This window comes from Sander lucioperca, chromosome 17 (assembly GCF_008315115.2).
Source record: "Sander lucioperca isolate FBNREF2018 chromosome 17, SLUC_FBN_1.2, whole genome shotgun sequence".
Taxonomy (NCBI): Eukaryota; Metazoa; Chordata; class Actinopteri; order Perciformes; family Percidae; genus Sander; species Sander lucioperca.
This window is the reverse complement of record NC_050189.1, coordinates 5,834,694-5,978,363: the sequence shown is the minus strand read 5'-3', so window position 1 is coordinate 5,978,363 and position 143,670 is coordinate 5,834,694. Positions and strand designations below refer to the sequence as shown.

The 143,670-nt window shown below is 40.2% G+C and overlaps 8 protein-coding genes and 1 non-coding gene across 22 annotated transcripts in view; 5 read left to right on the top strand and 4 right to left on the bottom strand.

Moving 5' to 3' along the window:
• gal3st3 (galactose-3-O-sulfotransferase 3) overlaps positions 1-9,809 on the top strand; it is a 29,261-nt gene extending 19,452 nt beyond the window's left edge. For both annotated transcript variants that reach the window (XM_035993541.1, XM_031304475.2), the window contains 3 exons: positions 3,343-3,445; positions 4,618-5,837; positions 5,868-9,809. In XM_035993541.1, the coding sequence (XP_035849434.1) occupies positions 3,363-3,445; positions 4,618-5,837; positions 5,868-5,986 (1,422 nt within the window). In that variant the 5' untranslated portion in view covers positions 3,343-3,362 and the 3' untranslated portion in view covers positions 5,987-9,809. The remainder of the gene's footprint in view (positions 1-3,342; positions 3,446-4,617; positions 5,838-5,867) is intronic.
• Positions 9,810-32,841: 23,032 nt separating this feature from the next.
• On the top strand, positions 32,842-61,737 carry si:ch211-168d1.3 (ras and Rab interactor 2). 2 transcript variants are annotated; one of them, XM_031304467.2, is made up of 12 exons: positions 32,842-33,044; positions 48,489-48,632; positions 49,125-49,239; positions 49,481-49,553; positions 50,183-50,274; positions 50,996-51,171; positions 51,478-51,762; positions 52,023-52,578; positions 55,340-55,648; positions 56,268-56,399; positions 57,367-57,536; positions 60,496-61,737. In XM_031304467.2, the coding sequence occupies exons 2-12, from the start codon at positions 48,489-48,491 to the stop codon at positions 60,817-60,819; spliced, it is 2,376 nt and encodes a 791-aa protein (XP_031160327.1). In that variant the 5' UTR covers positions 32,842-33,044; the 3' UTR covers positions 60,820-61,737. The 2 variants fall into 2 exon arrangements, with proteins under 2 accessions (XP_031160327.1, XP_031160326.1); XM_031304466.2 differs by lacking the exon at positions 32,842-33,044 and adding an exon at positions 37,401-37,489.
• A 1,172-nt stretch (positions 61,738-62,909) lies between these two features.
• Positions 62,910-70,829, bottom strand: zgc:101810 (uncharacterized protein LOC493612 homolog). 2 transcript variants are annotated; one of them, XR_004895463.1, is made up of 10 exons: positions 70,528-70,829; positions 69,429-69,539; positions 68,397-68,555; positions 67,892-68,021; positions 65,712-65,848; positions 65,369-65,518; positions 64,607-64,752; positions 64,363-64,495; positions 63,472-63,772; positions 62,910-63,256 (listed from the first exon to the last, which is right to left on the bottom strand). XR_004895463.1 is itself a non-coding variant. In XM_031304481.2 (9 exons), the coding sequence occupies exons 1-9, from the start codon at positions 70,573-70,575 to the stop codon at positions 63,602-63,604; spliced, it is 1,185 nt and encodes a 394-aa protein (XP_031160341.1). In that variant the 5' UTR covers positions 70,576-70,829; the 3' UTR covers positions 62,910-63,601. The 2 variants fall into 2 exon arrangements, 1 of the variants encoding a protein (XP_031160341.1); XM_031304481.2 differs by having other exon boundaries at positions 62,910-63,772.
• A 1,778-nt stretch (positions 70,830-72,607) lies between these two features.
• six7 (SIX homeobox 7) lies at positions 72,608-76,617 on the bottom strand. 2 transcript variants are annotated; one of them, XR_004895465.1, is made up of 4 exons: positions 75,960-76,617; positions 74,298-74,461; positions 73,543-74,041; positions 72,608-73,504 (listed from the first exon to the last, which is right to left on the bottom strand). XR_004895465.1 is itself a non-coding variant. In XM_031304489.2 (3 exons), the coding sequence occupies exons 1-3, from the start codon at positions 76,365-76,367 to the stop codon at positions 73,831-73,833; spliced, it is 783 nt and encodes a 260-aa protein (XP_031160349.1). In that variant the 5' UTR covers positions 76,368-76,617; the 3' UTR covers positions 72,608-73,830. The 2 variants fall into 2 exon arrangements, 1 of the variants encoding a protein (XP_031160349.1); XM_031304489.2 differs by having other exon boundaries at positions 72,608-74,041.
• Positions 76,618-90,348: 13,731 nt separating this feature from the next.
• On the bottom strand, positions 90,349-93,495 carry b4gat1 (beta-1,4-glucuronyltransferase 1). Its single transcript, XM_031304476.2, has 2 exons — positions 91,924-93,495; positions 90,349-91,094 (listed from the first exon to the last, which is right to left on the bottom strand). The coding sequence occupies exons 1-2, from the start codon at positions 93,025-93,027 to the stop codon at positions 90,903-90,905; spliced, it is 1,296 nt and encodes a 431-aa protein (XP_031160336.1). The 5' UTR covers positions 93,028-93,495; the 3' UTR covers positions 90,349-90,902.
• Positions 93,496-93,593: 98 nt separating this feature from the next.
• Positions 93,594-93,675, top strand: trnas-gcu. Its single transcript has one exon. It is a non-coding gene; the product is annotated as a tRNA-Ser (tRNA).
• An 832-nt stretch (positions 93,676-94,507) lies between these two features.
• Positions 94,508-99,032, bottom strand: pfdn2 (prefoldin subunit 2). The gene is made up of 4 exons (XM_031304490.2): positions 98,878-99,032; positions 97,561-97,649; positions 95,920-96,043; positions 94,508-95,649 (listed from the first exon to the last, which is right to left on the bottom strand). Exons 1-4 carry the CDS (start codon positions 98,956-98,958, stop codon positions 95,458-95,460), a joined length of 486 nt encoding a protein of 161 aa, XP_031160350.1. The 5' UTR covers positions 98,959-99,032; the 3' UTR covers positions 94,508-95,457.
• Positions 99,033-99,539: 507 nt separating this feature from the next.
• On the top strand, positions 99,540-103,132 carry nit1 (nitrilase 1). Of its 3 annotated transcripts, XR_004895464.1 has the most exons (7): positions 99,540-99,796; positions 100,128-100,361; positions 100,861-100,964; positions 101,139-101,275; positions 101,796-101,921; positions 102,026-102,345; positions 102,852-103,132. XR_004895464.1 is itself a non-coding variant. In XM_031304483.2 (6 exons), the coding sequence occupies exons 1-6, from the start codon at positions 99,555-99,557 to the stop codon at positions 102,290-102,292; spliced, it is 1,110 nt and encodes a 369-aa protein (XP_031160343.1). In that variant the 5' UTR covers positions 99,540-99,554; the 3' UTR covers positions 102,293-102,362. The 3 variants fall into 3 exon arrangements, 2 of the variants coding, with proteins under 2 accessions (XP_031160343.1, XP_031160344.1); XM_031304483.2 differs by lacking the exon at positions 102,852-103,132 and having other exon boundaries at positions 102,026-102,362; XM_031304484.2 differs by lacking the exon at positions 102,852-103,132 and having other exon boundaries at positions 99,672-99,796; positions 100,077-100,361; positions 102,026-102,362.
• A 983-nt stretch (positions 103,133-104,115) lies between these two features.
• Positions 104,116-141,221, top strand: clcn3 (chloride channel 3). 8 transcript variants are annotated; one of them, XM_031304460.2, is made up of 16 exons: positions 104,116-104,353; positions 110,901-111,082; positions 125,511-125,671; positions 126,991-127,090; positions 127,625-127,812; positions 128,396-128,518; positions 129,431-129,637; positions 129,772-129,852; positions 130,002-130,254; positions 130,711-131,003; positions 131,096-131,282; positions 132,976-133,374; positions 133,643-133,859; positions 135,307-135,382; positions 137,709-137,746; positions 140,605-141,221. In XM_031304460.2, exons 2-15 carry the CDS (start codon positions 110,920-110,922, stop codon positions 137,721-137,723), a joined length of 2,463 nt encoding a protein of 820 aa, XP_031160320.1. In that variant the 5' UTR covers positions 104,116-104,353; positions 110,901-110,919; the 3' UTR covers positions 137,724-137,746; positions 140,605-141,221. The 8 variants fall into 8 exon arrangements, with proteins under 8 accessions (XP_031160320.1, XP_031160322.1, XP_031160315.1 ...); XM_031304462.2 differs by lacking the exon at positions 135,307-135,382; XM_031304455.2 differs by lacking the exon at positions 137,709-137,746.
• The last annotated feature ends 2,449 nt before the right edge of the window (positions 141,222-143,670 follow it).

The following is a 143,670-nucleotide window of genomic DNA, read 5'->3' as shown; positions in this document are numbered from 1 at the left end:
TGCTGCATGGCTGCCTCCCACTACTCTCTGAATCAGAATCAGGATTAATCAGTCTCTGTGCTTCATTTCATTAATGCTTCATTCAAGACAGGTATTAGGGTGACATTTTCCTATGCAAATGGTACCGAACCTCGAGCCGATGAGGCCGGTGTAACTAGATGTAATTGACCAGTTTGGAAAATGTGGCATTTCGGAGGATAGTAATGAAAAGTCCATCCTGTTCCACTTCATGCAAGTGGTTTTAAGGAATGTACCATAAGGAAAAGACTTGTATTACAACTTTTTTTCATAGTTTTAGACATCATATCTATAGGTTATAACAACATTGTACTCACCAAAAATAATAATAATTTGGAGGACTTAGGTCAGATTATCTGAGGCGCTTATTAAATCGAAAGTAAGAGCCTTTAAAATGACCATAATGTTCCTTCATTGCACAGGAAAAGTATAGACATTTTCTGCATGGTATTTGACACGTTTCTTTGTCATTGTACCATGCATACTTTACATATTTAGTTGTTGAAACTCTTCAAAATAATAACACATGCTTTGTTTATGACAACTGTTTTTACAGGCCATGTTTATTTGCCACAAACAGCCAATGTCCTACAGCTTTCATTGCACACAGATTTGGGCCATCTCGAGTGAATTTCCCTTTCGTTTGAACACAATGATGAAAAACTCAGATTCACTTCAGTCTGAACACACCTTTAGGACTTTGTTTGCTCTTTATAAAATGCAAACTGCTGCCCCATCCCCTGCTAAATACAAAGGGATCTGACAATAAAGTTGCTGAGGTGAGAGTGTGTCCTGGCAGAGACTTTAATCTCCTCCTGTCTGTGTCAGCTGATTAACAATAAGAGAGAGGTCACAGATATGAAAACACTCGACGGTGAAAAATGAAATAAAAACAAACTGTGGCAGACCCACATTAAAATGTCATGTTTAATGCGATGGATTATTCAGCTCAGGCAATGTTCTAATCACTGGAGGTTGTTGTTCATGCTTTACAAGATATAATGGCTAGAGAGAAAAACACGAATATCTCCAACTACTCAGGCTGCGTTTGGACAAACAACTTAAAGGGGACAGGAAACATGTTTTTTAAAAAGGACATTTTATTTATTAAAGAGGACAAAGGAGCATCTTTCAAGAGCTGTGAGATGTTTTGTGCTGAGTCTTGCCAGAACTGTCTCTAAAAGACAAAGTGTACTTGAGGCAGAAAACAATTTCGGCATGCTAAATATAAAAAATAAACATTGGTAGAAGACGTAAGCCCTGCACTTAGAGCCAAACTGTACTTTTCAAGGGCTTGCTGGGTGAACTACCACATATCACTGAAATTAGTTTGAAATAGGATGGACAATTGGTTGTATTGCCTCCTGGAGCCAGCTGAATTTTTTTGTTTCTTGTGCTGATGTCTTGTCACTGGTGTTTCCAGTTTCCTAGGTAACGGTTATGAAGCAAATTAATGATTTAAGAATACTTAAAGGATTAATCAATTGTTATTTTCCCCAAAACCTCTAGTTTCAGCTTTTCAGTTTTGAGTATTTGCCCTTCCAGAGTCTTTGCATCCCTCAGTCTTTCATCAACGTGGATGATATCAACTCAACTGACTTTTGTTGAAAAAAGAAATGTAAAAAAGACAAAAAAAGAAAATATAAGCTGCAGTTGTGTTCAGATTATTGGGCCATCACTAGGGCAGGGGACATTCTGTGTTGACATCATCAAAAGATTAACTTGCCAAAAAACAACCAAACTGTGTCTACAACAAGCTGTGCAATTAATGTGAGAGCATTAATGCCTATTTAGTAGAGTAGGCTTAGTGTTTTTGTGTGTGCCTGCACGTGTGTGTGTGTGTGTGTGTGTGTGTGTGTGTGTGTGTGTGTGTCTTCACGCACATTCCTGCTGAGCCTAACCACCGAAGCAGCACAATACCAGCTGTTTGAGCATTTTGGAATTGAAAATAAATGCGTTTTCACGTTTCTCTCTTAATCTTCTACAACTCGACACTGTCAGCTGTCAGTTCTTCCCTCCATGCTTAATTAGACTACTATTTGGGGAAACATATCTTGATTTTACTTAGGAACCTGCAGGGGATCACATTTCTCCACCACAGTTGTTTAATTTGCACATAAAATAATGTCCCATCTCATGCCTATGAGCTTTGTATTTTGCACAGCAGGGTGACTCAGTGTTGTATGTTAGTTTTTTTGACAGTTAGTTTAGAACTAAAATAAATTAAATGAGGTTTTGGCCAACTATTTAGATAATTGATGAATAATTCAAGTCATCAAGCAAAATATGTCAAACATTTGCTGGTTCCAGCTTCTCAAATGTGATGATTTGCTTTTTTTTTCTGTTATATCATTGTGAATGAAACTTGAAAAATATACCGTTCTGTTTGCAGGTTGCATATATCTAAATAAAAAAAAAAAGTATGTTTGGCCAGATTTAACGCTTGTTTTACCCCTATACCAAAATCCCTGTCTGTGCAGCAAACCCTTAATGATCCCATTCACTTGAGTGGGTGGCAGTAATACTGCCATGGTCAGTAATTTCTCCCAGGGGCCACCCATGTCTAAAATTGATGGAGTCATGCTTCTCCACCATGATTCAGATAAAAGCATCCACCAAATGCCGTATGCAGTGTGAAAAGCCGCTGCTTTGAGTAACGCTAGCTGGCTTCCGCGACTGTTGGCATGTGTATATACGCTAACAGGACAGTGTAATCAAGGAGAGAGACGTCGGCCATTGTTATGCAAGTGAGATGCCGTCGAGAGAGGGTTGGACTCCTTCCCAGGTTCCATTGCTGTCGTGGCGTTTTGGCGGGTCAAGTGACACGGGGAGTTTCTACCACAGAGCACTCTCACTGTGAAGTGCTGTTAGTTTTTCACATATGCATGTCCCTCATAACTGACAGGACCTAATGTACGGAGCCAGCTGTATACGGTTTGAGCCCAGAGAATATAAAAGGGTGTAACAGTGAGTGTCACTATTACAGCTGTGGAAGGTAATGAAGGTATCATTCACTATATAATTACAGAGTGACAAAAGCCAAGCCTCAATACCTTCTGCCAACATTATTTGTTCAGTAAATCCTCCTCACCGTGTTCGTCTTTTCTTCTTGTTCGCTCTCTCTCTTCCCCTTTCTTCCTGTCCTTTCACTCCTCATTTCTGCTTCCTTTCATCTTTTCTCGTCGTTCTCCTTCCGCCTCCATCCTCATTTTCGCTTTCTCATTACACCTCCACCTGCCCTTGTTCTCGCGCTGCCCTACTCTACATTTACTTATGTTCTCTAGTCGCCTCACTCTCGCTCTTCTTCTCCTCTACCTCCGGCAGTCCCAGTGAAGCAGAGAGAGATGTCGCAGAAGAAGATATTCCTGGTCTTCGTCGCCATCAGTACTGTCAGTCTTCTGCTGCACCATGGGGGCCACTTGAGCTGGTGAGTGATTGAAACACGCCCACACGTATGCAAACACTTACATTACATACACTCTATCTCTCTATAAGTTCATATGGTGCTAATTAATATGAAGATACCGGTCTTTTTCTTTTCAAGTCAAATTAATAGCAGGACTGGCTTATTATCATACTGAAATATGGAGACTTTGAGCTGCCACAATGGTCTAGGGACCAATTATAAAAGAAGAGGGATCGTAGATCTTTGACAGCCCTGTATTCTGTTCTCGTACCCTTTTTAACTTAACGTTTTGCTCATAAAACCTTTTCCACATTCCTGTCTTTACTGTCTTTGTTATTGCTATGCCATTCGTTTCTCTACTTTTCAAACATTGTTTCCACACCTTTTAAATAACTGAGCCTCTATTTCAGTCTGCAGTGAATACTCCCTGCTGTAATACTGCAGAGTATTCAGTATGTGTGTACCCAAATACATAGGTGTGATTGGACTTTGCTGTGATTTTATATTAAGCTTTTTTGCAATGGTAAAATTGTATCATGAATAATCATCCTAATTAGAATTTAGCTACACTGATGCATTTCATTTCATTGTTTATCATCTTTTTTGGAAATAAGATGCAAAGAAGTATGTTAGGTCCCATTGTGAGTTGTCATACATTTTGAAGATCACATTCCCTTTTATTAGTATGTAGTAGAGCTGGGACATATGGCTGGAACCATCACGATAATTAGAATATTTTTCCAATAACAATCCATACACTTTCAAAATTAGGAATGGAATTAAATCACTTGTAAAAATCATAATATAAGATTAGATAATGAAATTGATGCAGTGCATCCGACAAAACTCCTATCATCACACTATGATTGCAAAGAAAGTCAAAAATATAATATTGATTTATCACCCAGCATGGTATGTAGTACAAACAGTTCATACACACCTAGCAACTTGCACTCTCTGTTTCACTCTGTGTCTTATCCTATGTCTCCTCTCTTTTCTCTGTCTCCTCTCATTTCAATTCACCACATGTTCACCGATTTCTACTTGACTGTTGTACCTCTGTCCTGCCCTACACCTCAGTCTGTCTGCAATTATGTCTTTAATGTCACCTAATTATTTGGAGTAGCTGCTTCTTCTTTCTGGGCCTAATAGAGCTTCAAATAAGTTTTTACACTTTCTTTTTCTTTCTCCAGGACCATAGAGGCCTTTCACCTCGGTTGCCCTGCCCTCCGTTCCCACCCTGCCCCGGGCCTCAAACCTAAGCACACCAATGTGGCCTTCCTCAAGACCCACAAAACGGCCAGCACCACCATGCAGAACCTGCTTTTCCGCTTCGCAGAGCGCAACAACCTCACGGTGGCGTTGCCCGTGCAGGCCTGCAGCCACCAGTTCTGCTACCCACGCTCCTTCACCTCTCACTTTGTCCACCCGCACACGCTGCCGCCGAACATCATCACCAGCCACATGCGCTTCAACAAAGCAGAGCTGCTGCGCCTGATGCCCAATGACACAATGTATATCACGATCCTGAGAGAGCCGGGCTCAATGTTTGAATCCTTGTTCAGTTACTACAACCAGTATTGCCAGAGTTTTAAGAGGGTCCCCAATGGCTCCTTGGAGGCTTTTTTACAGGAGCCCTGGCGCTACTACCGACCAGATGAGAAGGACTCCATGTATGCACGCAACACCCTGACCTTCGACCTGGGCGGAGACAAGGATCGCCCAGCAACAGATGTGGTGTATGCACGGGCCTTTCTGGCTGAGGTGGAGCGAGTTTTCTCCCTGGTGATGATTGCTGAGTACTTTGATGAGTCGCTGGTTCTCCTTCGCCATCTCCTCTCTTGGGACCTGGAGGACATTCTGTACGTTAAACTCAACATGCGGACACCGAGCTCAAAGCGAAGCCTGACGCCAGGGCTCCCTTCGAAGATCCGAGCCTGGAATTCCTTAGACGCACGTCTCTACGACCACTTTAATGCCTCCTTGTGGCGCCAGCTGTCAGCTCTGGGTCCAGCCTGTGTGGCGAGAGAGGTGCGACTCCTTCGGCGAGCCCAGGAGAGGTTAATGAGGAGCTGCTTCGGTGGGCGGATGCCGCTTCTCCGATCAGCCGCGCAGATCAAAAACAAGGATCTCCGCCCGTGGCAGCCTAGTGGAAAAGTTGACATCGTGGGCTACGACCTCCCGATAAATCTCAGCCGTGGGTTCTCGAGCCAGGCCCAGGAGCTCTGCCTCAAGCTCATCATGCCAGAGGTCCAGTACACACGGGTGCTCCTACGTTCCCAATCACTGCGCTACCGCCGTGGCTACCAGCTCCGACCTCCACAGCAGTCACGTCCCCTCCAGCAGCCCATACGCACAGTCCTGCCTCGGCATCCTCAAGTGCAGCGCAGCCAACCGCCCCCTGTGGCCCCAGGCCCTGCAGCCCCAGGCGCTGTAGCCCCAGGCCCTGCATCAGGGACGGGGTCCACCTCCACCTTGAAGCCTGCTGCAGGAACTCAAGGTCGGACCACAAAGTTAGGGCCTAAATCCTCACAGACCCAGGCCTCACAGACTAAAAAGTAGAGACTGAAATATAACATACTGCATTTTCCTACCCATCTTGACCCTTGAGACAATGGTGCTTGGTAGGTGGGGGTGTTGGAAACAAGGGCGTCTTTTGGGAAAAAGTCTGGGTTGTTCTTGAATCAATGTCTCTCCTGTCCCTTCCAGACAGAGTTTGGGATAAAAAAAAATGAGGTAAAAAGGAGGGAAAGGGGGTAAGACGTAATCTGGACTTGAACTTGAATCTCTCCCCTCTCTGGTCTGTAAAACCCGCCCGACAACAGCGGATGGTAGAGGGTTTTAGGTGAAAGTGGTTCTTTGAGGCAAATCTGTTATGTGCGACGGGGACTCAATAGGGAAGTGGGGATATCGGGCCTATTGTGAGGCACAGAGTAGGCATTGTGTGTATCACACTGGTATAGTATCATGTTACTTGCTTTCATTCTCTGTTTCTCGAGCTCTCTCTCTCCCAAACATATGCCACTTAAACTCCTTGAGAGAGACATAATGACATAAAGGGATCAGCTGTCAGGCGTCCAAAGAGCCTCCTAAGAGGCCAGATAGACATTGAGATCACCTCCAAGCATTAATACAAGAGCACAATCAAGACTCTTCTCCTCGTCTTCTTCTCTTACAAACTCTAGAGCCTAAAGCAATGGAGGGAGGGGGGTTAAAAAGCCAGATAGACAGATAAAGAGAGAGACCGTATACAGAGGGTAAGCCTAAAGACTGGACGCTCAGTTTGGCCACCCATTATCGCTATGACTCACACAGAGATTGAACACACACACCAAGCCTGTGTTTCTTCAGCTTTCAACCTCTCTGGCCTCCTCCCTGCATTCTTCTCTCCATCCTCCATCCCCTCATCCCTGCTGCTACCCTCTAGTTAGGATCTCAATCCAGAGAGTCCACTGACATCTTGTTTTCTTCAATTCCGGTTTACCCCCCATACCATCAGCTGAGATCACATCTTGCGAGTTTCTAGGTTTCTGGATGTGGGGTTTTGTTTTTAATCTTGGCCGATATTGCAATAAGATCTCCAGGCCTACGTTCTATTTGAAAGGCATGGATTTAATAGCCTACCAGCAACCTCACTCACTTGCACAAACAAAAACGTAAAACAACTTGACAGGACAAAGACTTGAGGCCTGTGGGTTGCAGTGTTTGAATATTTAATCGTCTTCTCTCACAGCCCACCTATGGCCCATGTTCTTAGGTTACCCGGCCGTACATTTTCATTAAGAGTAAGGACCAGGCGAAAGCTGCTCATTCTGAACTCGGAAACGCAGAAGGACAAAGCCAGAGATGTAGAATGCTAAAAGCCTGGTAAGACTGGTGGGCTGGCTGGTTTGGCTGGGATCCTAAAATGTCATCATTTTTCTCAGCGGTGATCCATTTTTAATCTATTCTGCTCATATTTAATGTGTCATTTATGTTCTTTTATTCCTCCAGTGATCAGCAGGACACTTATTAGTAACTGGGGGGCGGACGAAGGATGTCTGAGTGTATTCTTGTGAGAGTGTGTGAGAGTGTGTGAGAGTGTGTGCGAGCTAGGAAGTGGTTCTCTCTGCTACATGTATTTTTTTCCCAAGGCCAGCCAAGTTGGCATGGCAACAAAAGGAAATAATGTGTGTGAGATTTATAAAAACAATGTATTATTTATTATCGGGATTTAAAGAGTCCCATTACTGTATTTCTAGATGTAATTTTCATGAATCACTGGATAAAAACCTTCATATGTTCAGCATACCACTCCAAGCAGCTGAGGTGGAACAAGGCATGTGGCAATGATATAAAAAAAAAAAAAATCAGTCTATACATGTTTTACATAATGCCAAACTACAAAGACCACTTCTGAAAACCGCACAGTGAAACAAGTGTAGTCACTGTAAGATTAATCTTTGGCAGTGCTTAAGTGCTCAACCACACAAAGCTTTTGTGGTTGGAGTCTGTCGCGCTGTAGGTTACAATAATGAAAAACACACAAACCGCTGCTGCTCTGACAGGAATAAAAAGTGGAGCAGGTGGAAAACAGGCCGAAGTAGAGGATAAACAGTTTTATGAAGTGGCTGTGAATATTTGAATTTAAAGTGTGCTTGTCTGAATTTACCAGGGAAACCTCAGCTTTGAAAGTACGAAATGCACAGCAGTTTTTATTTATTTACAGCTGTTTGATATGTGTTCAGATATGCGTAATTTTTCTTCTGGTAGATACACTGCAAAAACTCTCTTTAAAGGATAAGGCTGGAGTTTTTTGTTACATTTTTCCTTCTGTCAACAAATCCCACAAAAAGACCAAAACCAACAATGCATAAGTCTGTCTGCCAATTTCCTTGAGCCTTTTTTTAATAGCTTGAAGCATATTGGTTCCTGCTGTAAATCTTTAATAACAAATATATTTCACAAATGTATGGTTTCATTTCTTTAAAAAGGCTCAGTAATTCTCTGAAACAGCTGGGCACTGTAGTCATGGCAGCTGTTACTCAAACAGAAGAAATAGTGCATTTGTTATAGGGACTATTTTCAGCTGTGGATGAATACACATTTGATGCAAAAATGACTATTTCCAGCAGCAGGAAGGTGTATGTAGGATTAACTCAAAATAAACTACAGTGCCCCTGTTTGTCGTAATGATGAAACATTTCACCCAATGCACTAGTGTGATACACTGATGTGTTTTTAATAGTTTTTTTTGGACCAATTCATTGTTTGTTTTGTCTTTAATGCATTTGTTGACATTAGGAGAAATATAGAATATCACCAGCCTTGTACATTGAATCAGTTTGCTGATGATGCTGATCAACTATAAAACTATATTTTAATTATAGTTTAAATTCAGCTGCTACATGTAAAAAAAAACATTTTGGCTTTGAATGGAACTCCTGAATTGCCTCAACCTGCTGTAAAATACTGTAACACTCATTGAGCAATTATGTTGACCCAAAGTGTTTTTCTTTACATATGATAATTTTTTTCATGTATTTGATAAGCATAAGCATTGGCACAAAACCTGATTTTTAAGCTAAAGGTGGAGTTCAGGTACTGTCAGTAAATTCCTGTGGTAAAATAAACTGTCTGCCAGTCATTTGTAGACTAATAAAGACAAATAAGCTAAAAAGGACAGTCAAAATGTGTATTTGAAAATACATTTCCTCCCACGTCTGTGTCTGACCAGGAGCCAGCTGAAGAATATGTTTCTTGAAACTGTTCATTTATGATCCATTTCTCTGTGTGTCTGTGAGTCTCTCTAAGTGCTGTTTTGATTGTACGAGTCGTTCGCCCGGCTGTTCTGCTTCTTGTGGGAGACTTTCAGTAATGGTTGCGCTGTCGTGTCTAAAGTGTCGGCTATTCTTTGAAAATGGCAGAGGGGCTAAGAAAAACAGAATGATAAAATCTCATAATCTTCACATTAGCTGCCCCTACTTTCTTTTTTCGAGCGACATTGCAAAGATGTTTTTTTATTTTTGTTTTAATAAAAAAAATGAAACTTCTTTATTGTGGTGTCAGATATATATGTTTGGTCTCTGCTGAGCCTTTATGTTGCAGGGAAGTAAAAGAGAAACAGTTCATTGACATTGGGTGACAGTGGCATACTTGATGATTCTCTAAATGTATTTTCCTCCATTGCCTCTTTGATCTACTCATCATTTATTTCCATCCTCTGTTTATGGACTTATCTGTGAACTGTGAAGAATTTCCTCCCATTTTGGTGATTGAGTGGAAAAGTTTAGGTGGGTGACGGGGCTCTGAACTAATGGCTAATGACAATCAGAGCTAGGGGCCCCAAAGCTTTGTAATGATGGACGGGGAACGTGGCGAATAAAGTTTGAATGATTTCAATTCATCAGTGAGTGGACATGTTTTTGTCTCTGCCATGTCTCTCTTCAATGCAGTTTTATGCAGATATGCATTGCCTTGAATTATTTGTAATATTAAAGCAATGCACACACACACACACACACACACACACACTGACAGTTGCTCAATTAAGATCCTGATTCTAAATGGTTTCTATTTCCCTGAAGACCAAAACCAGACTTTTCAGCCTGCAATCAGTCGTTTGAAATGACCTCCATCCAGCACGCCTGCCTAAATGAACGAACAAATTGCTTCTCACAGGGACTAAAACAAAATGCAAAGCAGTGTGTTTGATATGGCTGTGATTGAAGCAATCATGATGCTGTGTCCCCCTCTTTCTATCTGTCATTATGGCCTGCTGTTGCCATGGTGAGAGATGGCCCTCCGGACCGGCTGCCTCTGCACCTTTCTGTCTTTCCTCTCACATCGCTGCTGCCTTTCTTCATTCTTTTTTTTTATTTTTTTTTTTTTTTTTTTTATATAATCATAGTTCTAATCATAAGCATCTTTATACTAATTATAGTAATTAATAATGACATATAGACCACAGAATAAAATGTCAAAAAGAGAAAGAAAACATGCTTTAAGTTTCATTCACGCCTTTTTCTCTTTTACGTTCTCCTGAAACAAACTTACTGTATGCATCTGCGAGTCTGGTGCTGTGCAGAAACACTCTCAACAGCACTACATAGAGTGACAAATACTAAACAACAATGTAGAGAAAATAAAAAAATCTCTAACATGTTAACTTCACATAATAATGTATGCAAATGCCTGTACTTATTTAATATTTAATTAACCATTAGTTACTGACCTTATAGCCCTGTTGGTATGGCAATGTAGGTTTGTTGGTCATTTCACCACTTTGGTCCAGACAGAAATATCTCAATAAATGGATTGCCGTGACATTTAGTTCACACCTTCAGGCCCCCCTCAGAATGAATTGTAATCACTTTGGTCAAATATGTGACCAGTTTAGGACAAAATACCTGCAAAACTAATGACATTCCCACCCGCTTCAGTTGTTCTTTGTCCTAATAGGCAAATGTTAGCATGCTAACAAGCTAAACTTAGATGGAGAACATGGTAAACTTGTTACTGCTAAGCATTAGCATGTTAGCGGTGTTATTTGAGCATGTAAGCCTAGTGATTAGCCTCACAGAGGCTAACCCCTAATTAAATCTAAATTCGTTAATGCAACAAAACTTATTTTCACACCAACATGACAAACTCTGCCTATTATACAAATATAGCACAACATTAAGTATTCATTTAGTGTGTAAATTAGTGTGTAACACTGCTAAGTTTTGTCATGTGGATACTTGCAAGTTGCAGTCCATCCTGTATTACATAAATGTAGCATGAGAGCGAAAGTAAACCCTCACTACACAGAAAACAGCTAACAAGAATGTTAGAGAGAATAATAGGGTGGACAACAAAATGACCATTCATTCTGGATATCAGGCTACATGCACGCACAGGATCACATTTATCTCCTTAATAACACACAAACACAGCTGTGTACTGTGCATCATGCACTCAAACGCATTAAATCTCTTGTTAATGTATAAATAGGCTCTTTACACATGCACACAAGGGCCTCTCAGACACAAACAAACAAATTCCCTCGCGATACAAAACCAAAATGAGACCTCAAAACATAAACAATGCAACAAACACACCACTACAATGGATTTCATTAATTCTACATAACTATGTATTTATGTGTTGTGCACATGCTATTCTGTGTAGCGATTTATAGGATTATTCATTTTGAAAGTGCACAAGGGGCACAGAATTGCCATAGCTTAGCTTAAGTGTTTAGCCATATGATTGGGCCTAAAATGTCAAGCACCTTTTCATCATCGAGGAAAAAGTGCATTTCAAGGCTTTATGTATTCCAGCTCTGGGACTCAAGTTGCTGTAATCACAGGAAAAAATGGCACGGCACTGGGGTTAAATGTGTTTACTCTTGAACACCATTACCTGAAATGTGCTTTTTCAACTGCTCTGTGGTGATGATCAATCTGTGAATTCGAGACATGGACTTGAGTGCTCTAAAAGTTGACTCACTTGAGACTTGACTTCTTCCTTAAAAAGGAGAATTTGAAGACTTGATTCTTTAATGACTTGATTTTACTTGAGAGCAAAACCTCACATCTAAAGGACTTGCATGTTCACATGCAGTTTGTTCATGAAGATGAGTAACTTCACTCAGACTTGCCCTTAATGACTTGACTTGGGACTTGCTCTGATAGACCTGAGATGGACTGTAGAACTGAGACTGGCAAAACTGACTTGACCCTACAAGTCTCATTCAGAAACCCGAAAGTCTTGCATCTTGGCTTTGCAAAAAAAAAAAAAAAAAAAAGAATAGTGACTTTACTTAGACCTGCCCTTAATAACTTGACTTGAGATGGACTTGTGTTCAGGGACTTGAAACTTGTACCAAAGAAGCAGAGCTGCAGTGGACGTGGAACTTAGGTGATTCAAATTGCAATACTAGGACTTAAAAACTTGACCTTCTGAAGACTTCAGACCTGAAATACTTGCATCTTAATTTTGCCTTTGTAGATTAGTGACTTGACTTGATGTTCTGACAGACCTGAGCTGGACCTGTCTCAAGTGACTTATCAAACGGCAGAGCTGTAGACTTGAGACTTGGCCTTAAATCACAAAAAGGACTACCTAAAGATGTGGTTCTCCATTAGAGATGGACATGAGAACAAGAACATTGAAGTCTAATTTTGAAACCTGAACAACTGAATCTTGACTTTGCTTATGAGGACTTGTGATTTGATTTTACTTGGACCTGCCCTTAATGACTTCCTCTGATAAACTTGAGAAGGACTTGTCAAGAAGAACATTTTGAAGACTTTTTGAGACAAGTTCATAGCAGACAGTTTGCTGAAATTATAATCTAGAAATCTGAGGAAATATGGCATCTAAAATATATTTTTCAGACATCCATCTTAAGAAATAACTTCCAATACCACTCCCTTACCAAACCTTTTTATGCACTGCTTTGACACCAGCAGGAGGATGCACGCATCTCTCAAGCTCTTTTGTCAGGCTGTGTTGGCAACGGATGTTGTAGGCTAAATGTAGTCTAGCTTTGTGAGTCACAGAGGTACAGCAGCAGCACTACCACAGAGGTTTCAATGTATTTTTTGCCTTTTGTGAGTCAGTGTGTTGGAACAATGCAGGAACGCAGGAGGCTGGCTGGGTGGGCTGTTAGAGCAGCTTATCCTAGATAATGTGCGCTGATCCCGTCTCCAAATAACCGCTCCGCTGGGTTCAGAGGTGCCACTGACATCGAATCTACCATTTAATCATTTGTTCTTGCTTTTGCTCTATTGTCTACAGAGGAGGAATTTATAGTTTTACATGAGATTCTCTGACGTAGACATTATATAATTGAGTGACTTAAACCTTGACTAGGGAAGCTAAAGAGCACAGTTTCTCCAGGCTGAATTAAAAGTACAGAAGTTAAGAGTAAAAAGGCAAGCGGAGGTAGCTAAACTTTTTGAAAGCTAATGAATGCTAACTGTAGGTTAGCTGATTGTCCAACTTCAGCCAAGCCACAGTAGTCTGTAGGTGTCTGGTTGGGAGTGTATCGATGTTCCCTGAGTCCTATGTTTACCAGCTCAATATTCTCTTAATATGACACATTAAGGAGACCTTTCAAACTATTTTATGTGCTCAGCAATTGCTTTCCCTAGTTCAAATGTTCTGAATGTTGGTCATGAAAACAGTTTTCTTCATAATTTAAATTATTGCACCTGTTACTTTGCTACTTAAAAAAAAGGGTGTAAGATGTGCTGCAGACATTAAAAATGTGAGGTAAATGTGTTTCTGAATAATCAGGGAATTTTGTTAAAAGAAACAAGTGTGCAATTAGGTGAAACACTGGTTTCTCAATAAAACATAAAAGACACATCCTAACCATTAGCTTAAATTGTGTTCATTAACTCAACCATACCTTTTATAGGGTGTGAACTCATAAGCATGACTCTAAAGCAGAACAGGTGAGATGAAAGCTAGGTTTACATAGTCAAATCAGAAAGGGATTCAGGACTGCACAGGCTGTAGCTGTGATTATGACTATTGCCCTGGGATGATATACTGCAGCTTTGGCCGTTGCTATCTCTACGATTGTGCCTGTGCTTTGGTTGTTATGATTATGGCTGTGACACATTAGTTTGTAATGGGTGTAACGCTAACTACAAGCAAGGGTTGTATGTGGGCAGGGAATCATGGTTGTGTTGACTGAATCTACTCCTGCATGGCTCACCGAGGCTTTCTTGGCTAATGTTAATCGGAGCAGTAAAGACAGTACAGCTACTGTAGCCATATTCATAGCATCATAAATTCAATACATGCATAATGTAAAGTGTCACACCATCTCCTCTCTGTAGCATCTGCAGAACATTTCCCCCAACTGGCAATGCATTATAACTGGACTGGACCGTCACACTAACTGTTACCTATGTGTTAGAGGGGAATTTAAAACTTCCCACTATGACCCTTCAGGGCCTCCGTAGCTATTATAGAAAGCAAAACATTTTACAATGTTGAAGTTGTATATTAAAAACGCATTATTGATTAATTTGATTTGATTAATTGATGTAATTTGGGGTTTTACAGAGTAGGTTCAACATGGTCCTTCGGAAACAGCAAACATTGCTATCATGTAACCTTTTGTGATGGAGAAAAAGATAAATTCACATATTTTTTGTCCACAAAACTCCACCTGTGTTTCAAAGTGTATGTACCTCTCAAAGTTTTATGACATCATGTCGAGTCTCCAGAGCAGAGTTGCACAGAAAAATGTTTGTAAAGCTAAAACTTTAATTAAACTACTAAATAATTTGTCATGTTTGCATATTTTTTTCATACAGAGAGATGTGGACAGATGAATAAATGAAGTGATGGAGTGAGGAGAGGATCTAGTATTAGAGGAAAGCCCTCTGTCTCTGTGTGCTGAGCAGACCTCTGTCAGCTCTGATCACCCACAGCAGAAGGCCGGGACTGTGATGAAGTTTTAGCCAGAGGGACTGATGGATGGACAGCCACCAAGCCATTTTTTGTTGTTTTTTCTATCTCACATGGAGGGGATGGAGGTTAGGTCTTATTTCTGTGACCGACTTTATTAGTCCCCATCCCTCCCTCTCCAGTGTGTGTGTGTGCGTGTGTGTGTGTGTGTGTGTGTGTGTGTGTGTGTGTGTGTGTGTGTGTGTGTGTTTGGGATGTGGAGGCACGCCTGAGGGAGAGGGAGAAGAGCTAAATCGGCTCTGCATGAACATGAAATAAACAAATACTTCAGCACAAGCATACACTCGTAAAGGCATAACAGGAAAACCCAGCTTCCCGCATGAATGCTTTGACTAGCAAAGTGACACGCACACACATGCAGATTCACAAACGCTTTAATTAAACACCATCCCAGGGGGCTCTGTGGGATGTACTGTAGAAACGCCAGCAGTGAGAAAAGGCTGGAAACAATAGAGAGGATGCCTGAAAGGAGTCATGAGGAGGGGAGTGGGCTTCTCTTCCACAACAGGAACTTAACAGAACATAACATAACATGTAGCTATTGTGGTTTTTATTTCCATTGTTCTGAGCAAGTTTTGGGAAGAAATTTTGACACTGGCCCGGCCGGAGGTGATACCAAAGTCAACTTTTTAACCATAGGCTCTGTTCAGAGCTCGCATTAACATGCGTATTGGTTGATCCGATCACACACATTCAGGTCACACACAGGTCTATATGGCCACATACCTCTGCATAAGCGTAGCATGCTCAAATGGCATAAGCATGGCTTTGTCTACGACGTCTGCAAATTTCAAAAAGCCCATAGAGATATATTCCAACTGCGTCAAACATCTTGGGTGATTTGGTTTTCCTGGAACATGCCTAGGAATTGACCCAGTCTGTATTGTTTTGATTTCTTCCTCTAATTTCTGGCAGACTAGGCACAGAAATGCATTGCTGCTGTTGAAAACAACAACGCATTCGGTCTTTACAAATGGAAATTATGTACGTGTTCATGTGCATATAAAGCAGGGAAGTGAGATCCGATCACAAGTGGTCACTCAGAATGCTAATGCAAGGTGTGAACTGATGTACTCGAATCACCCAAGACACATTTTAATGCCAGTCTGAACGGGGCCTTGGTCAAACAAATGTGTCATCACATCCCAACAAAGACCACAAGAACAATCACATTACAATAACCACCATTTATTTCTGCATCTGCAATAACATCCATCCTGCTACTCATACGGGTCTAGAGTGTGGTGTATCACGATGTGATGACAAGACTAAAAGGAAGCAACCGATGAGTTTATCACTATATTTCACAAAAGGTCCCAAAATATTCTTCTGGAAGGACCAAGAGCCACAACGCAAGTTGCAAAGCAAACAGCACTGATGCACTGGCTGGCACCAACCATCTGATGCTTTCACATTTGTGACGGACACTTAGAGTGCAACGTTGCATCAAAGCTTCACAAGTTGAAAAGGGTTCAAAATGATAACAAATAAAGGAATTTGATGATTATGGATGATGAGTTGCTGGGAAAAGATCAGAAATGGGAGGAAACACATTAACAAATCATGTGTTATCAAGTCAGTTGTGTTCCGGATGCTGCTGCTGATTGCTGATCATACACCCCTGCTATGAACACACGCTCAATCATACGACAGCAAACACACATCCTCTCCTTTGAAACTTTATAGATGGAGGTAAACACACACTTCGATGCAGCTTTTGCATCCCACATTCACACACTTATATGCCAGAACACACATGGGCAGCACGCACAGGCAAAAACACACAACCCTCGCCTCTATCAGCCTGCAGCTTCCCTCTGCAGTGCACCACTCTCCGACCCCGTGCCCACACAAGATCTGTGATCTAAAATAAAATAAACAAATGCTTTGTTCCTTGCAGAGTGAAGCCCGCTCAATATCGAAGAGAGAGGGAAAGGAGTGGAAACCTCCCAAGGATATGTGTGTTTCTATTGGAGACTTGAAGCATGCATAGCCAATATGTGTTTGCATGCTGATGAAGTTAATGAATCTATATGGTGGCTTGAAAGCAATGAACAGAGCAGTAATATTTTTGAAGACATAGGCTACTATATGTATGTGTTTAGTAAAGTGTACACTTCAGGTGGTGTGTGTCAAGCACTAAGGTGTATCTTGTGTCTTTATGGACGCGTGGTCGTTTGTGTTTGTCTAGCGAGCTGTCAGGTTTATGCCTTTATCATTGGCTTTTTGTGGAAACTAATCCATTAACATTCATTAGCTCCAAACATCAAGCAAGGAAGCAGCTGCAAACTGAGTGTGTAGGTGTGCAGAGCTACAGAGAGCATAAGAAATGCTGCAGACAGAAGACGGGAAGAGAATTTCTTTTTTCTTTTCAACCCTGTAAAGCACAAGCAGGAAGATTGTTACCAACCATCTTGTTGGTAAACCATATTAGATGTATTTTAATATAAACAGATTTAAGTCTAATTAAGAAGAGAGAAGCAGAAAGACAGAAACAGGTCTGACAAAGATGAACTTTAATTTGGCGTAGATCTCACAAATAAACTTGAGATGACTCCCTCTTGATGTCTACGTTTGTCTGTCGCTAGCTACTTTTTCCTTTAGATTGGATCCATTTTCTATGTGCTCTTGGTTCATTAAGGGGCTTAAACATGCATGAATGAGATTCAAGCTGCTCAGTTCTTTACTTTGAGCAGTGAAATTCAGTAATGAGTCAAGCAACCGCAGCAAAAATAAACATTTCTGAGTGTTGGAGCCATTATGCAACTTTGTTTTGTTTTGTTTACATACCATGTTGGTGATGTTAATTAATCTGCAGTTTTTGTATGTGGTCCCCAGGTTGGAGCATTAGCACGAAAAGGCATGAAGTTAAACGTACAATATGTAACTTTCTGCCGCTAGGGGTCTCTCAACCAAAACAATCGATTGTAAACACAGACGTTTGATGACATAGGGAAGTTGCATGGAATTATGGGAGTTTTTATTGCTAAACACTGATTGTTGATTAGAATGCATCTGTTCATGGACGAGTTAACCCATTCAAGTTTATTTACGTTACGTTTAGTAACGTTTATTCATATCATGCTAATGAAATAGCTGCAGTTTCCTCAACATAATTACGTTTCGCTTGATTCAATCTGTATTGGTAGCTGGCTGACCAGTTAGCTAGTGAGCCGGCAAGCTAACATTAGCGGCTAACGATAGCAGGTTTTACCACACTATCACAGTCTATTTCACATTCCAATGTCACCTTTTGGATTTTACCGGGCGGACGGGGTTTGTTGTAACGCTAGCTAGCTACTCAATGAGGCTGAAAGATGGGTGTGGGTGGAGATTGCAGGGGGACTCTCCGCGGCGGCATTGATGTTCGATTGCTGTTAGCAGCAGCAGAACATCTCCCAGCTGCCTGATCTCCCCCTTCACTTTTCTGTAATCTTAACTATTCGTTTCGGTGCTGTCCTGTTGTCGGGTTAATTTAGCTAGCTAACTGTAAAGACAGCTAAACGCGAAGGGGGGAGAAATTCGGCAGGGAGGAGATTTTCGGTACAAACACCATTAGCGTTTACGGAGACGTAGCTAGCTAGCTAACATTATGGATGGCCGATGTTGTGACTAGGATGCCCGGGTCTGATATTCTCTGTTTCCAGATGCTTCATTAAACTGCCGTTAGCGTCGTAACGGTAACTAGCTATTGCTACATGTCCTGGCTGTGTTGTCAGCTATCATCCCTAATGATGTCTCTTTGTGCCAGGGGAGTGAGGCAGGCAGAGCGGAGTGTGCTAGCTGGCTAAATTAGCATTAGATTAATCGTCTATCTAAAAAAGTATCTTAACAGAAAGATGGTATTGACATGGTGCAGCTGTGACCATAGGAATATTGACATTGTTTGTCTAAAATATGAAAAATGAAAACGTACCAGAGCATGTGTGGTAGTCTTGCATTCACCACAGGCAGGGAGATGAAAAGGGGTCCTCAGGGACATAGCTGACCATGCTATTTCCTGATTTAATGAGCTTTATGAAAAAATCTGACGGAGTTGACAGAAACTGAGGACACAACTTTAATAGGCAGATTTTTATGGAAAATATTGTTTGACGTTCACTTCATGCAATGTTTTTTATATTTATACCCCTTCTTTTTTATTTGATATATATGTTTTCACAATTGTAGAGCTTTTTAAAAGTTTTTTGGGATGGTTACTATTGTGCAATAACATGGACCTTCTAACCACAGACCATACATTTAAACAAATTTTCCCCAAAAAGATAAAAAAGTATATTCTAAAAATCACATAGGTATATACAATTCCTTTAGATTTAACTTTGTAAGTATGTCAATCATGATGAATTTCTTCATTTTTGATATAAATTAGACTTTTCTATGTGGGACATGTTTTGTCCCGACTCTCAAGAATCAGTGCTATACAGCTAATGTTAACGTTACTAGTGAACTTATTCGTGGGTTAGCGCAGTGCTGCTTTTATCCATGGTCAAAACAATCATACTACTAATAACTTGATGAGTGTGTTGAACGATGTTGTAACCCTGATGTTATCCACCAAGCATTAGCTAACATTAATGTTAGCTACTTGTCAACCAGCACATACATTGTAGTAACATTAAGCTGGATTAATATTGATATGTATCAATAAATAAGGTTTCTGCTGTATTACTGTGTTGCAAAGTGGCATGTAATTAATCACAAAATGATGCATTTTGGCAGAAAAAGCAGTGTTACCAGTATTTCTTTCTGTGACATTGTATGATTTACAATTACTCTCGAACATAGCATCTGGGTGCCCATGTCTTGACGGAAGTTACGAGTAGCTAGATGGTGAAAGGTTATGACGCCACTGACGTGCAACTAGCTAAATGAAACGTGACGTGTCTGAAAATAAAATAACAGATTTCTCTGGGTTTGCCATTTGATGGAAACATTTGGGATAGTGTAACTACACAACTCAAAAAAATATATAACATAGGTATGGTTGTTTTTAGACATTTTAATGCAGAAAAGTTACATATTGTACCTTTAATCAGCTAAAGATACACAGGTATGGGGCAACCATTGAAAGCATACAGCTTTTCACCGTGTGAAGCATGTGAATCGTGTCAGCGTACGTGTTAGCGTGTTAGCAAAGGTGTTATCGTGTTGTCGTGTATTGTTATTGGCGTTTAATGGAAATAACTGGGCAACTGAAGGATTCAAATCAGTTCACAATAAATGGGTCACAGCACTGAAATATATGGATTGTGCAACCCGGTCTCACGCCAGTTTGTGAAATGGTCACGTTATTTTGATTTATTGATTTGTGTACAGGTCACGATTTTCTTGTTTATTTCTTGTATAGGTCACGATTTTCGAACGTGACCATTTCACGAACTGCCATGACACTGGGCTGCTCTGGGGGAAATGTAACGCCACAACGGGACGCGAGCCCTGGGCGCAGGGACACGATCCGCGGTCTCTGTTGCACGCAACAACGGGGACATGAAACGCCACACACCGGCCACAACAACGGGACGGTTGTGGTTAGGAAAAGAAGAACAGGGAAAGGTTGTGGTTAGGAAAAGAACAGGGAAAGGAACCGTCACACGCAGGACACGCCGACTACAACGGGACGGTTGTAGTTAGGAAGAGAATAATGCGGAAAGGAACTGCAACACCCGGGACGCAATCCCCGGTCTCTGGGGTGAAAGTCCTATGTTGTTTGAGCCATCCACCACCCTGACAAACCTTGCCACGCGGATTTTCGCCTTATCAGTACTACTCCGTAATCGTTCTGTGATGATGAAATATGCTTCCCATTGAAATACATTACTTTAAAATTCGTGCTCACCACACAAAAATGAACGTGTTCAGTACACAAATCAATAGATTCAATAACGTGACCATTTCACGAACTACCATAAGACTGGGCTTGATTGTATGGATGTTGATTATTGGCACCCAGAACACAAGTTGAAGTGAGTTCTCCCTGTTTTCCCACCGCATTGGCCTAATGTAGGTCTGCTCAAAAGACTCTACACCGAGGGATTCCTGCTGTCTAAAAACTTTTCCTTCCCAGCTACTTCCCTGCTAAATAATGTTAGCAGCACATCACAAACGGAGTTTGTGTGGTTTCTCATTATGTCAGCAGGTGAAATTGATTGTTACATAACAGAAACTCATAGCTCAGAGACAGCATAGGGGCAGAATGTTACATTTGTTTAGGTTTGAAATATCCACAAACCCATCAGCCACCCACACAGGTGTTTCCACTTATCTGGTTTGATTAGACCTCTTCTGTAGGTGTGAGCATTGTGTGGTTGATTGACTTCTTTGCTCTAATGTTTAGCTTTGTTACGCCTGGTAGGAGTGAGACAAATTATGCCTTCATCTTTCTAAATTAGTGCAGTCAGTCTGATGATTGATTTCTAGCATAGTAGTAAAAGTCAGACTGAAATTTATATTCTCACTTTTTTAGGAAAGGAAATATAAACTACAATGATGCATATTGTGCCATTGTAGCCAGGCTACAGTAACAGCATGGCTCTGTGGATGGCAATATCAGTCTGTTGGTCGGCCCACCACTTTGGTCCAGATTGAAATATCTCCATCCATCAATTTTCTTCCATACATCCTGGTAAGGGGGCAGCAGGCCAAACAAGGCATTCCAGACATCCCACTCCCCAGCAATGTTTTCCAGCTCTTCATGGAGAACCCTAACTGGATGTCTGAGCTCCTCACCCTATCCTGTCTCTGAGGTTGAGCCCAGCCACAGGAAACTAATTTCAGTCGCTGATATCCGCAATCTAGTTCTTTCGGTCATTACCCCAATACAATATCTCAACAACTATTTTTACTTGATTATTTATTACGTTTTAGTTTCTCCAGTGTTTATGACCAAATACCTGCAAAACTTATGCCAAAAAGTAGAAGGCCACTTGGAGAGCGCAGCCCTCCGCCAAAGCCATGCCCTATCTCGCAATGTTGACAAAAAATTATTTTTGCATCCAGCCCGTGATTCAGATCTGCTCCAAAATGCAATGGATTCTTCCTTGGCTCATGCTACACCCTTCGCCCAAGTTTCATGAAAATCAGGCCAGGAGGTTATTTCAAAAACAATAAATAGGTAGTACGCTTCATTTCCAAGCCTTTGTCATTCTGCCTTCATATAATTATTTTGCACTATGAAAATGTATTTCTCTTACTTTTCAGAGCATGCAGTTACTCACCAAAATCCTTCACGTGTGTATGATAACTAAATGTTTGATGTAGCATATTTATATGTTGTGTATAGTCTATGTGTATTTTACTACCTACGGCCTGGCAGAAGACGAAGACCTTTTGTTTTGTTCTGTTTTGATATAATAGGGTAATGAGAAAGAGACAGCTGTCAGTTTCGAGATGACAGAGCCTGTCTCACTATCATTAAACCTCACACAGACATGGCTTCACCTGCCAATAAAAGAGCCAAAGAGGAAGACTGGAGGATAATTGGAACAGCAGTACATGCAAATATTCAGCCATTTAGATTCAGGGATGTTTGTGTGTGGGAGTGTGTGTTTTTAATGGAAGTTGTTTTTTTGTCTGGGTGTCTTCTCCCCAAGCGGTTGATGTCACTCAGTAGCCGAGTGGAGGAGCATCTCCGGTTTCCTGAGCTCACAAAGAAAATAACGGCTGCTCTGTTGCAGCACTCCATTCTCCCAGCAGCCTGCAGAGATCTGGTGGGCCTTACAGTGGACCCCTCGCCCCGCTCATTATCAGCCCCTCTTTTTCTCCCTTATTTCTCTCCCACACACAAAATATAATTTCCTCTGTCTGCATCCCATGTATTCTTACACTAACACTTTCTGTACTCTATTTCTCTTGAATTCTCTGACAGAATTCCACCTCTGTTGCCATCAATGCTCAAAAACTATTAAAAAAACATAATGTCGGCAAAAGCAAATCACCTTGGCGACACCAACAAAGATCAAAGTGTAAATATAAGTCACTTTTACCCCTTACACCATCTCTCATCTTCTCCCTAGGATTTCTCTGACACCTCTGACTTCAAAATTGGGATTCATGTTGTGTTTCAAAACAAGATGTGTTGCAGACTGAATGTGAGAGAGGGACTGCATCTTTCATCAAGGACGGGGCATGCTCTTCTGTTGCTTTGTTTCAATAATGCAACAGTCCAAAGCATCCATACATCATTCAGAGGACTCAAGTCTGCTATCATCTCGCCTAAACTTATTGAACTCACCCCTGCAAAACTCACCACAACAAACTTCACTGAAAAATCCATTACTTTTAGATTGGTTAAACCGATGTTTACTTTGACTTTATGTTGCCAAGCATCTAAAAGTATCCCTTGTTGCAAGAAGATGCTCATCACTGTGGTTTACAGTAAGAACATATGTTATTAAATGGGCCTACAGGGCACACAGATGTAGGGGCCACAAGGTTCAGAAATCCCCAAAGAAACATCTCAGGGGCTGTGGCTAAAGGTAGCATGAGGGGCCTTTTGGGCAATTGTGCCCAGGGGCCCATCATTTCTTAATCTGTCCATGTGAGGTCACAATGTCCTCTTGTAACAAGCACAGCTCAGAATTTTTTTCTGTAACAGAAAGTGCAAATGAGCTGCAGATTATGAGTCATTTTAGAAATTGGGGTAAAAAGAAAATTTGGTGCCACTTTTTTGTAACTAATAATTTGAAGTAATGAGTCCCTTTCAGCACACTGTTTTTTTCTTCTTTTTTGAGTCTTTTTTCTCTGGCATGTTCAGGATCCCAAAGAGCGAGAGCATGAAACTTGATCCTCGGATAAAAGCACTCTGTAATTGGGTTATCGAACGGAAGGACAGAGGGCTGTTGGTGGCAGTGGTGGAGGTGAGGCGTGGTCTTAACTGTGCGCCGTGGCCCCCGAGAGCGGGAGTCATGGATTTGAAAAACAAATGAACGGTTACAAGAGGAGGGAGAAGGGGGGAGTAATCTGACCCCTCCTTTGCTTTGCATTCACATTAAAGAACTACTCTCTGCTACTTCTACCCCCTACAACCCCACCCACCAAGTCTGAACACACACACACACACACACACTACTCACTCCCCTGAAAGACAGCTTTCAGAATTGGATTACCAGCTCTGAATGGGGTCGGTTCCCCTCCGCTGGGTTTCGTCTCCATCCCCTGCCGGGACCAGTGGCCCACACACACACACACACACACACACACACACACACACACACACACACACACACACACACACACACACACACACACACACACACACACCAGTCCTCTTAATTGGTGGGCTGTGCCCTTATTACATGTCCAAATATATGCATGTGCTGCTATTGTCTATCCCCAAAGACCCCTCTTTGAATGCGGATTGAAAGAGCGCACCATGCTGTGTGTGTGTGTGTGTGTGTGTGTGTGTGTGTGTGTGTGTGTGTGTGTCTGTAGTGATCCCAGCTGCAGATGTGTCCTTGATGGCGGTGAACTTGAATCTCAATCTGACCCTATTCTTCTCTGGGAGGGGGTGGGGGGTTCGGAGACAAAGCTTCATACAGTCTATGAGGACACCCTGAGCACTCTTTCACACGCCTACACACACACCTACATGCGCACACACACACACACACACACACACACACATGCAGGTGAGCTCAGTGGGAGATCTGGTGTCTTGTTATCTGCTGCAGGCTGTTGCTTTCTCTGCTTCTCACTGATAAATATCTTGGAATAATAACCATAAAATATTCAAGCACAACTGAGTTAAATGGGAAAAACACTTCAGCAAAAACCACAATCATCTCCCATGCAAATGACAAGCTGTGGCAGTGATACGGAGTATATAGTATATGAAGAAACTATTTGTAACTGTCCACTTTTTATTTCCTGCTTCATGGGCCTAGATGCATCTATCAAAATGCAGGTTTTGTTCCCATTGAGTATCAAGTGGTGTTTAAAAACAGGATTTTGTCATTGTATATATTGTATATATTTTTAGGATTTACACTTTATTTGCACCTTAATGTTATCTTAGACTTTTTAATTTTGCACTCTTGCCAGTTTGTATTGCCACTGCTGCACAGCAATTTCCCTCAGGATAAATAAAGTTGTATCTTATATCTTAAGATAACAAAGTCTCAAGTCCATAATTTGCCTGGCGATGCATTGCAATTTATGATATATTGATATCCCAAGTGGCCAAACAATTAATGCAGCTTTAAGAAGGAAAGTTAAATTCAGGATGGCACACTGACATGTAATATGCCATGTATCCTCTAAATAAAGGTTAAATCACAATTATCAACCTTTGACAACAATTGATTTAGTCCTTTTTTAAGTGCTGCGGAGAAAGTCACCACATTTATACTGTCAGTCAGTGCATAGAAACCAGGCATGGCTAATTATAGTTGTGAAAAAGTGCTGATTTACAATTAAAATATCTTCATTTTTAATTAAATTTTTTTATTTTGTCAGATGTCTGTTTGAGCATAGAAACATGTGCCAGTAATAATTAATTAAATAACGACAAAATAATATATATGGGGTTATTTTCACTCTCATTTTTGTTCTGTTTTTTGTTCTTCCATTTCCTGCATCCATCCATTCGTCAATCATCCAGGCCTCTCACCTATAACAGATGAATTTGTCAGTGGCGAAGGGTGGATTAGTCAGCCAGAGGTGTGATCATCACACCTGTCCTTCCTCACTTTACACATCCCCCACTTAATAAAAAAGACACTTAACCATTATCTCCATCTTCTTTTTGCCTCCACACACACACGCACGCACGCACGCATGCACACACACACACACACACACACACACACACACACACACACACACACACATACACACATACACACACACACACACAGTGCGTCTCACTATCTTTGTGGGGACCCATCATTGACATAATACATTCCCTAGCCCCTTACCCTAACCTTAACCATCACAACTAAATGCCTAACCTTAACCCTCACCCTCACCCTAACCATAACCTAATTCTAACCCTAATCCTAAAACCAAGTCTTAACCCTCAAACAGCCCTTTAAAGTTGTGGGGTCCAGCATTTTGGCCCGGTTTTTGGACACACACACACACGTGTAAAAAATGTGCAAAAAATGGGCTCCTTTCTGTACAATTGTGTGGTTTCACCATTTTGATATACTGTATATTTCATAATTTGATGTGAACAGATTTGGCCAAATTACATTTAAACTTGTATCATTAACACTAGAAGGGATGCATTAAATAATGCATCTCTTCACATAAAGGTCTTTAATGGGTAATAAAGATGCCTTTTCATTCTTAACAGTGTATATTCAGTCCACACAGACACACAGACACAGACACACACACACACACACACACACACACACACACACACACACACACACACACACACAAACACACAAACACACACACACACACACACACACACACACACACACGTACAGGGAGTTTGGATTGTGTGATATCACCTCAGTCTCTGTGGGTTTTAAACTCTGTGATGATGGTGTGGTGAGCGAGACAACAGCTGCAGGAGATCTGGAGACGTCAGCTTACATGTGGCGTCTCGAACAGATGTTGGTGTCAAAAGATTTTTATGAAGTGTCTGTTCCAGGTGAATTGGCTGTGATCTGGGAGTTCTCCCTGTCCCTTTCTGCTCATTCTCCTTCTGTCTTTTTCTATAACAAACACACACACACACACACACACACACACACACACTCACACACACACACACAAACGATGATGGAAGCATCAAACAGCATTGATTACTGTAATAACATTACTTTTGGGTTGGTGGCTTTTTTAATTTTTAAAAGCATACTGTAATTGGCAGAATTTAATTACAGTAACTTAAAAAATGAAATGAGAAAAAGGAAATCAATTTTAAAATGTATGGTATGCATTGTAATTTCCATTGCAGGATTAAGAAAGTATACATTATTATTATTATTATTATTATTATTATTATTATTATTATTATTATTATTATTATTATTATTATTATTATTATTATTATAGTATGCTCTGACATCATGGTTGGGTCACTTAAATTTCAGGCTTTGATGTAAGCTTGTTAGAAAAGTTACTAGTGACAAGTTGTGATTTTATACCCTGTTTCATCCTGATTAAGTTAGCTTCCTTTATTGACTCAGTTTGAGGCTTGAGGGGCTAAAAGGTGCAAGAATAAAGTATTTTCCAAACGCAATGAGCATTTTACGTTAAGATAAAAAAAAAACATGATCATGTCTTGCTGAGCAAAGGACAATTTTCTACCCTGATGGACAATAAAATCTTATTACATTACATGTCATTTAGCTGACGCTTTTAGCCAAAGCGACTTACAATTGCTATATATGTCAGAGGTCACACGCCTCTGGAGCAACTAGGGGTTAAGTGTCTTGCTCAGGGACACATTGGTTGATGTATCACAGTGGGAATCGAACGCTGGTCTCCCACACCAAAGGCATGTGTCATATCCACTGCGCCATCACCACCCGTTAAGTCTTTTAGAGTCTAATAAACCAGGTCACAGTGTTTTCTGTCCGCTTGGCAAACACCCTCACTTCTCACTCTGAACAGCAGTTTCATGCTGCTTTCTGACTTGACTGAGGATCAATTGATTGTCAAATTCCACCTGGTGTAACTCTTTAACTCCTTCCGAGTCCGGTACAAACTACTGCATTCCTGAATCTGCTTGTTTGGCCTGACTTTGTGACTCAGCTGTCAGTCAGAGTCCAGGAGATGTAAACAAGGTGTCAACTCGACTGTAGCACTGAGCCGTGCAGCGGAGGACTGATCTGTGATGAAGGGAGGCAAACAGACTGACAGAATAACCAGGGTGCAGGGGACATGGACGTCATGGAGTCAGCTCTTCTGCCTGTTGTCATATAAGCTTCTCGGCCCCCGGGCATCGTGGGAAATGTGCATGTGAGAGGGTTGGCACGTGTGTCCGTGTAGATACAGTCCTCTGACTTCTTTTCAGTGTTCGAGCACCTCCCCCTTTTTTCCTCTTATGTTGCTTTATGTTTGGGAAAATCATCTTATTCCACACTGATGCAGTCATATCATATACTGTATATGTATATATTCATAACCAAGACTCTGTTTTACTGCACCATTTTCTCACATTGCAATATTCTTGAGCATAACTTCTTTTAATCGTTTCTCCAAAACTCAGCCCGACTTAATTAGTATCTTTGGAAATTTTCAAAATAAAGTCCTGTGGGTTTGAACAATGTTTGGCTCAACAGCTTGAGCTTGTATTCACTGACTCGTCAGTGGGTCAGTATGATTTAAGAGCTTAAAAGTTCCATCATGCAGCAAACATTCTGCTGCAGAATAAATTATAAATATTTGCATAGACAAAAAAATCACACATTCTGTATATCCTCTGTGGTTTAGTAAAAGTTTCAATTTAGATTCCTTCGTGACCTCGGATGAGTTGACAAAATGTCACCACAAGGTCCATTTAGTAGCTGTTCTAGAGCTACTGACTGTTGTCCTGGAATTGTCTATGTACAAATATCCTGCTTTCAAGGTTGAGAATGTACTTTAAATGTCAACTTTTAAGCCAACATGGGCGACACATCCCTAAAGGGTGTTTATGATTTTGTCCACCCAATTTATAACATTAAAGGTAGGCTAAATCAGTGGTTCTTAAACTTTTTCACGTCAAAGACACCTAAACTGACGCAAATTAGACCAGAGACCCATTTGATTAGATTTTGTCCCAGGGTCCCCCAAACCCATGCCAAAAATAGTCACACATTCTGTCATTGTGTTACTTATGGATGGAATTAGTGAAACTAATTGATTCCCCTTTTTGCTGGGGAGTCCCTGGAACCCCCTTATGGATTAACATCTCTCTGAAACTGATTTATTGCAGGATTGTTGTCATAGACTGCATTAGTTTTAGGCCAGTTGTACCTAATAAACTGGCAATTGAGTGTAGTTGTGATGTCACAAAGGCATGCTTGTACGTACAGTACTTGAGTATGTTCGTTAGGTCATCACTTTAGCAGATGAGTGTAAAAAACAACCTCAAACATCCAATTTAAGTCACAATTATTAAAACACATATTTGAGTGGAGGGGGACTTTAATTCTTGACTGTAATGATGATGGAAGTTAAAAATGGATGAGCACACGCTCGCAGACGGCATCTCCTGAAGACTGAGCTCAAGCTCATCCATCCATCCATCATCTCACCTTGAGTCAGTCGGCACGGAGCGGTCTGAACAGCAACACACTCGCCTGTCTCCATGAGCGCCCCACAGCATATGATATGAGCCTACACACAGTTCCTGGGACATAATGACACCCTACACACACACACACACACACACACACACACACAGACACACACAAACACACACACACACACACACACACACACACACACACACACGTGCCCTGATAGTAACTTACATGAGCAGTGTCCGTGTCTCTGCTCATTTGTGTCTCTGTGAGTCAGAGATGCTTTGCACAGCGTTGAGACCACAACACATCACTTCCATTTTAGTTCACACTCTGAAAGACTGTGGGCAGCGTGTATGTGTGTGTGTGTGTGTGTGTGTGTGTGTGTGTGTGTGTGTGTGTGTGTGTGTGTGTGTGTGTGTGTGTGTGTGTGTGTGTGCAGAGAGAGAGAGAGAGAGAGAGAGAGAGAGAGAGAGAGAGAGAAAGAGAGATAACTTGTGTGTGTGCGTTTCAATTAATTAGCATTGGCTTGGCGCTGTTGGTTTCCGAAGGGCTGCAGATTGCCACACTAGTGGTTTTTCCACTCAGTGGACGAAGGAGCTGGCCCACAGTGATCTGGCATGTGAAAGATGTTGGAGAGAGGGAGCTGTCGTAACATGGCAAACACCCACCAATAAAACACTGAGAGCCACACATCTGAAGACTAGTTTCCTTCCTGAAGGCGTTCAGCAGACCACAGCTTGAGCAAAAAAGAATGGGACGTTAAAAAAGCACATCACACATCCTGACCTTGATGATACAGTTTTTTGTGCCAGTTTGGTCAGAAACGAGTTATTCATATTAGAAAGGCACATGAAATCCACCTATCTATATTTCGAAAATAGTTTCTTCAAGTGCACAGTGGATAATGGAAAAGGTAACAGTACATTAGTGTCTCTCATTGCAGACTGGGCTGCTGCACACTGTAATTTGAAGCCGGCAATTTTGTAATTTTGCCCCAAAATACAGACAGAGACAATGTTAGCAGGGCTGTAGCCACCACTGGGAACAATAAGGGTCACGTCTGTATTTTTAGGCATGGCTCGAGGGGACAGTAATGTCTCTCTCTCTGCTGGTCGCTTCACCACTTTGGTCCTAGTCAGAATATCTCAACTACTATTAGATGAATTGCCATGAACTCTTGTACAGACATTCATGGTCCCCAGAGGATGAATCCTACTGACTTTGGTGGTCTCCTGACTTCTCCTCAAGCACCATCATCAGATTAAAATGTGTCCAATACTTTGGTTTATGACCAAATACTAGCAACCCCCAAAGTTTACATTATACAGTTGGTGTATTGACTTATTCTCATACTTTAAACTCAACAAAAAAACAATAAATGTATAAATAGAAAGGATTCAGTATTTCTCCACCAGAATGTTAGTCCATCCAGGCAGGGCTTTAAAACAGCAGTTACACTTATGTGTGAGTAAACAACCTAAACACAAGGTCAACTTAACAGCTTTTTCAGGTCTTCTATTTTGTCTTTATCAGCATTTCACACTTCATTTTATGAGGCTGTAATTTCCTAGAAAGATCCTGGAAAGAATTATGTAATCTGCTACTGAGCACTGCAGGGAAAATAGAGACAAAGCACCTATTTTGTTGAAGTTTAGTTACTTTTGTTTAGTTGTTGATTGCAAGAGGAATTTCCCTGACAGAAGTGCTTAATTTAAATAAAACTTGCAGAAAATATAATCGAGCAGTTGATTGAGTAAATGATATGAAAAAACCAAGTACAAGTAAGCTACAGCCCTGCATGATTCTTAATATGTGATGCATTAAAAAAAATGAGGGTCTGTGACCAAACCCCAAGGGCAGAAAAAAAGAATAAAGAAATCTACTAAAATTATAGTGAAAAACATGAGAACTGTAAACTCACTCAGTCACTCATACCAGCCATAGGTTTGTGATTGTCATTGTCATCATTTTTAGAATTTCACATTTACACTAATCATCTTCAAGGATGAGTCCAGAGAGGCATGAATATGACAAGAAAACAAGTTCTTACTGGGGACAAAAAACCTGATTAAATTAAAGAGGAACGACTCAGACACCAAACAGCATCTGGGGCTGGCAGAGCATCAACAAACACATTAATTAGGATGTGCGTAAGTAGGGACATTATCACGTTTAAAACTTAATCTGATTAGAATTTAGATAATGTGGCATGAGATTAAAGAAGAAGAGAAAAGAAGAATCAAGTTTAAGTCTGAGCTCACGCTGGACCACAATATGGCCTAAAGTATGTAGCCACCTAAACACTACTACACCCATATGTGATGTTTTGCTGAACATTTCATTCCAAAACCATGGCCTATAAGCTGCTGTTGCAACAGGATTTCTGCAAGATTTCTAATTCTGGCTGCAGGAATTTGTTCCAATTCAGCCCCAAGAGTCAGCTGTGCAAGAAACACAGCCACAGAACACACAACACACAGACATAGGGACATACTAGGAAGAGTTATTCAGGTCCAAATGACAAAGAACAGAAATGTCCTTCGAGGCAGGACTTTCAGAAGTGGGGGCACTTCTAAGAGGGAGGCTGTTCCACAATTTAGGGGCCACAACAAAAAAAAGGTATGATCGCCCCTTTTCTCTCCAGTCTAGATAGTGCAAAAGCCATATTTTAAAGTAAATTCTACTGCACTGAAAGACGAGGAAGAGAAATCAAGAAGCAGTATTTTCAACAGGTTTGCATTCAGGACGAGGAAGAAGACCAGTGCTATTATGGAAAACTGTGAAAACCATTTCTTTTAGTGGTCACTTTGTTAGTTTGGGCATGTTGAAACCTATTATATTTAGTTTAGGCCCTTTTGTTCACAAACATAATGAAATATAGCTGCACCAGCTCCTAAATGTCCTTTATACTGAGCCATAATGTTTCACTCCTGATCACCACAGTGGTGCTTTTGGCCCTGTATGTGGAGCTGAACGCGGCCTGTGGCGCCCTCCAGCGAGCAGAAGCGGGAGTACACATCCTCACCTGTTGGAGAGAGAAAAAATTATGGCTGCAGCAGTCCAGAAATAGCTCACAAAATGCACCCTGCGTCAAAGTACATTTCCAGTTATTTATGCAACATCTAACAGCTTTCTAATGGTCACAGTGTGAGAGGATTGTGATATTTTAATTAATATGCCTCACTAGATAAATACAAAATTATTAAATTAGCATTTTAATACCCTTAGCTGTTTCTTCCCACCTTATCAGTGTTTTATGGAATTGATATGTGGACAAATAGGATGATGGTTAGATGGTGTTTAGTGACGTGAAAATACCTTTTTTTTATGGTACCTTCATATGATATTTTCTATTGTTAATATTAGTTTATTGTGGCTTTAATATTGTGTGTTTTCTATAATATTTATTTACTGAAGGTAATCATCATCATCGTCAGTTAGTATCATCCTTTATACTTTCAAATTAGGAAATTTGTATAAGCTACTTAATGGTATCATTTTAGCCTACTATCTGGACTTTTTTTTTTAAAATGTTATTATAGGATTGATATACCGGAAACACCCTCTTTTGTATTTTTTCTAATTGACAAAAGTGGTCTTGATGACAAAATTGACATTTTTCAGTGGCATAAAGTGGTTTGGTGTGTGTGTGTGTGTGTGTGTGTGTGTGTGTGTGTGTGTGTGTGTGTGTGTGTGTGAGGGAGGCGGGAGGGGGGGGGCGCACACACACACTGTCTCTGGTGTGACTGTGTATCACTTCAGATGCTCAGACAGAATTAAAAACGCGCTCCTCCGCCTTGTCACCAGTGCTGTGCGCATTTTCTTGACAAGCCCGTGTTCCCACAGCATGGTGCTCGGACTCAGAGGCTCAGCACTGCCTTCATACATAACCATTAAAACTCTCTCGGACGCCTAATTAGGCAGCAGAACACGCACAGCGCGGCGCAGCACCTGTTCCCACCTTCATAGAGAAGGTAAGTTTATTTTTGAAGCCGAGTTTGCGTTTAAAAAGAAAAGAAGAAAAAAGAGACAGACGAGTGCGACTGGTTGTCATGCATAAAAAATAGATTCCGTGAAGTAAAAATGCAGCGAGAGTTCCTGGAGAGTTGGCACACGCAGGCTGGCTGCAGGCAACAGCATCGGTATTAATATTTTCTCCTCCCTTTGAAGGTCTCTTTCTATTCTCAAGTTCAAAGCGCGTTGGCGTGTGTTGTTTAACGTAGTTTCCGGTCGGCAGGGGACGTCTTGGTAAACAATGCTGCTCAGTGATTCACACAATGTGTCCCCTTGATATTCAAGCTGTGCCAATTAATCAATTAGTGGTCAGGACAATGTGATGTCACTCAGGCTCAGTGCAGCCTGTCCAAAGCCAACATAGTGACTTCATTCCATTATAAGAGAAGATTCCAGTCGTCAGAAAGGAAAAAAATAGGCATTTTCTAATTGTTTCAGACTGGCATTGAAGACACAGAGTGTAGGTGTTCAAGAAATTCAAAATACTGCCAGCCACAATGTGCTCAGGTTGTCAGAAGAGCTGACAGGTATGGCTTTCTTTTAAGTGATGACTTCTGGTTTCCCTGCAGCTGATGTTTGAATCTAATCTAATTCCAGCCATGAGTAATATTTCTACTAAACTAAAATCTTTTTACTTTTTTACATCTTTAGATGTGAACTAATGTCATTTATACACCTGTACTAACTAGCCAGAACAATGTTCAATTAGCCACTCAGACTTTTAGTTTTCGAGTATCTTGATCTCTTGTCTCCCCTCTGAGGGCAAAGTGAATGTAATCTCACACCATTGGATTGTTACATAACTTTAAAACTGAAGTGCCATCCTGCCTGCGTAGGAGTATGTGATGTTCCCACTTCCTTACTGTTGTTTTGCTCGTTAATTCTGAGAGGCACATTACTGTAAGTGGCGTTTTGTGACTTAACATGACTGCTGATTTGGGGTTTTTTGTTTTTTATGCAGATTGGGCCCTGAGCAGGACTGATTGCTTTGCAGGTCCTCGCTGTGATTATGTAGCCTTCCTACATGAAGTCTGGGATTGTTGAATATGGAATGGCATGTTAATTTTGGAGGTGGCATGACCAAGTGTGTGTGTGTGTGTGTGTGTGCGTGTGTGTGTAGGGGGGCTGCATTCTGCCCTGTGTTGTGTAGGAGGGGTGTGAACGCAGTGTGCCTGAGCATGACGCTCAGAGCTGTTGGACAGAGTTCAGTCCTTTGCTGAGCAGTCTGTCCTCTGTGCTGGAAGTGGTGCACAGACAGACGCGTTACAGTAACCTGACTCATGTATGTGGCAGGCTTCCCCCATCACTGCTCAGGAGTTGTGTCATCATCATCATCATCATCATCATCATCATCATGCAACACAACACAAGGAACCAGCGATGAAAATGAGTTTCAATCCTGAAGCAAATGTCCACCATTTTGATAAATCTGGCAGCTAGAAAATGATGGCTGGCATGCAAGAAAAGCTCACGACCGTGAAATGTTTCAGTTAGTTTTCAGTTAAAAGTTTTTTTGTTTTTTTAAACTCATAACTGCACTATTGTTATAAATACTGCAGTCATATTATTGTTTTAATAGTAAATATGAAATGATCTTATTACTGATAATACAGTTTACTTTATGGGTATGATACTTTCCTACTATTTTCAGGGTATTTTCTTAATAATTTCCTATATAATTGTCAGCTCGTTATGGGGGTTATGTAAGTTGCAACAAAAAAATCTGGTGGTATATGGGAAATTGTTCAGGTGGTATAGTTGAGTTTTTTAAGAAACAACTGTGTTTGTGAAGCATAAACTTAAGTTATGAATGCATATTTCCTTGGTTACCAAGTGGACCTTCATCAGTTAAAGAATTGTTAAGAATCTGAGTTATTAATAATTTGCTGCTTATAAACCAAAATAATGACTAACAATACAAACTTACAGAAAGATACAAAGTAGATACTTTTCCCCATTTTCCTCATTATTAGTACCAAATTACATCTGGGAAATGGGGAAGTTTAAGGTTGTCTTGTCTTGTATATTGTTGTGATCAGATCATATTTAAGGTCTAATGTTATCCTCATCCTTCATCTACAGTCTTGCAGTTTTGTGTTTTTGCCTGTGCTCTCATTAGACCACCCTGTATGAATAAAAGTTGAATGAAACATGTCCTAGTAATTAAACGTTACATACTAGAAAGAAAAACCTACAGGAAGTTGATATACAATTAAGGGACCTGTATAATAAAGCATATCTGACTTTGGATTTTTTTACTTCCTTCGTATTCCACACCATCTCTTTCCACACACCTCCAATGCAGAGAGTAAAAGTACAATATCTACAACACAGATAAGACATACAACTATAGATTTAATCACATGCACATACACAGTTTAAGTTTAAGTTAGAGAAAAAAAACCTACAAACCTACACTTCCCATTAACTTCCACACATTTCATCCCAGCTCACTGTTGATATTTTGTATATCAACAAAATTCACTTTTTGTTTCCAAACATCAACACTTTTAGGTACTATGACTAAATCAGGTGTGTCGTTATAGTCTAAATTTACTTAAAACACTTATGTTATATGGAGGTATGTTTCTTTACCAGAGCAGTATTTTCATGAGGCTTATTTTTCGTATTTTCTGAGGCAAGTCTGGTGGGACAAATGCTCCAATATAGACAATGTGATTGGAGCCAGATATCCCTTTGTGAAAAGATTAGAGAAAAGAGCACAATTTGGAATGGAAGAGGTCTGACTCAGGACCCTGCCTCCCCGGCCACTTCAGAGTGTACAGTATTAATGCAGGCTTTTGTCCTCTTGTGGTCACTCTAACACAATCTAAAAATGGAGGATGAAAGTGATTCCTCATTGTCATTGTCAAGACTACGCTCAGGAGATTCATATGGTGTAGAAAGCCATGAGAGGCCTGAAAAAGGAAATAATGTCCAAATGTTAGGCGTTTAGAAAGATACACAAAACGGTCAAAGTCTTGGGGCAAAATAAGAGTGTTTTTGCACCCCCAAATGCTAAATATTTTGTCTGTTTAGCCACTGTCCTGTCAGGTGTTATTATCACGTTTTGGGGTTTGTCTTTGGAACATTTTTAGGTGATCTTATCTAATTCATAGAAAATAAATCTTTGACTCTAAGGATTATTAAATTCGAAAAGCAGTTAAACTGGAAATGAACACAAAGTCTTGGACACCTGTGTGGACCCTGATTTTGTAAAATACTTCAAACATCCCCAACGATACTTTTTTAAGAGGTATTATTCACGCTCACTTATGGAAAACCTCTGACAACTTAACAACCTACAAAAAGTAACATTTTGTATAAAGTGCTCCCCATGCCGACCCGTCATTAGTCACACTCTGATTCACACAGTCCAGAGGTCAAAACGCATCAGGAAAGACAGGATGACGTTACAAAAACCTTTTTAAGTGCAATAATTATTGTTTTTAAGCTTTAACTTGTGTCTTAAGAAATATTTACATTGTTCTATCCCTCTTTTTTCTTAAAAATGTGAACGTTTCTGATTGAGGCTGGTATTCAGCATCCACTCTTGTTTTTATTAAAAATAAGTGTGAAAACAGCATGGAGAGACTATTGCAGTTGTTTTGTCTTTTGAAAATTGACAGTAACAAGTGACAGCATCTTGGAAAAAGTTTCAGTTTTCACAGGAGACAAGTGGATAGATTGGAACTAGATTGTTATTCTGGCAAGTTTCCTTGGCTTATTGTGAGAGAAATTAAATTTCAAAACTGAATGCTACATTGGATGACCTGTTCAGATGGACGGATTTGGAATTGCAAGTCAAGTGGAGCCTTCACAAAAAGCTCAAAAACATGGTGAAAAAAGAGACTTAGTGATAAATATTCATAAGTCACTGCTTGATTAAAATAACCAACAAACAGGTGAACTGTTAGGGAGGGGACATTTACATTGTTTATATTGTTATTGGTTTGTTTGGAGATAGCATGGTGATTTTATAAGCAGAGGTCTCTAATTAGCAAGAGTGACTGAAAATACCTTGACTATTAAAGTTGACCATGAACTAGAATTTAAGTTATTATAAATTATCCCACTAAGGATAACCCTATATGTCCCCATAAGATGAACCCCTCTTTCACCCTATGTTAATGTATCCAGTTTTAATAATAAGTAGGTCTAACTATGCCATTTTAAAAATTTTAATTTCACAAAAATAAAATAAATAAACCTTATAAAACTTCATATCTGACGTAGCCTACTGGTATTTTCGCTCATATGGAAACTTTTATGTATTTTATTATCTGCAATAACTGATTTTGGCCACTTGGGGGCTGCAGAAACTGTGTAAACCACATCAAGCAATTACACACAAAAAAGTAAAGTATGAAGTATATGAAGACGTGTTTGTGGCCACCTGATGAATGTAAGTCCAATATTCACTCTCATTTTACATACCACCCGGTCTCTACTTACGGAGCAACTCCTGAGGGAAATATCTGGTTATTTAACATTAGCTAGCTAAATGCTCAAATGCTTCAGTTGGTAACGCTAACGTTAATTACTAACTGTTCCTGTCTGCTGTTTGGTGCTGAGCAGGTAGCATAAAGTGGATTTTCAGAGTTTTTTGCTGAAAATAACTGTCAGTAAGGGTAGTAATAGTGAAGTTATTGGTGGAAAACTAACCTGTGAGCTAAAATCATGTTAAAAGATGCTAACACACTTGTGTATGTGTAGAGCTGAGAACGGTTAACTGCTATGGGCAACCCCTTCCCTAATTAATGTTGCATGTAGACATTTGATTTATTGTTCAGGTAAAAAAAATATTGATTATAGACAGATAAATACATTTGCACATGATTATAGCATCTTTCAAATTGTTCTAAATAATATTGCCCAGCGTTAACTGAGGGCCTCGCACTTGTAATTAGCTACTAGCTCATTTTTTGTGGGCCAACCAAGGGGGTAAGCTTCTCCTCACAACGCGTACCTTCTATGGCGCCATTTTGATGCTAACAAGCACTCACCCCCCGTTAGCATCCCATTGACTGCCATTCATTTTGACGTCACTTTGACAGCGAATAACTTTACATCTGAAGCGTTTAAAGACTTTATTTGTCCATTGTTTATTTCTAAAGAAACACAACAATGTATAAAAGGCTCCCTTACCTTGTACCTCACGTTATGGCTCCGTAGCAGACGTTTTTGTAAAAATAGGCTAACGATTGTGTCATAACCACGGGACTTACTGTCGCATAGTAGAGGAATTACCGTATAGTACAGGAGAAGCTCGCAGGCAGTTTCGACTTACATTAGCTGTTTAAGTTTAATTACTAATGCTAACTAGCATTTTAGTTAGCAATAATTAGCCTGTGTCCATGTTATCTCCTTACATATACCTACACTCTCCGTCTCTGCAATATTCGGAATGATTGAGATTTCTCTTGGCACAGCTACCAGAAGATTTACAACTTTCAGACAGGTTGCTCACGTCACATTTACGTCGTCTCTCTCAGTTGGAGGCTGCGCAGTAACGCTCGGCGCTCACCAGAAAAGTGCTTCTAATAGCCTCCACTGGTCTCCGTCTAGAGCAACGGGATCTGTTGGTCCATTCTATATACAGTCTATGGGGCCAACCAAGAAACCATAGGACCCCAAGCAGCACCATATTTGCTTCAGGGGCAGGGCATCTCTGAAAAAAGACCGGAATTCTGTTTTATTGTATTTGTGTATACCGAATGTTAAAAAATCTAAGCAAAATGTCGTTTCAGAGTTGTTTCAGTTAAGTTCAGTGTCACACTGCAGAGACAAATAAAGGAAAGACTAGAACTATGAGGCAGTTTAAAGATTTGATGACATCATGATGGATACACCATAGCTTCTCTCTCTCTGTGTCGTTTTACACACAATCACACACACCAGTGGTCTGACAGAACTATTTGTGATAATGTCCCTTCTGAATCACCGTACTGATATGCTTCTAAAATTATGAATATTCACAGTTATGCTAACAGCCCTTCTTCTCTCCTACAGTCCCAGTGTTACTTCTGACTCACGCTAATGCCTTTGTACAACTTCGTCATAAACACGCAAACAGACAAACAAGCACACACTGAGAAACACACAGCTCTCACTTCCTTGTCACTGGCCCCGAGTGCCATCGCTTTTGCAGCAGGCATCAAAACGGACACCTGTCATCAGTCAGCATGCCCCCATGCCCACTGTTGCCCCCTGTGGATACTTATAGCCCACTGCAATTATGTTATTCCATTAGTCATCCTACGCATGCACTGATGGGCTGCTGGCTATACTTAGCCATAGTCATGGTCACTCTTGTGCAAAATGAGAGATTTTACAGTCTGATGCTTGTAGTTGGCGTCAAACACGATACATGGAGATGAATAATAAGTACACTGTTGTTGCTTTGACAAAGTTGGCTGTTTGTTTGTTTGGGAGGAAACAACAACTGCTCATTAATGTGTCGTCCACTACTATTTTGCATGTTTTTTTATCTTAGAGAAACTTGCTTAATAAGTTGTAAGCCGGTATCTCCAACTTCACAGTGACAACAAAACTCCAGGAGGTTCCTGCGCCCAGCTGTTGATGGTCCCGTTTGAATTGAGCAATGAATTGCACACACAATGTTTGTCAATTTAAAAGATCATTTTGCAAATCAAGAAAGTCACAGTTTTTCATAGGTTTGTCGTAGGACTACTTAGTTTTGTGTGAAACCACTCTGTGACCTAGCCTACATCTCTCGTCTCGCACAATATACGCCACCTTGCTCACTAGCTAACTAGCTTAGCTGTGTTCCACAATACACGTAACTTCATCTGATGTGTTTTATCCAGCGTATTTTGATCAGCCGGAAAGAGAACAAACGAGCAAGACCTGTTGTTCGTGTGAGTAACGTTACATCCCGGTACAAAAAAAATAATAATAAATAATAATAAAATTTACTATGTATAATATATAATAATAACTATTTATAGGCTATAATATTTACAGTCTATGATACAGACACACAGGCATCATAGCTTCAGAAAGATGTCACTGAGTAGCCTTTCTAATTACGTATTTTCACACTCTTATACTTCAACAGTTTTACGACAAATTGAGACTTTCTTGACTTGCACAATTATCTTATTGAAGAACATATGTGTAAATTATGGCTTAATTCAAAGGGGATCAACAAATTACTTCTTCTACTACTTCTTTTCTTGCAGTTTCCTACCCTACAGATTTTTCCCAAATTAGGACCATGGATGTATGATTAGGTCCCATGGTAGTCCACCGGAAGGGGAGGGACATCGTCTGTTTATTGTAATTTTTACATTTTTGACAAGATACAAGTAACAGCGTGTTAATAAGTGAACTTTAGAGGTGTTGGATGGCATATTTTCTATGTTAACGATTGTCATTAATTACATTACAGAGATTAACAGTCATTCAACTTCAAAATAAGTTTTAAAGACTCCCCATTGCACGTTCTGTCAACCTGAACAAACTGGAACTTTCCTACACATGGTCTGGGAGTGTGAACAGGTGCATGAATTTTTGAATAAAACAACATCAATAATATCTGATATGATAGGATGTTGAATTCCTACTGACCCGATTGTTTTGTTACTTAATGACGACTCTAAATTACACCTGCTTGGGAGACAGAAGAAAATTTGGCTAGCCGGCTCAACCGCAACCAAGAAAATTATAGCTCAACGCTGGCTCCCCCCCCCACACGCTTTGTATAAAACAGTGGTTGGCGTACTTCCTGGACATAGTTATGCTTGAGCTCTCTACAACAAGGATTAACAAAGCCAAGTCATCGACTATAGACCTATGGAGAAACGCAGCAGCACAAGTATCAGTCCTAGTGACCTCAACACCACAAGAATTAGAGGAGAGCGACTCGGCAATGGTGTGATTTCTGTTTTCTGGTTTGTTTTGTTTTCCTCGAGACTGCAGAGGGTGGGGGGTGGTAGAGGGTTTTGGTTCTTGTTCGATTGTATTTGTTTGTTCTGTATGTTGTGTGTTCAAAAATATAAAAAATTATAAAAAATTGATCCTAAAAAAAAGTTTTAAACAAATTACTTCAAATATTATTTTCCAACTAACTGCTGTTCTACACCAGGTACCAAATACCATGCTAGCATTGCTGCTCCATCAGTAATGATCCTGTCATGTTTTTTAAAAGAAGATTTTATTTATCAAAACATATTTCCATTTGATCACAAGCATAAATACAATAGATAATTACAATTAAAAGAGAAAAAAAGGCAGATTTCATTATTTATATTATTTTCAAAGTTATAATATTTATTTGTGAATATACTCTTTTTATAATCGAATCGTGACAGTTTCTGAATTGTACACCCCTACTAGCCAGGAAAGGTCTTTGGCTCTTTATGGTGGTTAAAACACAAAAATTTGCACAATTACCACAGTTATACAGTACAGGCTCCATACCCACTACTGAGAAATAAAAGAAAAGATTTTTTTATTGCTAATTGGAACAAACACCAAGCTCGTACACCAACTCTGCATCTTTGCTTTAGGTAAGAAAATATCTCAGTTGCCTGCTGCCTCTGTAGAGAGGGACAGTTTGCACAAAGTTACAGACTCCAGCATTGACAGCGTGTATGGACTCTTTTTTTTTTGTGACTGGACTGCAAAAGCTTTAGTAAAGTTTGAGGTTTACTTCCCACTGGAAGTGTCTGTTATTCCTTTGTGTTATATTTAGAGGTGAAGTGTGTGTGTGTGTGTGTGTGTGTGTGTGTGTGTGTGTGTGTGTGTGTGTGTGTGTGTGTGTGTGTGTGTGTGTGTGTGTGTGTGTGTGAGTGAGACAGTTTGAATATGAATTAAATATGATTTCTTTTCCTTAAGTGTAATTGTATAAGTTTAAATGTGATGCACAAAAGTAAAATAGGGAAAATACACCCTGACAGTGAAATGAAAGCTGTTGAAAAGTAGGGAGATTGTTGATTTGTCTGCAGTAAATTGTGCTTTAAATATGTAGACATGACACTATATCATGGTTGGATGAAAAGTATGAAGATTGTGTGGATTAAGATAAGACACATTTGTTTTTTTATATCTCCAGCGGGGAAATTCAATTACAGCATCCTGTGGGTATGCAAAAAAAGACAAAAAATGAATTCTAAATATACATTAGTAAGAAGGAAGCAAGAAACATATATACATATCTAAAATCTTTAAGACAACCACATGTATATAAGAATATCAAAATAATAATAAGAAAAAAATGTGTGGCTGGATATGTGCTTTGCTAGCTGCCTGCTTATCAAAATCTACACATGGGAATTCATACCGTATGTAGAATGTGACAACGAGCAAAGTGCACGACATCGCTGTCTGTTTTCAGTACCACTATCATTATGTTTGTTGGCTGGAGGTTACATTCGTGGAGAAAAATGTTGTGAAGACTCTGTAACTCTATGTAACTCTCTCTGGACTTATTTAGTTATGTTTTGTGTTGCTGTGGATAACTGGCAAAATGTAATGAACAGTACAGATGATTTATCACTGAGATATTTCTATTGCAGCCAAAATTGAGTTTATGAGAATACATCAGCCGTAAACGTCAGCAGCATTTTTTAGACACAATATTTTGGACAAATGATCAGAAATAATCTAAGAAGAGGCAGAGATATTACTTTCTCTTCTTGCTGTATCCTCAAGAGACCAGAATGCAATGCAGCTAGAAGATGTGTTAGGTGTAAAGAGCAGGTTTTTTCCACTGGAACCCTGCGCTCTTTTGCTCCTACTATCTCTATCATTATGGCTACATCCACCTACACAAAGTACTTAGCTGAATACAAGTTCATGTGCATGTGGAGGCTGCTGAAAGTAATTCTGGGAAATGTAGGAAATCACAAACAGGAGTAGAAGGAGAGGAGGCAGGTTGAAGGCAAAGTGAAAATGTTAAATTCTTCCTTCAAGGGACCATTTCCATATTTGCATATATTTATCATTTGACTTCAAATCATGTATATATTTTTGCATTACTGACGACTATTTCCCAATAAATTAGGTAAAAAAATAAAATAAACCAATCAAATGAAGACCCTTAAGGACTGATTTTCCTTCTCCATGCACTTTGCAAGTATGTGAAATTGCATGAGAACCCTCCACTCCACTTCATTCACCACCTCACTCTGGATGGTTCCAGTTTATTTTGTGCTCCACGGCAAAGCTCCTTTCGCTTGCAGATGCTGAGCTGTAGGTGGTTCTCCTACAGTACCTGACAAAACTCCTCACCAGACTCATGTTCTCCTCTTCCTCTGCTTCGCATGACTAAGCCGTCATCAGGGAACATCTGGAGGTGGCACAAACTGTTGAGATTGTTGAAACAAGGTTGAAACCATTGATCCCTTGTGGGTGCTACTGTGCTTATCTGTAACCAGATGGGGCGCTGGTCTGGAGGTGGACAAATCTGGTCACCATGGTGTCGTCCATCTGCACCAGAATGAGCTTCTCGGTGAGCAGCTGCTCACTGTCAGTGATCTCTTTCATCCTACACTGTTCTCCTGAAAACCTAAAATCCTGTGTTTTCTCATCCTCCTCTTCAGCTTCATTTATGTCAATTTAACTTCTGCTTCACCTCCAGCCCCGAAGCCTTCTTTTTTTGTCTTGAATTTTTGTCTTGAAAAAGAAAATTCTACTTTTGTCAACTTCTGTCATTTGTCATATATGAAAACTTGTATATATTGGATTTACAGGTGCATGACACTGGTCTGATGAGTGACGGCTGGTGATGTTTTCTGCGTACTTATTCTTCGGCTGCACAAATGTTTTCTTGAAAATCTTTAGGCAATTCAACACTGATACCTATAGCACCTGCTGTGTTTTTTGTTCTTTAAGTGTTTGTTTTTTGAGTCACTCTATCTATCATCACTCGCTCAGCCAGCATGTCGGTCAGTCCTTCTGTCCAGTTTTGCATCTCCTTCCAAATCTCTCATCTCTTCTGCAAAAGGTGTAAACTAGTCAGGTTTTCTGTAGCAGTCAGTCAACATTTGAACAATAAAATCTGATGTTCCCTTTCCAAAATACCCATTAGCAGCCCACTGATTGTTGGCACTATACATGCTCACTCCAGATTTGCCTGTACAAGCCCATTCTCCCTCTACTGAGCATGTCTACCAGAAGAGGGAACGTAATTTAGGGTTTTTTCGAAACTCCATTTTCCTCTACAACTCACCACAGATTCCCACCACTAGGCTCAGCACTCCTTTTCCTCCCTCTACTCCCTTTATCCCTCTTCAGACAAGTTTGCCCTAACTCTACTTGTTAAGTCGTCGGTGCGTTCAGCAGAATCAGACTTTGTCTATCCTGCTGCTGCTGCTGGCCTCAGGTGCAAAATCACCTTGTTAGATATACAGTGTACATCGCCTTCTGCCTATTATACTTCCAGTCTGCCAGCTTGAACCTAAGCGCTGCAGGCCCACTGAAGTTGTGATTTCCTTACCCAGCTTTAATTTTCAGTCCAGGCTTTTCTCTTCTCTTTTCATCATTTTATCTTTTATCTTTCTCTTCTGTTTCTCGCGCTCTGTGTGGCTCTCTTTCTCTGAGGGAATTACATAAGTCTTTCTGTGTGTGTGTGTGTGTGTGTGTGTGTGTGTGTGTGGGCAGCATTGCATTTTATGTAAGGCGGACCTGGAAATGCCTAGCAAAACACAAGGGTCTTGCTCTCTGTTTTTTTCCTTTCTCTCTCTCTTTCTCTGCTTGCCTTATAGCCTTGTGTGGTTGTGTGTGTGTGGTTGGGTCACCGGACTATGGATCTGCGTGGTGGTTGGCTCCTGATACATAATGAGGTGACTCTGCAGGCCCACTCTGACTCACACTCTCAGCTTATTTTTTGAAGCACACCTTAAAATTTAAAAATATTTGACTCCTTATATGAAGATGCTGATGCTTGTTGACTTGTAGTGCTCATGTGAAGTGCGTCTGTTTTGAAGTGAGGAATGTCTGAAGTGTATCTTTATCGGATAAAAGTCATACTCTGCTTTATTTATTTGCATTCGACAGTTCACTAAGCCCTTGCCCTCTTACTTACTGTTGCTACGCCTTTCAAACTTTCCGTACGAGACATATGCAGTTTACAAAAATAACGGTTATCATTTCTACAACAATACGTCTTCAATTTCACACAGAAATAAACAAAAACAGTTGATCAAATCAGGAGATTTGATCAACTGTAGCTAACTAGAGTAAGCAAAAGGTAATGCAAAATCAGGAGTTGGTTAAAATCGAATGATTCCAGCTGACTCATTTTAAGACAAAAACCTATAAAGGGGTCTTAAATATCCACTGAGACGGCATATGTTATCACGATTCACAGTGGATGTGACAGTCCTGACCAGGTATATTTGTCTAACCTAACCTGTAACCCTACAAAGTAAGGTAGATAGCTAACTTGCTCCTTGCCGTGGGAAGAAATGCTAGGTTACTACTAGCCCAGTTTGTGCCTCTCATGTATTAGCATACACTTGAGTCACAGGGATAAACATCAGTTTCTCTAAAAGATAATTAACTGATGATGTTTGAAAAACCCGGATGTAAGCAACCCACCAAGGCAAATTCCTTGTAAGTGTTATTTACTTGGCAATAAATCCTTTTCTGATTCAGATTCTCAAAAAAGAGGAAGGCACAAACTGGGGCAAGATTACTACTATACAATTACTACTATACGATTACTACTATAAGATTACGATTTTGGTTCCTAACAATCACAAAAACAGAATCAGAATCAATTATTTTGCACATTACATTTTGCAAGTAAACTCTTATTTTATCTTGTATTCTGAATTTAAAAAAAAAGTTCAATGGGAAAAGTATTAAGGGATATTTCACAGATCAAGGTGTTTTCACTGTTGTTGATTTTTTTAATATGTAAATGCAAGATATTTCCAAAAGTCAATGAATAATCCTGATTTCAATATTGACCAAAATAATTGTGATTATGATTTTTTCAATAATCGAGCGGCCGTACTATAGGTAGTAAGATAGTTAGCCGGACATGCTAACGTTTGCAGCTTACGTTAAAACATAAACACACCTTTTCTGCATGTGGAGAAATCCAAAGCTTGACACGCCTACCCTGTCTAGTTACAGTTGCTAAACTATAATCAGACGGTTGCTGTTTTTGGGTTCAGAAAACTGTCAATTCTTCTCATTTTAAAACCGAATCAAAAAGTTCTGCAAGCCTTACAGTTGTCAGAGCAAACCTGAGATCCTTATAAAACCCTCTTCTTTTGATTGGTGTCTGCTGTATTTGATTCCTAACCCCTCTAACGGTATTTACCATTAACTGCGAAGGGTCCTTCAGAGTGCAGATTGGCTCACAGATTACTGGTTTCCCCGAGACGAGGGGAGAGTCATGTTTATAAGTGGCAGGGGGTGATGAAAAATGTGAAAAATTCAAATGTGTTTTTGAATGAACAACAATATTCATAATGCTTCCTCTAATACCACTGAAATAGGCTGCTGCATCTGATTTGCTTAGAAATGAACATTGGTGCTCTGATGTGAGGGAGGAAACAACTAACAAAATACTGATTATTAATGGCATCACTTTATTATTTATTTAGTGTCATATTTCTTTGGGAGAAAAAAAAAGACTTCCTAGTCTCTGCACCCTGGAAAACCTGTCATATATTTAAAATAGTTTGTGTCTGTGCGTGAGTGCGTGCGTGTGTGCATGCGTGTGTGTGTTCGTGCGTGCACGCGCATCTCCAACTTGTCAGAGAAAGGGTGTTTCACTGAGTAGGAATGCCTGGTAGGATGTGTAGGCCCAGGTTGCTATGGCAACCATCTGCTGCTATGCTCACAAGCGTTCGCCATCAGCCCACACAGTGTGACATCCAGCAGCAAGCCAATCTGAGAGATAACAGAGAGAGAGAAAGTAAATCTGTTATCTGAATGTTAACACTAAAGGGCCAAAAATAAGGAAAACACACAGTTCAAGCTGAATGATTGGAGCACATGTACAGGTGCATTTTTTTTCCAAAAAGTGTAAGTTCAAACACTTGAATTCTTTAGAAATATGTTGCGTTTTCTGCTGTTACAGTGAAGACAGAAGGAGGAGAGGTTTACAGCCCACTGAAGCACGCAACAATGCTTTGATTATAGATTGAACAGAAGGATGTAAAGCTGCTTTAAAATGTTTAAAACTTTGAACTGAGGTTTGGTGAAGAAAAACTTTGTTAAAGTTAAAGCCACCTTCACACAGCAGGTAAAAGTTGGCTCAGGGGTTAAGATGCCGACCATGAACCACAACATCCTCAGTTTGAATCAAGGCAGAAACCTTTGTTGCAGCTCTCTCCCTCACTCATTTCCTGTCATCTCTCCAGCTATCTAATAAAGGCATAAAACATCCTAAAAAAACATAATAATAATAATAATAATAATAATAATAATAATAATAATAATAAAAGTTGCCAAAAATCAGCATTTGTGTGTGATATGAAACCAAACCAAACAGCTGCCTTTTTTAAGTGAAAAAATACATTAAATCTGACATTTTTAATTGTTAGATTTTACTTGGCAATCCAAATCTGACACAAATCAGATTTGTGCTAATGCGGTCACAGTCTGATTGTATTTCATTCACCCATGAAACATGGGGAGAGAGAGGGGTATGACATGCAACAAAGGTCCCCCGGCTGGGAGCCAAATTATGCATGCAGTTATATGATATGCGTCTTAACCTACTTTTTAAGCTACTGGGGCACCCTGTTTGCCTCCTATTCTCATAATATTTATATATAAATATATATATATATATATATATATATATATATATATATATATATATATATATATATATATATACACACACACACATATATATTCAAAGTAGCATCCATTTTACTTCTGTACCTCCAGCCCTCAACATTAAACAAATATAGGGCTCAACAACAACATTTGATCCTAGCAAGAAATCAATGAAATGATGGCAGTAAATGCTAGCAGTGTGAATGTGTGTATAAAACAGCTACATATACAGTATATGTTCACCTTTACGCAGACACCTTTTCACAGTATGCAGTAAGTACACTTGTGTAGTGCGTAGGTTTCACTTCAGCTTTAGGTGTCACAGTCTGGGCTCAACTCTAAAGGAAAGCTGGGCAAACTACTACTCATGTAGTGATATATATATTGTACTCATTGCAGCCTAAAGTCAACTCATTGACAAAAAGATACAAAAAGAAAATAAGTAAGTATGACCTTGTGGACAACTATTTAGTCAGTGTTGAAATACAGACATTGGAAAGCTAATTGTCTAAATAGGGCTAACAACAGTAAATAAAATGTGAATAATTTTGTGAAAATAGACAATCAGGCATAAAAAAGAGAAAGACCTCATCTGATGGTTGTTGAATAATAACCTTGTACATGTGTTTCAGATGCAGGAGATGGGCAGTACACATCGAGGCTCTGAGAGGGTCTTCAGCGTCCTGGATCGTCTGTTGCTCACACATCCTGTGTGGCTGCAGCTGTCACTCAGCCAAGACTCTGCCCTCTATATCCTGCTCAGAGAGCCTGTTGGGGTGCGTAAAAGTCAATTATTTAATAATAATAATAATAATAATAATAATAATAATAATAATAATACATTTTATTTATAATCAAAAGATCTCAAAGTGCTACAGGTTAGAAACAAAAAAAGATAAGCAGTTTAAAAAAAAAAAATCAGTCATGTGACCTACCTTATCAGTTAAAAGAATACAGGAATACATTTTAGGACCCACTGATACGTTTTAAGAAACTAAATATGCTTTAATTTCTCCAAAAGTGAAAGAAAACTTTTCTTCATCTTGACCGAAGACATTAAAATGAATAGTTCAACATATTTGGGGAATATGAATATTCGCTTTAAAACCTCAGCACCTTATCATTTTAACAAATATTTTGTTCTCATTTCGTATTCAACAACTACAGCTCCTCTGAGGCTTTGACGGCATACCGATGTGAAAAGTAAATATATTTTTAACATCCCTGTGCTTTATTCTTGTTTCCGTGGTGGCTGTTGGTGCTTACAGACCTTTTTGGTGCGTAAATGCAGCTCCAGCCAGAGGAAGGTGCTGTGTTTGAGAGTGACAGCCGACAAAAGGGCCTCCTCTGTTAAGGAGTGCTTCATCTGTGAGGAGGACTCCAGTGAGTATAAAACAAGCTAGATAAGCATGTATTATCCACCTGCGATACGCATAACGCTACATTTCTCTGCTTACCGTTTGTGGTGCAATGCAGTTCATACACTTACTGGGTGAAGTAGTGCGGGACAGAGAAAATGGGTCCTCCAGATTATTTGCAGTTGCCATATATCTCCTGTCAAATAGTAACAAGTCTCCCACTGCCTCCTCAGCTGTCAATAAAACTCTGTCTCTTCTCTAACCAGCATTCGCCTTGGAGAGCTCAGCACTCACCTTCCCTGACCTGTGTCGACTGGTGGCCTTCTACTGTATCAGCAGGTGATGTTTTATTTGAACTAGACATCTATGGGATGTTCTTCATGGTTTCCCCAGTTCTAATGAAGGGGAATCCTAATGTGACAGCACACAATGATATACATTATAAGACAATAGTGTGCTTTCAGTTTTATAACAGTTTAGAGAAAGCTCTTTCCTGTTACAACATGACAATGCCCCTGTGCACAAAGTGAGCTCCATAAAGAAATAGTTTTTCCAGTTTGGTGTAGAAGAACTGGCTTGCACAGAGCACTGACCTTATCCCCATCCAGCACATTTGGGATTAACTGGACTGGGAGCCACAACATCAGTGGTCAACCTCTGTAATGCTCTTATGGCTGAATGGGAGCAAAACTCTTTAGCCAGGTTCCAAAATATTGTAGATAGTCTTCCCAGAAGAGTGGATGTCCACATACGTTTGGCCATGCAGTGCACCTGATGTCATTCAGCCAAGGCCCTCTGGAAATCTCATGGCCACTGTGTGTGTTGTGTGTATGGCGTCCTTTTATACGTTGCGTCCTCTAACCTGAGCCTTGGTTTGATTTCTTTAAATGGAGGCTGTAACAGCCACACACATGCCCAGGGTTTGATTTAATTATCTTTCTGTGTGTCTATTTTTTTCTTGTCTGCAGAGATGTGTTGCCCTTCCCACTGGAGCTACCAGAGGCCATCGCTAAAGCCACAACACATAGGCAGCTGGAGGCCATCTCACACATGGGCCAAGGTACAATGATTGAAGAGCTCTCATCCTTTTAAAACTGAATTTACTAAGTACTTTACTTTGTCGCTTGCTCTAAATAACAATACATACTTTACTAAGATGATTAATAAGAGAGCATACCAATAAATATTCAATTTGCACATATTTTTTGTGTAGATAACTATCAAACTTAAGTTAGGCGTCATTTTTTTATGATTAACACCTCCTTGCAGCACTGGATACTGTGAGGATACAGTGAAGTTCTTCTGTAATGGCTTTTTCTCATCAATGTATTCAATTCAATTTAATTCAAATAACTTTATTTATCGAATTGCAAATGTGAGAGGGTAAAGGAATAAGTGATTAAGTAGTGACTGCCAGCTTGCATCTATTTTAACATGGCAAACGTGTTCTGATGCAGCGCGGCAGCAGAGAGCGAGGTGTGACTTTAAGATGGCTAAAAGGGAAACAAGTAAGACACAGTATGTGTCACTGACTCTAGCTCAAAGATAAAAGACTCGTTCTCACCATGGTTCGGCAAAATCTGTTTGCATTAGTAGCCTGAAAGAGAAAAATAAAGGTTCTATGTGTAGCATTTTAACACAAGTGAATAAGTACTGCATTGATTTTGAAATATTTGCACAATTGCTGCATAAAAAATCTGATTGATTGGTTGGTATATCTGCAATTATCGAATGTGTGACTGAAAAACATTGGTATCCAAATTCTCTCCTTTCTGGACTAGACTTCTGGAGCACTCCGACTGCTTCAGACATCCAAAACGGACCGGTGGACCCGGTTGCATCAACCAGCGGCAACCAGGGTCAGATGGCCCAGGAGCGATGTACCCTGCTGACCTGGGGTAGACCAGGCAAACTCTGCTTCATCAACCCACTCTTCCTACAGCTGGAGGTTAGCAAGGTTAGTAGTGAAGGTTGTGGGGGTTATGTGAGCTTTCTCTGAGACCATTTAACTCTCCACTGTTGTGATTTTCTAGTATTTTATCTTAATTTGAACTTTAAAGGGTTTATAGAATAAAAGAAAGTTTTGTGTAGTTCCTGAAAAGTTCCCTTTTTTAAAAGTTAAGTCCATTACAAGGGCTCTGAATCCATCCTCCTACTGTCCTTTGTTTACCTTGCACTTCACCTTTTACCCTTTAAAAATAAACGGTTCAAAAGTCACTGGCTTTTGTTAGATTAAGGACTGAATCCACTTTTTTTTCTACAGCAGCCACAACTCACTAACCACAGTGCCTCCAATAAACGGCACCGCTTCAAGCGCAGCATGCGGCTCAGGCTCTCCGAGTCCTCAATGAATCTGTCCATGGAAGGGGTCGGCTCCTTCTCACCTCGCTCATCATTGGAGATGCCCGGCGGGTCAGAGAGGCTGCAGAAGGCCAGCACTAACCCACAGAGAAGAATTCACCCTGGGGCAGGGGTCCTGAGGAGAACCCCTGCTGTATCACCGGGTTCTGCAGAGGAAGAGGATATGATGTCTGTCTATGTGCCGCAAGTAATATGTGTTTTTATTTGTCTTTCAGACCATGCCTTCACTTCTATGTGGGACTGTGAATATTAGGAAGTTTAGAAAATCATCTTTACAGTCACATAATACTTTTTAATGATATTCAAATGAAATTAAGCGTGCTTTGTTATTTTGTAAACTGAGCTCATCTTGCATTTAGGAAATTCATACTAAGATACGATAAGAAATTAACCACCACAGCATCTCTATTATCATGATGTAAAATTATCACTTCTGTCCTGATCAAGACATCTGCTAAAGTTGGGGAGCCTCCACAGCCCCAGCAGTCCGCCCAAGCAGTGGAGACAGGCATCGAGGTGGCGGTTCTGGCCCTAGAGCGCCGCCCGGCTCCGTCCCTGGCCGAGCTTGACAGCAGCAGCTCCTTCAGCAGCATGGACGAGGACAATGACTCTGATCCAGAAAGCATGACCCAAGCCCCAACTCACTTCTACCAGCGCCCGCCGCTTGTGCGCTCTCGAGGCCGTGGTGGGCTGCACCGCATGAGCGAGGCGTTTGTGTGTTTTTTTGCTCCGGACAAGCGGCTGACGCGACTGGTGGAGGAGCTGTCCAGAGACAGGCGCTCCATCTTTGGGGGCATGGTTCAGGACTTCCTCCTGGCACAGAGAGAAGTGCTCAAATCCCTGGCTTCCTCTTCTTCATCCTCATCCTCTTCCACTTCACATGTGACCTCTGTGCAGCTCCTGCAGGGTCTGCGCCTCTTTCTGTCCCAGGCAAGGTGCTGCCTGCTGGACAGTGGAGAGCTGGAGCCTCCCATTGAAACCCTGGTGCCAGAGAACGAGAAAGGTACACAAACACATTATCAAAGTAAAACACATTATATTTGAATCATAGCATGAACTATGTATTTCCACTTTCTTGCACAAATTAAAGCTAGCTGTAGGTCGAGAAGGGATGGCCTACCACATCTCAACAACTGGTTTTGCAGCATTGTGCCTCAAACAACCTGATTGATTGATCCAACTTCCTGTCAGGAGATGGGTTCAAAAAGATACAGTAGAACTAAACTGGACAAATTTAATTATTACCCAATATCTGGAAACGTGTAACGGAAAACATCTCTGAATAACACCTGTGTAGATGGAGAAGTATGTCGCAGCTTTTAACATTATTGCATCCATTAGTTACAACTTATCAATCTCCTATAAAGTATACCTCAACTCAAAGTAAGTCACTTAGTGAATTATTTGATTGAATTTAGCTGACTGTGCCGGATTACATTCTGAACTCAATCTTCTCAACCATGTGAATATCCCGTACGCATGATTAGTTTATCAAATCAAAACGAGGAGACGGTGAGTGCAGCAGGGGACTGGAGGAGGGAGAGATATGTGAAGAAAAAAAACTGCTATTAGAAAACACTGATTCAATAGAGCACAGTGCCAGAGGATGCAGGTCTATGGAAACAGACAGCCTTTTCTCATAGATGGTGGGCTGCCCAGGCTCCAGTGAAAGGCACTGTCAACACAAAGTAGTTTGCGTGGGGGGAGTAGAGCCTCATTCACTAGAGCTCATATTGTCTCTGGTATTTAGAAAACAGCATTAGGAAAGCCCTGCCCGGTGCGCCTGCTTTTATATCCAACATATTCAAAGTGAGATTCTTCACGTTACTGTAAAGACATCGCAGGGTGCTACTTTGAAAGAATTCTAGTTAGAGATTTTGACACAGTCCTGTGCGTAGGTTTTTCTTTTATGGACTGCTATCCTGTGCGGCCGAGTGTGTGTTTGCAGGTGTGTTTGTGTGTAAACGTGTGATGATGGATGGTTGCCTGGCAGTACAGAGGCTTCAGGGGAGAGCGGTCGTCCGCTGCTTTCCTTCCTCCCATCCTTCCTTCCTGCGCTTTGATTCTGATCTATCTCACTTTGCGTCGGTGGGAGGCATTTGCATTTTTTTCTCCCCCTCGTTTATCATAAAAATATATCACAGACCCACGCTCACTTGAAGAGCAGCACGATTCAGGGGAGGGTGGGAGGGAGGGATAGAAATAGGCAGGATACTTTGAAAGTGTAATCAGTTACAGATCTGGGAGTAACCGCTGAAACAGTCAGTTTCTTCTGTACTAGCCAGTAACTGACAAGGCTGTAATCACACTACACGTACTCTGTTACTCTCCAGAGCTGGTAAAAGAGAGAGGGATGCTGGGAGGGGGGAGGAGAGGGAGGCAGAAAAACAGAGCATGGAGGGCGTGAATGATTAATCACAAGGGGAAAAGATATAGTAAGATAGATAGGGGGATATGTTGGGGAATTATACAGGAGGGGAACATGAAGAATGGAGAGAGGGAGAGGAGGATTTGATGATGAGTGGAAAACCGTGTGCACTGGAGAATCGTTACCCACTTAGTCAGGACTGCCCACATGATCACTGTGTGTGTGTGTGTGTGTGTGTGTGTGTGTGTGTGTGTGTGTGTGTGTGTGTGTGTGTGTGTGTGTGTGTGTGTGTGTGCGCGCGTGTTTCCACCTGGAGAGCATGCAAGTGTAACATGTCCACGACTTTGTGTCTTACATATCTCTGTTGTCAGGCCAAAAATAAAACGGTATCTCCAGTCTTGATGACAGTGCATTTCTGACTGTATGCAAAGAGGTTTTAAAAGAGTGGTTTAACATTTGGGGAAGTACGGTAATTCCCTTTCTTTCAGAGAGTGAGATGATTGACACCGCTCTCATATCTGTGTTAAGAGCCAGGCGATGATTAACCGAGCCTAGCATAAAAAGACCACAAACAAGGGAAAACCGCTGGCCTGGCTCTGTTGTATCTCCTTGGTTTAATATGTTCACAAACAGAAATGCAAAAACAATTGTGATTTTACAGGGAGCTACATACATACGATAACTATTTCTTGGCAAACAGCTAGCTAACTAATAACTGACAGTTAAACAGCCAGACACAAAGCTGTTGTGACTGACTAGCGCTAGCATGTTCCCTACTGGCTACTGTGTTAGCGCTTAGTTCACCAACAAGTTTTGTGAGTAGTCACTACGTCACAGAGCTTCCAACACCACCTATTTCCAGAGGAGGCATGGATTAATTCTGTGTGTGCAGGACTTTACTGGTTTGTGTTAATTTGATTGAAAACAGGTGATATGAAAAGGTCCTGCTTTATTACCTAATCTTGATGCCCTGTCTTGAGGAGAGAAGACAATTTAGAAATCACATGAACACAATATGCTGGTATTGATTATTTTTGTTGTGTTGTGTGTTTGTATATGTTCTGTGTTTTGTCCATTGATTAAAATGGTAAAAACACAATTTAATCACATATGCTATCAATAAGAAAAGCAGATGTCCCCTGCACAGCAGAAAAAAATGTCCTTGCTATTATATAACATTTTCTACAAGTGAGAGAGTGACTCCATTTTCATTGTAGACACTTCATTCACCCTAGCAAAAGCAGCATACCTTTCTGGGCCTCTTGCCAGTGCCTCTAGATATGCAGACACATTTCTCCACCTGCAAATTACCAGATAAATAAATCGCACAAGCAACACAGTAGTACAAAAATGTTTAGTTTCAGCCCAGGCAATGAACCCCTCCCTCTGTCCTCAGACCTGGCGCTGGAGCGGGCCATGTTCTCCTGTGTGCTCAGGCCTCTGAAGTCCCACCTTGAAAAAGCTCTAATTGCGTCGCACAATCAGGACGGCACCAGCCAGCGCCTCACCCAAAACATGGTCCGTCTGAAGGGGGACGCCGCCATGGAGCGGCTCGGCGTGCGGACGGGCGTCCCTGACAGCCGCGAGGTGGAAAGGGTTAAGCAGAAGCTGGTCCTGATGCAGAGGACGCACTCGCCCATCGACAAGGTGCTGCTGCTGCTGCAAGTGTGCAAGTGCGTCCACAAGGCCATGGGGTCCTTACATGGTGAGACCAAATACTTTGTTGTTTTGTTGGATTGTAAGGTTCTCCTGTAACTAAAAAGTATTAGTAGCAGTCCTTATTCAAAAACTACACATCACTTCAATATGGGAGATGGAAATACTCCATTTGCTGTAACGTTTTTGAAACATACTGTATTTGCTGCTTAAAAGCTTCCCTGTTAAAGGAATGAAGGTCAACAATATTTGCAAAGCTGAGTGGCTTGTCACTTTCAAAAAGCTCCACACTTCAGACATACTGTATCTGTGTGAGCTGTAGCACGACCTGCCTGCTTTTCAGCACGACCTGCTGGAAATGAATGCGTCATCATGTCAGTACAATCGAATATTGGGTTTAGTTTTGGAATTGGTGCAATGTAATTATCTTATTTGATATTTTTACTAACTATCATTTGCAAAGTCTAGTTAGATGGGTCACTATGCTAGGCTAAACTTAAGCTATTGTGAAACCAAATGATTTGGACCAAAAAGACAGCTTTTTTAAATTATTTCTCTCCATACTTTGCTAGTATATAAAAATAATATTCAATTGAAATTTTCAGCAACCTGCATCAAAAAAGATAATAGCGTACCCATATATTGGTCTGCTGTTATTTTCTTTCCAGGACAGGAAGTGAGCTGGGAAGACTTCCTGCCGTCATTGTCTTACGTGATTGTGGAGTGTAACAAGCCTCACATCCTGATAGAGGTGGAGTACATGATGGAGCTGCTGGAGCCCTCCTGGCTCGGAGGAGAGGGTACGACTCAAAGTGCTACCTGTAGCCCAAAAATGTCGGCTGTTGAGGAGCTGTGCTGTGCTTTTAGTTAGTTAAACCAATAACAGACTGTATTGTTTGTCTTTAGAAAACAAGGAAATAGGATTTACACCCAGCAGGTAAATTAACAGCTGTTGACTTGAGTTACATGACTTAAACTCTTTGTTTGAAGTTTAGTCATTAGTGAAAGAAAACGTCCTCCGCTCCAGTGACTCACTGTGACTGTTGGTGTTTACATTTTAAAGTGACCTAAAGTGGCCTTAAATTATACGACAAATGCATTTTGACTTGGTTAGAACTCCAAACCCAATGTGTAGGACTTGTATGGCTGGCTGTTTGGTCAAAATGCATTATCATTATGGAATGGAATGTACCTACTTATATTTTACTCAGAAGTTACTTTACTGTAATTAAGGCTGAAACTAATGATTATTTTCATTATCACTAAATCTTCCAATTATTTTCTCGATTCATTGATTAATCGTTTCATATAAGGCTAACTACGAAGCTAGCATATTCAATTTGCTATCATAGAAAACTAAGAAAACCAGCAAAGTATCTGAGAAGCCACTACCAGTTAAGTTTTAGTATTTTTTCTTTAAAAAATTACTTGATTTATTATCTAAATAGTTGCCGACTAAATAAACAAGTCAAAAAAGTAATTCATTAATTCAGATCTAGATGTAACTAAGTGTGACTAAGTAGATTTTGGTTGTCACATCTTTTACTATTAATAACCTCATCTTTATTTTTTCCTATAACTTTTACATTCTTACTAGTAAGAAAACAAGCCAGTTTCTAATACGTATATTATACACAGTTACTACTACTACTTCTAGTACTAGAAACTAGTGCTCATTAATCACTAGGTCCTGTTTTAATTTGACTAACTATTTGGCTCTTATTTAAAGCTACTAGAAGCTAAGTTGTATTGTCTTTGTGGTTCCAGGTGGCTACTACCTGACCAGTGTGTATGCCAGTCTGTGTCTGATCCAGAGCCTGGACAGGGAGCAGCCGTTCACCGGCTGCCTGACGCCGGAGGCCCAGGAGGCTCTGAAGGAGTGGAGCTGCAGACGGAGCCGTGAGGCCCAGAGACAAAAGGAGAACCAGCAGAGCCAGGTAGGTACAGTACCAGATGTTTTGATTGTAGTAGCAACCCACAGAAACACTGGTAGTGTTACAGTATGTGTGGGTTTGCACAGTAATCTTCTATATAGCTGCCACACATAGCTGCCCTGTGTGAAGTGCTGATTGATGTGCATTGATGTGTAGGAACTCCTGCTTATTATGCAGTGAAACAGTTCTATGGGATAGTCTCCACAGTACCATGTGAACAACATAATGGCAAAAAAATAAAAAATAAAAATATTTTTATATTAGAATTGCTGTTAGTGAAAATAAATTATTTGTGTCAAAACTAAATATTTTTTCAATGCTTTAAGTACTTTGGATAACTGTTAATGCTTATGAGAGAATTTATAGTATAAAAAAATAGTCACATGCTAAGTGATGCTGGAAGGTTAGAGTGATACAGAGCTTCCTAAAATATAGGTTGGAACCCTAAATGGGTTTCAGGTGGCTGACTGCGGATCGAAGGCTGTAAAATACAACAACCAGTAATGTAATGTGATTGACAGCAGGGGCTCCTTACTCTTCGTTTATTGCAGATGCTGCACAGGTCATAAACTATCGCAGACAGAGTTGTTGTTGTGTGCAGATAGGAAAATAAAAGGTCAGGGCCTGTATTCACAAAACATTTGATCTTACTAGAACTACTCCTACATGGCACTAGAAGTTCCTAGCTAAGAGTGTCCTACTACAACCTATTCACAAAGTTGCTGAGACCAACTTTTACTAAGGAATTGGGAGAGCTCTTAAACTGAGAGAAAGGGCGGGGTTAATCCCAATCGCTAAGGATGATGTCATGTTTCCTGAAACTGTGATTGGCTGTCTTGGGTTTCTGTCAGTGGATTTGTGATAGAAATACTGTAGGAGGTATGTTGCCATATCTAAATAAATATTTCAAAATAAAATGTATGCTAAGTCAAGGTACCTTTATTAATACCTGAAGGTAGATTTGGTTCCACTGATTTAACATGAAACAAAGAGTAATATAGGCTACTTAATATAGTCAAGAATATGTGCAGCTGATTGTCAGCCTCTTACATGTCTGGCAGCTCGTTAACAATTATTATGAAAGAAGACTGGTAATTATCAGACTGCTATTTAGAGTTCTTGTCTGTAACTGACAGCCCCCCAAAAAATGAACTGTCCTGAATGATACCCTGGGTCTAAACTCCAGCTTCTAATGTTGAAAGAAGTTTCAAACAGACACTAAGAATCATCGACAAACTGTTTCCACATTTCACAATTCAAACATGAACCTGTTTTATGTCTTTCGAAAGGCACAAAAGCAACAAAAACAAGGTGACAATCCACCCAAAGAGGTCAGACTTTACATTAATTATACTGATGGCGATGCACGCTGAGCAACATCAGATTATCCAACATCTGTAAAACAATGACAGGTGGGGCAGAATGAGCAACAGCGACCCATATTTGATTCAAATTGGATCTCAGGTATTATTGCTGGTGCTTCTTGAGGAGTCAAGGGCAGAACTCTAATTTTTCAAGAGGTCAAGCAAAAGGGGAAGATTTTCAGATGAACAATAGGTCATCCATCAAAAACCAGACAACACACTTGGATCTCACTTCTTTACGTGCAAACACATTTCAAAATCATTTTAGGGGATTAGTTTTTAGTAATTTTTAGAGGTAATCCGCTGATCTGGGGCCACCGGCTTACGATGGGGCATACGCTAATGCGCGCGCGCACATACACACACACACCGACCTTTACCTACACTTTCCTATTATCACTCTCCCGGCCCCAGATTGGTAAAACTGTCCACCAGATGCCATGTAAAAAAGGCATTGTCATCCACAACGTTTCTGTCTCGTCACGTGGTGCCTCTCCTGGCTTCAAATAGCCGATCTAACTCACCCGGCAGCCAGATTTTCCACTGACACAGGCGGGGATCAGTGAGCCAAGTGCTATGAAGAAGTGGGCGGTCAGATAACATGAAATTTATTGAGCTGCATCTACCCATCGAAGCAGGCAAACACAATATGCACACGGACAGCGAGGAGCTCAGTGACTCTGTAAGTTTTAATAATGGCAGACCTGTTGATTGGTATTGCTGGTGTGTGTGTGCGTTTCTTTTTCTTTTTTAGAGCATATTTGGCCACTTGTGCATCTGTGTGTGTGTGCGTGTGTGTGTGTGTGTGTGTGTGTTGGGGGGAGGGGGGGTAGTTGTGTGTGCAGGCAGGATTTGGGTTTTTGTGTGTGGCAGAGAAGAGAATTCTCTCTGGTTTCTTGGATGTTTGGTTAAAGGATTATGTTAAATATGTTTTCATTGTGTGTGTTTTTTTTTTCAAAGAGAGTTGTGAGGTCGTCTGTAGGTGGTTGAATCTGACATTATATAATAGCTTAGGTACAGCACAATTGCTGGTAAGTGTTTAAAGAGTGCCAACTGTTGAGACAGACTCTTTTTTCATTTTTTTCATTTTTTTTTGTTTGATCGTCTTTTTTTGTTCTTTTGAAAATGGCAAAAAGTTTCTGTTTGGAAGTGTAGAGGGAAAACTCCACCAGAGCACCAAGATAGAGCGAGTTTAATGGATTGTATTTGGTGAGTTTGGACGTGGACATGCTCTAGTGGATTAATATTGGGAGTTTGTCAATGAAGCTGTAACATGCAACAGAGAAAAGAGCAATTTGACGAAGATGATTTTCATGTTTCATTTTTATCTTTTGGACCCACTGGTTGTGTGTGTGGGAAGTAGAAGCTTTGTTTTAGAGATCATTTATTTTATGAGCATCATTTTGACTCATTTATTATAGTGGATTATCAGCCTGTGTGCCTGCACAGCTCTCACTCATCTCTGGCTCCATCTCTCTCTCTCCTCCCCCTCTTTTGCCCTCACTCCATAAGCCTCTTGACCTCTGTTTTACATGAATACAGAATATATTCACTCTTTTTTTTCCTATTCTCCTCCCTCCCTCACTCCCTCCCTCCAGAGGTGCGTTCGGATACTGTTCCAGGACGGGGAGCGGAGCGCCGTGCGGACGTTGCAGTGGAGAGCCGGGGAGACCAGCCAGGCCCTGGCGCAGCTGTGTGCCGCCACTTTCGAAGTTTCCGACCCGGAGCAATACACCCTGTACTGGCGCAGTGGCGGCGAGATGAGGGCCCTGCCGCCTCAGGCCCAGCCTCAGGACCTGGCCAGCCACAGCGAGGGAGGCCCCTCGCTCTCCTACCTGAGGACCGACCACGACTTCAGCAAGATGCGGCGGCTCACCAGAGGTGGCGCCGTGGACCTGAGCGAGTCGGTGTGTGAGGAGTGAGTGGGAGGAATGGAGGAAGGAGGGAGGAGGAGGAGATGGATGGTTGCTCTCTCTTTCTCTCTCTTTCTCTCTCTTGTTCTGTCTCTTTCTCTCCGGCGGTGTGTTGTGTCTCGTCGTGGGTCAGGACTTGTTGTGAAAAACTACAGCCCTTCTCCAGACTAGGAGCAGACCTTTAATGGTAAACTCTTTCCTAAATGGACCAACATGCAGAGCACAGCAGGACCAACATAGGGACTGTTGCCAAAAGTTGTACTATGTACCACTCAGTGTGGCTGCTGGTGTAAAGGAGTGTACTACTATTTGTGACATGGAAAATGTGTAATAAATGGATTTGGTTGTTATTTAAAACCCAGAGTTATACCATGAAGGGATTACATCATTAAAACGTGAAGAGGCTCAAATCCAAAGACAAATCCTGAAAGACTACTGTTGCCTGGAAACAAAATCACTTCCCGTACGCACACTAGAAGGGAAATTGTCCACCGTGGTGATGTAACCCTTTCACAGTATAGTTCTAGGCAAAATCTAAAAGACACTTGGATGTTTTATAACTTCACTTTTATGTGTAAAAGTCGGATGGAACCCCGTTGTTAAAGGGTTTGGGGATACAAACCTTTTTGTGCCCCTTGGAATACAGTTTGACAAAAAAGTCCACAAGACCAAACCTCAATACCAAAGTGACCAAAAAAAAAACAGATAAAGAGAGGTCATTTACTTCGAAAGAAATCAGAAGGAAGCTTTAAATCGGCTGTTTATTTTTAGAATCACCCACAGACAATTTTATTTTTGCTTTTTGAGAAAAAGCGCAGACTCTCCTTGCTCGCGTAAGTGTTTTGGCAGGTGGAGTAATGGGCGAGTAGGAGGGAAGTGATAGAACAGCATCAGCTCTCTTTTTTTTTTTTTTTTTAAACCATGTGAGAAAGAAATTAAAACATCACATCGACACACCGAGACAACCTGCAACAGATTTACTGAATGACTTGCAAATGTAATAAAATCTTTTTCCGTGTCAGACTTTAATCCTTTCACAACTGCATTCATTTCACGTTTGAATTCACTGCTTTTGAGTTCTACTGTATCTTTTGGCCGTACTGTAAAATAACACTGCTTTACAACTCGGACTGAGCGTACAGTCTGACCAATAAACCAGGACATCGCGGTGACTGGTAGAATGTAGATGTAAAAGTCACCAGCTTCTGATGACTCCTGCTGCAAGTCATCACGATCAACTGACTGTTTGACTCAGTGTCATTATCAATTATCATGTTGTGTATTTTAAACTAACTTTTAATTGTTCAATTTGTTGGGTAGATTCGGTAGATTTTCAACATATCTGGAGTTTTTAATCAGCTGAGGAGGTTCATTTTGAGATGTGTTTTGAACATAATTGCATGCTTTTTCATTTAACGTGAAGGTTCTGCAAATGTGATGTGTGTGTGTGTGTGTGTGTGTGTGTGTGTGTGTGTGTGTGTGTGTGTGTGTGAAGCATGTTTTCATTGTAAGAGCTCACTATTTCTTTTTTTTTTCAGTGTGAAAGCATATTACTGTATTTTGTCAGGTAACTCAGTACCGCAATAAAAATTGCAATATCTGTTCACAATGTTGTTACATCCAGTTTTTTTGTAGTGGGGTTGTGAATATTGTGTTTCAATGTCTTAAAATAACTCAACCACCAGAGGGCAGCTGATAACACCACTTTATCTCCTGCGTTTCCCAGCACCCCCAAATGTGTTTCTAATGTTGACATCCTAACAGATTTGATATTTTGGTCTTTATTTTGGTATTTCAGCTTTTACCAAATCAAAGAAAGCACTGCTTACACAAGGCTTAATTAGCATGTTTGATCCTTAAATCCTTAAACATTAGGACTGATATTGCCCAAATGCAACAAAAAAAACTAAATCCATACAGATTAGTTGTATTCTTTATAATCTTTTGAGAAATAACTATAAATAAAAAGCTACTTTGTTCCTTCAGTCTAGTTTAACAGGCTTATGGTTATTTACAATGATAAACATTTCACATGCTCTACATCAGTCAGTGGTGTTTTTCATTGTTTACAGCAGCCTTTTACAAAGCAGACTGTCTCATTGGATGTAATAAATATATTTTTTTTAATTTATGGACAGAATTTCACTCACATAAGAAGTTATACATTGTGTCACATTGTGAACCTTGCATGAGGTTGAATTTGAATTTGAAATGATAGAAAACAACACTCAATTTGCTGATTTAGTAGTCACACTGTATAAAAAAAAGTTTATTAAAGTTTCATATACTGCATGTGTTCAGTGTGTCCTGAACATATTTAACGAGCCGTTCATAAGCCTAGAATGCTGCCCATCTTATGGTCAGTTGTTTTGGAAGTAACAAACAAACGAATGGATACCTGAGACTTGCTGTACATGTAGGAGAGAGAAGGTTTCTGGGGGTTGCATTCTGATATTGTTTATAAAGCGTCACCTCAGCAGGGACTATAAGGCTGCAACTAACAGTTATTTGTAATACTATTTAATCTGTCAAATATTTGTTAATCAAGCAATTGTTTAAAAAATACCCATTACATTTTGTTCTGTCACAAAACAGTCCAAAACTCAAATACATTTACTTTACAAACAGAGAACTTGATAAATGTCAATCAAAAGAATGTGGACAAATTGATTAATCAGCACCAGCAGTCATAAAGGTACATTGAGAACAAGCTTTTTCATCCAGCATGCCAGGCTATTAAGTGAGAAGTTGATACAAAAATTGAAACATCTAGGTGATGTTGTTTTCTGTTTTATCTGACTCCAACTCCTAGTTTTTGCAGCACTCCCAGGCCTTTTTCCTCGTACTCTGCCCTGCTTAGCCAGAAGGATTCCTTGTCTTTCATGATGTTGGCCAGCACCGCGCCGCCCATGAACACCATGTGTTTACGCCGGGGAGGGTCCTCCATGCGGATCTTAAACTTCTGCACAGGTGAAGAAACGAGAGAGAACAGGTGATTGAAACACAGTGCGTTTGATGCTCTATGTCTCTCTATGTGTGTTAGTGCACCAGATGAAACCGCTCCTACAACTGCAGTAGCAAAACTTATTTTAAAATAACCATCACAATAACCCTATTAACAAAATATATTCTCAATATAAGCTTTTTTTTGCAATAAATGCAACAAATATTGCCGTATAATATTGGGTTTGGCTTAACAATGCCAAAAAAGTAAAATGTCCCTGGTTATAAAATGGATGGATATGGTGGAAAGCTCCAGAACAAGCGAGTAAATGGACCTCGGGCTAAGATTGTTTTTTCAAATGCATTTATTATTACAAAAAGAGTAAAAGACCTATTATATCAATGCTAAGTAACATTTATTAAATGAATGGAAATGTCTTATGATAACATTGTTGATATTTATACACAATATTTCAACAGTTGGAAAACACCTTATCCAACATCGGGGTGCTGCTGTGTTTAAAAAAAAATGTAATAAAAAAAGTTGTATCCCATTGTATTATTCTCCAGAAAAGCAGAAATACCGTGAGTGAATATTAAAGTTCTTACTGATAGTTTCTGAGTGTCTCCCTCCAGCACCCTCTCCAGGTAGAGCTGCTTGATCTCTCTTTCTAGCCTGGATGGAAGTCCAGGGTACATGGTGGTCCCTCCGGACAGAACAATGTGCTTATAGAAGTCTGCCCTGCACAGAAAAACAGACGGTAGATGGGGTAAAAGAAATGCTTTGTTTGTCTCCATCCCCTGTTTATCTTCTGTAGGGCATTATTACAGACAGCAGTGAGGAGACTCAGACCTGAGGTCAATGTCTGCAGCTTGGATGGTGTTAAACAGCAGCTCAGCCACTCCTGCTCCTTCCACGTTAATGAGATGAGGCTGGAAGAGAGCTTCAGGGGCCCCGAACCTCTCTCCACCCACCTTCACCTGCCGGCCGTCAGGGAGCTGCACCACACAAAGGCAACGATTTTAGTTTTGCAGATGAACAAAATGGCAGCATTGTGTATTGTAGTGTGCCACAATCATAGGCGTAATTTACAGGGGGGATGGGGGTTAACCCCCCCAATAATTAAAACTGGCCAGTGCAACCCACTCCAAAACTCTATTATAAATTCCTTTACATAAATAAAGACATACCTTGATGCAGAAAAGGCACAAATTGTTGCAGAACAATTCACCAGAATGCAGGAAATGAAGTGTTTCATATGCTCAAAATTTTGATTTTGCTCAAAAGTGGAGATCTCAACCCCCCCCCCAATGGTGAACCCAAAGTTACGCCCTTGGCAGCAATGTATTTTCATTTACTGTACAGCAAGTGGAAGGCACTAAAATCAGACATGTTCAAATTCTACAAATGATGACATTAAAGGAAGTGTTTGATGTTTGGTGATATATTTTCCTGCCAAGAGTTAGATGAGAAAACTGATGCCACTTTCAGATGCATGAGTTTTATTGATCTTCTCATCTAACTCTTGGCAGGAAAACAAATAGGCATATTTCCCAAAATGTTGAACCATAGACTTTATAATATCAGATTTTAACATAGACATATGACACATGCCGTGAACTCCTCCACCAGGAAGGTGGTCTCTGTGGCCAGGCGCTGCTCCTGCTCGATGTTGTATCCGACATAGCAGAGCTTCTCCTTCAGCATGCGCACTGTCTCAAAGTCGGCCGTGTGGTTGAAGACGTAACCGCGGAGAAGCAGGAGCTGATGGCCGAAAGATAAAAGGTGAGTGTTTTTGTCATTTTTTTCTTTTATGTATGTTTACCAACATAATTTACTAATAGTTTTACTAATATTACTAGTATTTTCACAGTTTGTCTCATTTTCCTAATTTTTTTCCACTTGCAATATTCAGACCCTATGTCCCAAACACTGAACTGAGTGTCTACCAGCTCACCTTAATAAGGTACCGTGTGATGTCACGTCCTGCGATGTCCAGCCTGCGTGTGAGGTGGGGTAAAGAAAAGCCCTCATATACCGGACAGATGTGGGTGACACCATCCCCTGAGTCGAGGACCACGCCAGTCAGCAAACCTGTAAACAAGATTGAATCCCAAAAGATAGATAGATAGATAGATAGATAGATAGATAGATAGATAGATAGATAGATAGATAGACTTTATTAATCCCAAATTGGGAAATTACTCTGTAACAAGCAGTAAGTTACAAGGACATACACACATACTCACTCACACACATACAGAAAATACAAGAAATATATTAGAAATAATTAATAAAATATAAAATAAAATACAATCAAATTGAAAAATGAAATAAAAAATGAAATAAGATAGCAAAGATAAAAATGCCAGAACAACTACTGAAAAAAATATACTTAAGAGGGATGAAAAGAATGTACGTGTATATACAAGTGTAGAATAAAATGTACAACCTACTGTACATACATAGTATATATAACAAAATAAAATATGTATAATATTAAATATTATTATACAAGAGTATTTTATGAAAAAATTCTAATAATCCTGGAGGTCAGACTGAACAAGAAAGAAAAGAAGTTAGAAGTTTGATTTATTGTGTCTTTAAAGGTCCTATGACCTTAGTGGTCCCCTAATACTGTATCTGAAGTCTCTTTTATATAGACCTTAGTGGTCCCCTAATACTGTATCTGAAGTCTCTTTTATATAGACCTTAGTGGTCCCCTAATACTGTATCTGAAGTCTCTTTTATATAGACCTTAGTGGTCCCCTAATACTGTATCTGAAGTCTCTTTTATATAGACCTTAGTGGTCCCCTAATACTGTATCTGAAGTCTCTTTCCCGAAATTCAGCTTTGGTGCAGAATTACAGCCACTAGAGCCAGTCCCACAATAGGGTTGCATGATAGTGACAAAATGTGATATTGCCATATTGATTAAGAATATTGCGATATCGATGTTAATTTCAATATTTTTAAACATACGTAAAATAACAGAAGTTATGGGAAAACGCATCAAAATAGATTCATAACAAATTAAACAAGTTTTCTTACAACACACGGTTTATTTCAACTGACGGTCATATTGGACTGGTACAACATGAATAAAGAAATAACAACCATGTCTACAGAACAGGACATCTTTTACTGGTTGTACAGTATAAATATATAAATAAAGAGAACAGGACACAACTTTTCTTCTTTTCTCTGATTCGTTCCGTTTTGTTGTCTCTATCTATTTCTTCACTTACACTGTCACTCTGTTGAAATATGAACACACGTCACATGGTACGCTCCATAGGGTTTGTCACGTAGTGGACCCGTGTGCTGATGTGTACTAACATGTGCAAGTGGCACGGTAACTGGCCAATGAAACCTGATCATTATAACGTTTCAAGCGAGCTCTAAATCAAACACAACTAAGCCACACAGCCAACGAACGGGACGCAGCGCTCCACAAAATAAAATAAAAATATTGCATACTTATTGCGACACTTTCGATATATTGCGATAACGATATTGAGTCAATATATCTTGCACCCCTCGATATAATATTGCGCAACGTTATATTGCAATAACGATATTGAGTCGATATATCTTGCAACCCTATCCCACAATGAGCTTTACTTAGGATGTGCCATTTCTGTGTCTGTAGCTTTAAATGCTATTGAGGAGGAGAGAGGGGGGGGCAAGGTGGAGGGTGGCGGTGTGGCCTTGACCAGCTTGCGACCACGGTTGTAGCTCTATTTCTTCATGGGTGGGCCAAATTCTCTGAGCAGCTGTGGGCGGCAGGCAAAGCAGAGAAAGGGGAGGTAACCTTTCCCCTCATGACGACATAAAGGGAAGATTCCAGATCAGCCCATCTGAGCTTTCATTTTCTCAAAGACAGAGCAGGATACCCAGAGCTTGGTTTACATCTATCGCCATTTCTAGCCACTGGGGGACCATAGGCACGCTAGGGGAACTCATATTAATGTTAAAAAACCTCATAAAGTGACATTTTCATGCCATGGGACCTTTGAGCACTGAAACAACAATACAATTTGCTCTCAGTATAACACCATAAGATCAAAAAGTTAAAATGAACAAAGGATTTAATCCTTTACATATTCATTTTCCACTGAGTTGTGATGTCTTACCTTGAGCATACAGAGTGAGCACAGCCTGAATTGCCACATAAATGCCGTGGAACTGGTACTTCTCAAACATGACCTCCGTGATCTTCTCCCGGTTCTTGGTGGGGTTCATCGGCGGCTCAGTCAGCAGGATCTTGAAGAAGTAAAAAATGAAATACAAACTGTGAATGTTTTTAAAAGGCTTATTATGTGCAGTGTTTATCCAGGCATGGTATGAAACGTTTATATATATTTTTTAATTCTTGTAGGTTACAGACAGAGAGGATAATGCTGGAATTCAGAACATACAGATGTAGAATTAATTACAATAAGGTCCGTTTTAGTATTTTGTGAATTTTCTTTTGTTACTTCATGTGGTGTTACAATAGTTATATATGTTGTTGAGCTTTATTTTGAAAGGTTGACATTGTGGGCTTCTTGCAAATCCCCATAACAGATGCACACAACATTTAGCAATACAAACATTTAGCAAAGAAACTCCTGCAACATCTGTCCAGCTGTGTTCTACCTTGCACTCTGATGGGTTGAGGTCCAGGCGGTCGGGACCAAAGGTGTAGTCCCACAGGTGGAGCATGTCTTCCCAGGAGCGCACCATACCGTTCTCCATCGGGTAGGAGACCTCCAGCATGGAGCGGCATTCACTGGCCTCATCACCCACCATCAGGTCCTGGTGGGAGAGAAACAATTCAGCAAAGGGATAAGAGTTGACCTATCTGTAAAATGTCCATCAATTTATAAATACAGGATTAGGAAATGTTCCTTTCTTATGGAAAGGGGGACATTTAAAGCATACCCTTTCTCTTTTCTGTCTTTTTTAATTGTTGAGTGATGCTACAAGTGTGTACTCTACAGTTAGTCTGAATCTGTAACTGTTTTTGCCTTGCTTTGTTCAAAAAGGATGAGGACTGGGTATTTCTTTTCTAAAATTCCAATCCCGGTGCAAATATGATACCTTCATTTTGGCATAGATACCAAAACAATGCTTTTACCATACCATAGTCTGAAGAATATATACAGTAATGGTTATTATTGTCTTAACATAAGCAGCCTTACAAGAACTATATGAAAATATAATATTTAAATCAGGTGAAATATGATCAAAGAATAACCAGACTGTGCAATCCTGTGAGGATTACAAGAGTAAAGATCTGAACGATTTGCACAACCTCAGGTTACATAAGGATATGTAATTAACTGTGTCTTAGGCAGCTGACAGGTGTACAGTTCTAAGACTCTTTGATACGTATGAGCTGAGAGGTAAAAAGAGCTGGAGGAGAGGAGGTAGGTCAGGTGTTTAGTTAGCTTAACAAGTCTTACAGTCTTACAGACTTACCAGACAGCCATTCCCCTTTGCTTTAAATAGAATCCATCCACATAAACAGTTTTTGTTATTAGAGGCTGGATGAGAGTTGGTGTTAATAAGTGACAGATACCGGTAGTTTTATCGCTTTTATATCCCTTTTATCATCCTGTTGTTGTTTATCTCAAGTCAAAACCAGTTACATGCTATAACAAACCAGTTTATTTAAAGTAATCTCACCTTTATCTCAATGTTGCCCACTTTGGTGGTTGATCGTATGAGTGGTCGACCCACCATGGCAGGGAAGATGTGATCGGGGAAGTTGGATCCAGCAAAACCACACTTGACAAACTGGGGAGGGATGTGAGAGGGAAACATATTAGTAGATTTTTTCTGTGTGTGAATAAAGTTCTCATTTTCATGTATTGACTAAAACTAAAAGTATATCCCTGAATCAATGCGGCACTTTTGTACTACTGCACTAAAGCCTTTTGTAATGGATAATTTCCAATTTATTATAATAATTTATTATGATAATTTCCAGGAAATTGTCCCAGAGTATATTATCATTATGCATTTACCAGATTATTTATCAGGCAATGCAAATGCAATTTCATTAACTTTTGTAAAAGCATGTGTAATTATTATTTGGCAAGCACAGGGAAATACATGTTGTTACATTGCTTTTAAATGACCTGCAATTCACTGCTGCTCCCCTGCCTGTCATGACAACACCTCATACTGTAGTGTCTCAACTTGTCTTTGTGGCCATGGACACATTCTTTAGCCTGGAGAGATGCAATACATTCCAAGCAGAGGCAAACAACTAGGATAAAATAGGATTCTGACTGCAGGTATGGTTCATAACTCATGTTTGTCCTAACATATATCAACATTTGCATGCCACCACACAGTGTTGAGCCACTTCTGACGTTTGAGTATCTCAAATCTCTCTTCCTTATTTTCATCCAATAGTTGCTCATTTCAAAGCATCACAACCATTTATGGCTGTGTGTGTGTGCACATTAGAGGCAGAGTGACAAGTCCAGACAGATGTAGATTAGCCTGCAGTATGCACACAGATTCACACCCTTCAGATGTTAAACACTACAAATGATCCAGAAGCCAACTTTTAACTTTTTAGAGTAACCCCTTTAAATTAAAACATATGTTTCACACAGTTGGTGCAGGTTGCATACAAAAACAGTGTGACAGGTTGAAGATAACACAATAATAATACAAGCTTAAAATTTACTGGAAAAAAAGAAAGACAATAACCAGTGCAGTTAATAGGCTGTCAAGCTAGTGTATGGCACAATATGGACACTCTTTGACTTACCCCTGTACCATTGTCACAGACCACCACTTTTCTCCCCGCGCTGTCCATGCTTAAGCAATGAAGATTCTCCCCTCTGTCCGAACAGGGGTCTGACTAACAAATGACAAATTCAAGAATAATACGCATGGATTTAGCAGTGACTACAACTGATGAACAAGGTAAGCAGAAGTCTTCTTGCTACTCCTCCCAGTGTGGGCGGGATTGCTAAATGTATGATCGACCATTTTCTGTGGTCAGAGAAGAGGGGGAGGACCTGCTACACACTTCTTTGAGGGAAACACGTAGTGTTTTTTTGAATGAGGCATTTACAAATATTTTTTTAATGTTGACATTTCCTTAGACTGCTCATTATTTTTAATTGTCCATGGACTTTTTAGTTTTTTGTATTTTGAATTGCTTCAATTTTGTATTACTCTATGACGGTATGTATTAATAATAAAGACACCCAATTGTATTTCTGCCCCCTTATTTTCTACCATTGGCCTTCAAAAAAAGCAAGAAGCTATATGTCACTTCCGGCCGCCATCTTTTTTTTGTTTAGTAAACAGATGCAACCGGTTGCAACTAGTAAACACTGTTAAAAATCTTCTCCACTGTGCAGCAGAAACAACATTTTAACGTTCAAACTGGGTTGAATATTTTTGAAAACCCTGGAAATGTCCTCGAAACATGGGTAAGTGTTTTTATTTGGATTGAATGTTATTCATAAGAAAAACATGCTAGTGACTTGACACTAGTTTGCAGCATTAGTTTAGAGGGCTAACTTGTATGCTAATCATCAGTGCAAAAGTTTTAAACGTGAAAACTGTGATTACACAAGAAATAAACTAACGTTAGTGCTAAAGTCTTAGTCAGTGAAAAGCTCAGATAAAACCACTGTAACGTTACTCGATCTAACGTTACACTACAACAAAGTTAGCTGTTAAATTCGCCGCTGAACATATTCAATCACTAGCAGCAAAGGAGCCAGATACTTTTCTAAGGAGACTTAAACAGAGCTAAAAGTAGGGTGAATATTGGACTCAGATTCATGAGGTGGCCGAAAACTGAATGTTGCTCTTGTCTGCTGGATTTGTCCATAGTTCGAACATGTGGGCCTTAACAACTATGGCATATGTGGATTGAAACTAAAAAGGAATAGACCTTTTTTACTGCAGACAGTTTGACTTGCCACCACAGGTGTACCCAGCCATCATTAATGTTCTTACCTACACCTGTGCTTTTCCTGTGTCAACATTTTGTGAAGTGGACCATGAAAACATGGGAATGTGTGGTATTTTCTGACATAGTGAGCTAGAGATAGGCTAGAGTAAAGTTTCTGTGTCATTATTCACTAGTTTTGTATGTACTCAGTTTCAGTTCAGGAGTGCCATTACTGTTTGTATTTGCAATTGTAGCTCTGCTTTCGTCTCAGCTTGTGTTATTTAATGTAAATGTAAGTTCAGACCCAGGATTTATTTTGATCTGAATTGACACAGATTGTGTTCTTTGGTGTTGTTCCTTTACCTTCAATGGACTTGGTGACAACATAATCAACAAAAAAAAACATAACATCCCTTGCAACTTTAAACTGTTTTTTTAACTGATTTTTTTTCAACAATAACAAACTCCAAAAATACACAAAATGTTGATTTGCAGTTGCTGATATGATGTGATGAATCCTAAAAATTGGATTGTTGGATAAATTCATGCTGCACGATTGTGTTATCTTATCTAAGATTTTTTTCTGGGCTTTTTATGGCCTTTAATCAACAGGACAGCTTAAAGAAAGGAAAGGGGAGAGAGAGAGGGGACAACATGCAGCAAAGGGCAACAGGTCGGATTCGAATCCGGGCCGCTGCCAAGGACTCAGCCTACATGGGGCGCGCACTCTACTGGGTGAGCTAGGGGTCGCCCCACGATTGTGTTTTCTACCCTATGCTATGTGGCCCTTATGTTCATCGAGCCAATTTGGGGATTCTCTCTTAGTTAAAGTGAAGGCAACATTGTACTGTATGTGGCCCATAATACGAGTTCTAGCACATTTCATTGCTCTACTGCATTAATACAGTTTTGAACTTATAAATACAGTTAGCCAGTATTACTTTGGATAAAAATAGGTTCATTTATTTACATTAAACATTTACAAATTACATATTTTCATTGAAATGCAGTAATGTGTTGTGAGAAATGACGGTTGTAAGAAAGACAGCAAACAGTAGGCCTATGAGTGTGTCGTTCTGACATGAGGACACATAATCATATCCAACTAGGTCTCACTTTTCTCAAATGTAATAGGCACATTGAGTTAAGACCGATTAGTGCTTTACATTCTCGCTGTCTCATCTTTTCTGTTTCAGCTCCTGCAGGAATTTATCAGAGCAGCTCAGGAGCGTTTCCGAAACCCTACATATTTTAAACAGTAACCAAAAGAGAAGTGAACAGGTAAAACACAGCTGGTAACAAAAGTCATTGTATTTTAAGCAGCACATTTGCATCATTAGTTACATAAAGTCTGTCTTATGTTATTATTTGTTTTTGCATTGTAAAAGAGTGATGCCCTTAGTTCCTTTTTAAGGCAGTGAAATGATTTGAACTGGTCAGTCACTGTGTTTACATGCACATTATAACCTGATCACTCTGAATAACAGTGTTAAGGTAATTATAATGCAATTTTTAAAGGTTTACATTGTTTGCCTTTTACTAGTGCCATTAAAAGGTGTGTTTTGGACATCTATTCAAACTGTTGAATTGAGTTTTTGATCAAATACATTGAGTGATGGAGCAAAAATCTAGGTTATGCTTATGCCTATACCATAATGTAATGTTTAATTGCTTGCATGGCACTTTACAAAGTTGTCATATTGCTGTAATATGAAGATAATCAAGTTATTAATGTGCATGTAGATGTAGTTACATAGAAAATGGCCTACTCAAGGCATTGTTCGTTGTGTCCTCACAATTTCCATACACATGAATTATGTAGCTTAGATAATGACTATTAAAAAATGATCTATCAAAAATATTTTCTGAAACCAGTATCAAAACTTGAAATATTAATATTCACATTTTCTAAAGACCATGGTCAGCAGTAAACTAATTCATATAACAGTCGAGGTCATGTGCTTTTTTGAAGTGCATGTTTTTTTTTTTGCATATCATTGCCTTACAATGTCCACTCACAGCCACATCAAGTGGCTTCACCCTCCTCCCACTGAGAACACCTCCAGTGTGTCCACAGCCACAGACAGTTCAAGTGTCCTTATCTGAGTCTGATGATAGACGCTGCTCTCGCCTTTGCAGAGAGTGAGAGTTGTGATCATCTCAAGACTCAAACTCGCTGTCGCTGCTGACGGAGATCTCTGGGGTTGAGGCTCCTGTTCCTCTGCGCTCGTTCTCTGTGCTACAATCGCTGGCCTCCGGGCTGCCTAGGTGGCGAGGGGAGGGAGGCAACAAGTGGGGGTGATGACAGCGGTCCTGAAGGGAGCCATCAGGTGAGCTCCCAGAGGGCAGGAGGGAAGGATCCTGCTGCATTCTGGGTGGAGGGAGAGATGAGAGTGGGGTCCCAGATTGGATTTTTTTTTTTTACATGTAGCAAAGCTGCAAAATTATCAGGTTTTTTTTTAACAAACCATAACCTATTTCACCGAAGGCCAATTAGGTCTGGTTCTCAATTCACAAATTGAATCTATAACCGTAAACAGCTAATTTAGATTTGCCATGTGCCCGATTTTCTTTATCTTTTCTCCTTTTTATTAATAATCAGCATAATCTTGTGATTCTTGACATACCTGTTCTTTGCAGATGCAGCACGGTCTCTTTGACGGCGGTTCTTGAACCAGTTGCCGACCTGTGTGGGTGTGAGCCCCGTGGCCTGTGCCAAGTGGCGTTTCCTGGACGGGTTGGGGTAGGGGTCTTGGAGGTACCACTCTCTCAACAAACTGCGAGTTCTTTCCTAGAGAACACACAGAAATATATGGAATATTTAGGCTATGCATATGTTGTATTACCCCTGTTAAGTAGACAATACAAAGTACAATACTTTATTAGCATGGAATAGCACTTTGAAAAGACACCATATGGTGTTTTGATATCCACAATAATCATATCACTCTCATATGATGCTCAGTATAATCGCATTAGACTGGCTTTATGAATACAGTAGACGATTCTACATTAGAAGTATACATAAGAACTTAAAGCCACTAAATTGGATCATGTTAAGGGGCTTAATAGGCAGTTATCCCTCCTGAGGTTTGGCATTAAAGATGAACTATTTATATGAACAATACTTAACCCTGCCACATGAGGGAGATCGCACACATAAACAATACCCAAGAGGCAAGGTACATGCTTTTTTGCCTTCTCACATGCACTATTTCATTATCTTAATCTTTGAATCCTTTAAGTTTATTCCTCTCTTGTGAAATGTAGCGGTGTCATCATAACTCTAAGTGAAAACATACAATATGCCTGCTTCCAAAAAACCCACTAATGATCTCATGACACTGAAAAACTTAAATGTTTCTGAATTTTTTTTGTATACACATGGTGCTTGCACCAGTGGTCTGCATGTGATGCACTGCAAATGTTGCTCTTTAAACATGGAATAAATGTCTCTATATTGGCTCCTGGATAGCAGATAGATGGCTGATTTAGACTCTTGCAGGTCTGTGCTCATAGCCAGGTAAAGTGGAGTTTGCATTTGAAAGAAGTAGATACTAACTAAATTAGATTCAACTTTAATGGGCCCTGTAAAATTAAACTGGAAATCAATGCAGCTGCACACAGTAAATGTTACAGCAAGAAATAGATTATAAAAAGAAAATTGTGCTTAAGTGATGGTTTTAACACAAAAACATATTAGACATACAGATAAATAAAATAAGTGTGACATCATTTGTAAAGTTCTTTAAAAAAAAAATGACTATAGCCTATGAGACAAATATGAGAATGACAAAAAAAATAACACTTATGAATGGGCAAGATGCACAAGAATCAGTGCTAAAACTACTAGTTTTGGCATCTTTTGGAGCCATAATCTATTTGTCTGACATTATTTAACAGTATGTCAAAGCATGGATGTCCGGGTTAGAAAATATTGATCTCTGATCTTGCAACAGGCCACCATGTATCAAGTAGTTTAGTCTTCACGGCAGAAGGATAACCACAGCTCTGACCATTATCATCTTAAGAGCTTAAACACCAGGCTGCTTAATACAGCAGGTTAAAAAGCACATTTGCAAGAAAGCAAGTTTCCAAAGTTAAGATGCAGTTTCACATAATCTAAAATGCATGTTATGCGGCCCGGATCAACGCCTGATCAATTACATTTTCGACCCAAAACGATGAAACACGTGTGTTGTATCAGGGTCCCACTACATCAAACTTTCACAAGCAGCCATGTGGGTTAAATTATAGCACCACAGCACGTGTCGCTACATTGTGTTTACCTTAAAGCAATGCGTCTTCTGTTCGCCGTCCCAGATGGTGCGCGGCAGGGGGAACTTCTTGCGGATTCGGTACTTCTCCACTGGGCCCAGCGGCCGCCCTCGGAGCCTCTCCGCCTCTCGGTAGTGCGCGTCCAGCCACAGGTCTTGAAGCTTGGCGTGCGACTCGCGCGTAAACCTGTGGCTCTGGAGGATCTGGTAAAGACCCTCAAAGTTTCCCCCGTGGAAGGCGACCAGTGCTCTCGCTCGCATCACCGACTCATGTCGGTTCAGCGCTTCCCCGGCGGAGCCAGGGACGGCGGCTGGCAGGGACCAGAGGAACCTGCCGAGGCGCTCGATGTCCCCAGTCTCCTCCAAGTTCTCGCACACCCGAGCGACCTGGTCCGGTGTGAACATTGGCAGTGGGAACATCTCGGCTAGTTGCTTCTCAGTAGCTCACCGAAGAAGCTATGAAATGTTCACAAGGCGCATGAAATTATGTATCCAACCGTGCGTAACGCTCCGTGCGCTCACTGCCTTTTAAAAATGATGGCAGGTTTATTGACACAAGCAGCATCTATCTGCTGCCTCTGTTATATAACTGAGCCTTTCCTGGTATTTGGAGAAATGTTTCAGGGAAGCCGGTGCGCACGACGGCGGCTCCAGGTTAGTGCCAAATAAAGAAAGAGGACAAGGAGTCAACTTGTATTTATAGCTAGATACAATTAGCATCTCTGTAGTTGTTTTGAGAAGGATTAAACATCCCGGCCATTAGCCTCTTAGTGGGGGGTAGTGTGTACAGAGGTGACTGTCATATCAGCTTGTTTGGCTTAGCCTGAGGATATATTGACTGCCAGGATTACTGCAGTTAGCAAACAAGCGAGGATATGGTTATTTGATAGGACGGATCTGGTGGAGCCTTGCCTCAGGAGTAAATGTGGAGTGAGGTTGCGCGCTACAGAAAATAACTCCATTTTTTTTTTTACCAAACCCAAGAAAATGTAAGCATATTACCAAGAAATTAGGTAATTTCTGCTTTTATAGATTCGTGAAAACTTTAAAGCCGTAATATGGAATAGTTACTCTGCCACACACTTAAATGCAAAATTAAATTGCGGTGCCCATGGTCATGAAAATCGGAATCACAGTGTCTCGACATTTGGACGAGAGGACGTCGGGTCACAAAGCTGTAGCTATCCCCGAGCAACTAATTGTAACATTAACTATGTAATTAAAACAGACATGGTTGCACCTAAAGATGATCCTCAGCGACCTCTTGCCAAGCCAAGACATAATAAAAAACGCCCCTAGACATCGATGTACGGAGGAGCAACTCCAGGACAGGGAATTAATGATCTGCTGCCCGGTTCAATCCTTCTGATCTCACTACCTTAATAATGTTAGGATCATTTCCTTGTTAATCAGGTTAAGGATAATGTAAGCATCTGTCAACTATAATGCAAACATGTTGCACTTCATTTGCACATCATAGCTTAAAGGAAATATATTTATATGACTTTTGCCAAGCATCAGTGGACCAAAGCCTGAATAAAGCATGTTGAGTTATAGATATTGAATTAACAATTTCAAAAGTTAACAATAAATGTCTGAGGGCAGACATAGATTAAATCCTGGAGTGAATATGAAGCTTTGCATAAAGGTTGCAGTCAGGTGAAGGATTATCTGGTTTAAAATGAGGCGAAGTGGCTTAAAATCCTTCTAAAAATCTGTCTAGAATAACATTTTGAGCCTGCCAGACACTGAGTGCTGATCTGTGAACATCACGAGTCCCAATTTGTGTATGCTTAATTAGGACATTTTTTATTAAAATGTGAAGTCCATAATCAAATTAGAAGTCATCTTAAGACCTTTACTCACACATTGGGTGTGTTTGTCAGGATAAAATGTTTTCTGATTTTTAAATATTTACTGATAGGAAGATGCATTACGTTGGTTCTTAAATGGATCTAAAGCATGTGCAATTAAATATTTCAAATAGTTTTCAGTATTTAAGCAATAGATAAAACCCTCAACAGTTTCAAACAAGAAAATCATATATAGTCTCAGTTTACATTGTTTTGTCATGGATGTAACTAATATACACTATTTATTAATCAAATGTTGTACCACTTTGTAAAATTATTTTCCTCATTCTTTAGTCCATAATATACGTATATACGTTGTTTTCTGACAAACAGTAAAATCTACCACAAGTTACAACAATGTAAAACAAAAGTATCCAACCAGCAGCCCAAAACCCAAATTTAATTTACAATAATATAAGACAGAGAAAATAAAAAAAACATCTCATCTGAGCAGCTGAAATGTATTTATTATTTATATGTTTGTTTGTTTATTCATTCATTTATTTTCAGGACACATTAATCAACATTTTCAGTTCCCACCTCAATGTAAATATGCCAGTTGGCTAATGAGCTAATTTTCATCTGGACAGGTTATGAGAAAATATGTAGGCTACTAGATAAATTACTTTAAGCACTTAATTAGAAATTGACAAAAAATAATTTTCAGTCAACTAGTCGACTAATCCTTCTAACACCAGTCATGGAGGACGCTTTCCAAATCTGTTCCTGAGATGCTGTTCAGTGGAGTTTAGAGTATAAAAAGCGTATAGAATTACTTTATAAGCAGTAGGCAATCATTTGATATGTGTTAGATCCTAAATCTAGATTAAAATACCAGGTGGGATTGTTGGGCTAATGGAAAGAAGGGGTAGGTGTGATTGTGTGTGTGTGTCAGCCACACTCTTTTAGCACAGAAGGGGAGAAATGAGCTCAGTGAAGATCATAGATAATCTAACCCCTCCAAGTTTCAGACAGTTCGCACCACTGACCACCACACACACACACACACACACACACACACACACACACACACACACACACACACACACACACACACACACACACACACACACACACACCTTCATTAAATCCCCCCCGACCCAATCTGTTTAACACTTTGAGAGCAGACTGAATCAAAATCTGCTTAAACCCTCCCAAGCCATTAGAACAGGATGAATAATAAGATAGCAATGGGATGAACAGATTATGTATGTGTTTGTAGAATGGTGGGGGGGTCCTATATATGTCATATCTTTTACTGTATGTCTTTGTAAAATAGACTTATCATGCAATTGTTATTGATAATTTACCCCCTGCTTTAGTGAATAAATGTGTAACATCAAGGCCATTTCAATTACGTGTTTTCCCGTTACTGTATGTCACACCATAATTTTTGTCAGCACAGCATCACCTCTAACTGCTGCTGTAATCATCTCCAACAATTCCGGTAGACTTTTATTTTGAAATTGATACCAAAGACCGGTGCTCTGTTTAACTTTCAAATAACATAGAATTACAATCCGGAACACTTTTCAGACAATGACATGACATTGACAAATATGAATGATGTGGTTGATAGATTCAACAATTTCTTTGTTAATGTGGCCCCTAAACACAGGAGTATTCCCTGACAAAATGAAAGTAGCTAAAGTCATCCCATTATATAAATCTAAACCGTTATTTTTGCTTTCTCAGTTCTCAAAAATACTTGAAAAACTATTTGACACAAGGCTGGATAGTTTTATTGATAAAAACAATTTACTAATGGACAGTCAGAATGGATTCAGATCAGGTATAATAGATCAACATCTTTGGCACTAATTGAGTTAGTAGAAATATTAACAAATTGTATTGTAAACAAAAACTATGCGGTGGGTATTTTCATTGATCCTAAAAAAACATTTGATACAGTTGAACAAAAAATGGAAAGGTATATGACATCAGAGGTGTGGCCTATGATTGGATAAATAGCTACTTTGAAAACAGGAGTCAGTTTGTACAAATGGGTCATCACTGGTCAGTGCGCCTCAGCATTTCCTTTGGCGTCGCACAGGGGTCAGTATTGGGCCCAAAATGGTTTATCCTTTACCTAATGATATTTGTAAAGTAACACATTTATTAAAATGTATTGTTTTTGCAGATGACACAAATGTTTTTTGTTGCGGGGATGACTTGCTCATCTTGTAATGGTCACAAAAGAAATGAACAAATTAAAACGTTGGTTTGATTCGAATAAGTTATCTTTAAACTTGAACAAAACTAAATTTATGTTATTTGGAAATCACACAATAAACAGATATTAAAATAGTAATTGATAATGAAAAAATTGAAATAGGCTATGAAAACTAGTTTCTGTGTCTCGTACTTGACCACAAGCTGTGCTGGAAGCATTAAATTAAATATCTGTGCAGTAAGATGGCCAGGAGCATTGGAATATTAAGTAAAACTAGATACATCTTGAACCAGAAATCACTACATACTCTGTACTGCACGCTTATTTTGCCATATCTGCTATATCAAGAGCAACTTACAAAAGATTTGCACAATGCAAAAAAGAGCAATCGGGATAATAAATCACGCTGGGTATCATGAGCACACCAATCATCTCTTTTTGAATTCACAATCATTGACATTTTTGGACATTGTCAAATTTAAAACTGTAATCAAACAGAGCCTGGAGTAGGAGACCTGAATATAAGAATTGAAATGTAATGTAAGTGTATATTGTATATTGTTGTATTGTTTTAAGTATTGTATGACCTACACTTTTGTATGCTGGATATGCATATCTATTTGATTTTTTTCTGTAATAATATAATATTGTAAAGTAGGGGCAGGACTATATAAGTTGTCCTTTTTTTGTTCTTTGGTGAAGTCTGATTGATTTGTCTGTGTTTTTATCCATGTGTTTTTATTTTGTTTTGTTTTCTCTTTTACAACATACTGTTGAAAAAAAAATCTAATCAAAATCAAACAAAAACTTCGAAACAGATGTATTTAAATTATTGTTAAATAGCTGCTACATACATTTTGTTCATGTGTTACATATGCATTAAAGTATAAGTATAAGGTGAGAGAAATTCTTAAAGAAAAACACGCAGGATTTTCAACCCTATCTCTTTATATCATAATTCCTTCCTCAGCAGCAACACAGAGTTGTCTCCTGTGTTTCTCTGAACCACTGCCATATGATGAGCCATTAACAGTCCACCAACAAAAGATGACACAGAAAGGTTTGAACCCGACCTGGCCAGCTGGAGGATTTTTGTGTGGAGTTTACGTGTTCTCCGAGGTTACCTTCAAGTGTTCTAGTTCTCTCCCTCAAACAGTCTAAACACATGCAGGATAGTTGAACTGGAAAGCCTAAATTGCCTGTAAATATAATGGTGTTTGTGTCTTTGTTGTATCCTAATTAAGGTGGTGAATCAAAGGACACGGCAAACCAGATCTGAAAGCCAGACTAAGCCGACGCCTTTTCCCCAAATGGATGAGACCAAACCTACTGGAGCATTAGGTGCTTCTCATCAACTCATCAGGTAAAAGACTGAGATTATGCCTAGCTTCCATTATTTATACCCTGCAGAGGCTTCTTCATTAGTGTAGTTTATGTTTACCATTGATTGAAGCACATCTGATGGAAAAAAAACATGGGAATTAAATATGACCTTTTAAAGAGATATTTCTCGACTTTATGAGTTGACGAGAATCAATTTATGCACACAATGGATTACATTGTGTGCATAAATGCACACATCAGGGGAACCAGTCCATGAATTGGGACACTCGCAACCTGCCTCTTGCCCAATACGTACTGGCATAGGTTTTAGCTTCCGATCAGGGTAAACAACTAAAGAAAATGGCTGGATATGTTGTTCTGTGCCTCAAGGGATGATTAACATTTTTATAGAATCAAACTTCAGGTTCAACTATAATGAAACTGGAACAGTTAAAGAGTGCTTTCGGTGCTAATTAACCTGTCAGAAAGATATTTAGTCTTCAGCATATATAAACCTGTAGTTCCATGGATGTTTATTTGTTTGATCACTGTATTCTGTTTTATATATTTAAAAATTGTACTACAAATTAATACACACACACATACACACACACACATACACACACACACAGACACACACACACACACACACACACACACACACACTGCCTCATTGGCTGGAGCCATAGATGGTGGAACCCCACTTGGCATAATTAATTAGAGGCTTAAACAGAAGCCTCCTGCTTAATAAAATGACCTGTTGATTTTGCCAACAGGCAAAGCAGTGTGTGTGTGTGTGTGTGTGTGTGTGTGTGTGTGTGTGTGTGTAATGGCGGGGGGTGTATTACCATGCTGCATAAATCCACACCAAGCACAATTAACAAGCGATTGGGAGGAGAAGTAATTAGTATTATCTGCTTATCACCGTCGACCCCTATTCTAAGGAAAATGGGTTAAAAAACACACAATGACACATACACGCACACTAATTCCCTCCAGGCAAATGTGTAAGGGCTAATTACAAGCTCATTTGCAACTCAATGGTATCCTCTCAGACAGGTCTATCCCTCTGCGTCCTCCCCTCATCCTTAACATACTGTGTGTTAGCTTTACCTCTCAGCCCATGCCAGAGGCACTCACTAAACAAACAGCAAAAATTGCTTCCCCGTCCGTCACTGTGGGGTGAGAGGAGAGAGAGAGAGGTAGATCTCTTAATTCAATAGACACAGGTGATATAAAGTAAATGTGGGTTGCATTTTCAGCAAATACTGATGGGGGATTTCATTACAACATTAAACCCCAAAAGAGGTTTAAATTAGATCTCCAGTTAAATTTGATGGATATATTTGAATATATATATATATATATATATATATATATATATATATATATATATACACAAAATGAATTAAGGAAACAGACACACATTGTACCAGTCTTTATCAGCTGTGGTATATACGAAGCTTCTGCCTAGCAAATGCTTTCAGAGACTTTGTGATCTTGTGGGAGGAATGCAGTGCTCTATACAGTATTTTGCAGTTTTTGCTTGTAACTTATTAGTTTTGTCCAACTGTAACACCCAGGGCTACAACTGACAATTATTTTCTAATTGTTTGGTGTCCATAGCCCAAAATTGACATATTCAAATTACTTGTTTAAAAATATTTTAAAAAAGTTTCAGGAACCTAGAAAGACATTCTTGAAAGTCACCGATCTTGTGGCATGTAAACTGATTCACGCCTGGTGGTTTTGTGACATTATAGCATTTCCAGGGGAAATCTCAACTGCATGAATTAATTAGTGAGTCAGAGCAACAAACTCCTTTACACTTGAAGGTGTGACGTGAAAAGCTGTCTGGAGGTTATTTGAGAAATGAAATGTTGCAGGTATCATAAACCAGTGGATTGGGTTGGTGTTCCCTCCAGTAGAATGAACCACCCCCAGACAGTATCACGTTTGCTGATGGAAGGATCAGCTTACCACAAGATCACAGTTAGCTGCCAAACTCTAATTTAAGCCTTTAAAAAATAGCTTGGCAAGTCACTGCTCACTGATTTGTTTTCTCGTCTGATTGTGGTCGTAGGGCTTTGAAGAGCTACTGAGAGCTGACTGTCTGGGTGACACAGTACGGGATGTAACAGGCTAAGTAAAAATGGAACCTTTTTTTAGACTTGGATAGCCTGGAAACACTTAATATCCCAGAGTTAGACTGTTGTTAAGTTTGTTTGAAAGAATGAGATGAAGGAAATTATAAGGAAATTCTTAGTCCTTGTTGTGTTGAGATATTTAAAAAGTTTCAGTTTTCATCCTCCTAAACTGTGCTTTTTCTCTTTGTAAATGTAATTTTAAAGTAAAACAAAGATGTTTGTGAATTTTAAAAGTAAACAACAAGCTGAGGGACTGCTGCACATTATATTGGATATAAAACTAATAAAGGTTAGATGATTTAAATACATTTCATTGGGTTCAGTTGCCACCCCCTCTCCTAATGACACTATGTGTTTAATACGATAGGGTAACTAAACTAAAAACAAATACATGTATGTATTTTGATTGACGGCACTGTAGCTTTAACCCTAGTCTTTGTGAAAGTACTACCAGGACCATACAAATTAGTATCACAAAGCCTTTTTCATATCTGATTTGTGACAGTGGTTTCAGCTGCTGATTGATACATTTAACCATTCATTGACTCTTGATTATTGTTCATTTTTAGTTTTAGTTTTCTGAGTTTCTGACACGAAACGACACAACCAGAGCAGCTTGTAAATACAGTAATACCTTTAATTTCAAACTATGCATGAGTTTGCAATAATATTTAAAAACAAACAAGTAGCAGTATTTTTGTCTAGTGTTCTGATGAAGAAATGTGTGATTTTATATAAGACAAATGTAGAACAAACAGTTTTAGAACAAACCCTGTCAGACTTCATCATAAACCCTTCTCTTCCTTCTCCTTCCCGCCATCATCACATGTAACAGGTGTTAGTGGAGTTGTTCAGGAATCCTGAAGGATTTAAGGTGGGACTTATTCTTGCCTAATACTATAATGCTCATTAATTCCTGCTTTGGTAACTTGCGTCCCCCTGATCCTCTCTGGTTGGCCCGGCCCAGCCCATCCTCGACCGAAAGGCCGTGCAGCTGTCAGGTGGGAAGAAGCATTGGGAGGAGGATTTTAGGAGAAGTTGGGAACATGGGATTGCAAGACAAGGGTACCTGTCTGCATGGGCGGGCCACTATGGACAATTTTGTCATGACCCATCAAGCGTGAGAGAGAGGGTGATGTGTTAAAGGCAGGTGTTTCCCCCCTGAGTATTTTGTGTAACAATTGTTTATAGGGATTTGTGCCAGACTGTGTCCAAATCAATACGGTAGTTTCCTTAGTTTAAGGTAAAAACTAAGGTAAAAGTGCATTTTTCTTCTTGCAGGAAGTACCTTAATTGGAACTGTTGAAGCATGACACAGTTTGTACTGGTTCTCCTGTTTTGTGGCTGAACTTGCACTCTGATCTTTCTGTAAACTAATTCAATGCAGTACATTTGGGCTGTGTGCTCAATGAAATGTAATTTGTAAATTTCTACAATTACAAATAACCTCTGTATGAGGAACTCAGATGAATATGAGATGGACATCCACAAAAAGGAAAACAATAATTGGGCTTTCCTCAGTAGAAGTGGAATAGTACACAAAATTCATTATTCGATACGCACTATGGTTTTGGTCACAACTCACAACTCAGTAGATTTTCAATGCAGCCGGGAAACAAAAGATTGCATTTTTTTTATTTTGAAAAACAAATAAACAGTGCCTCTTGTTTCGTACGTCTGGCTGTAAAAACTAATGGAGTTAAACATGTATATTGTTGGCGAGTAAATATAAAGAAAAATAAATGTGTCAGTATTGGTCTAAATCAGGGGTCTTCAACGTTTTTTAAGCCAAGGACCCCTTAACTGAGAGAGAGACGGAGCAGGGACCCACTACTACATATATTGTATAAAATGAAGTTGCATATTAAACTGGGGCTACAATAACATGTAGGGTGACCTAAAGCCTTAACACATACCTTTTTAGTGCATAGAATACTAAGCTATTAAAATATTAATATCTTTTATGTGGCACAGTGAATCCTTAGGATGAGCTAAATTAATTACAAAACTACGCACACATTAAGAAACAATATAGCGAGCACTAAGCACTTTGTTTTCTCTATGACGGCGTGGAGTCCTGTACACCAATTCCTTCCAGAGGGCCATATAAGATGTACTGCTTTATAATTATGTCAGTAATCATAAAGAGTCAATGGCATTGTCATTGACTCTTGTTCATTTGGTATTTAAGCTTTGCACATGTGTGCGTGTTGCTCGTTAATATTTCAGTCAAAGCGGGATTGCACAAGCAGAGCAGTTTTGTGTAAAATGTATGTTGCCTAATATTAATGAAGCATTTTGCAAACATCCCATTGACTTTGGTAGCACTGACTGTGGTTCAACAAGTGTTTTTATATGCACCTGCAAACATTCACAAAACAAGCAGTGAAAACAAATAGTCACCCTTCACTACTAGCTTATATTGATTTTGTCATGTTGTGTGATCCTTTGATACAAAGGCTGACCGCTCAACTAAAATTTAATCTGCCATATAAATCCCACTTAATCTCATGTATTACAACTGCTATATTAAGTATATTAACTAGAGTAAGTGGTCAGACTGGTTGATATCAAAGCAGTTTCTTTTTAGTAAAATCATTTAACTTGTATTTGTAGTGCTAATTTTGATAGATTTTTTTAAATTAAGTAAGGAAAAAACATATTTGATTTGGTCTCCATCACCGCAGTAGCAAGGCATGATGGTAGCAGTGAAATCCTTCAGGTAATCTCGAATGAGATTTAAATTAGAATTAACTCACCCTACTCACCACACTACACCAATGTGTGGCTGTGATTGTGCTTCACTTTGTGGGGTGTGTGAATTTCTGCAGCACGGCATGACATAGCTTCTATGTAAGCTGTATGTAAGATGACCTTTAATGCTTACTCACCTGTGTTAGTGTGTATATTTTGTGTACACGACTACTGTGTCGTTTCCCGCTGAGTTCATGTAACAGCAGGGGTGGGAGGCTAAGAGCTTGGTGAGAAGGATTACTTATATCTGTTAGGCCTCCTTTTCTTTCCCCCGGGCAGTGTCGTGTCTCATTACTTTGGTACTACAGTCCGGATAGTCTGGCTTTAGCGGGATACATTTAAAATGCGGGCAGTCTGGGAGAGTGATGAGTGCCCTTTGCCTTAGAGGCTTTTTTTCAGTAAGCGGACAGGTAAACTTCTCCCAAAGCTGGCATTGATGGTAGTTAAGCCTTCACTTGTTTAAGTGAAACGGATGGCTGCCTCTCAGAGAGAGACGTGCTCAGCGTGTGCTTACAATCTGTTGTAGCCTGTGTCCATGTTCACCTGCATGTAATTACCATCATACACTTCACATGTATGAGGAAGAGAAGAGGGGAGGTAAAGGAAGAAAGCAAAGTGGGGGCATTGTAGAATATTCTAGATTCTCTGTTTTATATCATTATAAATTCAACAACTTTGTTTTTTTGTCTATTTGTTGGACAAAACAAGACATTTGAGGATGTGAAACCAGGCTCTTGAACATTGTTGTTTCAAACTGCATGGACAGATGTGTCTTACCTCAAAGTTTGGGGAATAGCAGTTAAATATTGATTTTTATGCCCACCCACTAATATTTATATTTTGCGTGAGAGACATTCGTTATAGTGCTGCTGAAAGCTATTGTGTGGAAAAAATACACAATTGTGTAATTGTAACCTATTTGTAAGTTAGTATTCTGATATATTCTAAATCCCCTTTGAGACACTTCAGTTAAAAAATCTTTCATTGATTAATTGTAAAGATCTCTTCAACCATTTATCTAAACCATTTGGCCTAATCACTTGCAAATCCTTCCAGTCAAGTAGCTCATTAGAAGAAATCACTGATGTTAAGCTGAGTGGCATAAACATCCTCTATAGTCCTTTTCTATTCAAACCGCTTTTAAACATGCTACAGTGGACAAACAACCAATTTGTAACCACATTTTTATTTTGCAAATTCCTTTCATCAGTATGGGTCATTGACTCCTTCATTAGTCACCCATCCACTGACCCAGAAGGGCCTGTATGTCTACAACACCTGCATGTTGACCCCTTGCTCTTGTTGCCCTCATCCTTTCCTCCCTCCCTCTCGAGGAACCCCCCACAGCCTACTCATCTCACCCTCCAGCTGGTTCCCTCCACCGTCCAGAAGCCGTGGAGCTCTCCTGGCCTTAGCAGGGCGGCTAATCTAGATGGCGGGAGGCCTCCCTCCTGCTAGCGTACACAAGAGAGGGCAGCCCTAATTGCTTATGTCGTAAAGCTCTCTGACCCACATAAGCCTCCATTCCCCCAAAGCTGTCGATATAACCCCACTTTACCTCACCAAACCTGCCTCTGCTGATCCACGCAAGCCACCCCCCCCTCCTAACATTTCTGCACCTTCTGCCACATTATTAACTCCCAGGACAGGGGGAAATGGGGAGAAGAACACCATGGGTAGAAGAAACATGAGTAGTATGTTTGTTTGTTTTTTTTGTATGAAAACCAACAGCTCAAGGACTTGTATGTTGCAGGAAAATAACTACTTGAAGTAGCATTTTTAATTTGAGTATTTTTACATAAACCTTGTAAGAAAAAGTCTTCATGTAGCTCTAAGGAGAGTGGAAAAGGGTTAGATAACAATACAGGACAAAGCTGTTTTTAGATGCGTGAATAATCTAAAAATTTGGCCAGTACATGCTTGTATGTTGAAGTAAGAGCACATGTTTGGAGATGAAGGTGTGATAAATAGACCAGAAAGTAAAAGTGATAGATATTTACAAACAACACACAAGTTGATCAGGTGGATGATGATTAGGTGCGTCCAACTAAAGTTCGTCTAAAGCCAAAGCATGGAGTTGCGTGCAACGAGCTCTCGCATGCCTGGCTAAACATTTAACCCGATAATGCAGGCTTAGCCACAAAATGCCATAGTGCCTTGGACAGTTTTCAAGTGGCAAATGTCACACGTGCTCTTCTTTACTAACAGATGGCTTCACCGATCAGCACTTGGGCAACTTTAAAGTTAAGCAAACACCGATAGATGTTTTTCATTTTCAACGTAAACTTTTTAAAACTTGTCGTACAGAGATAATAAATAGGATATATTGAAAGGTTTTTTAGAAATAAATATTAGCTGTTTATTTGGGTGGTGTAGCTGTTTGGACCCCATTACAGAAGTAATTCATATCAAACAGGAACCTGACTGAGAACTCCTTAAAGTCCACTTTAATACAGATCTTAATTAGCTTTTAATTGGATTCTATCCCGACTCACCCTCTAATCACCAACCACATGCTGTTGGTGCAGGGATGACTTTAAACCCCTATCTTAAGCTATGTTACAGCACAGGTTCATGTCATCTGTGTCAAGTGCTTGGTAAATGATACTCTACTGATATCTTGTTTTTCTCTGTGAATGACTCACAACAGACGAAACTACAAATGTCTACATCACTTCAGACACAATTTAAGATAGGAGTAAGTAAGTAAGGAGTAAAATCTGATGCATTCTGTTAGTTAGGAACATGTTTCTCGACATTAAGCTCTGTAGTTCCTGGCCTGTCCTGCCCTTAGCCTCTTCGTCTCCTATTTAAGAAACGCTGCTGAGATTACTTGTCAATACAAATGCCTCTGGTGAAGTTAATTGATTGGATTTCCAAAGTGCTCAAAGAGCTTCCTGATGACTGGGGCTGTTGTTCGGTAGTTGTAACTACTGACTGTATCTTGTATAATAATTAAAAGGACAATGAGTGACAGTTATGGGTCACATAACAGTCACCCAGGAGGTTTAATAGAAATTCAACAAAACAAATCGGGCATTATATTTTAACACAAAAGAAAAAATAAATACAAAAAAAGTAAAGCATCACATCATCACACAAGATCATTTGTTAAAATTGATCTCACTTCCAAAATACCAAATAACAATGTTATAGTGGTTCTAAAATAAAAATGTTCCATAACAAACCACATTTTCGCAACACAATTCCGTGCTACAGTTTTTCCTGCTTGGAGTCAAAAAAGGTTCAACCAATTCCAGTTGAAAGGAAACATTTCACAATAAATAGATCATAAACACTACAAGTAAGGAGGGAAAACATGTCTAAAGCTCCTTAAAATCCACAATTACATAACACTTAAAACTAACCAAACATTTTTTTGTATATGCATAATTTGCAGTACATATGCTGTTTATAATACCAAGAGTGGTAGTCAAGGTTTAATACAGTATGTGCTGAATGTACCAGTAGGTTACAGAATAATACAAGAGTTTAAGATCAATCGGTTTCTAGTGGTGTTGAGATGAATAATTCCACAGAAATCCTTTTGACAACACAGACTGCTTTTGTTTATGGTTTACATTTACATTGTGCAGTATTTTTAACCATGCTACATGTCTACCCGTAGCCCACTGGCCCCATCATATAGTCTACTTCAGGAGAAAACCCCTAACTCTAGATTATCTAACCGACTGACAGCGTCAGATCAATCATGTTATAATACAGTAGTTTTCCACAGTGCTGACGAAATCATAGTGTTGTATATTGTTTTATGTAAAGTTGCCCAGTGCTTTGTTGTCCTGATGACTTGTGAGTAATCTATTTTCAGACAGTTTGCGGCAAGAACAAGGACTCACGGGGTAATTAGAATGTCTGAAATGTGCTGACAGTTGTGGCGCGGAGTATATTCACACCTCCCTGAGCGCCAAACAAGACTGGTGTTGTGTAATCCCTGTTCTGCTCTATAGTGTTTTCAGACACTCACTTCAGACTAAAATATATATATACTGAAACTCTGCACTTAACACTCAAGTGCCTGTTGCCACCTGGTGGTCAGACAACATCATTGACTCCTAATCATACAGCCAGTCATTTTGTTTCATTTTAAACCATATTTGCAACGTCAGTTCTATCTTTGGGATAGAAATACCCTTTTTTTATATAATAAAAACTATCAACTATACATTTGACATTGCTTTTGACAGCAAAAAGGGATAACTAAATGTGATTTCAGTTGGACTTTGAGGAACAAGGCAATTTCCGATCAGCTGTCATGAAATGTAGAACCTGTGAACCGTTTCAGTACATAAAGTGAAATTAGGTCTTTTGTTTCTTAGAAAATGTACCTTGTGTGCTACATTACCGGATTGGCATTTGATTCAAAAAGTCGCTCGCCAGTTTTGTCAGTCTTGAATGATCATTTCTTACTTTCAGTCCCAACTAGCAGGAGGCTCTCAAAAATCTCCAAAGAACATTTCCCTGCTGTTCACTTTTAGAGGGACTTGAAATAAACCCAAGAGTTGAATTAGATTGAACTCATACTGTGCTGTCATCACAAAAAATCTAAGAAAAAAAACTAGGATGTTTTAGGCAGAGGAGAGCCTGACTGGAAGCTAAATCTAGTTCAAATGAACAATGTCCATCATTTCCGCAGAAGACTGATTAGAGACTGATAGAGGCAGGATGTATTAGTCCTCATCTTGTTTCAGCACCGTCGATTGGAGGATGGGTATTTGGTTTTCAGGCCCTCTTTGAAGCTGCGAAACAGAACCCGGTTGCGTTTATTCTCCTCGTCCTTCCTGGCATGGAACTCCCCCTGGATCTTGAAGCCCCGGTGTACCACGAAGGCTGAGCTCAGCACTGAGAACTTGTATCCGGCCACATGAAGCTCGCAGGCCTGGAGGGAGACGAAAAAGACAAGATGAGACGACAGACGTGGAAGTGATGAGACGAGACGGATTGTGCAGATCACAGAAAGGTGAGAAAAAAGGGGAAACAAGGAGGAAGAGATGAAATATGTTATATATAAATATGGCATGAAACATTGGTAGAGCAAGGTCAGGGAGATGTAATAAATAAGGTAAAGGTATAGTTTGGACAGCATTCATCATGAGATGAGTTAAGACGTGTCAGAAAGACAGGGTAAAGGGAGGTGAGATGGACCAGGGTGTAGAGATGTTGCCATAGAAATAAATCAGCATCCCACTGATTCAGTATTGTGCTTTCATAAAGTTGGGGGGACCTGCGAGAGTTTAAAACGGAGGCAGCAGAGGCCGAGATATCCTGACTTTGAGTCCTGAGAGTGGGTCAAACTCCAAAAACACAGGATCTTACGTTTCCCATAATGCAACTCAAAAGTGTCTTTCAACAAGACCTTTACTACTTGGTAAATCTCCATGTCTTTCGAGCTCGACAATGTTCTTCCCAGAATGAAAATGTACTCAAATGAACGGTGGTTGAAAGAGATTGAATGAACAAGGTTGGTGAAATTCTATATTTTTCTTATTGTCAACTTTCCCTATTGTCAGAAACTATTACAAGACGTTCCAGTGCTTTGTTGGTTTTGGTCTTTTCGTGGGATTTGATGATAATAAAGTGACTTATTGGTTCTGCCTTTTCATTCGTTTGTCTTCCTTAGCTGGTATGTGGACCTGGAGTTGGTTTTTTGTAATCAAACTAGGATTTCAAGTCAACTTTCACACATAAATGTTGAAATGTATACAAACCTGGCTGATACGATTGAAGCCATATTGCTTGAAGCTCTCATCATAGAGGGGCACAGTGTGGGGCCCGATGTAGAAAGGCTCCCAGGGGTCCACCCAGGTGAGTGTGTAGGCAACCTCTAGGGTGCCTGTCCCTCTAACGTGGCTGTTAACCCACTGTGAGTAGTTAGTGGGGGCTTGACAGCGAGGGCACAGCTCTTCATAAAAAGGCCGGACCTCACCGACCTGGTAGAGCTGAACCAACTCTGCCTTGTTGGCAGGCATCTTCCGGGCGTGGCGGATCTCAAAGGCAGGCAACACAAATACCTCATCACTAACTGACTCACGCCTCATGATCAGGGCCAAGAACTGCTGGTGCAGGTCAGCGCTCGGCATCATGTCGATGTCAATGACCAGGATGTAGGAGGACTCTGTGCCACCCCGGGCAACGTTACGAAGAAGATTGTTGGGGTAGGAGACGTTTCCACTGATGGCATAGTTCTTGTATGTATCCCTGTGGGTCTCCAGTCTGGAGAACACAGAGGCACAGTCCTCAAGCCCTGCAAAATGCTCACGGTCCTGCTCAGGGAAACTGGCCATCTCCCCAGAGAGGCAGACCAAATGGAAGTCCACCAGAGATTGAATCTGAGGGCAGAAGAAGCTGAGAGCATAGACCAGAGCTGTGGCAAACTTGACATCTTGTCCATGTGCGAATATGGCCACAGAGAGAGGGTTTTGCCACCTTCCCAGAAGAGATTCCAGGTGATGCAGGTTGTTGATGGTTGTGTGTGTGGCTAAAGCCAGGACATTGGAGCTGGGGTCGGATCCTGGTTTCTGATTTGTGGTGAAATCACTTTTAATCAAGTTCTTGTACACCCGGTACTGACCACTGTTGTCAAAGATCCCACCAGTAGACAGCGAGTACCTCAGACGCTCCTTCCGCGAGTTTTTCTCCGGGTGCCCATTTTTCTTGCCCCCAGAGCCTCCAAAGAGCTCAGAGTATCGGTACCGCTGCTGCTTACCGTGAAACTTGGATAAGAAAGACAGGTATATTAGCTGTAGGAGCGCCACTATCATCAGAGCACTCAGCACCACTTTGAAGACGGAACATTTCTTGGAGAGATGCATTCCAGAGAAACTTAAACTGGCCAACTAGTGTACACAACGCAGGTCCAAACACCGGAGCAGGCTGCTGTTTCCTTGAGTGCTGGCTATTTCGGTCCAGGCGTCCCAGCTAACATTACCTACATTGCTATCACAATGCTAACACTGCAGCCGAGCAGATTTGACTGGAAAGGCAACGAATACGTGTATATTTTGCTGATTAGTGGCATAACTGCCCCGGTTTTCATGCGGCCATCGACAGCACGAATAAAACGACGAATATAATGTAGTTTCAGTGATCTCCATCAAAAAACAACGTTACCATTCTGCTTTGCTGCTGCTGCGACAGCGGCGCATGTCCACACGTAACCGTAATGTCGGGAGTAAAGGCGCCACCGAATTTGGTCCTGTAGCACTGTTAGCTGAACTAATGCTAACGGTCCCTCGTGAGAATAAAGGGCTATTGTCACTAATTCATTTACGTGAGAGCGAGGGTGTTGAAGGTACGCGAAATAATCGTGAACAATAATAATCATTTTTCATGATATGTTTCTATAAATAGGTACTTGATAGAAGTAGGGAGTCCATAAGACGAGGTGGCCGAGTGGTTAAGGCGATGGACTGCTAATCCATTGTGCTCTGCACGCGTGGGTTCGAATCCCATCCTCGTCGATAGTGTTTTACCGTTATAAAGTCATATTTTGCAAAAATGATCAAATGTGAATGGACCATCAGACTTTTCTCTATATAGATAGATATGGCGTACAATGTCAGCCTAGTTTTTCAAGTCAACAAAAATAGAGCGGGGCGTCCCCAAAACTGTAAAATTTTCCAGAAACCAACAAAAAGGTATCATTGCAAGTCGCTTACATCTTACAGCCCTACACATGTAAATGCAAAGCCTAGATTTAAACAGGGTATGTCTTGCACTAACAATTAATAGCCTGTGTTGTAGAATTAGTGGCGAAGTGCCTTGCTCAAGGTATACTTACCACACTTGGAAATGGAGGGGGAGTGCTCCCCTATAATTTAATGAATAATGCCTAATATAAATAATGTAAGCAAAGGCTGTGGCTGTATAAAATATCTATTAGAGGTTAATTTTCATCCACCAGTGCAGACAGACAAATCTAGGACAAAGACATATGGAAATCAGTCAACCCCAATTTAATTTGACTGCATTCTTAACATGAAATCTACCACAGACATGCATGGGATACAGCTTGAATAGGTTTAACTTCCTAAAAAAAGTTACAGCGGTGATGTCAGTAAGGGCTTTGTGGCATACAGTAACAAGGATTTAAGACACTATACAAAAAAAGCACAATTGTGACATTCTTTAATTCATGACCATAAACAAAAACATTTTTGTCTTTACAACTACATGAACAGTGCAGACAGCCCACATCAGGTCCTAGGCTGCGTTTCCTCAGTTTAGACTGACTTAACAAATGAATTTAACCAAACTCAAACATGTGCTACAGATCAGAAAGAATATGACAACTTTTGTGTTTTCAATGACAGGGCTTTATTAAGGTTGTGGTAGCACTGACTTCTTATCACATCATAAAGTGAGCTTTAATAACCACTGAAGAACAACTGACCTCATATGATGAATATAAATCAGCAGCCATTCTGTGCATGGCTTGTGGAGACAAGTATGAGTTGTGATAACATGTTTCATAGAAAAAGGGTGAATAAAGCTGACAGTCATTTTGATCTATAGTGACATGTTTACTGTATAATATCTTGTTCATGCTCATGACATGTTGTCAAAATGCCTTCCAGGACCTGTACTGCCTTGGCAAGGGTGACTTATGCAAAGTTCAACCTATTTTAGGGCCCTATGAAATCAGCTTTCTAATTTCTAATCCAAAAGTTTCAAAAGGCAAAAGCGTGTTTACTTAAAAAATGCACTGTAATCTAGTTTTTGTTTAATAGCCGTGCGCACTCATAAGTCTTGTATGTTCTAGGCATTTCAAATCATCTATTTGTTTTACTTTAACATTTTAAACCAGCACCATGCCAATTATATTTTACAATTATCTTACGTGTGGAAAAAAATTTTCTGTAATCTGAGGCAGTAAAATATTTACTTGCTCATGTGTAAATGAGAGTAAGACTAAAACAAGTGCTCAGAATTGAATTGTTTAATTTATGCCACATAAAAAAAAAAGTCAGCTTCCCTGAAAGGCAGATGGCAGATGTAAGACAAACACCCTTAATGTTTTACACACACTAACATTCACATATGTAAGCAGAACAGTACGGATAGTGAGTTTGCCTGTTGCAAAGTACTTCAATACCAAGACCAATATGTTCAGCAGAACAATTTCCAAAACCTAATTCATCCTGTGAAAAGTTCAATTTTGAAACCTAGATTTTGTGATTCCAACTCTATTTTCAGTACTGCAGAAATCATAAGGCCCTAAGTTCGCCCTCTATTATTACAAACTATGACACTAAAACGCCAGCTCCGCTTTTAGAACCGCCTCCTTCGCTGTCCCTGGAAGATGCTGCCGACTGGCCTTGTGCCTCTCCTTCACCCTCTCCCACCAACCGGATGTTGTAGCGTTCCCTGTACTCTGTGAGCTCCCGTCCTTTAGTCTGCATCTGTGTGTTGATGGACTCGATTATTTTGGAGATCTGTGGGGGGGGGGGGGGGGGGAGAGAGAGAGAGAGAGAGAGAGAGAGAGAGAGAAAGAAAAGAAGACCTTTACTTCTAAATGAACATTGTGATTTGTGCCCAAAGTTGTCTTCTTATTTGGTATTACCTGGCTACATATATGCAGCTATTAAGGAAAGTGTTGATCTTTCAAGTATCTACTTTAAATTGAAATTGATATTTAAACAATCCAGTACTAATTTGAAAGATAAATGTATGAGTACATTTTATTTTATTTTCTCCTCCATCACCTGTTCTTTGTTGGTTTCCAAGGCTGGTAGAACTTCTTTTACCGTCCTCTCCACCAACACTCCTCCTACTAGACGAAAGCATTTCCTCGAAGGATCCACTTCCCTCAGGGTGTCAATTACTAAGCTGGATGGATAAAAAAAAAAAAAGTGATGTTAAAAAACAAAAATGACACCTAAAAGATCCACTCAGCATGTCTGAACTGAACTGTTTGAACTGAAACTTGTGCTGTATTTGTGACTAAAGGCCCTGACACCCCAAGCAGACAGCCAAGAATTAGTGGCGACACAGGCCGACTGTGGCGTCGCCTTTGTCTTGTTTAAAAATTTGCAGTTGAACACACCGAAAATACTAAAGCTTACATTCAGTGCCTGTGTGAGAGGAAATAACTCTCCATGTCAGCAGGCGGTGGTAATCTATTCGTCATTCAAAAAGGGAAACCGGATACAAACGTCGCTATGATACCCACAACCAAACAGCGTTTGCCTGAATCCGCAGCGGCAGGAACCCTCTGCTTCACTCGCCACCGGGAAGACAGCTGACACCGGGAGATGGCTAACCAGACTGTCCCTCCCCCGAGCTGTCATTCGTTCTCTCTGCAAATAAGTCTTTTTATGGTGAAGAGCGGAGGGACCATGCTGCCGCTGGCTAACGTTAGCTTGCTACTTCCACCCACCCAAATGCCTGTCTGACAACGCCTTCATGCTACACACAAAATGAGCCAAACAAAGTTGTCACTCGGGCGATAGCAATGTGCTTTCCTACGATGTGACAAGAGCGTGTGAATGAAACATTATGCGGTTACATTTGACTAATTTAGAGCCTGGCTAGTTAGCGTGGTTCAGCTACTGTAGCACCAACCACGGTTCAGAGAGAGGTCTAACATTACGGTTTTTATATTCAATTTCACGGTATAACATTAGTTTATTAACTTTAGTTCATTTTGTAATGTGTAGGTATATGTCGATCTTTTAAAAGATATGTTATTGTTGAAATAAATACACCCACACCAGTAGCTATGTATCTCATTGTACGTACGTTTGCCATCTTGAGGACATAATGTGCAAAAATGATTATTGTTATTCCAATCGTTCGAACCTGTGTGTTTTTTAGAAGGAACATTCAAACGTCATTTTTGTCCAATTTTGACAGCTGTGTGTGTATTGGATTAATCAGATGAGATGAAAAATGAGAAGAGCCTTCTGTATGCGCTCAGTCATTTGTTTGCTTTCCTCACTACCGTTTTTCAAGCTGAACAGCCAATCAGATGGCTTGGCTATTCCTCCTACGCCGATTCAACATGTTGATCTCAACATGTTGATCTCAACATGTTGAATTGGCCAAAAATAGCCAGACGAAAGCCGACGTCTGGCGACGGTGCGGGACACACTGCAAAAGTCGGCCCAACTTTTGGCCGACGGTCTCCTTGGTGTGTCAGGGCCTTAAGGACATATTTTTACGACATTGTTTGGAGTTAACAAAATATCAACGCTAATGCAGACTCAGCAATATCAGATCTATGGTGGCTCTGTCAGCCGGAGATTGTTATAGGAAATGTCTTTCTTAATCTAAAATAAAATGAGTAGACAGTGAATCAAAGGCTGTAGAGGTGGGAACATCTGGTGGGAACATCTGCTTCCAACCTGTGCTCGTTGATCTCCATCTCCAACTCTGCCGATTTAGAAGCCATACTGCGCTGCTCCTGGCGCATCCTCTGAAATGTCGCCACCACCTGTCACACAAAAATACACTGTCAGCAACATAACAGACACGCACACACACTTGTCACGTATAACAATTTTAGTTTTATTCAGTACTGTAGTGATGAAACAATTCCAGTTGTGATCATCAATCAAACTAGTTATTATTTTAAATACATGCGATTGTTACTTCACAAAAACGAGGTGCTTTCTGCTCTTCACTGTATATCTTTACAAATCAAGTACTCTGGATGTATGGCTGTTGATCAGACTATTTAAATCAGACATTTGTCATCATTTTACTAACCAATTAATCAGTAAATCTAAAAACTGATTTCTGAAAATGTATGGACTGATTTTTTTATATTGTACTGTTAGATTTAGTTGAGAACTAAGACTAAACATATTATTACAGCAAAAAAACTAAATATTCACCAGTTTAAACTGTCTATGTCACTGTAAATCATTATGTTTGGATTACTGACTGTTGCTCAGACAAAACAAACTGTCTGAAAAATGCCAACGATTCCCTGGTCTTAGGCTCTCGGAGTGAATATTGACTGGTTTTCTTGAAGTATTCGATGATAATATCTCTGTGTTGGACTGTTGGTTTGTCAATTTAGGCTGTAGGAAATTGTGATGCGTTTTCTGACATTTAAAAGACTAAACATGTATTTATTTTTTTATTTAACAGACCCATACACACCAATATTAATGTATTAATTAAATAATAGGCAGGCATTAAACATGTAAACTAATATTTGCAACCCTACTTTCAGTATATTTTGCTGATAACGTTAATAGTTTACAGAAGCAGCATTTTGAATGCGGGATTTTTGTAACAGAGTATTACATAGTGGTACTTCTACTTTTACTTAAGAAGAATACTTCGTGTACCTTGATAGTAGTAACGTTAGTAGTAAAACATGGTTGGGTGGTCTCCATTGATAAAAATAGCTTCTGACACTTTTACTGGGCGAGACCTATTCAACAAAGCACACCATCCCATAGAGGCGTATGCTAATTTAAATGCACCTAGCTAGCTATGTCCTATTTAACTGTTTGTAAGAAGCACAAACCAGGCAGCGACAAACTCGTTATCAAAAGTGGTGAGAAAGCAGAATGATGGCGATGGGGGAGCTAGCGTTAGCCTTGGCTAGCTGAGAGTCAGATTAGCGGCTTTAGCTTCACCGGACACGACTGAGCAACGACGACAACGAGTGTACCGACTAAAGCAGCCTGAGGTGAAGGTGAGGGTACCTGCTCGGCTGACGGGCCGGACTGTTTTCCACCGGCGCTATTGCTGGATTTGCCAGCCGTGCTGCTACTGTTGGCTGCCATCTTGGAAGGGTGCGCTTGGAAGGACCCCAGGCAGAATGTTTAGAGCAAGTTCATGTGAGTGCCTGTGTGAAAATCCAGCAATCTAGTATGTAGGCTGCAGCTGGTAAAAGTGGAGCTGATTTTAATTCCTTTATATACTGCTAGGTAGCTTGTGAATTCCCCCCCTGGGATTAATAGTCTTATCTTAATTTAACCTGTAATAATACATCATAATGTATCTGTTGATTATATTTTGTATTATTAATCTAATTCTGCAAAATAACTCAAATGATCAAATCAATGTAGTAAATGGAGTAAAAAGCACAATATTTGTAAATGTACTTAGTTACTTCCACCACTGCCTGGCACCTAGAAACTACATTATCGAAACACCTTTCAGCATGCAATACAGTATTCAGCAGCACCACAAACTACAGCCTCCAAAATGACGACGGACTGAGATGAATTAGCTCCTCTCTGCGGTGTCCAGAAAAATGGAATACATAACAACCCAAGTGGGGATTAATTTCAATAAAATGTATCAATAAAAAGAGGACATTGTCACTCAACACTGCTTTTATACACGCCGTCAAACAAAAGCAAACCCTCTCCAGCAGATGGAGGTGGTGTGCCTTAATGCTGGTTTCTATCCTCTGATAAACAACAGAGAAGAAGAAAGTAGCTCCGACGATCCTTCGTTTACTGTCTATGGTTTGCTGTACAGTAAACACAACCGGGAAGGTGAAACGCTGTCTGAGTCACTTGGACCAATGTTCACGGCCAGGTGCATTTTGGGAACATATAAGAAGTATTTGGCCTCTGTCCGAGCTTTGAGAAAACAGATCAAGCTACAAAACAGGTATGTGTATTATTCTGAAAAAGGGATCTATTGTTTTGATATCTAACAGCTGGCCCTCTAAGCAAGGAACTCATGAGAAAAGACTACTTTTGTATTGTGACCGTAAAGTTCATATCTTCAAAACATAAACGACTAAGATGGAAGTCAGCATGAATAGAGTGTGTAGAGTTTTTATTTCATCATCATGGGTGCAAAGCTGTATAATATTCTACAATGAATACACAACAGAATAACTAGTGCAGTTAATGATCAACCATATGGTTGTCCTGATCTTTGCCAGTCATATAGCTTCTGTGCACTGGACATAGTCAACAACCTCTTCTCCGTGCAGGATGTCGACTTTACCTCACTCAGTGGTTGCAGTGTGTCAGGTAACAGCCACCCCGGACAAAGAGGCCAACTTCTCTGCCTGTAAACAGCTGGTGAAGGAAGCCAAGGACCGAGGGGCCAGCATGGTCTTCCTGCCCGAGGGCTTCGACTACATCGGATCCAGTCGAGAGGAGACGCTGTCGCTGTCTGAGAGCTTGACAGGAGACACAATCTCACAATACACTCAGCTGGCCAGGTAGACAAACTAGTTATTTTTTTTTTCATTTCTATTCCTTTCAATGTGCTTCCCACATTAAAAGAAAGGTCTGTTCAGTCCCACACTTCTGGAAGATAGTTTTCAGTAGGCTGCTGGTGGCTAGGAGCAGGATTAACTACTCTTACACATTTGGCTCCATCCAAGCAAAAACATGTTTGTACATGAGATAAAAATTATACAGAGTCAACAGAGTTTTGCGTCCCGCTTCTTCGCCTTTTCTTGTGACAAAATGTACTGTTGGCTTAATGAACAAATAAAAGAAAGAGAGCTTGTGTGCCATAGTATTTGGAGCTAGGAACCAGCCTAGGTTCAGTACGTTTATTGTAACATAGTGTAAATATGTATTCGGTAGCCAAGTGAGATTGGTTGGTAAAACTCTGAATCCATCAGCAGGCAGCTACTTCTGTATTGTCTCACATATCATGTAAGAAAGATGTGAATAATTGGTAACAGGTATTTTAATCTCTCCTTCTTCCAGAAATTTGGATGTCTGGCTGTCTCTTGGAGGATTTCATGAACGAGGACATGATTGGGAGTCTGACAAACGGATCTACAACAGTCACATCATAATTAATGATAAAGGTACTGCTTATTGAACAAGCTCTCTTTATATTCTCTCACTCTCAGAAACACACTCGTAAAAACGATCCAAATTAATTCAAGGGTTTATTACATGCTTTTTAAGATCCACAGTCCATGTTTTCCACTTGATGATTCTTTTTGGTACACATGCTAACATTGCCATTGCACCCACAGGGGACATCATTTCAGTCTACAGGAAATCCCATTTGTTTGATGTGGAACTGCCAGAAAAACACGTATCCCTTAAAGAAAGTGCCTTCACCATCCCTGGACCTACCCTTGTGTCTCCAGTCCAAACTCCCATCGGCAAGGTGTCTTTTTATGACATATAATTATCACCAAGTTGGCCTGTAAATGCACATGAATTTTTCATATTAGGTGATTGGTTTGAGAAACCTACTGTCACAGAAAACTGTTGATGATAGAAATGTCCAAAATAGACCAGCAAACAGTTGAGGTATTCCCAAACACTCTAAGTGTTCTTGACCGGACCATTTGAAGGAAGGCATACTGTATTTATTTTTCTGTCACTTTACTGGAAAGAAACACGCATTTTAAAATCAGAAATTGTAAATTTTGGCTGTAAGTCGTCAAACCATCCTAGGCTTGAACTGATTGTTTTGATTGTGTAAGACACAGAAAGAGTTTTTTTAAATTTGGAGAAACAAAAACACAAATCTTTCTCAAATAATTTTTGGTATCATGGAATTTCATGGACAAAATTTCCAGGCTTGTTTTAGATCCACTTTGGGCTTCCCGACTGTAGTTTAACATTGAGATCTGTTTGTGTTCTGTGTCTTTGTTTTGACAATTTTTATTTTGTTGCCACAGATTGGCCTGGGCATCTGCTATGATCTGAGATTCCCTGAGTTATCGCTGGCTCTTCAAAGGCATGGGGCTGAGATTCTGACATACCCATCAGCCTTCACTGAAGCAACAGGAGCTGCTCACTGGGAGGTGGGATGAGTCATTACTTTTTTGGATTACTCATGCTTACAACGAAAGGATAACTATAATGTATAAACCCATGCAAACACAAACTTCCATGTATTTATTCCCAGGTTTTACTCCGTGCACGGGCAATCGAGACCCAGTGTTTTGTCCTGGCGGCGGCGCAGGTCGGCCAGCACCACGAAAAGCGATCATCGTATGGCCACGCCCTGGCGGTGGACCCGTGGGGTGAGGTGCTGGCCGACTGCGGAGGGGAGAAGCCAGGCATGGTGCTGGTGGAAATCGACCTGGAGAAGGTCAGCAGCACCAGGAAGAGCATGCCGGTCCAACAGCACCGCAGAGACACTGGTTTCTATCACAGTCTGGAGAAGACTTGACTACAAGAGAAGTGAAAAATTCAAACTCTGTTTAGGTTTCTGTGAAGCTGCATCATGGGCACCTTAAAGTGCTCATATTATGCTTTTTGGCTTTTTGCCTTTCCTTAATTGTGTTATATATCTTTTTTGTGCACGTTATAGGTTTACGAAGTGAAAAAGCCCAAAGTCCACCCCAAAGGGACTTACCATCTCCAACAGAAAACACTGTTCACAAACTGCTCCAAACAGCTCTATTGTAGTCCAGCCTTTACTTCCGAAACAAACGTGCGTCACTTTGTAACACATGTTATAATGCTCGTCTAGCTGCTAGCATGGCACGCCCTCATACTCTGCTTCTGACTGGCTAGTAGTCCTTACCTAGGTACTGCGCATGTGCGACTCCCAACAAAGATGGAAGAGAAGTGAGATGCCTCACTCTGTAGCTAAAACAGAGAGCTCAACACACAGGGTGAAAAGAGGAGCTGCAGCAATGTGTAGTACAACATTTTGAAAATTAAACCATGTAAACCTATTCTGATATAACCTCTAAATACAATTATGAACCTGAAAATGAGCATAATATGAGCACTTTAAGTGAAAATCATCTCATACCAAATGAGTCTGTAAATTACTCCTACTGGTCAATAGGTGGTACTGTTGGCTAGTAACAATATAAGAAAGTACTGATATGTATATATGATATGTGTTGATCTGTGGTACTGAATGGTTATGTACAAATGTACCTGCAACTTTTCTGTGATTAAAATAATATACTGTTACTGCTGAAAGATTATAAACTCAAACATCTGGTTTGTTTGTCTTCTGTTTCCATTACGAATAAATAGATTACTTTCTTCGTTTTGCTTGATGGTATCACACCAGTGTCTCTGAGGTGCAGAATGGTGATAATGAATGAAATGGTAAAGAAATGTTTAATGTCTCCATCGGGGCCCAGAAACAAGTAATTTCTGTCTATAGCCTAAAATCACAAATACCTCATACATAAACCCTTGATTTTTAAATTAAAATATGTACTCATGTTGGTGTTCACCATATTTATGGATTATCTTCATATATGTAAATGGAAAAACCTTAATCCCTCCATAATTAATAACAAATAAATGCCTTCAAACTGACCTTTTTTTCCTTATAAATTCATCGGTTAATGTTTTTTCAGATTCATTGATTATCATAACATGTCACAATTTTTCCAGAGCCCAAGGTGAGATCCTCAAATTTCTTGAGCATAAAAGTTTAGTCCTAACCTTTATAAACAGTAGTTGCTCAAGGTGCATTAACTAGCTTCCCCCCAGAGTAAGTATTAATACATGAATATATGTACACCACAATATTTCAGCTGGTTAGGGTGGGGCTTTTTTAAACTATAAAAAGTAAGTAGCCAAGTAAGTAATAAAGTAAAGTTATTGACCAAGGGATCAATAAAGTATTATCTTTATTCATAATAATAATACATCATTTATTTGTTAATTCTATTTTGTATAATTAATCTGATTCTGCAAAGTAACTAAATTATCATCAAAAAAATGTAAAAAAAAAAGTACAATATTTCCCTCTGAAATGTAGTGGAGTAGAAGTATGAAGTAGAATAAAATAGAAATACTCAAGTAAAGTAGAGTACCTTAAAAAAGTACAGTGCGGTACCCCTCTGCTTGTAATCATACAGTATATAAGAGCTTGTAATGGGAGTACTTTTACAGTGCACTTCCTCCGCTACTGCACACTACACATGACCACTGATAGTCATTTCTAGTTAGTGACTCCATTAGGTTTTATCCCAGCCGTTTGATTTGCAGGGACTGGATGAATTATTGATCAGATGTTCTCCCTCTTGCCTGTTTTACCATCACAGAGACTGTGGGTGGGAGTCGCTGCAGCTGCTGCTGTTAGGATGGGTAACAGGAAGTGAACGTCACTGACACAGGAATGGGACTGAAAAAGGAAAACACCATCATGATGAGGAGAATGTCAAATCCACTCGTGTAGGAAACAAAAATCCTCGTTTCAACTCCAGGAAAAAAGGATGAATGTTCGTGTCCGAGCTGAAATTGAGGCATCAGGAAGGTAACGTATGTTGCTTTTTTTTATTAGCGGTATCTTAATGTGTGTTTGAGAAAGGAGATGTGTGTTTGTTTCACCATCCGAGGCCATCCATCCTTCTATCGCTGTCAAATTCTGTGAACTCACAAGTTGATTATTCATCCTTCTTGCTGCCGAACTCTGGTGCTAGCTTGTTTCCCAGCTAGCTTGGTATGTCGGTGTCGATGCCGTGCATTTTGTGTCACTGTAAATTCACCGTTAGCTTGTGAATATACTTGTGGATTAAATAGACGCTTTGGTGGTCTCAGGCCTTTGGCTACTCCTCATTATGTGCTTTTTTTCTGGATATTTTCACCATGAAATGCAGATGTAACGTTAATGCATGCACGGCTAAAGTTGAGCGTGTACTGGAAAGGACTGCCTTTTTTGCCATGCTGACTGTCATGGTTGTTTTTCATCATTAGCATTGAAAATCACATCAGTCTTGTGCTTGTGAATGCTGTCCCCTTGTCTACAAACTCTTCCTCCTTCCTATGCACACCCTATAGCTGAATGTATAGACCAGGGTCTGGGTTGAATGTTAACTTACCATCAAAGCAACTAGGCTATAGAGTGGAAAAAGTTAGGCTGGATATTACATTCATACACGTTACCGTCGTATTTTTTTTTTTTTTTAATATTGAGGTTTTCTTGTTTAAAATAACACTACAAAGATTTCCCCAGTCTGTTTCTCAATGCCATCTGAAAATGACACAAAATAGCTTTCCGTCATGTAGGCCATTGGCATTTACTATAAGGCTGATTTGATTAGTCAATTGATAAATTAGTCGATCAACATAAAATTATTCTGCAATTTTTGAAGCAAAAATACCAAAAATGTACTGGTTAAAGTTTCTTAAAAGTGAATATTTGCTGGTTTTCTTATTATTCTTTGACAGTAAATGGAATATTTTTGGGTTCTGGACCTTTTTTTTTGATAAATTAAGCAATTTAAATATAATACAATTTGTAAATGGCCGTTTTTCACAATTTTCAAACATTTTATAGGACTTTTAATTGAGAAAATGAATTTATTTAATGCAACATTCATAGCCTAAGCTAATTTGCAATGCACATCTTTAGACTGCCAAATACAGATGAATCAATAATGATAACAATTGTTTGCTTAAGCCCTGATCGTTTTCTCATTATCATTATCATTAAGGATTTGTTGCATTAAATATGACTACATTTAATTGTTAAGTTGCTTTGGCTGAGGTCTGATGATAACTTCAAGCTCTAAACACATATGATGATTGGTGTGGACAGTAGTGCTGCAGCTAATGACTAGTTGACTACTTGATTACAAATTCAATTAATCATAAAGTTGTTTGGTCTATAAATTGGGGGAAAAGAGTGAAAAATGCCCATTGCATGTTCCCACAGCCAAGATTACGTCATCAAATTGCTTGTTTTGTCAACAGTCCAAATCTCAAAGATAGCCATTTCACGATGATACAAACCATGAAAGAAGCAAATAGTCACAATTCAGAAGCAGGAACCCGGCAAGTGTTTGCAATTTTTACATGTTGAATGATGAAGTTATCAAAATTGTAAATAATTTGTCAATTGCCAAACCATTTTAGCACTAGCAGACATCATGTCAGACATATTGAGGCGAGGGGACTGCATGTGTAGGGTGAGCTGGGATGCTGTATTTTAGGCCTATGTATTTTTTTTGCTGTGTGTAAATTTAAACTACTGCAAGTGTCTCTACATGTCACTCAAATTTCATAAAATATTAAATATGATTTTTTTACTCTGAACTTAATATTTGTGGGAAAAATGCATATTGAAATGAAAATAGGGAAGCCTTGTTGTCAGTGCGAGTAGTTGTAACCCTGATGATTCACACAGCCCCATTTACTAACAAAGACCTTACATGTCGACAAGATGTCCTTGACACTAAAAGTTAATGTTAATGTTAAACATTAACCCAACACCTTTTCATTCCATCACTGTTTTCAGGTATTTGTATATATTGTACAATTGTATATTCATGATTTATGATTAGCCGTCTGTCCTCTCACAGCAGAATCAAGACTCTTTCCACCCTGTGGTTACAGACAGGTCAAACCAAAGGCACTGCCCCGCTCCTTATTTGATTTGCCACGGCTGTTGGTTTAATCAGCGCTCCTGATTGTGTTACGTCTGTCTGGAATGTTTTGCAGTCATTTCGTTAAGCATGACCATAGAGTTTCATTCACAGTCAGACAGTCGAGACATCTCATTTAAGTTTTTATCTCCCTCCTGTCTGTAAGATCCCCTGTTGTTTTTCTTACTATGGTGTTCATAGGAAGTAGAAGGTCAGATTACACATATCCGCAAAGAATCTTGCTAAATCACTTGTCATGACTTTCACTTCAAAACATTAGCCTAGACTTTACATCTCCATAACAAGATTTCTGTTTTTAAGTGAGGCCTGCTCTTCCTATACGATTAGTAGCACACAATTACATCATATAATTAGATACCTTAATGAACTTGTCGTGACAAATCCTGTGATTTAATGATCAGCATTCATTTTGTAAAAGTAGGAACTTCCGCTGTCTTCAGTTGGGCCTGTTGTTTTTTTTTTACAGCAGGATCTCTCCTTGAGACAGTAACATGATGTGTAATTTACATGATGTGCAGGTTTACATGATGTAAACTAAATGGTTTAATGAAAAGATAAATAGATTAAGTAATATATATATATATATATATATATATATATATATATATATATAGTAATACTATATATTATTCTTATTATTAATTTATTATAAGTTAAATCCATTTAAAGCTGTAATTACCGCTTATAGCATCTGACATTAATTTTGAAGTCAAGATACATGTTTTCCTGAGTATTATTTTCTCAAACTGAGATCATCACATGACTGCACAACTCCAGCAGTTAGTCAGTGCCGCATATTGTTGATATGCTGTTAATTGTGAGGAGTGAATGCTCCCTGTTGTGTTGGAGCTGCTGTACGCTGGATGTTTTGCTACAAAGCGATCCATATATCGATCGCCCGCTGCCCTTTGAAGAACACGTGTCAACTTTGTTGGTCCTGTCTATGGAGGATGTGGGAGCTTGTCGGTTAGAGGGAGGGCAAAATGCTGAGTCACATCCCAACAGTCGCCTGGGCAACACCTCCACAGTGACCAGCCGGAGAAAGATAACGGCCCTCGCTGCTCAACTAGTTGTGTAACATCAGCAGACCCTGTAACGTTTTGTTCCCTCGCTGTTGATTATGCTGCCGTTATCGACTGACGACACGACACAGCGCGCACACACTCTTCCCTCTAGCCAATCCTCATCCTCAAACACCAAAATGAAATCTGACTCGTAGGATAGTAGCTCCTCAATTATCAACACACCCTAGTCTCCCTGGCATAATAACGGTTTTGATTACTGCTGCAAAGAATGAATGGAAACATGAACAAGTATACTGCAGATTGTCATAATTATAGCTATCAAATGTCACCAGCAGAGAGAAATAGGACAAAAGATGACAAGTCTAATTGAACCAGACCATCGTAAGAGACTCAGCAGCACAGTTTATTTAATATCAAAACTGTCTGTCTGAAAAGATAATTGCACACTTTTAACATGCATTTTGTACTCTCACTCTAATTTGCCCTGGTTAGCAATGCCTGCATTAATCAGCACTCCTGTGTGTTCAAACTAAGCCACAAAAGGTTAGTTTAAGTCCAAACAAAATAGTAGAAGTATTGAAAGTGTGATTTAAGTAGTATTTTAGATTTCAGACTGGCACAAGGTTTTCTTCTCAAATCATGACTGTTCTGCAGTGTAACTAGAGGTCAACATCACATGAGCTCACCTAGAGGATCTCTGCCTTGAGATTGACTCTGCAAACAAGCGTAATTGAATTTCCTGGCCAACTTGATTTGATATAGCGCAAAGGGAAGTCCTGTCTCATGGTGAATCAGTGCGATTGTTGCCACAGGGAAAGTTTCTCTTCCCTGTGTGCCTCACATTATAGAGTTTGTGCCAGAGTGTATTAGTGGTCTTCAGGTTCACTGTTGGCGTTTGCGGCAGGGTTTTGTTCATCATAGCTTGTGCCGTGATGTAGTAATTTACTATCATAACAAAGTGTCTGGATTTATTTGTTAGAGGAGAGTGACTTTCACTGCAACACCCCACATCTAAAAGGAAAGGGTTGGCGCTGTTGAAAGCCATTTTTTAATATGAAATAAATGTGAAGTACAGCCTGACCAAAAAAATTGTCTGTGGCAATATATTAGCCAAGTGCAGTACAGAATGGCCATAAATATGCTTGCGGCAGTTTAAAAACATTCTCTTTCCTTGGCATTCACTTTCTGTATGCACTGGATAAAATGATTGTTTTGTTACAAAAGCACTTTTCACATTTTTTAGGGAAACCTACTTCCTAAATCTATCGAGCTGACTCCAACTTTTCTTTTTCTTCATTTCCTTTTCATTGTGGCCTTTTCTGAATGTCAGCACACAGCACATGCGAGAACAGTCCAGATCACATAGAAAGTCAAATCTATTCAGGTCAATGAAAAGGGAGCATAGAAATCTATTTAGCCTTTTTTCACAGATATAGAGAAATATGTTGTCGCCAGTCAAACCATAAAGTATTAGTGAAGTTCAATCAGGCTGCAGCACCATCTTTCTCCTGAACTCTCTTCTTCTCTCTTTTTTTATTACTTTGGGACTCATCATGCCTTGTGGCTGATATTCCTATAAATATCTTCGGGTTATATTCTAATTTTCAGGAGTCATTGTGCTCGGCCTGGTGGGGATCATTTAGGTCACGTCTGTCACAGTTTGTGGTTTCAGATTCTTGTGTAGTTCCCCCCGCTTCCACGTGGGGGCATGGTTTAAGCAAAGGTGACGCCACTCTGCTCTCTTTGGTCCACTTGCAGCAAACAGAACATTATAACATCACTGCCAAATATCTTAAAGGAACCAAGCAAATTAAGAAAAAAATAAAGTCAAAAAATAAATAAATAAAAAGCCGGGAACCTCATTCCTATTTGCATTATGCATCTGAATCCAAGGTTTCTTCAATATGTAGGCCTAGGTAATACTTCATTTTATGGGTCCATGATTTCCTAATAATTTCCTAGGAAGTTTATTAATAGAACTATGTAATTTGGTACTATCTATAGAGAAAATAAGGGTTTACTAGAGATAATCTCAATTCATACCCAAGTAAAACATTTATTTGTCATCGGAATCTTTATTCTCCATATATGTTGAATTGTGTGCTTTCCTGTAGACATATTTTACATTATACCATTTTTAGGTTACGCTACAGTAATTGGACATTTTTAATTAAGATTCACACATTTAAATATTTTAGTAACAGATTACGTAGTTCTTTTAATGAAAAGCCTTGAAAATGATTAGGAAATTATTCTTAAATGTTGCAAAAGAAAAGAGTTTCATAGCTGAGATATTGATTTTTATGATAGCTGCTAGACTCCCCAGTACACTAGATTTATTGATGGTTTAAATCTACAATCACAGGTCGAATGTATTTTTCTTCTTCACCTTGTATCTCTGGTAAAGGGGTCCAAATATTGGTTCTCAGTCATTCTACCTCTTCATTAGCATGGCTGGCCATCTCTGACAGTCCGCATTCATCTATACTCTAAATGGATGTTCTGTATCCCTTCCCTGTCATTCCTTCCACACCTCATTCCCTTTTTGTTTCACTTAATCTTCCATTTCCATCATTCCATCACAATATTTCTCTTATCTCTCAAGGTTATCTGCACCTTGAAAATGTTTTATTTCTATTGGTTTTCTTACCAGTAATCACCTTTTTTTGTTGTTGCCAAGATCACTTAAACATAATGGGAAATGTACGTGGATTGCTAACACTGGAAATGTCAATTGAAACACAACACAGACAGTAGAAGTGAAATTAAGGACTTTTTAAAATATATAATATGGGCAGGGTCTGTGAGAGGCTTGCGGACATTTAAGTCAGTGATCTAAACAATATTGACTAAAATATAGAGTAGGCTATATTTTGATCTGGTGATAATTTCTGAAAGATGGGTCAAACTCTGTGTATCTTTGTAATTCTTTAGAATAATTAAAGGACTTTGTGGGCACTTCTCATGTATGTTTGCTCTTTTTGTTTCCCAGTGAAGGCCCCAGTTGCCTCATTCTCCAAATATAACTGGACAGAAATGTGATGGATACAATGAAAGAATGTGTGACCAGATTATTGTCTTTCAGTTCAGGTTTTTGTTGTTTGTCTGAGAACAAGCTCTGGGAACTGGTTGTGTTTCTCTTACCGCTCAAATAATAAAGTAGATTTGTTGCTGGACCATGAATGAGTGTGTGACTATAATCTCTCCATCACAGCCTCACTGTGGGCCTGTCTGTCTTTGCTGTTTTTCTGTGAGTCAGTATGCACGTAAACAACCCACCCTACTCATCTGTGACCCACTTCAGTCTGTAGACTCTATAATCTAGCATCCTCACAACATGGTGTGTATATCTCCACCACTCCCCTCCTTCCCTTCCTCCCTTATCATCCAGGGCACCGGCGTGTTGCTAAATGGAGTCGGAGCAGCTGTACCACAGAGGCTACTGCAGGAACAGCTACAACAGCATCGCCAGCGCCAGCAGCGACGAGGAGCTGCTGGATGGAGCCGGTGTTATCATGGACTTCCACACCACAGAGGACGACAACCTGCTGGATGGGGACGCTACCTCCCCAGGTAGGGAGAACGGGATACCTCCAAATACTTCCCCCAAGCTGTTTGATTGGTTCTGGACGTTTTGAGCCTCCCCCCTGTGACCCAGGCTTGACGAACACTGACCCTCACCCTCCAATCAGATAGGACCTTTACTTGAATTCTCAGTGAGCTTCCCACTGTGCCCCATTCTTTCTGTTGCTGCGTCTTCAAGTACAAAATCCAGTTTATCTCCTGACTAAGCAGACACGTTGCTGCTCTGGTTATGAGTCACTCCACTGCTGATGTCAATACGCATCAAGTGTGTGTTTGCTCGTGTGTGTTGCTGTTCTATGGCGCAGTCGCTCTGCCATTGGCCCCCTCCTCATCTCCATCCACACCCATCAGCTGCTCTACATGCCGTCCTGTCACACTCTACAGACACCTGCTGCCCAGCATCCACCCAGCATCATTGTCCTGCTCCTGTTTTGTCTGAAGCAGCCTCACAAATGGTTATAAAACTATTAATCGATATTCAAATGGGAAATAAATATGGATATAGACAGCCAAAGTCACTTCTTTGTAGCCTGCTGATAACCAAATTATCTGAGCACAGAAGTAAACGTAATTAGCCTTGAGAGGTTTTGACCGTATCTCATGGTCTTCATTCAGCAAATAGTGAGACCCTCAAGTCCCGTGATAACAAATGATAAAAAGTTGAGGTGATAGCCAATCAGAGTGAATTAATTATCAAATTGATTTAAAAATTGCACAATTTCTTTGGTCGGTCATTAATGTTATTCTTTTTATTAACCATTTTTTTTTTTTTTTTTTGTTATTATTTTAAGTTGTGTTTTTCCACCAACAATCATTTGTTTGGTTGTCTTGCACATCCAGTCATAATTGTCGTTCTGCCCAGAACTACAAACTTAACAATGACTGTTCTTATACTAAACTTTATTTTGCATGGTTTCATGATTTTGCCTATTTGTGTTCTCCTGTTTCCATCCACCATCTTGACCTGGTCACATTTTCAACAATATTACTTCCTGTTTCCTGCAGTTTTGTGGTCTCACCACCACTTTTATGTGTGCTTTGGCCTTGCTCGTTGTTCCTACTCCGCCTTGTCTTGTGGCTTACGTGGATTGGTCTTTTGTGTCAGGTAGCAAGCAATGAAAGATAGGTGGGTGTTAGTAATAATACATACACATGGCAGAGGCTCTGTTTTTTGTTGTTTTTTATTCATAAATGCGTCATCACCTGGCAAAATATAGAACAGCTTAGCTGGAGTGTTTACAAGTGAGACACAGTGACTTTAGCTTATAAAAAAAGATACAGTATTTATTATGCACTTGTTAAAGAGTGTGTTGTACCATTGTCTTTTCTGCTGAATTAGATCATAAGTTTAGATCATCATTCATAGTTAGACTGCTACGAATGATCTCTGCCATGCATTTGGCTGCCATGCTACATAATTATAATCCTACCTGTCATTCCAGTGCACACACCTGTTTCTCATTCATTCAGAGGCTCAGTGGCACTCTGACTGGTATATCTTGTGACCCATCGACATCCGATCTGCTGCGTCCTGTTTGTTGTTCCTTGTCTGAGTAAATCTGGTGATTTCTCTCTTTAGTTTTGAATTGCAGCTGGTCAAACAGCATGCTGAGGGGGTTGTGTCTAAGGTGTCAGCTGGGGGGGAGACTGAAGTTAACAAACTAGTGTGTTCATGTTGTGTATAAACTCTTTCTGTCTATTTAATTTAGATAATTAGGATTAACTGCCTTTATTTGTGTCAGCTTGAAGACACAATGAAAAATAAAAACGCACTTCCATGGAAAGTTGTGGTGCAAGTAAACTGGACTAGTTGCTTGTAGAGAACAGACCTTTTCCCTGCTGCTTATTCTGCTATTATCTGCCATCTCCCTTTTCTGTGGTGCAACTTTTTTCAGTTTAATTCTGAACACAGCTTTTCCTGTTTTGCACTGATGAGGGTATGGAAAGACTTGCTCTGTTACAGCTCTCTTTATCAGGCATTATAAGTCATGCGGGTATGGTTGGCACAAAACCTGTAATATTTCTGTTAAAGTGAACATCTCATGCTCAGAAGCTGAAAGATTTGCTCATTCTTGTGATCAGTGTTGCCAACATAAAAGCTCACAATTCTGTGGGAAGGTTCTCAAAAGAAAGGCACATAAAACAATGAGAGCATTTCTAAGGTTACAGTGTGCACTAATGGAGAAAGTTGTGAATCGTAAAACATTTAATAGCAGGTTGATTGAAAGGCTTCTGTTTTTACACTTTTAATGGCAAGATATCTGAACATCTAAACATGCTTTTTGACTACCATTAGCTTGTATTTACTGTAGGAATTTACTGTCTGCATTGTAGCCACACTACAACCAGCAACAGTGATAGATATCTCAAAGTGAATTGTCTACTGGCTTTAGTTGTGGGTTTTTATTGAAGTGTAGTAGCAGTGATATAACGACTCTAGAGTTTAGACTCAGTCTATTCATTATTAAAAAGGAGACTGTGGGTGACCAGGCTGTTCAGTAGGAGACACACAGATGACTTAACTGTATGGACGACCATGTGCAGTACAGCAGGATGCAGACAGAAGTGCGATTGTATGGAACAAGATAAATGGAGGTAGTGCTGCAGCAAAGGCAATATTGAAGATATATCCATCTTTGTTTGCTGTATTTATGCTCAGTTGTGTTTTAAAGCTCAATACCAACATTGGTATTCCAACATTAGCATTTAGCTCAAAGCACAGTTCATATTTACAGCCATACAGTTAGCATGTTATCACGCATATTAACAACTATTTTATGCTAGGTTAAGCATCACATTTAGCATTTTAACATGTTTACATGCTAATGTTAGATTGTGAACATGTCGTTAAAAGAACATAACGTAATATTGAGCATGTTAGCTTATTAGCTTACATATTATAGCCAGACCAATACTGGATTTTAATCCCAGAGTTAGTAGAGGTTGTGTTTATCTACTGTATGTTTATGTAAGAGGGATTGGCTTTCATGTCAGTGTCTCCAGTCTCTGCCTGGTGATTAGCCCCTCTTTCTTTTTCTCCGAAACTGGACCTCTGGGCAGTTAACTATGGAAGGTGAAAGCATGGGGTAACCCTAACCTGCCACCATGTATGCTGTCACTGCTGCTACAAATGAAGAGCGAGCTTCTTTGAAATGTTGCAACAACGCATAATTGATACGTTTCCTACGAATATTGAAGAACTCTGATAACCACTGTTGTATTAACCAGGATGTAAAAAAGGTCTAACAATCATTTATAACTACTATTTAGCCTGTTCAGTCTTACTTTTTTTATATTTTGGACCACATTGTAATGTACTACTGTATTTGCCTAGGCTCCACCTCCTGCTCTTGTCAGTTTTCTTGATTTTTGTGTGACACCCATATTTGTACTGACATTCCCATGAACCCGTTTGGCTGCAAGGTGTCGGTGTGAGCTAGAGTTTCAGGAAATCTCTGGATGGCTGTTCTTCCTTGAAGCTGGTGTGTTGCCTGTCTCTGTCTCTCTGTGCTATTTTTAGGTAGAAGTGAGGGGTGGGTTCATAGGGAAGCTTGTAAAGCCCTCCTCTGGGCTATGACTGCAGTGTGAGCAAAGGGGCTGGCTCACTCTGTGGTCCCATGGAGAATTTTGATGAAACTTTTTGTTTGCTTGGAAAAAGTAAAGGAGATCAACAGAGCAATGCTTTGGGGAAATTTGAACTGAAAAGGATTTATTCTGTTAAATTTTAACTCACTGGATTACTGAGACTTGAGATTTCTTTGTTTCAAACTTCATGTTGTTGTTGTTTTGCTGGTTTAATGTCCTGACTGGGACTTGTTGAGCAGAGAAGTAGCAAACTATGGCTGACATCACCGTTGTCATTGCCTAGCAGCAGGAGCCCTCCTGAAAGGTAGGTCTTGGCTATCACAGACTTTATATTTTAGAGTGAAAACATAGTTGCAGCGTGTGAAATGTCAGGGTCCCATTGTTTAGGCCTGGGAACTGCAAGTTATGTGGAAGAGCCTGACTTAAGTTGCATTGTTTCATACAATACCACATATTCACACCAAGTTTACAAAACACCTTCTGTCTTGAAACAGTAACTGTGATCGCTTTTGGATTATAAGCATTAAATCCACCTCCATTCAGATTGGTTTAAAGGGGCTAGAGAGAGTTTCTCTACATTAGAGTCAGTGCAGTCTGTCTTGCATTATGGCACAGATGCTGTGAGAAGTCCAGATAATATCTCACGTTTCATATCCTCCCTGTAGAGAGAACACGAGAGAGGAAAATTGAGCAACTGCTGTGTATCTGACATTGGTGTCACTTTTTGCTTGTTTTTTCTTGCTGCAGTCTCTCTTACAATCCCCAAAACAGTATTTCATTTTCTCTTTGTATGCTGGAGGAAAGGCAGCCGTGGCAGTGGAATTTATTGAAAAATAACCAAAATAACAATGCAGATTGGCAAATAACTCCAATGGGCAAATAGTTATTGAGGCTTGACCTTGTTTGTGCAATCAGAAAGCTTTCTTTCATTTCATTTATGAATAGGCTAAGTGATTTTGAGTTGAATTGGCAAAATACTGCTGTGGAAAGTTTTCTCTTTTATCAGTTTGGGCTGTAACCAGAGATGGACCGATCTAACTTTTTCTCTTGCAATACCAATTCCAACACCTTAACTCAGAGTTTCTGCAGATACCATTCATCAGTCTGATACTACAAATGCTCTCTTTTCCTCCCAATTTTGAAGAATATGTTAGCATTACTGGCTGGAGCTCATTGGGATCCTTTTTATGTAAGGTAACATGAGGCCAGGGATTGCTGTGCCACTGAAAACTGAGTTGACTTTAACCACTGAGTGACTTTTTGAAAATAACATAACAGAAACACACCAATGTACTTACAAGTAAAGTATCTGCTCCAATTCCCATACAGCGATCGGATCAATGCATCCCTAGCTTCAACTAAAAAATATTTCCAATATTGATTAATCTGAAGAATATGTTGTCAATCACACATTTACTCTACAAGACAATTGTGAAAAATTACCTCTTGTCTTTTTGTGGTCTGACCATAGGGTCTCACATGACTGACAGTTTGAAACTCAAACATATTCAGTTTACCATCATATGAGACAAAGAAAGCAGGAAATATTCAAATTTTTGGGGCTGGAGCCAGTAAAATCTTTGCATGGAAAAAAAAGCTGATCAAAATGATCATTATTCACCTGACAGAAAGCCTGTTCCACTCATACTATTAGAACTTCTATTAATCAGTTACTTACTTTAACCCCCCTCCACTTGCTCAGAATGGAATATTCCATTTTAGAGCTCACCCTGTCTCTTTCTCACACACACACACACACACACACACACACACACACACACACACACACACACACACACACACACACACACACACCCCTGTGACTGGCCCAATGGTCTCTCCCATACAGGCAAGGCTCACAGATCTCCCTTAGCAACCAAGCAGACAGGGTTGACCGGCTTGGTGTGCTAGTCGTCTTTCCCTTTGAGTGTGTGTGTGTGTGAGTGGTGACATCATCAGCTAGTCAGCTGCTGCAGTGGAGGGAGAAAGAAAAGGGCGGGGGAGGGAGAGAGGACACATTCACACACAGCCCCGCTTGTCTTCCTCTGGTAAACATGGCAGCAGCGACTGACACACGCAGCGAGCAGTGCGTAGTGAAGCCTAGCTTAGCCTAGCCTCGTCTCAACTGTAAACATGGAGGAGGAGGACGGGGCGCCCGACCCCTATTTGCCCTACGACGGCGGAGGGGATACCATCCCCCTGCAGGAGATCCCTAAAAGAGGTACACCACGTCCCCTCTTATTTTTTTCTCCCCCTTCCCCTCCGGTTCCCATCTTTTCTCATGATGCTGTGATGGCAGAGGCCGCTGTCCTTCTTGTACAGTGAGTGCATGTAGCTAGCCATATGGCATTGTGCAGGTTAGGCAAACGCTGCCTTCATCTGTTGTTGGTGAGGGATGAAAATTGGAGCGCAAGTGAATTGCTATTGAATGCATGTTCTGTGGGAGCTTAACATCTGTCTGCTCAGCCTATTTCACAATTCACTTCTCTGTTGATGATCAACCAGCAGTGTGTGTGTGTGTGTGTGTGTGTGTGTGTGTGTGTGTGTGTGTGTGTGTGTGTGTGTGTGTGCGCACGTCAGCCAAAGATAATGAGCTAAAGAGGGAGTTGAGTTAGTGCGAAGGCTTGTGCTTGGCTTGTTGAGCAGCAGCGACTAAAGGCAGCATCATGGGCATCCATTTTAATTCCTCCACAGAGAGAGGCACAGTCAGGCTTTGGCTACTAAATATGTGAACTGGATGCATGTAGATGTAGGCTGTGTGTCGTTGAAGCTTTTAACAATGTTCCTGCAGTGTGAGGACACCTGTTGGCCAAATTCAGGATGTCGCCTTACATCACATCACACGTAACGGGGTCCTCAGGGTGAAGGCATACAGTCAAATTGTGACCGCTTGTTTTTCTCTGACAAATTTGAGTTCTTAACACTCTATCCTTGTTTGTCTTTCCTATCCGGTGTTTAGGGAGTTTTCCTTTTAGTTGCATGTGTGTGCGTTGATTCCTCCAGGCCTTGTTAGATTTTACGGTGAGCGAGCAGATACAAAAGGCCCCTACTGAGTTTAGGACTGCCTACATCCACTTTGTGCAAAGTACATCCCAACTTGTATTTCCTCTCTCCTTGCAGATGCACATTTTTGTAGTTTTTAGTCCAGCTTGTGATCCTCTCCTTACTTGAATTCTTCAGTCTCTAGATAACCACATCTGACCATAAATCCACCTCTCTCTTACCATTTAGTCAGCCCTCCATGTAGAAGCAGCTTTACACATGGATCTTCTGGTGGTTTTGCATTGCATGATTACAGTAGTTGTAATCCAGATACATTTTCTTCTAATTCCCTGCTTTACTAACCTGTGAAACTGGACATATAGTGTTTGTACTATATTTGCAAAACAAAATATAGCAATTTGGCCTCTTAAGGTCATCTACCTTAAACACTGTGTCCTTGTCTCAACTATGCGAAACCAACACGTAATATGTAAACACACAAAAAAGGGCCTTTTTGGACTTTGATCTATTTATTTGTCTGCCTTTTGTGCGACTCCAGGGATTCCACCAGTCTGGTCATCAGGCTGGCTTCTCAGGCTAAGGAGGTTGTCGGGGTCAGTTTATGATGCTGATCACATGATGGCTGAGCAGACTAACCCTACTCCAACTGGGCTGATCCGTAGTGTCCTAGCAGGCTGCCTCTAAACCTCTCTGATCTGATTTACTCAACAGTAGTAGAGTAGACCTAATACAGGGGAATGAAGGGTCGGTTGTTAGACTGGAAACCTTAAATTTCTCCACCCATTATACACAGAAACCTCTGAACAAGCAGTTGTCTGCTGGCCATTTCCCACCTCATTGATCATAGTAACACAGGGAAGCCACATCAAATTCATTCAGGGAAGTGGTGATTATTGACAGTCAGCAAGCCTGAATGCGCACTGACGCGGCTGTTATCCCTGCTGCAGGCTGAACAGAATTGCCACGTCACTTTACTAATGCACAAGGGAAAGAAACTGAAGCCTTATTTGTATGTGTGTGTCTTTTGTCTGCGTGCCTGCTGAACCGCTGGAACATGATGCTGGCGATGTGTTCGTATATACAGTACCTTTTGGTTTCTGTTTTCCGTGGCGTCACCCTCACTTGGCTCCACACTCTGATGGGGGGTCAGTGGTGCAGCATCAGCAGGAGGTCTGATTTATTGCATCAGTCAAATCCTTCGTTTTCTTACTGGAAGTTGAAAATGTTCCCTTCTTAATAAGCCACATCGATTCTGTTCCTACTTGCGAGATGGAATTTTTGCAACAGTTACTGCAGTGAAGAGCCGCAGTCTTATCTTTGTTGTTGTCTTCATAACCGACACCACTATTTTTCTTCATCGAACATTTTTTGCCTGGCAGCAGACTTTGCAGAAATCTAACTTAATTTTTTTTTTTTTTGTCCCACCATTCTCCTGACCTAGAGTGGCCCTTGAGGGGCAGAAATCCCATTGACAAATATTGTTGGTGATATTTTCAGATATTTAGCATTTTTTGTCTTCAATTAATGGCCTGCCCTAACGTTTTCTCAAAGTCAGTTGGCCAAAATTAGGTAACTTAATGTCAGTTTGAGATTTGATCATGTTAACTATAATGTAATTTGGCATTATAAACATTCTCAATTGTAGATGCTCAGTATGAACTGGGTAGTGCTTTTTTGAATACATAAATACGGTACATTAAATCAAATCTTTATTGTCCATTATGGAGCTTGTTATATGAGCATGCACCAAGAAAACGGCAGTTATTACCATCACCAGCTCATTAAAGGTGGTAGGGGAGGTCTTTTAAGAAATCAATATACACTGCAGTATTGTCAGTCCATATAAATCCTTGTGATTATTCAGCAAAACATGTTGGCTCTCTTTTTGTCTTGACTTATACTGGAACAGGTAGTTCAGTCCCTTCAAAGCAGGTTTTATTATGTCAGCACTTCTCTGTCAACAAAAGTCACTGCATCCAGTGTAGTTTTATACCCTGTTCTGGTCTCTTGACCCAGTTGTTTTAGACATTTGGTTGTTTGAGACCCTCCCAGCAGCCTGATGGACAAGGTGCATCATCATGCTCATTAGGTCTTCTTCATCTGTTCATTATGTGTGTAGGTAGGTACACAGCTTTCAAAAAAGGTTGAAGATGGGAGTTGGTCTCTTTAAATGTTTCACCGGAAGTAATTGTGAAACTGAAATTGTATCCCAGCATGCATTTTGAATCTACCAAGCTTGGATGGCGGAGGATATGAAACAGACTCAGAACTGTCATTTTCGTTATACACCTCAATTATCAATAATAGTTTTACACAATAAATCAACTCATTAGACTTTGAATGTATGGTTGATTTCTCAAAGTAATGCCTGCATGAAAATTTACTCAGACGTTTGTGGCGATGTGGAGACCCGCTAGCTAGCCTGGTGGTCATCCCTTGGTGGAACTGTTGCATGTAATATTTGTTGCTGCAAAAGTGGTTTGGCTGATGGGAAATTGTATATTTTTTTGTGCGCATACATAACAGTGAGGATAACAAGGGGTATCTGATGATTGCATCTCACAATCAATGCAGTTGAGAGCGCTGAAAAGCTAGTTAAGTGGAATTGTAGTGAAGTAAACGGTACCACATTTCCCTCTGAAATGTAGTAGAGCAGAAGTAGAAAGTGGCATGAAAAGAAAATACTCAAGTAAAGTACAAGTACCTCAATCTTGAGTAAATAGTTATTAGGTAAGTAATATATGAAATTACTAGGGCTGGGATGATATGCTTTTGTCCCGATTTGATTCTTTCACGCTACATGTGTGCCGATTTGATTTGTTTTCATTTATTGCGATTCTAGAAGTATTGCGATTCGATAGTATTGAGTATTACGATTTTCTTTTCCTTCATTAACAAAAACAAAAGTTCAATAATACAGTTCTAGAGACAATATATCATGAGACATTTCTAAAAACTAAATGTTTTCACAATGTTTTCACATTTATTTAATTTGTAAAGAAGTACATAACATGTATTTTCTGCTTTTGGTCTGTTTTGCTGGAAACAGATATGATGTAGTTGGTGGTACCATATAAACAGCAAATATTTAGGTGAATCATTGGTTAAAAAAAAGAAGAAGAATCACATTTAAAAATCGTCGCAAAAAAAAAATCACGGGACATATGTGAATTATTAGTAATTGGTTATATTCCACTACTGGATGCCAGTATAAGCATTGTTGTCCAAATTGAGTCTGATGTGTCCTCTCATTCTTGGGAGAATGGACTCCCAGGTTCAAGTTGCCACGTTCAATCTCCGAAGGACGTGAGTTGGAACTTTGTGTACTCTGTAATGAGAAAGGTCTAATGTCAGTTAAACTGCAACTGCTATGGAACTGTGCCAGTAGTGGTTGCTACTAGCAATAAAATGTTCAACTGAAACCAGTTACTGGTTGGTCATTAAAAAGTGAATAAATACCAATTTTTCCTCAGTAAACCTAAATTTAAAGCATGCCACACATTTCTTAAGGGTTGTTGTAGGTCTTGCCTTTTTTGACTGAAATAGCTCTTGTGCTTAATGTATGCAGATGTACAAACTGATGACTTAAAGGAAAGTTGATCGTATAAACATGAAAACCGTATGAGAAACACACAGCCCATAGCTACACACACACACAAACGTCCAGATTGTAGCCGTCACTCTAAAATTAAAATGGAGAATGATAGCTTCAGTCTCCCTGCCAAGCCTGACACTCTTACTGCCGCTGACTCCACAACAGTAGCTTACACACTCTCTTTCCCCTTTCTCCTTTCAGAACAGGATGTGTGTCAGCTGGTCACATGAAAGCTACATTTGGCCATTTTGTACCTGCTTCTTACAGAAATTCTCACCAAAGTGTTATCGACGTATTTCGTCTTTCTCACATCCCATCTAACATCAAAGGCAGTGATATGAGCTTTCAAAGGCTGTGTCATGGCCCACATTAATAATGGGGGGAACAGGATTTATTATCTGCTTATGTCTCAGTTATGATACAAATGTGGCTTTATTCCTAACTGAAATGTTTGTTATTTGATTCTCGCTACTTATAATCTTTCTTGCCCGCTGTGGATTCATTTTTTGGTGCACTTTTTGGAGTTGTGTGATATTTATTATATGGTAATACATGTGTATTGTTATAGCAGTGCAGTGTAGTAATGCTTGGAAAGGATGCAAATGCGTTGATGCCATTTAATGATCTGTTTCATGGCTCTGGTTAGGGATATGTTTTATGTTTAAAGCAGATCACAGAGGGTTAACAGCTATGAATAAGGACTTGTTTGATAGTCATCATGGCCCTGCCCCAGTTGTAGTTACACTCAGGAGATTTAAAATGTATTGTGGACTGGAATGTGTATGTTTGCTGTTCAAATGGTTTTATGTTGTTAAAGATTACACCAGTCACAAAATGGCATGCAGGGTGGGAAATTAACATTCCCTTTGATTGTTGTCTTAAGTACCACTTTGGCAGGAAACCAACAATCATTGTGTTTTTAAAAAAAGTAAATTAAATTAAACCTAAAGTTAAATTTATCTGCTAAACCAGTTGAATTTGTACCCTCGGTAACATCATCTGCTGCCAACAGTCGCATTGCCAGACCACAGCACTGCGGAGGAGGGCCAGGCTAGAGCACACAGCATTCCGGGATAGGAGAAAAATGTGCTCTGGTTTATTGCCATTTATTTAAACCAATCACAATCGTCTTGGGCGGTGCTAAGCGCTGGACGCAGGTACGGTGCCTCTGCAAAATAGCCTCGGGAAGGAACTTGTTTTGGTGGAACGTGCACGTAGGGAAGTGGCCTCTGGAATTCAAATGGCTGTTGAATGTGTGATGAGAATTTTACTCAAAAAAAGATCAATATAATTTGATTGTCGGAGGATGTTTCCCGAACCAGAGTTTAGAATGGCAACACAAAGAAAGTGGAAGGTGAGGGCCATCAGACCGAAAAGAAGGGACATCGGGCGGAACCGGAAAACAATCCCGTAAATGAAATCGTCGTCGATATAGACTAGCATGGCACTGAATGAATGATCAGGGGAGGTGGAGATGGACCGTTACGTACAAACTAACCGTGTAACAGCATTTATGTAGCCTCAGCTCGATGCTACATGCAAAGCAATACAGGAAGTGTTATGAGTTTACTTTTACTTACTTTGTTTGTTTTTTAAGAATTCAAACTGCAGTTGTTTTAGGAGTACCATGTTTTTTTCTGAACTCTGTGTCCATTGACTCTTTTGACCAGAAGTGAAACAGTTCTTTTTAGCTTGGTGTTAAGTTGTAAGTATTTCACTTGCATAGTGAAATACTTCGCTATAAATAGTTTTCTTTTCGTAAACGTCAAAATTGTACCTCATCCTCCGCCTTCTGATCTGTCAAAATAATAACCTGCTGGTGTATTTCTGTTTCAATGTGTTACATTACAGAAGGAAACAAAGCTCTAAATGCCATTTCACTGCATTTTCTCTTAATCAAATGCTTTAAACCATATTAGTAAGACTGAAAACCTCCTTTGTTCAGTGCTTTCACAGAGCAGAGACAGGCCCAGCAGCAGTGCATGAGCTCTGTCATTTGTCATTTTTTGGCTTCTCTTTTGTTTCATCTGGCGTGTCACATTTACCGTTAACACAGTAATTAAAGACATTTTCACATGATTAATCTGATATTGCTGAATGTACACAGACAGGAAAATAACTTGTACTTGTGACTGTGTTGCTGATGAAGTCTCACATATTTGCGTCGCCACAAGTGGGATGATTAGGCTCAGCTTTACTGTCAATTTCAAATACCAGAGGACGGGGTCTCCCTAATTTATCAAACACATTTTGTGCCAGATTAAACACGTGGTAGTGCATTTTAAAGTTGATGAGGGGGGCTCTTATACTTGAATGTTTACTTACTGAATTATGAGGATGATAAATAAGAAGATTATGAAGCTTTTTGATTATCCCCTTATTGACTCAAAACTGTATTACAAAATATAACCGTTTTTCACTTTTGTTTTATGAAAGAAATGTATCATCATGCAGCCAGGAAAGGCAAATGGCAGCCATGCAAATCCTGTTAAGTTTTCCAGATAATAGGCAGAGAGAATTAGCGCTTCGACTGCTTCTCCTCGCTCTATTAGAGTGTGTGTGTGTGTGTGTGTATATGTCATCCTTCTCATATTGAATTTGTGCATCCAGCCAGATGATATCAGACCTAACCAGAGACATTCAATGTCTAATGATGGTCTTATGAGCAAAGTCACTATAAAAATCTATTCATTATCAGTACAGTCTTCTAAAGGGCAGGGGACAACGTTTGCTTTGTATTTTTTACTAACTCATGTGGAAGTCATTACTGAACTAACTGTTCATTGCCGATACAATCAGACCAGCGCTAATGAGACTGTCAAACATCCAAGTAGTTAAACGTGTTTATGCTTAAAAGGACGGGGGATTTTTAGGGCTTTATGAAAAGCCAACATGACATCTGTTAAAGGTTTTAAATACAATTTAAATATCATTCACTTAGACTGGCTTGTGCAGAAAGAGCTTTTAGTAGAAGTTGCTGATTGAAAGCTTTAATGTTGAAAACAATCATCTGCAGACACACACATCCACCAAACATAGTGATCTGCATCTCACACCAGAGCAAGAAAAATAAACACTGTAACTGCTCTGTCAAGGTGGCCATGTCCAGCTTATGCCGCGTTCTATTTACCTCGGGACTCGGAAGCCGGAGCTGGGAATGACGTCGTACCCGAGTTGAAAGCGTTCCATTTAAAAGATGGATTTTCATTGTTTTCATTAGCTCTAGCCTGGTTAGCTATTGTTAGCAATACCAGTTGATAACAACGCATTACGCCGTTTTTTGTGCATGCAAACAGCGTAACAACATGTCCACAGATAGAAGTTGAACATGCTTGTGTGAACGACTGATTTAGTGACACAAATAAGACAGAAGTGCTTATAACTTTTTATAACTATGTTACTGCAGCTTTCACAACTGTTGATACAGGGGGCAACCATGTTGGATTTTGAACTCGGGCTACTGCGAGGTTGTCTGAGTTCCGAGCTCATAAATCTGAGGTCAGGGGGCGTGTTTACGACTTTGACCTCGGAAAATCCGAGTTCCGAGGTAAATAGAACGCGGCATTACTTAACCCCAAATGCTCCAGTGAAGGTGTGACTGTGTTTAAGTGTGGATAAAATATTACCTCAGGGTATTTCAGTGGAGTTTACTCATCCAAATGATCCAGCATTGCAGATAAACCTCCACTTAGTTTATTGTTGTTGCAGAGAAGTGATAGACTGCAGGCCTTACAGGGATTTCTCAGAGTAGCTGTGTCATTATCTCTCAGCGGTGACTGTGCGTTTAGGTCTGCAGTGTTTCTGATGGGCCAGATAATCGAGGAGATTAATCTCCAACGGCAGCCAGCTCCTTCTCTTTTCAGTAGCATTTATAAGCACAAGATGTACGGCAGAGCAGCTTGGCCAAACCATTACATCACAAGCTTTTCCTTTTTGTTTTCAGAGACAGATGACTTGCCAAATAAAGTTCAGATAGGTTTCATTTGACATGTTTTTAAAAAAAAATGATTATCATTATAACATGATCATGTCCTGCATGCTCTTTAATATTGTATTTTTTGATATAACATTTTTTTTTGTCAAACAGGTCATCAAAAGATAGTATTGTGAACACTGCACATGCATGCATATACAAGTACATACAAAGTTACATGTTGTAATTCAAGGTAAATAAAGAATGAATGTAAAGCAAACTCTCATGTACTTACTCTTTTTCTCTCTTTTTTTCTACAGGGTCTAACTACGTCATGTCTAACGGGGGCGGGGCACCCAGCAGCACCACCCACCTGTTGGACTTCCTAGAGGAGCCCATCCCTGGTGTGGGGACCTACGACGACTTCCACACCATCGACTGGGTCCGTGAGAAGTGCAAGGACCGCGAGAGGCACCGCAAGGTGAGGAGACTGAGGCTGGCAACCTTTAACCTTAGAGGTCTCAGTATACTTTAAACAGGCTAGTTCATACGACAACAAGTCAGTTTGTAGTACTTTTCGTGTGACCAACTAAGGGGTAACACTATGAATGTCTTCCAGGAGAGACTGAAAATGTTCGCCGTTATCCTCATATTTCAACAATCAAATCTCTGATCGGCTTTTCACTTTTCACACCTTCCAGCGTGGCTGTTCGTAACAACACACTTTTGATTTCCAATGCAGTCGGACAACACGTTGAACAAACTACTTCTTTTGTAGTATAACCCCTTTAGGCAATCTAACATGCACTTTGTCTGAAGCATACTGAGGCTTTTGGCTTTAAAACATGGGTTTTTGAAAACACTTCTCACAGTGAGGTTATAATAGAAGATTCAGATTGATACTCAGCTCTCGGAAGTATCATCGTAGCTCAGCCTATTTTCAGTTCATAAAGCCACATTAGCTGATGTCAGTGAAAAATCCTCTGCTGCACAGAGATGAATGTCTTACACACTTCCTGTGGAGCAATACTTTGTTTTGGATTGCACAAACTGATTCTACAAACTGGGTAGTTATGTAAGATCAGCAGTTTTACCCTAAATGGCTTAACAGAGGGGGGAAATAGCCCGACATCTGACAGAAAACTAAACTTCATGAACAGAAAAGCCAAGGAAAAATGATTTAATATCAAGTTTTCTGCTTCAAAATTATTTATTATTAATTATTTGAGCAAACCACTACTTTTAAGATATTATTGTATTGCAGAAATCTAGTTTGTCAAGAAAGAAATTCCTGTGGTCCACTGACCAGCTTGATTTGGAGCTTTCAACTATATCTTACAGTCTTCATTAGCATGAACTCATGAATGAACCAGAGTGAGTGAACAAACAATAGACTGTCGGCTTCCTGCCAGACATCTCCAGGTCTAGGATACAACCTCTCTGTCAACACTTTTATCCAAATATTGACACAACGTTACAGTCCGCTTTTCATAAGTGATTTAGTGCGGGACTTGCATGAGAATTTTAATATTATTTGAATACTTTATCAAACATTTGTTTTTATAACCTGGTCTTACCTGCCTTACAGGAATTTTATCGTTTTATTGAAGCAACAGTGGAAATCCTGCCACTTGAGTAGATTACTGAATTGCTTATCATTGGGGAGTAGTTATAAACTTTTGACCTACTTGCGTATTATTTTGATACTTGTTCATCTAATGACACTTTTCTTAAGCTTAGTAAATATAGTTTTCTGTTATTCATGTATTTAATTTTGCTTTTTTGTGTGTGTGTTTTTAGATTAACAGTAAGAAAAAGGAGTCAGCATGGGAGTTCACAAAGAGCCTGTACGATGCCTGGTCTGGGTGGCTGGTGGTGACGCTCACTGGCTTGGCCTCAGGTAACACACAATGCACCCTTACAATACAAACACACACACGCACGCACACACACACACACACTCTCACACACACACACACACACACACACACACACACACACACACACACATGGCCGTTATCTTCTCTGCTCGTTACACTCACATGCTTTGCCTCAGGCAGCTCATGCTCAGTCTTTCTCTTGGTCTCGCTCCATCTTTTGCTCTCATTTAACCACAAACGGAAGCACTTTGTGATATGTGTTTAATTGACAATTAGTCACTTAGACACAAATCCATGGGAAAATAGGGTTCAGGTTGAAAAATACTGAAATTCCCCTTTTGCTTTAATGTTGTATTTTTGTATTTTCTTTCGATACCTTGACGTTTACAGAATTAGGTGTACCTTGCTGTTTTGAATTGATGACCGGCTCGTAGCATGGCGGTAGCATAACTAGCAAGCTAACTTCCTCTGCGTCTCTTTTTCTATTTCCTCTCTCCTCCCTGCCTTCACCTTTTCGCCCCTCTTTTCCTTCCTGGTTCTCCTCCTCCTGCCAGGTGCTTTGGCTGGCCTGATTGACATTGTTGCTGATTGGATGAACGACCTGAAGGAGGGCGTGTGTCTGAGCGCCATGTGGTTCAACCACGAGCAGTGCTGCTGGACTTCCAATGAGACCACCTTCGCTGAGCGGGACAAGTGTCCTCAGTGGAAGAGCTGGGCTGAGCTAATACTGGGGCAGGCCGAGGTAGAATAGCACAGGCACATGCTCGACGTCCTCCATGTTTACCTGTTGTTGGGAAAATGTACATTTGCATAATTCACATCAGTATAACATGTCAGACCTACTCCTCTGCTGCTTTCAGTTATGATGCGGTTTAATCACTAATTATTTACACCTTTTTATTGCTATCATGCTATCCTCAGTTACAATTCAACACTTTTAGCAGTGCTGTTTCACATTAAAAGCCCACCAGCGGTTAATTGCGGTTAAAGAAAGAGACGGCGATACTTAAAAAATGTTGCGGTTAGACAATTATGAAATAATGGTTACAGGCCTAGTATTGAGATTTAATTGCAATAGCTGACCCGCGACAAAAAGAAGGGACGATTGAAAATAATTTGTGAATGAAAACTGTATTTCTGTTAAAAAATCAATGGAGAAAGAAACAGTGCTCAGAGATCATTTACATCCATACTCCGCACAACACACACACACACACACACACACACACACACACATGCATGCCTCTCTTCTCACATTACATGTATGCTTTTTGGTACCAGTTAGTTTCAAGGTGTTGACTCTTTTACCTCTCACCTCTCTGCAGGGGCCCGGCTCGTACATCATGAACTACTTCATGTACATCTACTGGGCTCTGTCCTTCGCCTTCCTGGCTGTCTGTCTGGTCAAGGTATTTGCTCCCTACGCCTGCGGCTCTGGGATCCCTGAGGTGAGGAAAATGGCGCTTTTACAAAACCCTTTCAGGTACATTTGGAACCTACTTGCAGCTGCATACAGGGGTCATTTCGAAACCTCTCCTTGGTGGTGCATTGAAGTTCTTGTGTGAAACTCCAACATCCAAGAGAGTTGTTTTTCATGCAACAATTCAAACATTTCTTTTAAGAGGTTTTAACAGTCAGTCAAGTTTGTTCAGTCACACAGCCCCAAACTACTTTTTGCCACATACGTTTTTTATCAACCTTAATGAGGTTTGCAGGCTATCTTTCTTTGTGCCTGTCTTTCCTGTCTCTGTTTTTCAGAGTGGGTGAAGGAGCCTTTGTAGGATTTATGCAGATTATTGATGTGCTGTTTTATCTCTCAGTTCTCTCATGTCCAATCAATTTGCTCTGGGTGTCAGAAACTCAAAGTAGCACATGAAATAGAAAACCTATAAATCTCTGTAGCTGCCTCTAACTCTCCATGAAACTGATCTAATGCGCTCTCCGGAACCCTCACAGCGTGTTTTCATGCTACTGGGGTTTCCCTTTTAATCTTGAAGTGGCTTAATATAGTTAATTCAGTGGGCAGCAGGGAGATGTGACAGGTTTGACCGTGCTGTGAAAAAAATTAACATTTTTAAGTGAGCGCTCTGAGCTTTCAAAAAATGTTCTAGAAAGCTGGAACTGCATTGCCAACTAAAGTGTGTAGATGGAGACTTTGAACATGTTGACAATAACAAAATAGAGAAAAAGATCAGGAGGTAGAGATGCAGCTAAAGCAAAACCTGAGTGAAATTCTTTAAAAAGATTGAAAAAGCATATCTAAAATATTTTATTAGTAGTTGGGATTGAGTATGATATATGACCTCACTAATCACATCACTAATTAATCACTTCCTCTTTACCCGCCCCTCTGTCCCCAGATCAAGACCATCCTGAGTGGGTTTATCATCCGGGGATACCTGGGCAAGTGGACCCTGATGATCAAGACCATCACTCTGGTGCTGGCTGTGGCGTCTGGCCTCAGCCTGGGGAAGGAGGGTCCCCTGGTCCACGTGGCCTGCTGCTGTGGGAACATCTTCTCCTACCTCTTCCCCAAGTACAGCAAGAACGAGGCCAAGAAACGAGAGGTGAGAGAAGATTATTCCATTGATAAATTGTCTGACATTCTTTGATGTCCCCCTGGTATTCTAATATAATGAAAATATGACTGTGTTTTAGACCCCATCACATCAGCTGAGGTGTGTTTGTTTTGTCCTCTCAGGTTCTCTCTGCTGCGTCGGCGGCTGGGGTGTCTGTTGCTTTTGGAGCCCCAATTGGAGGAGTGCTCTTCAGCTTGGAGGAGGTACAGCACATGTTGTGGTAGACTGTTGAACTGACCAGAAATGACTCTGAAGCTTCACTTTCATGCTCCAAAATCACAACATAATGCCCAGTGTAAATGGCAGGATGCAGCATTAAAGTGAACATCTCTTCTCTCTCTCTCTCCTAAAGGTGAGCTACTACTTCCCTCTCAAGACGTTGTGGCGCTCCTTCTTTGCCGCCCTGGTGGCAGCCTTCGTCCTGCGCTCCATCAACCCGTTTGGTAACAGCCGTCTGGTACTGTTCTACGTGGAGTACCACACGCCGTGGTACCTGTTTGAGCTCATCCCTTTCATCCTTCTGGGAGTTTTCGGAGGCCTCTGGGGCGCCTTCTTCATCCGAGCCAACATCGCTTGGTGCCGGCGGCGCAAGTCGACACGCTTCGGCAAGTACTCTGTCTTGCTTCATGATTCAAAGTGTCAGCCAGCCCAGGTGTGGAGGTAGTTGTTGGAATTGATGGGGCTGTCTGGGAGATCACTGTCAGCTGTTTGCATGAGCAGAGAGAAATGAAATGCTAGTGTGATTTAAAAGGTTAAGGATGACAGCTTTATCGTTTCTGTCATCTTTAACGTTCTGATCATTATGGAGCAATCCAATCCAATCCACTTTATTTATATAGCACAATTTAAACAAACACAAGGTTTCCAAAGTGCTGCACAAAAAGATGAATGGCTAAGCACGTTACAATTCTCTACAAGCAGCTATTAGAAACACTTAAAGTGGAAAGAAAGGGGCATGTTGAGAGGTTTCCGGCGGCTCCTGTTTTAGCAGACACAACTTTGATAGTTGTAATTTCCCCATCCTCCCACAATCTGACATGTTGCTTTATCCCTCTCTTCAGGCAAGTACCCGGTGTTGGAGGTAATCTTTGTGGCAGCCATCACAGCTGTGGTTGCTTTCCCAAACCCGTACACTCGTCAGAACACCAGCGAGCTGATAAAGGAGCTGTTCACCGACTGTGGGCCGCTGGAGTCTTCGCAGCTCTGCCAGTATCGCAGCCAGATGAATGGCAGTAAGGCCTTCACCGACAACCCCAACCGGCCGGCAGGGCCCGGCGTCTACGCCGCCATGTGGCAGCTCTGCCTGGCGCTCATCTTCAAAATCATCATGACTATATTCACCTTTGGACTCAAGGTGATCCCTGGATAGTCTTTCCTAACAGGGCAGGTGCTTCACCCTGCATGTCTTTATCAACGCTAAAACCACTTCCTGTTTCTCATCCTTAGGTACCGTCAGGCTTGTTCATCCCCAGCATGGCTATCGGGGCGATCGCAGGGCGAATCGTTGGCATCGCCGTGGAGCAGCTGGCCTATTATCACCACGACTGGTTCTTGTTCAAAGAGTGGTGTGAGGTGGGAGCAGACTGCATCACTCCAGGGCTCTACGCCATGGTGGGGGCCGCGGCATGTTTGGGTGAGTCAGCAGATAACAACGTTATAGTAGATAGAAATGATAGGTTAGTTGGTCAGCATTGCCACCAGTTTGTGTCAATGCTTGTTTATTAGTAATCAGTGCCGGGGGTGGGCAATATATGAACTATACCGTGAGACAATAGAAATGTGTTACCCCTCACATATTTTGCTACACTGTTTATACTGCTGTCCCTTTAATATCTTGCTTTATTAGAAAATTGTTGGGCTAGTCCATGAGCAGGACTGGATTTACAGGATCTTTGCTTTAATAGAATGAGTTAGCTTGTTTTTGCAGTTATTTACTTCACTAGACTAGACAACAAATCACATCCCCATCAGGTTATTTTATCAGTAGGGGGATTCTCAATTGACTTTCTTTACTATACCATAAAGTAGGGGTGGCACGGTTCACAAAACCCACGGTTCGGTTCGTATCACGGTTTTACGGTCACGGTTTTCGGTTCTGTACGGTTCTTGTTATTTTTTCTTTTAATCTTTAACACTCCAGAAATATACTTCAGCATATGATATATAGCTAAAATTAGCATATTGAATGCATGTTGCACAATGCTTGCACACAGTGGCAGTTCTACCTATTGTTTTATTTCTGCTGTCATCATAGGTAACATGAAATCCAAAATGTTCCCACACACCAGACTTATACGACGCTGGCGCATACTCCAGCTCCCGGCAGCCTTCCTTTTCTCTCCCACTTGACATTTCTACACGTGACATGACCAGCACTCCACACTCCACCTGAGGAGCGGTCGGCTCGCCGCCTCTCAAAATCTGACGAAAATCTTTTAAACTGACTGTCGATCACAAAAACAGACAGATTCAGCAACTGTATGGTCTATTTCTCGTTTAAAATGTTTTCAGAAACACGTTTCGGTGAACTATTTTTGTAAAATACGAGATCGTATTCAGAACGAGACGCCATTAGAGTCTGTTTTGAAATTCGGGAGCAGCAAGACTCGCGTGACGCGTTCGTCCAATCAGCTGCCATGTGTTGCGTTTGTCACGCTCATCCCACTCATCATTTCCGCTAAGTGTTTTAACATAGGTGTTGAAAGTGGGCACTGCGGCAGTAAGTGGTTAGTGCACATTAACAGTGTACTGACCAACCGTGCGACGCACACACGCTCCGAATGGAGACGAGCGAACCAAGCGGTTCGGATGTTTTTTCATGAACCGTACCACCCCTACCATAAAACATATCACTATTAAGATATACAATTACTTGTGATCAAAGGTCCAACCTTTTTTTTCCTTTTTGCAAAATGTATACCTCTGCAGAATAAACCTAAAAGATTAAATTACTGTTTCTTAAATTGTTCACCATGTCATTCACTTGGTTTCCATTGCACAATCTTCTAGAAATTAAAACAAATTAAATTATGTTACATCATGTGATCACTTGATTAAAAGACAACTGACAAATGTAGGTTTCGTACAGCAGACAAGTAAGATTTTCACTGGAGTGGTGACACAATTTAAAAATAAGATTATTTATTGACCTAATGCCTTACTAAGATAGATGGTTTTGAACTGCAACCCAAGGATATATACTCTGCTTTTTTTCATAAAGCTGCCCCTGTGTTTTTATAAAGTCAAATTCCTTAAACTACAACCTTTGTTTCTTTTTGTGTAGATGAGTGTTTATGTCCATTTCTTATTCTCTGATCTTTCTTCAGGCGGTGTAACCCGTATGACTGTCTCCCTGGTCGTCATCGTCTTCGAGCTGACCGGTGGGTTGGAGTACATCGTCCCCCTCATGGCTGCCGTCATGACCAGCAAATGGGTGGGCGACGCGTTTGGCCGTGAGGGAATCTACGAGGCCCATATCCGTCTGAATGGTTACCCCTTCCTGGACGCCAAGGAGGAATTCACACACATCACACTGGCCAGAGAGGTGATGAGGCCTCGACGCAGCGACCCGCCCTTAGCGGTGCTGACGCAGGACGACCTGACGGTGGAGGAGCTGCAGAGCACTATCAATGAAACCAGTTATAATGGTTTCCCTGTGATAGTGTCCAAGGAGTCCCAGAGGCTGGTGGGCTTCGCTCTGCGCAGGGACATCACTATCGCTATCGGTAACTAAATTCTTTCTCTTACATTTCAGTCTAAAATGTGAGAACAGTAAGAGAGCACCAGAATGGTGAAGAAAATAGCACACTGAATCACCAAAGTGACAAATTGGGACATGTGTTATTACATGGTTAAGCGTCCTTAAGCAAGACACTGAAATTCAAATCGCTCTGTGTGAATACATGGGGGAAAGTATTTTGGACAAAAGCATCTGCTAAATGATTAAAGTAATAAAAATGTACATAATGTTTTTTCTTGTTCCTTTCTCAACAGAAAATGCTCGTCGCAAGCAGGAGGGCATCATGTTGAACTCCAGGGTGTACTTCACCCAGCACGCACCCACCCTGCCGGCCGACAGCCCTCGACCCCTCAAACTGCGCTCCATCCTGGACATGAGCCCCTTCACCGTCACCGACCACACCCCCATGGAGATTGTGGTGGACATCTTCAGAAAGATGGGGCTGCGCCAGTGCCTGGTCACTCACAACGGGTAAGTAGGAATTCAAAATAGTCTTAGGAGGAAGGATGTGCTGTAAGAACAGAAGGTGAATCCTTCTCACATCCTTCTTTCTGTTGTTGTTATGATTGACTTAGTCTGAGGTCGAAAAACTTTGCACAAACACATGTACACTCTGGCCGGTGTTGCATGGGCTCAAAAATGCCTGGATTTACCCTGTAATCTGCATGGCCTGGCCTAACCGCTGTGCTGCACTTCCTTTACCCTCCTACTGGCAATAACAGACTGTCTCCTGACAGACTGAGCTGCAAAAACTAACTACATAACAGGTATCATGTTGGGAAAGTCAGTTGATGTGTGGTTTAAAACTGAAAAGTGAAAAAGAAGCTTTTAGAACAATCACAGTGATGTTAATTTTACTGTCGGTGAAAATGAATGTGGTACGATGGGTCAGACTCCAGTCTAGGTTTTTCAGTTTCAAGTTTTGCAGAGAGCCTCCTGCTGGTGTGATGTAGGAATTACAAGACTGATTGTGTTAAATACTCCTCGATTCACAGATCACTTCTCTGATTGCTGTTGCAATCACCAAAGAGCAGCTGTGCAGCAGTGTTTGTTTTCATTTACATCTTTATGTTTAACATCGTTTACAATTTGAAGGATAAGGCTGGCGTTATTATATGTTTTTACTTACTGTCAACAAATCTCATGAAAAGACCAAAAATGTTAGTTCATCTAACAGTACTTTTTTCAACTTCCCTATCCTGTCTGTGGCACTCAGTCCCAAGCTCATTTGCTTCTAACTCTTTAGAAACAGGTCACAAATATATAGATTTATTGTTCCTCTAAGGGCTAAGTCATTTCCTAAAACAGCTGGGCACAATGGGATATAGAGCTTTGGATAGACAGACACTAGGATTAATTCCCTGTTGGTTTTGTTTTTTTCATGTGATTTATTGACATAAAAAAAATATATATATCACCAGCCTTACCTTTTAACATTTGCCATGTTTCCATCCAAATTTTGCACACATTTTAAACGAAATTTCTGAAAATCTGCAAAATAAAATGCAAATGAATGTGCAATTCTGTCCACTACTGTTATGTGAATATTGGGAGTAACAGGTGGTGGTGCTAATCCCTCAGTCGGGAGCCATTAAATCATCCCTGAAGGTTGCAACAAGATGACTAAAAGATTAAAAGAATGCCAGTCAAACCTCTAACTTAAAAAGAGAGACATAATAGATGAGTGACATACTATCATCGTAACCAATGTGAAATTAATTTATAACAGTTTTGTTGTCTGTCTGCAATTTTTAGTTATATTTTATGTTAATGTTAAGTTATCTGTTTAATATTTTAAGTTGCACCCTGTTATGTATGTTTTTGTGCTGCTGCTGTCTGTCTCTCTCTTCTGTTTTTTGTTATTCATTCGTTGTTGTTGTGTTTGGGCAGTTTACCGAGTAACGGGTGTGTGTTTCAGGAATGTGTTGGGCATCATCACAAAGAAGAATATATTAGAGCATCTGGAGGAGCTCAAGCAGCACACGGAGCCCTTGGTGACTAGCCCCGTCCCTTTACACATGTGACTCCTCCCCCCACTTTCGCACCTGTCTCTTACAGCTGGAACACACTGCACGCGTAAGCGTCGCGTATAGCAGCGTAGCACAGCTATTTTTATTTCGATGCCCATGTTATCCAGTTTGTCCGGCCACACCGGGTGCGTAGCGTCCACGTAGGCCTGCGCGCTGCAGCGATAGTTTCGGCGTCTCCTCTATTTGTTGCGCGATACGCGAGCGTATGTGTCAAGCCAGGCAGGTAATCACATTCAGGAAGACCACAGTGCAGCCGGATATTTTACCAAAATAAACACATTTCAAAATAAAACAGCCAGGTTTATGGTGATTTTGGCTGTCTTGACTTTTCACAGTGAGACACGCGATCAGACACACAGAGAGACCGATGGACACACACACACACACACACACATACATATACACACACACACACACACACACACACACACACACACACACACACACTACAATTACCACAGTTTCCCCACTCATCCTGTCTCTTTCTATCGGAGAGAGAGAGAGCCGTGACTGGCTACGTGTCCAGTATGAATGGCCAGGCGCACAATCGGGCACGTATCTAGGCTACGACACTTACACGTGCGGTGTGTTCCAGCTGTTAGGCTCCGCCTCTTAAAAGGGCTGCATGAAACTTGGTGTGAAAAACTGTTGACAGTTCCCGGCTAAACATTAAGCCTTCCTTTTTTTTTCTTCTTTCACTTACTGTTGGCACTTCACCTCTCATGCAGTCGTTCAACATCTGTAGATAGACCTCCATCTTCATCGCTGGTAGCAGTTGCTGTTTTGGAGTCATTGTATATAGAAGTGCTTTCTTGTGTTTTTCTGGGTCCTGTAATGTTGGACCTCTATGGGAACTGTCACCCACATCACTCCAGAACCCCTTTCAGACATGTGCTTAATTACAGAAATATGCCAGCAATTTAACATGTTGATGTTAAAGTTATTTTACTGTAAAAGTTGTAACATGTCCGTAAAATTTCTCGGGTTCAGCTAAGCTGAATTGAATGCCGTCACATGAAGGCTAAAGCCTCACCACAAATTAACCTACAGAGAATTTAAATGTCTTGTTCCACACTCTAGGAACACTGTAATAAATTAGTCCTAAGTATCATCTTATACACAAAACTTTGATGCTTCACTTTTAAGCCAACGTGGATGAAAGACCTAAGAATGCTATTGACAAAATCATAAAAGCTACTGAGCTCGCATGCCAACACATGCAGATGAAGCTCCAAAAACAAAAAAAAAGCAAGTAAGAGGACCTTGAGTTGCGATTGTTTTGTCAAACTACCATTGTCCAGGTCAAGATTAAAATAAAATATGTTTAGTGAGCCATGAAACGCCAGTTTTAATAGGTTGTAGAGAACTTCTAGTGTCGATCAGCCTTTAAAAATGTGTATTCTTTGATATTTCTTCCCCTTGTGGTGAAAAAGACTCTACAGTCAAAAAGGCTTACATACAGCATGTGAGCAAATTGAGCACTGTCTACTTGTAGGCTATAAAACAGGCTGCTGAATCCTTTCTTTTATCTGATGAATTATGACATTGATGTTAAATATATTCAGAAATTTGGGTTGATAAGACCAGAGAGAAGCTGAGGCGAGCTTCCCGAACCATTTAATTAATTAAGACACATAGATTAACAGTCTTTCAAAATAAGTTTTAAAAGACAACTTTTCTTCCTTCATATCATTATAGTAGCCATTATGGGTCATTTATGTAAAGGAGGTCTAATGTAAAGCTCTAAAAAAGTTTTGAAGTTGTGAAATGACAAATCCTCATTTGATCCTTTACTATATAAATATCAAAAAGCTATTAGTTTAACAGGTAGATGAAACTAGCACTGTTAACTGTTTCCATGTCTGAAAAGGGCTCTGTAGATTCTCAGAGCGAGTGCAGCTTTGCAACTCATCCCCATCAAACTGCATTTGTACCTTCTGCAGCTCTGCTCAGTGTTAGTGTGCCAGCTGCATCATGCATACATCTTGTTTTTTTCTGATTTATAGTAACTACATAGCTTAGATGTGTTTCGATATCGTTTCCGGTTATATGCTGTATAATTGAGATTCAACAGTAGATATAATTTCTCAGCATGTCTGCAGTCATGTAACCATGATGCCTGATGTGTGTTTCCCATCTTCCTCTCCCAACAGTAGTTCGTCATTTCATTTTGAGAATTCACCCACCCTCAATTTTCTACCTTCATTAACAACTGCTTTTTCTTCTTTTTTGTTTTGTTTTTGAAACCCCTCGCCTCTCGACCCTACCGTTTCGCCCTGGGTCTCCACAGATTGACGACATCTGAACCATCGCCTTAACAACCACTTGGCGAGTAGCTAGCCGCCTTGGGAGAGCGGACCACTGTTGTTTCAATACTTTTTAGAGGGTGGGGTTTAGTTATAAGTAGGGAGGGAGAGGGAGATCTCTAGTGCTACGATTCATTCCCATATTCCCCTCATTCTGTAGTGCTAGTGAGCGCTGTGGTGCAGTGACGTTGTTGTGTTGATTGATGCTGGTAGTCACCAGGCTAGTTTGTGTGTGGTGATAAAATGACCTTGATACGTAATTACTAATCCCGAGCTTTAACCTGCCAATGTTTCCTTTTAGCCAGCTGTGTCCTGTTCTCTTCAAGAGAGTTAACCAATGTATGTTCTAAACAAAAGTATTTATAAGTATATATACTGTGTGTGTGTGTGTGTGTGTGTGTGTATATATATATATATATATATATATATATATATATATATATATATATATATAAAACACACTAATTACTACTTACTAATGATACCAATGTGTGTAAAATAGATTTAACTTAAAATCATCAGTCTGTCGCTATGATGAAAAAGCAGGTAAAACACTAAATGGACTAGGTTAAACAAATAAAATATTGGAGAGAGAGGAAAAGAGAATAAACCAGAGAATAATACAAAATGTATTGCTATATATATATATAAAAGGATAAAAAAAAACCAATACAATAAATAAATACATAAGAATTAGATTAGATACAGAAACTACATGACATTTAAGTAGATGTACCTTTCTTTTGTGTACAGTAGAAAACTGGCCAAACATAGACAATGTGGCACCACAAACACAGAAATATGTTTTTTTGGGGGAGCCACTGATTTAAAATAACCAACTTTCTAGAGGAGATATTTTGCATTTTTATATCACATTCTCACTTGGGTGCCACACTAAAAACGCCAATACAAACACTCTCTCAATATACTGAATTCAGTCATTTATACCTGTTTTCTGATGGTTGCTGAGTCATTCTGGGAAATCTAGGAACATGTAGCTCCAGTAGAAGTTGGCTTCAATGGAAACAAAATGTGTTTTAATAGTAAATAGGTCCTAAATTTACTTTTAGGTAGCATTTTAAAAAGGATTTAATGTGTTAAATGTGACCTTTTGTTACCTGTAACACTACATCTACTGATATCACTTCCTGGCCAGAGCTTTCTTTACTTGGATTAAAAACATGAAACAGCTGTGGACACTGCTGGCTTACAGGGAACATTGCCTCCACCCCCCCACCTGACCCTTATTACTCTGATCTGTAGCTGGTATCCCTAGCGTCTACGACTGTTCTTGTTTATTTCACTGGTTTTAAAATGAACGAGGCAGTCGTAGATCTCAGCAGCTCTTGGGGGAAACCCAGGTCTGATCTGTGTTTGATGGTAGCTGTAGTTCTAATCCCCCTTACGTGTCCTATCACTCCTCTCACTCAGACCTGGGTTCAAATGTTTGTTTTCACTCATTTTGGGTGCACTTTATTTGCCTGTTCATGGTTCAGATGAAGCTGAACGTCTCACTAACAACACATGAACTCCCGGAGTCCATATGACAGCATTAAAACAAACCTCAGCTTTTTTTGGACCTATCTCTGCTCTCCTCTAGCTCTGTAGCAGATGGACAGCTTCTCCTCACCGCTATCAGCTGTTTTTGGCTTCCGATGCTTTTCTTTACTTGATCTCAGACTACTTTCACAGCTGAATTCAAGAGCGCACGTATCATGTTGTCATCTGGCAAATCAAAGCAATTTTACATTTACTCTTAGCCTGCGATGTGCTCTTGAATCAGCAGGAGTAACCTTGACTAACTGAATGTTTAGAGACGTGCTCCTAAGTCAGACCCAGTCATGTAAGTTGGGTCAATATGAGAGAGAGAGAGAGAGAGAGAGAAGTCAGAAATTGCTGACATCACTATGGAAGTCTTAATTGTCTAATCGTAGCCATCTCTACTGGTTTTATATACATTTTAACTTTAAAAGGAAGAAAATAGAATCAAGACAACACCGTATAGAAAGAGTGAAGAAATGTAGAGACTGTGAAATTGTTTTACATAGAAATTAGTTTCTTATAAAATATATATATATATATATATATATATATATATATCTCAAATACAAGAATAAAAGTTACAGTGCAGTGTAAGAAATGAACAGATACTTGATTTAATAAAAGACAGCATCAAACACAAGTCTTCGGTCTTGATTTAAAAGAATTGAAATCTGCAGTTTAAATCGGCAGATAATTGATGAACGTTTTAGCACATCTAATCAAAATAATTTGATCAATGCATGTATACACACACACACACACACACACAGAATGTCAAAGGTTTGGACAAATAAATACAATAAAAATTAACATCCATCCTTTTAAATGATTTCTGAATGAAGTCATCCCCTTGTCTCCTCTTTCTCAGAGGTTCTAACTCTTCTCCATGTCCTGTTCACTACTTCCTGTCTCCTTGGAGGATCCAGTTTTTCCTTCTCTCCAGCTTTTTGGACCAATAACATAAAGCAGTGTCTGAAATGACACCCTCCTCTCTGGTAGTGGGGTGCTGTTTCAGACCTGCTTTCATCCCTTTTTTCCTCTGGTTGCTCACTCCCTCTTTTCCTCCTGCTGACTTTTGCTTCCTCAGGGTCTCGTGTTTTTGTTGGCTTGCTAATCGATGTCCAGAAATTTATTTTATGATTCCAATAAACCTAAATAGAATCCAGTTAAAATCATGTGATTTTGTCTTTAAAGACTTCCTCACCATTTGAACAAAACTTGCCAACAAAAACATGATTGTTGTTTTCTCTCCTTCCCTCCAAACCAGCAGCACTTCCTCACTTCTCTTAACATTTTCTTCTCTCCCTTTCCTCCCTCTTCCTTTGTCTCCCTCTGCAGGCGGCTTCTTGGTATTATCACAAAAAAAGATATCCTTCGTCACATGGCTCAAATGGCAAACCTAGATCCCGAGTCCATCATGTTCAACTGATCCGCTCCTTCCAGGACGCCCGGGGGGGAGGGGGAGACGACAGCGAGGAGGAGGTGCACCTCCTGGACGGCTCCAATCTCTGACATCGGACCCCGTTTTTTATTTTTTGTTTCCAGCTGTAGAACCTCGCAGACTGACTGTGGTTCCCAGAGACTTAGCGGCAATGAGAGGGAAAAGACACGATAAACCACTTTGTTATTCTGGCTGCTGTGGACACGGAGGTCACGGGTTGAAGGCACACACACACGTGAAGTACAAAATCCCCAAAACACACACTTTTGCATTGCAGACACCTCAAACATGCATGCTCTCTCTTCACATACACATAACCTGTAAAGATTTACCCCTTTGCACTCTTCATGTGCCTCACCCTTGTCCTGTCTCCGCTGAGGTCGTGGTAGACGTCGCCTGGCAGAGGTCAGAGGTCAGAGGTCAGAATGAACCGCTGATGAGGGACGCGATGAGGGACCTTAAACCTCCAGGCTTCTGTTCAAATAAACTCACTTTCCTCCCCCCACTGCACACACACTCACACCTGACCTGTCCGTCCTCCAGAGAAAGTGTGTGTGTGTGTGTGTGTGTGTGTGTGTGTGTGTGTGTGTGTGTGTGTGTGTGTGTGTGTGTGTGTGTGTGTGTGTGTGTGTGTCCCCTAGCGGCACTACATTCCAGTCAGGTTACCATGGGAACAGAGGACGTGCACCTGCTGAAACCGGCAAAAAGCCACGATCGCATGTTGCTCTAAATGTGGTGTGTGTGGGAGAGAGAGAGAGAGAGAGAGAGAGAGGGAGGCAGAGAGGCATAGATGGGCACTGTATTTTAAGAACATAAATGTTCCCTTTCAGACGGAAGTGAGTGTTTTCTCTTTTCTTAACCAGCTTTAGCTGTGTGTGTGTGTGTGTGTGTGTCACAGGTCGAGTGTGTACGTAAAGGAAAACAAAAAGAAAGTGTCCACGTTGAGTTCTTCTGTGTACTCTGTTACAGGACACAAAATATATAAAATTTCCTTTTTCTTCTCAAACAATTATCTTACCACTTTTAGACTATTGATCTTGCTATAATTAATTAGGTTTTTACGACTTAAAGCAAAACCAAACTGGAACTTTGCACTGTTTTAAGTGATCGGTTAGTGTGATTGGAGAAGGATGGTGTTAATGCTACATGGTGACTTATTGTTTTCTTTTTCTGAAATCTGTCCACATCTTTGGGTGATAACATTGTATATTTTTTTTTGTATATTATATTCCCATTAGTTTATCAGAGGAAAGGTACTGTTAAACACTCCATACATCTTTGGAAGCATGAACCTAATGTGCACAATAAAAATCTAATTGTCCACCTGGAAAAGACAAACAAACTAACCAAAATGTAAAGAGATTTGCACATTGTCCACATCACACTTTGATTAAATATTATTTCCAACAGTTGATAGTGTGTGCCAGATGGCTGGGAGTTGAGGCATCTGATCAGTTGGGATGTTGATTTTGACATTTTAACATGATTTAAAATGACAAAATACAGGAAATCAAAACAGGTACAAAAGGTCACTAAACAACTAACAATCGTTGTATTACTCAAGCCCAAGTTTGGTTAAATAACCCAAGTTAATGTCTCTAAATTGCTTGTTTTGTCCAGCCACCAGTCCAAAACACAAACCTATTGGAATCATAATGATATAAAACAGAGTAAAGCTATAAATCCTCACATTTTAGAATCTGGGCCCAGCAAATATCTGCTTTATAATACTTTCGCTGCACAAACCCACCAGCACAACATAAGACAGACCAGTGATTCCAGTAGTAAAGTGAACCTTAATTTCCAAGGTCAGGAATGTACTGTCAAGCTCAAAATTAGTTTTTTTTTCCCCTCTTAATTCTCATGTCATATCCTGTCAGTCATCTCACGACCCACGTGAAGAACCACCGCCATTAGCTACAAACGCATACAGCTACATCTGCACGCTGCTTTTAGTGATAGCAGGTTGTGCTCCATCTCGCTTGTCCAGTTTTGCTACATCTGCCTGGCAAATGTTTCCCGGCTCTCCACACCTGTATTTCATCCCCAAACCCAAAAGTAACACCTGCTACTCCCACCTGCCTTTCCCTTTTTGTCCTTGGAACATGTAACGTGTTGTGGTCCTTTTGAAGTGCAAACAATAAAGGGAAATGAAGTGATGGAGAGACGGTGAAGCGGGGACAAACGGTAGCAATTTACTTGTAGAGTGGCGGCAGTAGTGTGTGTGTGTGTGTGTGTTTGAGTGTGTGAGGAAGGTCGGGTTCAATCCCATATACTTGTTTCCGTTGCAGCGACTGCTCCTGCTGTGTGTCGACAGGCAGCAGAGCATCGTCTTTGTTAACCAGTGGTGTTGCCTAACATTGTATTTCATACTGATCTCAATGTTTTCTTTTTTTTAATTTATGGTTAGTGTCGATAGCGTTGTGCATTATGAAGAATTTTACGTATGAGTACATTGATTGTTTGATTGTACATTTAAGACAAAATATGTAAAGATTAAATTTTGTTTTAAATTAAAAGGAACAAAAAGATTCAAGGTACACAGGGTGGTGGTCTTGGTGCTTATTTGTTTGTTTTTTTCCGACAGTTTCTCCACAGCTTGATTTCACTCTGGATTCTCTACCCTTTACATATTATAATTTCTTGGCAGGTTTTTTTCTTTTGTCGAAACTATTTCTACTCAAGGCCCACTTGCTTGCTTGGAGCTTCTAACCGGATTTTGCAGTCTTCATTAGCAAATAAAGTTTGCTGCTGTTTCTAAGGTCAAGAATTAAATGTTGAGCTCAAGACTGAATCCACACATGGATGAGAAGTCTTAAAAGTGCAATGATAACTGACTGTGATCAAAAGCTCCAGAAAAAGCGAGTAAGGGGACCTTTTGTGCTGTGCATATTGTGCTGACTGCTGTTTTAAGGACTGTCAACTCTGTGTTCTCAAATATTAAATTTGTCTCAACACCAATC

Coding starts and splice junctions, on each gene's coding strand:
- si:ch211-168d1.3 (XM_031304466.2), top strand. Junction 49,240..49,480: donor CATCTGTGAGGAGGACTCCA/GTGAGTATAAAA, acceptor TTCTCTAACCAG/CATTCGCCTTGGAGAGCTCA. Junction 56,400..57,366: donor CTCCTGGCTCGGAGGAGAGG/GTACGACTCAAA, acceptor TTGTGGTTCCAG/GTGGCTACTACCTGACCAGT.
- zgc:101810 (XM_031304481.2), bottom strand. CDS start 70,575: ATGGACAGCGCGGGGAGAAAAGTGGTGGTCTGTGACAATGGTACAGGG. Junction 68,022..68,396: donor TCAACCCATCAGAGTGCAAG/GTAGAACACAGC, acceptor TACTTCTTCAAG/ATCCTGCTGACTGAGCCGCC. Junction 65,849..67,891: donor GCTCACTCTGTATGCTCAAG/GTAAGACATCAC, acceptor TCTTGTTTACAG/GTTTGCTGACTGGCGTGGTC.
- six7 (XM_031304489.2), bottom strand. CDS start 76,367: ATGTTCCCACTGCCAATGTTCACACCGGACCAGGTCGCTCGGGTGTGC. Junction 74,462..75,959: donor AGAAGACGCATTGCTTTAAG/GTAAACACAATG, acceptor TGTGTTCTCTAG/GAAAGAACTCGCAGTTTGTT. Junction 74,042..74,297: donor GCTGCATCTGCAAAGAACAG/GTATGTCAAGAA, acceptor CCCTCCACCCAG/AATGCAGCAGGATCCTTCCC.
- b4gat1 (XM_031304476.2), bottom strand. CDS start 93,027: ATGCATCTCTCCAAGAAATGTTCCGTCTTCAAAGTGGTGCTGAGTGCT. Junction 91,095..91,923: donor GCTTCAATCGTATCAGCCAG/GTTTGTATACAT, acceptor GTCTCCCTCCAG/GCCTGCGAGCTTCATGTGGC.
- pfdn2 (XM_031304490.2), bottom strand. CDS start 98,958: ATGGCAGCCAACAGTAGCAGCACGGCTGGCAAATCCAGCAATAGCGCC. Junction 96,044..97,560: donor ATGGAGATCAACGAGCACAG/GTTGGAAGCAGA, acceptor TTATCCATCCAG/CTTAGTAATTGACACCCTGA. Junction 95,650..95,919: donor TGGAAACCAACAAAGAACAG/GTGATGGAGGAG, acceptor CCCCCCCCACAG/ATCTCCAAAATAATCGAGTC.
- nit1 (XM_031304483.2), top strand. CDS start 99,555: ATGGAGGTGGTGTGCCTTAATGCTGGTTTCTATCCTCTGATAAACAAC. Junction 100,965..101,138: donor CATCATAATTAATGATAAAG/GTACTGCTTATT, acceptor TTGCACCCACAG/GGGACATCATTTCAGTCTAC. Junction 101,922..102,025: donor CAGGAGCTGCTCACTGGGAG/GTGGGATGAGTC, acceptor ATTTATTCCCAG/GTTTTACTCCGTGCACGGGC.
- clcn3 (XM_031304455.2), top strand. CDS start 110,920: ATGGAGTCGGAGCAGCTGTACCACAGAGGCTACTGCAGGAACAGCTAC. Junction 127,813..128,395: donor TAATACTGGGGCAGGCCGAG/GTAGAATAGCAC, acceptor ACCTCTCTGCAG/GGGCCCGGCTCGTACATCAT. Junction 133,375..133,642: donor GGACATCACTATCGCTATCG/GTAACTAAATTC, acceptor CTTTCTCAACAG/AAAATGCTCGTCGCAAGCAG.